Below are 144179 nucleotides of genomic sequence, written 5' to 3'. Positions count from 1 at the left end.
TGTGCACCACCTCCCGTACAATTTAGAAAAAATCAAGGCCCATGTGTGTTTTCCTATCAGAAACTAAGAATGGGGTTCCCAGACAAGACACTGGTATAAATAATATTTTTTAGTTCCTTGACTAATTTACCCTACTTGGGCCTGATTTGAGGTATAAATGTGAACACATTTGTGTACATGGATCATAACTATGGCTATGGTATCTAATTAGGAAAAGAAAAAGAATGGTTTTCTAAGTTGATTTTAATGAAACTAAATTAGTAGATCTATTTCTTTATTATACCTATCTGCATCTGTATGTGTATCTATATATCTATCTGTATCTATGTCTGTATCTGAACCTGGCAATACAAACTCTATATTTGATGGATACTTTTAATCAGATATTTTTGTTAATGAATTTTGTTCACTCTTGAAAGCATAGTAGATATAGGGAACAAGATTAAGCCCTCATTCAAGTTTCTGGGTAGCTCTATTTAAGTTCCCCCCCCCCCCCCCCCCATTCCCAATCATCACAGTAATATTAAACTGAGTCAGAGAAATTATTTCATACTTCTTCTGCATCAGCCATTAAGTATTTTTAGTTTAGCCTTATTTTCACCATTTTTATTTTCTATAATCAGTCATTATGAGGCCCTTAAGAGTTTTTGAATTTGTGGTTAGTTCTTGAGCTAAGTAACACAAATTTGCATACACGTATTTAGTCTTGCAGAAGTCATATGAAACTACTAAAACAAAACCAGTACACAAGAGGAAGACCCACCAGATGTGCTTTTAAAAATAACAGTTTCAAGAGCACAGGTTAAAAAGGAGCCCTGCAGGGACAGCAGCACAGCCCCTCCTCGGCAGGCTGACTAGAAAAGTCAGTTCTGTTCTGTGCTGTATGCTCTCCCCTTTATCACATCTTGTTCTCAAACAAGACACTTCTAACAATGAGCAGTTCTGTGAAAACACTCAGGACAGCCCCTGTGAAACCGTGCCCAGGCTATCAGCCCTGCAGCCAGGGACATTAACAATCCTTCTCTCAGGTAAACCTGCCCGGTGTGGAAATGAGAACATGACAATCAGCCTGGCAGGTGATTGACATCCTGAATGCCAGCACAGGGGCCGAGAGGGCGAGAAACACAATGGTAATGGGAGACTGCAATTACCCTGGTGTAGTCTGAACAGATGTCCTATCAGCAAGCTGAGACTAAACCCTCAGATACCAGAAGTGCTTGCTTTGAGGAAAAGTTAGGAAGTGTCAGCAGGAGAAGCAACACCTCACCTGGTCCTAAAGCAAGTATTTGTTCATGATGTTTGCTGTACAAAGTCCCTGGAGTATCACAGGGTACTGGCACTTGGTATTTTTTGCAGGATCTACAAAGGCAAAATGTCTTATGTTGTCTTAAATTTGCATGAAAAAGATTTTTAAAGACATGCTTGCAAAAAAAAAAAAAAGAATGCAAGTGACACAAACAATTGATAGTCACCATAATGGTGGCACAGAAAAAAAACCTTTTAGGAATCCCATAAGAAAGTTTACATACCTAAACAGGACAGGTAATGACATACCAAAATGCACAAAATATAAGGAATGAAGAGTTTAAAGGACAAAGAATAAAATTAGAATAAAATTAAAGAATAAAATTAGAATAAAAGAATAAAATTAGTTGGTGCAGGGATTGTGCTTCACCAAGACATTGAGGAAGTGTCAACCCAAGTTGGTAAAGACAAGCCACACCTCCCAAAAGACTGAGGGTCTCTCAAGGAATCAGTGTTCGTAGGGACAATAAAGTTCTGGCACCACAAGCACTTAAAGGAAGAAAATATGTCATAAAACAAGAAAGTGGTACTACACACATTAATGGGTAAGAAACTAAAGGTCAGAATATATGCTCAATTTTCATGGAGACTGAGCACTTGGAAGTCCTCCTTCATCCAGTGTGAACCTACTTCAATGCAGTATTGTGCAGAACAAAAATCTCCATTTTTCTTCAAAAAATGATTGGAAAAATTCCTAACACTTAGATGTACTTGCAGTTTGTTCTAAATATTAATTGTTTTTAGAAATGTAATTAAATAGATAAAACCAAACAGTTTCAAATTTCCCCCCTTTCCAGTCTTCACATGGATAGGACTTTTGAGTGTCTATATACATAAATTTGGGATGTATAGCTCAGGGAAGTGCAGTATATGGAGATCACTCTCCTACTGTTTACATAACATTTGGAGAATTTTGAATTCTCAGTTAGAAACCAAAAGAAGAACCAAAAAGGAAGCTTATAATTATCTTTTTCTTAATATGCTTATGAATTCTTTATGGGCTTCAATCAGTGCTTGTCTTTACCCAGCAGTCACACTCAAGATAAAATTAGGAAGAAGTCTTATCTTCCTTGAGCCATCAAAACTGCTGATTAAGGTTTTGCCTGTCTGTGAACTCAAAAGTAGCATTCTATGCAGAAGATCACAATTTTTCAATTTTTTCCTGAGAATTCACACACAGCTACTTTTTAAGAATGCTGAAATTCCATGCTCTTGAAATGAAGCAGTAGCAGAAAAGTAAGAACTTAAAAAAAAAATAAAAAAAATTAAAGGTTCAGATCCTCGGAAAGATGTAGCCAAGAAGACTCAGTTGTGGTCAGAATAATGCACTCTGGTTTCCTCAATTTACACACTTTACAGGAGTCAGAGCTCAGGCTTGATGAAAAAAGGTGTTCACTGTTGTAAACTGTGGAATGGATTCCGCTGACTACCCAGCCCACGGTGCTCTCAGACAAGATGATTTGGGCAGCACAATCTGCTTTGGTAGTTTAAAGTCTCTTCCTATACATGCACAGTCCTGTGGTCAAACTTCAGGCATCCCTGCAGCTGTCTCTCCAAGTAACAATGATGGGTGTGTGAGAAATGATGCTCACTTTTAAAAATGTCAAAGGTTTATTAAAAACCTTAACCAAATACAACCAAGACTAAATAAGGAAAAAGGACAGCTGGCAGTTGGCAACCCAGCAACCATGGGTGTGTTTACAAAATGGCTGGTCCACCTTTTATAGCCCTGGGGGTTGCATCAGCCAGCCCTGGCCCCTCCCAAAGTCTGTCAGTCAGCTCTTCTTTGCCATTTATTGGTGGAGGCTACTTTCTTGTAACGCGATTGGAGATCAGGTGTTGCCATGCCACGCCCACTAGCAACAAACTTTCCTATTCCCAAAATGCCCCATGCAAGGGACACAGGTACATACCCCTCCTTCCACATCTCCTGACTACCAAGGCTGTCCCTTGGCAACCAAATGGCGCGGGAGGAAAGGGGATGATGGGGAGAGCAGAGGGTGTCCAAACAACAGATCACAATAACATAGCTGTACATCAATAAAACTTCTCTTAGCATACGTGTAGTAGTCATCCCTTAATTGTGAGAGCCAATCATCCCACTACTCATCCGTAACATATGGAAATGCCATTCTGATGTAAACATGTTTTCAGCACCTACAGAATACGGCTGTTAACAGTCAGAATCCACAAATTTGGAGCTCTTATGACTCTATTATCTTGTGTAGAATGCTACTTCTGACCTCATGAAGCTTTGCATAGGCCGGCATTATTCAACCAAAGGAAAAATGTGTGGACTTTCCAGGGAAGAGCAAACTGTTTGAAATTAAAGGGATCAAAGAAGAGATTGTACTTTGGGATCAAAGTATTCCCCTCCTTATTGTTGTAATCCATCAAGATGAATGATGAACTGTATTCAACAATTAGAAGCATTGCTTAAAATACCTTTCTTACTGTTTTTCTAGTAAGAGAGAGAAACTTGAGTGCAGAAACAAGAGAATCATGGCATGTGATATACTGAGAACAATGAATTTAATTTTCTCTCACTTTATCTAGGTGCCTATATCACTTGCCTCAGTATTTGAAATGAAAGAAATATTCTGAGTCCTAAATAGGTTATTGCCTATATTTCAGTTCTGAGAAATAAGGATCTGAGGGGAAAATTTTAAACATGTTTAATGTGATGAATGTTGAAAAATGTCTGAAGCCCCTGAATTGTTTGCTCAGAGTCAATATTACTAAGACATAGCAGCACATAGAAGATTTATGGGACTGTAATAGAAAATTAAACCTAAATTGATTCAACAAATTACTGCATATAAGAACAAGCTGAATAATTTAAAAAATCAATGTGAATAATTTGAGTAACTTGAGAGTATAAAGGAAAATTGTTGCAGAGGTTAATGTTTATGGCACATCTATTTAGTGACTATCTTAAAGCAACAGTTCTTGAATTAAAATATGAATATTTCTAAGTGCATGACAGGAGAAAGTGTAAGAAAAAAAGGCATATAATTCTCAAATTTCTGAGAACTGCTATACTGTGCTAATATCTGAACCACATTTTTGAAGAGGATCATAAACAAATTAAGTTCCTTACTATCTTTCATGCTCCTTCTGTGCAGTTAGAGAAACATTGTAAATGCCATCTTAAAAATGTCCTGGGATGTAAGAACATTTGAGTTGAAAAATATTGGACTCTATGCAAGCATTAGCATAATTTTAGTAACAAAAGTGTAAAGAAAAATTCTGATAATCCTTGCATTTGTTAATTTACTTCTTATAAAGCAATTGAATTTTTAAAGTACTTTAGAAATCAACTCCAGAATGGAAAAAACAAAATGAGACTCATTTTGTAAACATAGGAGAACTATAAAAATAATAATTTTAAAATGTGTCTTTATTTCCTGAAAACATAGCTATAATGCTTAGGCAAAAAAATTGAGATAGTTTTGTATTTTAGAAAAAATATTTAAAACATGTTTGCCATCATAAAACTCTACATGGGTTCTGACTACAAGTTGCCAGGTGATTGCTTTTATTTTCTAGTCTTTATTCTTTAGGATTATCTAAGGCCCACTTAGGAAGGAGTGCTATATCTTATGCACACATTGATTGATTTAAATAATTTTATTATTTTTTGTACACTTGATCAGCTAATTCAGGGTATGTATCTCCTGAACTTAAAGGCTGATATTGTCTCTTTTGTGCACCCTCCAGAAGGAAAGGAACATCAAGCCAAATCATCTTTCTTACTTTTTTTTTTTCCCTGTGGAGCAGCCACATAGAATTTGCGTGCACTGTGCTTTTAATGTTTGGAAAAACTAAAGGAAAATAATTAGAAATCTTTATAACACTATAATTTATTGATGAAAATTCATTATGAATTCCTGAAGGGGGAAATAAAGGTGTCTCACTGTTATGCTTGAACTCTTTAATTTGCTGATTTAGTGGAAAAAAAGGTCTATCCGTATTTCACAAAGGCATTTGATTCCATTCTTCAGAGCAGCGTCATATTCAGGAAAAATCGTAATGCAAGGCAGAGAGGTAGAACAATTTGAATTAAAGGCATGGTGCACGGAAAGAGAGATCCACGGTGTCTCTGGAGAGAGGCCCCGAGGCTCCCTGCAGGCAGCAGAGCGGTGCTGGGCACCCCTCGTGTGCCTGGAGCATCTTTGGTGGGCAGGAAGTAGTCTGAGCTCGCTGAGGATGGGGGAGGATTCCCAGCCTGCAGGTGGGTGCAGAAGTGAAGGGAGCTGCTGGAGGCCAGTGGGCATGAGGCAGTGGTTTAGAAGTTCATTTTTACAGCATCAGAAACAAGTAAATTCAAAGAATTAAGAGGTGGACATTTGAATGCATGGGATTTTTTGTGGGTGTGGTTTGATTTTTTTCTGGTTTTTTTTTTGTTTTGTTTTGTTTGTGTTTTGTTTTGTCTTGTTTTGTTTTGTTTTTTTGACATTTGTTCTGAAAGAAACTCTGTAAAGGCTACTTTGAAGGGAAGACCTTTAGGGGTAATGTTTATTTTCGGTGAAAAATTTTTCAACAGGTAATCATTTATTTTTTTCTAAATAACTTAAAATGAGTAAGACATTTACAGCCCAAACAGACCAGTCATTTCAGGAATGAAACATTGCATCTGTTTCTCTGGATTCTGTCCACTGCATAGAAGCCTTATTTTTCCATAGAAACACGGTTCATGTTGGGATCCATTATTCAAGATGCTTTCTGAACATGTTGACACACTGTGGATTAGGCAAAAAATAGCTATCTTTAATAACATTTATCTCCCTGAAAGTCCTTTCATATTGATTGTTTTTCCCTGGAACTTGGCCAATTTCCACTCCTTTTCCTTTCATGTCTACCATGCAGGAACAAGAAAAGAAATGCGTTGAGGAGGTGGATAGAGTAGGTTTTTTTGAGATGGAAGCTTTTGTTGCCATTGCACAAGAGTTACATAATCAGGTTCTCCCAATGGCAAGCACTCAGGAAGAGATTCCACAGGCATTCTTGCTTGAAAACCAACCAGGGAAGAACATGAATATATTATTGAATTACTAAAGCTAGGCCAAAGGTCATGAAAGAATGCAATAAAAGGAAGGAAAATCACAAACAAGACTGAAATGTACCATATGCCTTTTTTAATGAATCACCACAAGGTGCCACCTGAGCAGCTCTATATAGTACTGTATAGTGCTTCTGTTTCACAGGAGGTACAAGGTACATTTCAACTGTGAGTTAATTTAATTGCTTTCATTCTGTCTCATTAATATTCTTTTATTGCAGGTTTCTTAGTGGACATAAATGACCTTGAAGGGAGTATGTAATTTCAAACGTACATAAATTTGCTGATAATGCTAAATTGGACTGGATTGGTAAATAGAAGAGGAGAGAACCATTTTAAAATTATTGGATTGGATAAGGCTTCAAGGCTGATAAAGTAGCTCATTCAGTTTAGCAGGAAGAAATGTAATATAATGAAATGGGCTCCTAGAAACATAGTTTCCTTGGGTTAAAATCATATAAGCTTCAGAATTTGGAACAAACAGACAATTTAGTTGTGATTGATGGTTATTAAGACAGTACTTTTGCAATTTTACATGCTTGCTTTCAGTCTCCTCAGTTCTTCTGAAAACAAATGAGGAACAGGAGTCAAAATAATTTCTCACAAATGAGACTGAAAATGATATATTAACAGAAATTATCAGGTCTAACATCTTAGTTACCTATTGTGTTTTACCTATTAAACCAATTTACAGATTCATTTGAAACTCTGTGATTTCCTCAAGCAGTACCAAGAGATTGGCTTGCTCCCATAAGACCATGAAGGTCTTGGTGCCGCAAAGATGATTAAATAACTTGATCTAACAATAGGTAGGAATATTTCTAGTTTCCTCATCAGATTTTCTGTGCCACTCCTGATTCTACAATCTGTATGTTTGGCAGCATAAACCACTGTGCCTGGCAATGGTTGCTATTTATATTGCAGCTCTTAGGAATCCTAGACGTGAACCAGGTCTCACTTTGCTGTTCACAACATATGCACCTCCACCAATTACAAATGACCTATTAAAGAATATTTTATTTATATGTGTGACTTTCAATGACACAGAGGGTCGGGGACAGCTCGTTAGTTTAACAAACATAAGGAAACGCAGCTGCCATTTAGCCAGCATGTCCATCTCTCACAGCAAAGCCAAGAGAGTTGAAAGAATCCCTCTGCTTCCTCTGTCTCCTCCTGCCCTTGCATTCCATGTCCATTTTCCCAGCCACAGGATTTCCCTCCCTTGTTCAGGCTCTGGCCTCAGAAATGTCCAGAATGCCTCAGCTCACCAGCCCAGCAGCAAAGTTTCCACCTGTTTTCCTGAGTTTAGGCAGTCGAGCTGGCGCCGCAGGAGCTGCAGAGTGCTGGAGCTGGCAGCAGGTGGGGCGTGCAGGGGAAAGCCTGCAGCCAGGAGCAAGGTGTGGGAGATGCTGCTGCCTATGAAAACCCATCCCACTGCCACAGGCCACAGAGGACAACTGTGCTCCCAGCCCCTCCTCCAGCTTTCCTGGGCAGGATTCTTTGTGCGCCAAAAAGATGGGTGTAGCACAGCACCAGAGAATACACCACAATGCTACACTTCCCAATTAAATAATGCACCCCATCTAGTACAGAGGAGTCAAGTGTTAGTACTACTGCTGGGCTGTTTGTATGTCAAATTTAAATTATCAAGTAAAACAAAACATTTGACCCATTTCATCTGTGAAAGAAATGCCTATCCTTCACTTCTCCTAGCTGCTCATATACCAAAAAAAAAAAAAAAATTAATATTGTCTAACTTGTATAATTTCAATAAAAGAAATGTTTTCTGTCAATCAGTGCTATTTAAATTATTTGGAAGAGTGGCAGGGGTTTAAACAAATAGAATATAAGCTTAGTTTCATTAAAATAATGCATTCAGGTTGTTCTCTTTTAGTTTATTACCAGGCCAACAGTTAAAAATATTAGCTGTAATTATTTCTTTTTAAATTCAGCCCTGCCATATTTTAATTAATTGAAGAAACTAAAATGAGACTTTTTATCTTCTTCTGGTGTTAATGGAAGAAATTCTAGGATATTTTGGTTTATTTAAATACAGTGAAATGTGTTAAAAATACCCAGGATAGGAAGTGAATTATTCTTTGGAGAAATATATGAAAAAAAATCATATTTAACAGAAGAAAAAAATCCTAAGAGTTTTTCTTTGTTATCTTTGTGTTTTCTATGTGTATCTTTGCAGTTATATGGTCCGATTGACTGCTGCACCCTTCATTCCATGGAGATTTCAATTTTTTTTGGCCAGCATCAAGATAGTTTACTTCCATCTGTTGCTATCTCCCTCCCTGGTGTAAAACATAATGAATAGTATTGACAACATAAGACATATTATATAAAGATCCAGAAAGTCCCAGATCCTGACTGATACTATGCCTGAAACACACTCAGAATGACAAAGGAGATTTAATTTGTGTATTTGTCTGCTTCAAAAGTTAGTGATAAGGGCAGGTAAGAAAACATCTGTCCCATTTTATCTGCCAGGTTTCTGGTGCTGGACTGCAAAGAGGAGGTGAGCAGCTTTTGGTGACTGCACAGTGCCAGAGCATTCTTTGACCTGAGCCTGAAAAACAATTGATCCAGCACATCATATCTAAGGGAATTGGCTGTAACTCCACAGGAAAGGAGCAAACAAGCTTTTAACTCTTCTACTCAGTGCAGAAAATTCGGGAAAATTGCTTCTCATCCTCAGAAAAGAGAGTAATATTTATAGCCCAACCAGAGTGCCTGAAACAGTGGAAGTCTCTGCAGCAGGGAGGTGCCTGATGCCCTGGGATGGGCCTGTCCTGGGGGAAACATCCTCCAACCCATAGGGGACAGCTCAGGATGACCCATGGGGCCAGTGGAGACAATGGATGAACTTACACAAGAGACAGACGTAAAGAAAAAGAAAAAATGAGGGAGAGGTGAAAGGTTTAGAAAAGCTTTTATTTTTCTTCTAGACACATTTTTTAGAATACATTTCAGCTTGATTAGCTTCACCATGCATACTGGTATTTATTAGACAGCCTTAGGATTCTAGAACGTAGATTTGCTGTGGCAAGGGTTCAGAGTCATGTAAATCCATGTAAAGTGTTCTTTCATAATTTAAGATTTTGCCTGAATTCACAATTTAACTAAGACCTCCAGACTTGCTCCATGGTGACCTATCAGAGATTTTGGATATCTGCTTGTGGGCCTGATGAATTGTCTGGAAAAATAAGATCAACAGGCAAACTTGTATACAATGGATCTGCAAGAGGCTCCAGTACAGAATGCATTGAGATATGACTGTTGAACCTTAATGCATTGACACCTTCATTTATATTCAAGGAGTTTGAGAGAAAGATGTTGAGAGAACATCTTTACGGATTCATCAGAAATATTAAAAGAAGGGAAGAAGGATACATTTTGAAATTCAAAGATCTTTTAAATTAACAACAAAAAAAAAATCATATTTTTTTTTGAGAGATACTGTGAGGTGTAGTTTAGAACTCAAAGAATCCAAATGGAATGTTTGGTGCCAATTTCTTACAAAATAATAATAAAACAACAGTAAATTAAAAAGATTCACAGATATCCTTCTTGAACTTGAAAAACAATAATATATTTTGCTGATGAAATAGAAAGTTTAATTCAAGGTTTTTTAATTGTAAGTTTAATACAATAATTGTATTTAATTTGAACATTTATTTTTGAAATATTGAAACAAATAATATTTGACTAAATATTTGACATGTTTATTTTGTTTTATTACATAAATAAATTGTCATGCAAAATATGTGCTAATATAAACCAGAAAATAAAAGAAAAGGGCATAAAAATTTGTATAAAAGTCAAATTAAAAATTATAAAACTTCATTACTGAACAGCCAGAAGCTGCTGAACATTAATCCTAGTCTTCTTACAATTGCAACACTTAATGGAAGAGACCCAGATGTATCACATCCTTCAGAAACCTGCAGCAGCACTGACCCTATAAGGTCATGGTAAGGATGGGATGATCCAGACTATCGGAGTAATTCTCAGCACAGGAACTATTCTGGGCCGTGTTTTTTGATTGATGTGTGCCTGATGTGGGCAGGCTGCTGCCAAGGCTGCATGGAGAGAGGCAATGAGGCAAAGGGTGCAGGGAAAGGGTGGCTGGAGCTGTGGGAGCCTCCCTGTGCTCGTTTGCTGGCCATGATTTGAGCCAAACATCTAAATGGTGCTGTTAGGGGATGGCTGAAAAGTGAGGCATGATTTTCAGAAAAAATAGAGATGTGCTGACTTGCATCATTGCTGATGATTTTGCACCATTCAGTCCACCTGATAAGGCTGTCTGGAAGATGAGGCAGATGTTGGGGGTGTGGGAAGCAGCTTTTGGGGTGAAGAGAGGGAGGCTGAGAAGAATGCTGGTTTTGTAAGTAGCATCCTTGAGCCTGAGCTAAAAAAACCATTGTGAATAGTTAAAAGGCATTACAGAGAGAAAAAACTGCTGCACTGGATGCATTTCTACACACCATATAAAACAGATAACACTTCTAATTTTTTTTTCACCTGTCAGCCCTGAGTCGCTTTCAGAGATGTATGCAAGAGCGGATCCTTGTGCTATGGATGGAATATCCAGCATCCCTCTCCAGGAGTCCTCTTGTGTCATCTGTTGAGAGGGGCTGGGGAAGAGGAGGATCACTGAGTGTGGGGCACACAGAGCCACATGTACAACTTGCCATCGTCATTCTCATTGGGTAGACAAGTTAATTGTGCCAGGTGAGGTGTGGTGTTAGGTGTGGTCTAGCTCAGCTTAGGAGCTATCTTGCAGCAGCTGGTGCTTTTGGCTGCTCCAGTTGCTGTGGGAGGAAGTGAGAAGAAAATCTCTCAGAATATCACTTCTGAAGACCCACTTTTCTTTGATCTGGGGGAGCCCATGGACTGGAATTCAGCTCTGAGTTTTATGGTATTGGCAACAACAGCAGCAACCTCCATCCATTGCTGTTGTGATCTCACTGTAAGATATTACCTTGGAGTTGGAGAAAAGACTCCTAAACTGCAATCCCTTGATTTGCAGGCCTTGCTTATGATTTGGGAGACTCTGCAAGATCCAGTTTAGCAGAGCTTAGTGAAGATACTTATGCTGATCTGTGGTGCATACACAGTTCTGATCCTAGACCTAGACATAAGCTATCTGGAGTTTCTTTTTTATTTTTTGTGTCTACACATGCTCTGAAACTTCACCACTTCCACTTAACTGGAAACTTCATGGTAAAAAAGGAGGACTTAGAGCTGAATAGCCTTGATCCTAGTCTAGTTTCTCAGGGATAAAAAGGACTACCTTCACATGTTGTTCTATGGTCTATACCTTTTGACATACCTGGAGAAAATGACTGCTTTGCAGTGGACTATAAGCGCTAGGGTGTTAAAACACAGTCTGCATGGTGTGAAATCACAGAAGGAATGTGAAGACAGTAAAAAATGCCAAAATGGTATGCTCTCAGATGGAATACTGAAAGGAAATGTTCCCTGAAATTTGCTCAGATATGCCAGTGAATTATTTAGAAAGTGAAATATGCCAATAGAAATATGCCAAATCTGTGCCAGAAAAAATAATAGAAGTTTATTACCACACACTACAGAACCCAGCTTTTGGGAAATGTTCCTAAAAATACTGGACATGTCCAGGGGAAAAAGGCAAGATGGATCCAATTTGATACTGAATGGTATCAAGGGATATAAAAGAATGCTGTGAATAAATTGAAGACTAGTATTGTAAGAGCCTTAGAACAGTATGTTATTTTGACACACTTTAGATTGCTAATACACTTAAGAAAATACAGAGTGGATTAACTAGGGCTATTTTAAAACACGGTTTTAGAATGAGAGCTCTACATAAAAGGGGAAAGAAATTGGGTGTGAATCTTGAATAAAACAAAGGCTAAATCTGAGCACAGGTTCTGGATGGAGAAGCACCTGACCTCCAGAGAAGAGATGAAAATCAGTTTCTGCCTCTCCAAGGAACCTTCCTTCCAGATGACTCTCTTTCCTTCAACCAAAGAGAAAGTCACATACTTGAGAGACTTGGATCATATGTCTAATAAATTTTTTATTGGTTGCTAGGATATACTATTGTTTTTGTATGGTTAGCATTTAAGAAAGATTTAATTGTATTTTGTGGTCTTCAACATATTAGATGGTATTGTAGCATTTATGACACCTATAGGTATAACAACTATTGCTTTTGCAATAGCCCACAGAAACTAGGATATGCTGTTGATAGGGAAAAGAAAGTGTTAAGCATCAAGATTTATGCAGTCCTAATTGGATTTATCCTAATTGTATGTACCTTATGTTGTTCAATAAGCACTGCTCCATCATTCTTCCACTCAGTTTAGACAAAGCTTCTCTTTTCTATTAGGAAAGAATAGGCCTAACCAGAACTGAAACTCTTATTATATGCATGATAGATGTCTGTCTTGGCCTACATAGCTCCTGTCTTGTTTAGTGCTAAACTAGGGCATGGCTAAAGAGAGAAGAGAATTAGGCAACAAATGGAATAAATGTCTGAAAAAAAGTTCCTCTGAAAAGTTTCCATTCACTTCTTTGGATTTTGAACCAGACTCTGGAAAAAAACCCTGTGGTCATGAAGGTATATTTGACAGAACTGACTTCTGGGGGGGGGCCGGGAAGAGAAAATATTATATTGTTCTTTTATATGGTAATTTCTGGAGGAGAGATGCATGAGTGGGCTGCTGATTACCTCCTCCTATGACTGATGAAAAGGACCCTGGAAATTGCCTGAGTGACTTATGCTGGCCAAACTACTACAGCCAGCACTCCCAATGATGGTGTATACAAGAAGCTTACTCTGGTAAAATTAAAGAAATATAAATCTTTAGTTTCAGTTTGATGTTATAATTTTTTTCAAAATCATCACTATTTAGATTAATAAGTTATGTCATAGATTTCAAAAAAATGAGAGAGCTTGTTCTACAAATGCATGATGATATGGCCACTCATAAAAAGAACAAAAAAAATCCTTCAAAATTTTAAATTAATAGTTAAAATTTAACTCTATCCATTTTTTGTTATCCATAATAAATTCAGTGTGAATAAAGTGTATTCATTATAAACAACAGTACAACAACTGTTAGCAAGAATCTAGTTTAAACTTCAGCTAAATCCCGCCTTGCTTCCCCTTTTATCTTCAGATAACAAGATTAGAACAGGAGGCAAGTACTGGATTTCTGTGTTAGTGGATCAGCTACTCAAATACTTGTTTATTTACTTCAGACTTATGAGATCTGATGGAGGGTTGTATCTCTCTGACATCTATCTGTGAAAGTCCAGCTTACTTAGTACTGAACAGGCCTTTCTTTATTATCTACTCTCTTGGTAAATGGTACTAGATGACTGAACAAAAAAGAAAAACAGATGATCAAGATAAAGTAAAATCATTAAGCACAAGCCAGAAAATGTTCAAAAGCAACACAGGTCAATGCAGTATGCTAAGATATTATTTATCATCTTATAAAGTTAGTATGTCTGGATCACATCCAAAGGTCTGAATTGCAAGACAGTGCCATTTCTGCTGACCTTTTGAAGCACAGCTTAGTTTTCATAATTCAAAAGTACAAGAGTTTAATATCAATACTGAATAATTCTGTTACAGTGAAGGCGCAGGTTTGGTAGATTGTTGTTTGTCTCTGAACATAAATGTGATACACTCATCTATTTCTACAGCCTCTTCAAACCTTAAAAAATAATGCATTCTTGCTTGCTTTATAAATTTCCTCAAATGACACTTTTGCTGATTCTAAGCACCGACCTTGCAGAAAGACAGTTATGCTAACACATAACCTCTCTATTGGCTTCCTTGAACATTGAAATATAATAAGAAGATAAATAAGTTTTCTTTTAACATAAGGATTTTTATCAAGGCAAACTCACCAACTGTTTAAGCTCATCAGAGGTGTGATTTGTCTGTCTTGCTCCCAGAATGAATATTGCAAGGTAAGTGAAAAAATTAAGGAAAATTATCCATAACCTATTAGTTTAATATTTTGCTTTCTGTCAGCTGACATTTAATGCTGATGAAAAATGGAAGGAATATAAAAGAATCATTTTCCGTTGCTGCTTGGATTATACACATTTACTTCCTTCTAAGAAATGCTTGTCTACTGTCTAGGAGATTTTATCAGCAGACACAGTGAAGCTAGTAAAGGTCTTCCAATAAAGTGTAATCAGAGCAGGTGGAAAAATACTATAGCAAAAGATATATGGCTTTGGGTAAAGGCATCCTTATACCTCATAGGAGAGCATGTGAAGCAATATCCTGTGGATTGTCTTCTCTCTGTATTTTAGACTTGGCATATTGTATAGCACAGCACCACAAAATCTGCCAGAGCTCTTGGGCAAAATTCCAAGAAATCTGTCTGGTTTTACTCTTTTTAGTGCCATTTTTCTTTCTTAACATGACTTGCTGCTAGTAACATGAATGCTATATTCATTATATTGGTGGAACTATCTAATATATATTGAGAGGGTGGGAGCTGCTTTTCTCTTGCACAATGACAGCATCAGGAGGACAATCAGCATTTTCAGAGGCTATCACCCGACTCAGTGCAGGTTGTGGTGTGCACCTTTGAGAGATAGAAGGCAAGCTAAAAATGCCTTACCCCTAGGACAGTCATTATTACGGAAAATATCCCTCATGATATTGTGGCAGGATTGCATTTCATAACATTTGTGAGACCCAGAGGACATTCTGGCTCCAAGGCTGATAGTGAGATTTCCATTTGCCTGCTGACTTTGAGCAACCTGAGATATGCCAATATGTTGCTAAGTGGCCACAGTAAGATTTAAAAGTGTGGTTTGACAGAACATGAAATCATGCAGTGTGAAAAGAAATAATTGCTTTGGAAAATTTCAATGTCTCTATTTATCTTAGTACAAAGAAAATCCTTTTCCTTTTTTTTTAAAGTAGATTTGTCTGGAAAGTATTACTTTAAAAGTGGGCTGTCACAGGAATTGCTCTGACTAGGCTAATGAAAACACTGGAAGTAAGGACTGTAATGATAAAAGACTAAAACCAAGACATCAAAACCCAATCAAAGGCATGCCTAGCACAGAGGTTAGCTGCCAGTAATCCTACCAGTTCACTACTTCAAGGCAGGTCCTGAGAGAGCTTGTGGGGAAGTCATGAGTAAGGCAGAAGGACGATGAGTGCAGCAGTCATGACTGGGCAGCAGGGCCCCAGGAGGACAGGGGCTGCTGCTTTTGTGCTACTGGTGCAAAGGCAGTGGAGTGACAAAGCAGCAGCAGAAACAGCTTGGACCCGCATCAGTTGTTTGGGCCTGAAGGCTAGCCTTTATTTCTTGCACAGTTTGGTCAGGTTATCAAGATGTAGGAGCCTGGCTTCTGCAAGAATGCTATCTGACATTCAATGGTCCATGCAGAGCATAATTGCTACTGACAGTAAGTTTATTCATAGAAGTTCTTATTATTTTCTGCCAGAGTGAGATTATAGGTATACCTCTAGGAAGACTGGAAACCTGACAAGGAGATTTGCATTACATGGACAGAAGTAATTTTTTTTTCTGTATTGTCAAATGGCTGCTGTGCTGCAAGCCTGCTGATACTTTGATCAATAGTGCACTCTTGACACATAAGTCTTTTGCGATGAAGGATGCAAAATCTCTTTGAGTGCTAAAGATCAGTCTTTCCTACTCAGCTTTACAGTATAAGATAACATGACTACTTAGCAAACATCTCTGCAAAATATGTCTCATTTTTTGACTGCTATCAAGCACCAGGTTATCATGAAAATAAATGTCCAGGTTTCAAGAAAAAAGTACAAGCAGCTATCATTTTGAGAAGAAGGTGGAGAAAGGATTTTGGAGAAAATAAGCTGTCTATATTCATGAAGAAGCCACTTCTGCATCACATCTACTCAAATTCTTTTTCTTACTGTATCCAGACACATTTCCAAGCATTTAGTTTTTGCTCCCAACATCATTTGCATGAACAGCTCTAACATTTTCTGCCACAGGCACCATTTTAAGGACCTCTCTCAATTCAGATCGATTGCTCCCCATTATTGCTGTCAGGAAGGTATCAGGTTTCCAGTTTAACATGTTAGTGATGAATACCTAAAAAAACATATCTGAATAGGAATATTCAGTCTTATGTTAATCCTGGTAAATATGGTGCATTTAATTTCTCCTTAGCTGGTATGGACCTTGTTCTCCTGTACCTTTGGGCTTCCCTACCTCCCATTCCAATAAAACATCCACAGTCTTGCTGATACAATATGTATATAAAATATCAGTGTTTTAAAGAACTAGGAGACTTTTCTGTCAGCATTTAAGAGCATAAATGTGAGTCAGAGTAGGCAACACTCTCAGAAAGATGCACTGGGATTTGACAGCCAGGCTCTCTACTGTGTTTTGCTCCATGAAGAATTAAAACATTGTAAAGTTTCTTCTGCTGGAAGAGGTGTATTGTTGGCTTGCTTTGGGAGAACTGTTTAAACTGGGATATCATTCTCTGTCTGCTTAGGCACTGCATAAATGCAAACATACTAACAGAGCTTTTTTTGTTTTGTTTTTTTTTTTTTTTTTGAGGAACACGTTTATATTCACTGGTAAATGAATGGGAATTACATAAACAACTTTATGCATACAAAAAAATTTTGATAAAAAAAGACAAGTGCCATTGATAAATCTTTTCATTAATGATCAGACCAATGGTAAACACTAGGAAATATCATTTGGATTCCATAATGTTTGATTCTGCTGAGGCTTTGGGCAAGTACACCAACCATGATGAGCAAATACTTGGTTTTGCTTTTTTTTCATCAGAGACAAGCTGCAAGATTACACTTTTAAAATAATTAACTGCAGAAATGTAATATAACTATGACATATAGTCCAACTGAGAAAAGACAGGTCCAGAAAAGCTCTGCATAGAGTAACAATAAATTAACTCTTTTAAAAATTATTGATAATCTACTCATCTGTTTAGACTGTGTTTTTCTACTTACTGATATCCTTTTCTGCTACATTTGCCATTATCAACATTAAGGAAAGTAAAGGCAAAGCTGTTCTAACCTGTTTTTGAATGTATAGCTTTCTAATTGTCAATAGTTGTCTGCTATTGAAGTATACTTTCTTTTCCTCTATTTTTGCTAACAACTCAAGTTGTTTTAAGACAGATTATCTAATTTCATTCAGTTTCACAAAGTTATAGACCTTTTGGATAGTTAGACAGATGATTTATAAACTGCATGAGTAAAACAATCCTGAGTGTTAAGAACAATTCTGTTGTTCATTACTCAGCTTCCTTCAATTTATTGTGGATGCTTTCCAATAGATTGTATTTCTTTCAAAGAAATAATACAGCTCCAGAAAAGATAATTCTATGATTATCCATTATGACAGTTTGCCTCCAAATTTCTCATTGCTTTCCTCTTTGGTCCTGGAGAAGTTGTCCTAAAAGCTCTGCAGAGGCAGGATGCATTCAAAGAATTATTGGTAGCTTTTCAGTTGTCACACAAATCCAGGAACTGGTAATGAATTTCAGTATTGCATGTTTGATTCTTACACACAATCCAGATATGTGTGAAATTCATATCACTGCATCCCTGGGTTAATACTGTAAGTAAATGTGCCTTTATTTGCCACTCGAACTGCTTTACAACAAAAGGCATTGTTTTAACATTTATCTTAAAGCAATACAAACCTATGTTCTCTTGCTTCTGCCAGCATGTTTCTGAATAAAAGGGACAGCTGGATTCAGGAACTCAGCTGGCTCAATGTGGACTATTTTTTATTTCCTTAGGTATCAGCTTCATTGGTTGCCTGATTGCACTGACCGTGAAACATCATGACCTCAAGTGCTGCAGCATGAGGCAGGTCATGTGAATTCAGGAGCCGTGCAAACACAAGACTGGCTCTGTTAGCATTAGTGACAAATAAGGTAAATTTAAACTGTACCATTAAAGGCCTGAATTCCCACTCTGTGTGAGCTGTGGTTCAGTAAACCCTAATTATCATTCTTTTGAGATTATGTGAAGGTGGAAGGGCTAACCCTTGAATATCAGTTAGCATATTGATAAGTATTAGCAGCCATAGAAACAAAACACACACAAAAAAAGCAGACTGTCTCCAAACACAGGGAAAGAGAATTATTCTGTTGAGAAACATATTATTTAGCCAGAAATTTGCTGCCTCATCTGAACACTGAAATCAGTTGTAGAATACAGCTATCCATTCTCATCTCAGAAACTATTTTGAGGCAGTACTGTCTAACAAACCTTTTGTGATAAAATTAAAAAGCAAGGTTCTTCCTTCTATGTCTGGTTTGAAGTCCAGAATCACTGCTCTCCATCATTCTAAACATCAAAAATGTTCAGCAATTGCCACGATTACCCTCTTTCTTCCACAGATGATTACTGCTATACTATTAAGTAAATGACAGTTACAGATCATGTATGGTTTTCTAAAGCTGGAAAACCTGTCATTTGATTTAGTAACTTCAGAGCAGTTTTCAAATGGTTACCTTCTAGATTACTGTTTGTGTGACTGAAGTAACAGTTTAAGTCTACTTTAAATCTTAATAAGAATTTTTATTTAAATACGAAGTTAATTCTAGAATTATCCTAATTCTGTTACTACAAAATATGTTAATAAGTGAATAGTCTGTTGTGTATTTTACATCATATAAAACCTGCTGAAAAGAGAAACAATACATTAATGATTTATATTATTATTATTTAGAAAATTACCATATATTTTCATCAAGTTATGTGTTCAGTTTCTTGACATCAAAGAATATCATCAATGGCAAAGAGATGGGAGTTTTTAGTTTATAGGACATCAATAAACTACACATGAAATAGAAGGCAATAGCCACAGTTCATAATATGCACAATTTTGCTGAAACTGGAAGCAGAAAAATATTCTATGGTACACCATAATTCAGTCTCAGTGTTTTTGCTCTACAGTTCAGATGCAGAAGTATGAATATTCTCTTAATATGCAATTCTATCACAAGCCTCCAATGCTTTACAAAGTATTCTCATTCAAGCTAGCAAGTATTGTAGAAGTTGTTTGAGGTACCTTCTCTCACTATTGGTACATAATTAGATTATTTCTTATCCACTTGATATGCATCTAAATAAAGCTTCACCTGAAAGGCAGCAAAAGGTTTAAATATTTCCTGAAAGTAGAGCAGACATGAACCACTAGTAACCCTATACCACCCAGAATTTTCTAGCACCTGTCTGATCTGAAGTCTCATTTGTCAGTACATGGAGCAGGGCCTTCAAGACCTTTACCATACAAGCCTTGCTCATGTAGGAGTCTTGTTTCACTAAAGCACTCAATATGCTCCTCATAAAAGTGTCTCATAATTTGCTTTTCTTCATTATAAATTTCTAAGCCCATATCTGATAATTTTAAAACTTTGTAATTTAGTTGTCCTACCTTTCTCTGAGGTCCTGGTCTACTAGACCTACATATTCATTCTCATCTGCTCCATTTCAGTTGCTCAACTACTTTAAGAACAAGATTTTTCATGTCCATTTTCTCTTTCTCTTAAGGCTTCAAAATTTCTGCTGGTAGTTTCTAGCAATCAAATAAAGAGAGCTATGAACACAAAATCAACAGAGAAACCTCAAAACTGTCTTCCTTTCTGAAAGGGAGACCTTGGTCCTAATAATTATTAAGTCAAAGATTTGTATCTTCAGCATGTTACTGCAATGAAGAGACTTGAATGGCTTCCTCCTGTGATGACAACAATGAGCAGGAAAATTATACCAATTTCTTAAAAATGCAAGAAAAAAACGATACAGTGTGAATTTCTGTATACGGGTCAGACACCCATATTACTTGTTGCCACCCCATGGAGAGCCAAAAGAATTTTCTTACCTTGCTAATGCTGGCCAGCAGATCATGGAGAAGACACAGTCATCTTGACAAGCATGTGTTGCTTGTGATGAAGTTTGCATGCTGTGAAGAAAAAAGCTGTAGAAGTCAATCCTCTTACCGTTGCCTACAGCAGAGAGGAGAATAGGAGATAATTTCCTCCCCTTTGTTGATGTCTTTTTCCTCAAAAAAGAAAGAGAGGAAAGGGTTAAGGAGCCAGTAGATCACTGTCTGCAGAAAGGCAACATCACCAAAAGCAAAGATATAATGTTCAGGATGTTACCATAACTACTTAGTGATTCTTGCTTGATGCCATTTCATAATAATCTGAGGACCACTTGAGTTGAGGATAGTTGTGATACATGATAGCACAAGTTTCTATGAGTATTTGTTTCAAATATTATCTGCTGTGGTGGTGAAGGACACTACACTTAATAAATCTTTACATCACAGAGGTCAATATTTTCTCAAAAATATCAGCACCATTCCTTATTTAATAAAGAAAAATTAAATTCAATAATAAGAATGCTCATATGTCCTGTCTCTTCCATAACTTTTAAAACAACTAGCAAATATCAATCACATGTTACAGAAAAACAATGATAAATAATCTGTGGTCTTGCAGAGTTAATAAAAATGGTTAACCAGGTAGAAGACAGACATCTAATTCATGCCCATCTTTTGGAGAAGTTTCCCAGTTAGCTTAATATTATTAGTCAACTTATTTAAAAATACCTTTTCTCAAGAGAAATATAGGTTAATAAATGCCTCCACAGTGAAAGTTGGTGCTTCTCCTTTATCAAATTTCTTGAAATCAAAGAAGAAGGATCAAAATGATAGGAAACTATGTCTTACTTGTTCTGCTGTCAACAGAACATCTGCTCTTTCTCCTTCTTTCCTTTTTGGCTTTCAAACTAAACTAAAATGCTGTAACTGTGGGACACCGTGTGACAAAATTCCTCCTTCATGCAACTCCCACAGGAATTGTGGGGCCATCTTCAGCAGAACTCTATAAATAATGCTGGAATCTTTATGATTTTCTTTCTAAATTGTAACATGAAATAATGGAGTAATGAAACCAAGTGTTGTGCCTCCCTAAAATGGAGATCATGCACTACATGGGTCATACGAGCTTGTTGCAACATGTTCCAGACTCTAAAGTTATTGGTTTGAGGGTTTTGTTCCCTTGCAAGGTAAATCATCAGCATCCTCCAGAGACCTTGCACAGGGGCGCTGCTGCCCAGTAGACTTTAGCAGGCCATCTATCTTCCTCCTGCCAGAGTTGGATATATGACAAATCAATTTACAGTCAAAAATCCCCTTCCTTCTGGGGGGAAGAAGTTGCAAGGTACTTGACACAGTAATGGGCATTCTTTCTGTTTTATACCTTATTACACTATCCTCATCTTGATAAAGTTTATTGTTTTTCTGTATTAGTGTTCAAGTATTCACTACTTTATAGTGCTCACACAAATGAACACATTTACTGCAAAAGTTTCCATTGAAATCTCAGCCAGCTAAGCAGCATTAAGCCTGCCAATGCCTCCTTCAACCCCAAAGAGCCCAGAGCAGCAGCCACAGGAGGTGAAAGCACTTCCCTTCTATAAGGGACGGCTTGGGGAAGGTGGGGATATGCTGTTTATCACTTTGCTTAGTGTAGTATTGTTAGTTGTTTAGTCAGAATTAATCTTTAGCATGTTTGTGAGATAAATATGATCATAAAAGCTAGACATTTTAAGAATTACTAGGGTAACTTAGGAAGACAAGAAGGATTAGATTGGTCAGAAGAAAAACAGCTAGTGGAATATGCCATCATGTTTGGGGGGTTTTGTCCATTTTTGTTTGTCTTTTCCTTTTAATAATATAATTTCTTTATAGTTGGGCTTCCTACAGAAATATTTTTTGGTTGTCTTGTACAGACCTCAAAGATTAATGACATTTTCATAAGCTTTTTTCCTATAGTCCACTGTATTAACAAAGAGAAAAAGGTATTTCTCAAAAGGTAAAGTTGATTTGTAATATTCTTTTCACAATATAACTTTCAGTTGATTTGGAAAGAGATCAAAGGAAAAAATAAGAACCAGAATATCATCTGAAAATACACCATACTTTTTTCTGCAATTTGAAGCCTTATTTCAATAGGCAGGAAGCAACAATAGACATATGCAAATTTAGTTCTTTATTGTCAACATTATTCCAAAAAAAGTATGTTTTTATATATGCTGTGATTCAATTAGTTTGTATACTAAATGTTAGAAATATCTACCATATTCTTAGGATTGTTTGCATTTGAAGTTACAGTGACTTATCTCTTCAAATAAAAATCTAGGACTACTGTAGAAATGAACAGGTATTAAGGTGGGTCATGAAATTGCACTTTCCCATATACTCATACATACTCCAAGGCATCACTTCCAAACATGGTAAAATATTCACTGTCAAATGTAGTTCTGGACCATCCTGGCTGCTTTGCTGCACAGTGTGAGAGAGAGTTGTGGATATGTCTGGCTTCTTCCTTCGAGCACATGGTTTCAAATTTGTGGATTGAAAACATGCAAAGGAACAGTAATGACATTCCATAACAATTAAATTTCCTTTTTTTTATCCCCAAGGTAAATCGTGAAAAAAATCAAAACATGTCTCTAATATATTTAATCTTTGAATTAATATGGGTGACTGATATTTGGTCAATTTTTTATGCTTTAGAGGCTAAGACAGATGTTCAAGCTGCATTTTAAACAAATATATCACAGCAAAACATAAGTTAAGTTTGCTTGACACTTATTTCTCTTACTAGATTTTCTGAAGTAGATACTACTAATTTTATACTTTCAACTGGCTTTTTTAAAAGTATAATGTTTGCTGTGCTGATGAGGATTTTTGTTACTTTTATCATTTTAATATTCATTAACATTAGTTAATTAGAAAACGAAACTGATATTTCTATCTAACTTTATATGACATATCTGAGGCATTGCTCTTTGCTTTGATGTTTTTAAACAGAGCTTTATCCCCACCCATTTTTTGTTGCTTTGTTCTCCTTAGACTATATCGGTACCTAAATATTTGCAGTTCCCAGAGTGGTTTCCCAGTTATGGATAATTTGGAGAATAATCAGGCTAATGCAATATTATCTATCTTTAATGAAATACTTCCCTTCTGTTATGCTTTCTAGAGGTGGAATTTAATACTTTTGGGATACTTAGCGGTGCAGGAAACTGACTGTACCTGTTTTGGGGGTGCAAATCTAGTATTACATAATAGCAGTGATGACTGTATTTCTTAAGAACTGGATGACTCTAAAAGAACTCCCACCCCCAAAATATTTAGAATTTCTTTCCTTGGCTCAGCCTATGCTTTACTTTTAGAGCCAGTGCTGCACTGCTTACAGGAGCTTCTCTGACCACACTTCATCTCTGCTTTGTGCTGAACCTGCTTTTATTTTGAGAAAAAAGTACATGTATAGCATTGTTCATTTTTTTCTTGTGTATTTATTCTCATTTTCTTAGGGAATGACCAAACAATTAAAGACATGACTGAATGTACAAATATAAACCACACATCCAGTAGTATTCAGCAAAGAAAGAAAGCATTTTAATTGTAAAAATACATTGATACATAGCATAACGACAAGATTCATCACGAATCAACAGCCTTGTCCAATAAAAAATTTTTTGCTGTTTGGTATTTAACATTTTGATTTGAGCATTCCTTGTTATAGAATGGCATATATTCACTCTGTAATAACCTCAGGAAGCTTTCATAACACACATTTAGCCAGACTTAACAACATGTGGCTTGTCATATCTTAGTTCTAAGCTCTTTTAAGGTAGCTTTTTGATTTTTGTCATGCCATGCTCAGTAAATTAACACACATTTGGAGCTCTCTGCCCCTTGGAATCCAGGTGTTTCAACTCATCCGAGATTTAGGCAGGAGTGCTCAATTCAAACTTCTCCAACAGAAAAGGGCTTTTCTACAGTTGGTGGGAAAGCTGGCCATCCATTAGGAAAAATTAATTCAGCACTCAAGGAAAACATCCTTTACACAGTTTAAGGCATATGGTTCATGAAAAAGGTGCCAGCCCTTGGTGAGGGGGATCATACAGTTTTGAACAAACTGGTAAGTATGGTTAGCACTGCTTTTAGAAAAACAAAAGGTCTTCCATGGGTTTGAAAGAGAGATTTGTGAATCTTCACAGACCTGCATTCTGTAATGTTTTATTCTATGCTTTTGCAGTTTAGTGCAACCTAAAATAGATTAGTATAATGTTTGAGTTACTTAGACTATCAGGATAACAGAAGTATTTTATTGTCAGCTTCTGTATTAACTTTCTGCAGACATATAATTTCAGCATTCTGATTTTAAAAGAGAAGCACCACATTACTTTTCCCTTTGTAAATGATGTATTGTTAAACAAAGACATAAACTAAACACCCATTTAAGACAATGCACTCTAAATGCACCTGGAGGCAAGTTCTGTATGCAAAAGAATATACATATATATATATATATATATATATATATGTACAAGAACCTCCTAAAAATCAAATTGCTGCAGCACTTCAGTTCTGAAAATGCAAGAGGCTTTGCTAATTGCCTGATACTCCACTCTATTATATAGTGTTTCAAGATCAATATACATCAGAATGTTTTGAAATCTACCCTAGGTCAATGCAGTCTAATTCTTAAGCCATGAGCATTTAACATTAAGTTATAAACAAAAACAAGCAAATAAATTCAATGTAGGTGAAAGCAATGTCTTATTTTCCTTCACTAGTTCCTAATACTTTAGGGAAGAATGACCTGACTGCTTGGAAAATGGATTGATTTTTGAAGTCTGGAGCCTTACACCTTCAATAAATGCAAAGACTGGCAAATATTGCAGCATGATACTAATAGTAGGCAATGAGGCACTGCTAAACCATTTCCTGGTTGATTTTTCATTTGTATTTAAATAAAAATGATTGATCTGACATTGAGGAAGCATCAAAATTAAGTGGTTTTAAAATTACATCTTTGTCAAATGTAGGTTATTGAATCCAGAACTTGAGAAGCTACTGAAGCAGAAAACAAAAAAGGAGTGTATGCTCCCACAAGCTAAATTCCTTAAGAAAATGAACCTAAGAATTTTTTCTCCCTATGTCCATTCGTATCAAATCAGATTTCTAAGAATACGTATACTTAGCATTGGTGAAAAAAGCAAACTAGGGCAGGAAGGATCCAGCATAAGGACAATGGAACTGATGTAGAGTCTGGAGCACAAGTCTGATAAGGAGCAGCTGAGGCATCTGGGGATGCCTCATTCAGCTTGGAGAAAAGGAGGCTCAGGGGGGACCTTGTCACCCTTTCCAACTTCCTGTAAGGAGGTTGTGAGCAGATGGTGGCCAGTGTCTTCTCCCTGGCAAGTGACAGGACAACAAAAAAGCAGCCTCAATTGTGCCAGAGTGTTTAGACTGTATATAAAGGATAATTTCTTCCCGGAAAGGGCAGTCAGGCATTGGAATAGATTGCCCAGGGAAGAGGTGGAATTGTCTTTCTGGGAGCATTCAAAAGGCCTGTGGATATGACATTTGTTCTCTTAGTCACCTGACAACTATGTGGTACATTCTGTCAGCCTAAAGATATGCCCCCTTGCCCTATCTTTACATGACCTTGTGAAAAGTCCCTCTCTAGCTCTCCTGTAGCCCCACTTTAGGTAGTGGAAGATGCTTTAAGGTCTCCCTGGAGCCTTCTCTTCTCCAGGCAGAACAGCCCCAGCTGTCTCAGCCTGATTTCATAGGAGAGATGCTCCAGCCCCCTGACTACCTTCGTGGCTGCCCCTTGACAGCTGCAGGAGGTCCATGTCCTTATGCTGGGGGTCCCAGCACTGAATGCTCCAGGTGAGGTCTCATGAGAGCTGAGCAAAGGGGAAGAATCACCTCCCTAGACCTGCTGGCTACTCTTCCAATGTAGCACAGGACATGTTTGGCTTTCTGGGCAGCAAGCTCACATTGTTGGGTTATGACAACCTTATCATCCACCAACACTCCAAGTCCTTCTTCCTGGAGCTGCTCTTAGTTGGAACATGAGACATGTTAGCTGTCAGTTATCTCCTTACTTTCTACGTGCCTTACCATAATTTTGAGAAGGGTCTGCTCTGTTGCTGGGTGCTGAGGTGACTCACTGTCCGGTTCGGCTGTCTGTCTCTGCCTGGACACAGGTAGGGTGGTTCTTGGGTGGCACGCGTTTCAAAGGACGAGTCTGGACTCTTCAGCTTTTCAATCTTCAGATTGTTTATTATTTCTTATCTACAGAATTTTCTGTCTGCCCAACAGAGGTCTGACCTGCAAGGCAGCCAAGGGCACTCTGACCACCCACGGGGCGGTCATGTCTTTTTATACTAAAAACTATGTACATGATATTTACCTTTATTTTCCAATACTTTTCACCCATGTTAGCAAGTGCACTTTCACCATGAACCAATATCCAAGTGCCAACATCACCACAGAAAATGGATGACAAGAAGAAGAAAGAAGAAGGACAAGACACACCCTGATCCCTCCATTTTGTCTCCATAACCCCCCTGTACCAAAAACCCCAAAATCTACATTTCACCCTATAAATGTGTCTTTCTTGCACCCTTCACTCCCAAGTGATTCTCACATCCTCAAACAGATGTCACTTCCTTAGAAGGATCAAAATCAAGGAACCAGACACTCCTGGCAACATTCCAGGATTTCCGAGCCCCCCCAAGGGATCTCTCGGTAACTCTGGACATCTGGAGTGATGTGCTGAGTTCCCACAACTCACTGGCCTGTAGTTCCCTGAGTCTTCCTTATTTCTCCTTTTAAAAATAAGATTGATGTTTCCCCTTTTCTAGTTATGGGCAGTCCACTTGACCATCACAGCTTCTCAAATATAGTGGCTTAGCCTCTTTCTCCACCAGTTCCCTCAGGACCTGTGGATGCAATTCATCAGAACCCATGGAATTGTGCACCTTCAGTTTCCTTATATGTTCTTGAATCCCATCTTCTCCTACAGTGGGTAGTTCTTCATTTTACATATCCCTGCCTTTCCCTTCTGTGACTTGGGCAGGGAGGCTGGAGTCATCTGCCAATAAAGACTGAGGCAAAAGTGTCATGAAGTACCTCAGCTTTCTCCATGTGCCAGGTAATCTCCTATCTTCTTCTGGAGAGGCCCACACATTTTTCCTAATGATGTACCTATAGAAGCTTTTATTTTTGCCCTTTTGTCCCTGGCTAAGTTTAACATTACCAGTGCTTTATCTTCCCTCGCTGACACCTGGGTACTCAGAGTAGTTCTCCTTATTTCTCCCAGAATACCTGTCTTTACTTCCACACTCTGTAAGCTTTCTTTTTAGTATTTGAGTTTCCAGAAACCCCTTCTTCATCCATGCAGGTCTTCTGTGGGTTTGCCTGATTTCCTTTTTCTTGGGATGCATTGCTTGGAAGAGGTAGTCCCTGACTGTTAACCAGCTTCCCTGTGCCCCTCTCCAGGGCTTTATCCCATAATAAAGCGAACCCCGGAAAGACCAAGTCAGCTGTCCTGAAGTCCATGGTGGTGAACTTGCTGTGCTCCCTCCTCATTGCCCAAAGCATCTTGGACTCCACCATTTCATGGTCACTGCAGCCCTTGAGCTTCACATTCCCCACCAGCCCTCTCCTTGCTGGTGAGAATAAGGTCCACCATAGCCATAGCACCTCTCCTCACTGGCTCCTCAATGACTTGGAGAAGGAAGTATTCACTAAGGCATTCCAGGAACCTCCTGGAATGTTGCTCCTCCAATAGATATTGGGCTGGTTCCCTGTGAGGACCAGGGCTTGTGAACATGAAGAGTCTCTCTTCTCTGTCTGTGGAGGGACTCATCTCCTTGGTCTTCCTGCTCAGGCAGCCTGTTGCAGAACCCCTTTGTAATGTCACCTGCCCCTGCCCTCCCTTTACTCCTGACCTATAAGCCTTTGATTAGCTCCTCATCCATCCCCAGGTGGAGCTGCATGCATTCCAATAGCACAAGACACTTGTGTACACAGAGGCATTGCCCTCTCTACTACCATAAGCCAACTGACAGGCCAGAATGGCTGGAGTTCCTCTGTGCTGTCCTTCAGGAGCTTTCTAACTGACCTGCTATCCCTCTCTAGGCCCTGAAAATCTCTTGTTGGCCCTGGCATCAAAATAGTAAGGGATGGATGGACTGAGGTTCCCCTTCCCTCAGCAACTACAGTAGCTCTTAATGTTCATACCCAGCCACTACAGCAGTCCTTACTGCTCTTCAAGGATGGAATCCAACACTTTGACTTTTTGTCTAGTGGGAGAAATTGAAAATCATGAAGAATCACACCTTGAAGTATGTTCTGTAAGATATTAGATAAAGCTCCAGACATGGGAAACCTTAGCAATGATACAAGCTTTGCTGTATCTCCAGCAAAGATACACTGAAATTTATTGGCCAAATTTTTGTGTACTATTACAGTTTTTGCTATTGGGAACAGGCAGGGTAGGAAAGGGGATGATATTCTTGGCAAAAGAAAACAGTGGTGCTAACACATACATCCTGACTTTAAGGCATAGGTGTATGTCTCAATGACAGTCGTTTATAAAGAAGCACACACAATGGTAGAACATGTTCCTAGGATGTGCCTAATTCTCAATGGCAGCCAAGGCATCTTAAGTAGTACCTTGAAATATTGGGTAGAAGCAGACACCAGGGATGCACGTTTTCAGACTGAGCAGATTAAATCTGTCAAAATTAGGAGCTAGAAGCTACCAAACAGAGGGCACAACCTGAATGGCCTTCCGTGAACCGGCCATTTCAGCTGTGACCCATTCCTGTAGGAACAAGAGCTACTTTGCATGAAAGCACCGTGGAACATTCTACTTCTTCATACCCAGAAAAGCTTGACCCAAGCTGGAGCTTGGCAGCAGCTCACAAACGTGCCTGACTGTGCCAGCAGGCAACTGGGATCCCGCAGAAGACCGGACGGGGCTCTGCCGAACAACGCGGATGCCGGAATCGTTCGGATCCGGAGGTCTCCCCACGCCCCACACTCCCTCACCTCCAGTCCCCTGCCACAGCGAGGCGTGGGCAGAACGGCGGAGTCTCCAGCCTGCCCTCCCTCCTTCCCTTCCTCTCGCTTCCTCTCGCTTCCTCTTGCAGCCTCCTCTCTTCCACGGCGGAGGCTGCCACACACCGACCGCCGACGGGGCGGCGGCGGCAGCAATGGGGACGTCGGTGCGTGGCGCCTCCGAGCGGCCGCGGGGCAGCTCCCGCCGAGCCGAGCCGAGCCGAGCCAGGGGCGGGCAGCAGGGCTGCCCCTTCTCGAGCAGAGCGGAGGGGCGGAGGGGCGGCGGGAGCTGGCTCGCCCCGGGTCTCGAACGCCGGGGCGGTGCGGCCGGCGGGGGCGGAGCCGCGCCCGTGACGCGGCGCTCCGGCGGCGGCGGCGGGGCCGGTGGCGGCGGACGGGCGGGGACTCTCTCGGCGCGGAGCTTGTGTGCTGCGGCCCCGGGAGCTCCGGCGGCAGCGGCAGCAGCCTCCGGCCGGGGAAGGAGGTGCCGGACTCCGGCGTCGCGTGCGGGTAACGAGGGGGAGCGGAGCGGCTGCTGAGGCGGCCGGAGGAGGAGGAGAAGGAGGAGGAGGAAGAGAGCGGGGAGCAGCGCCGCTCGGTCGGCCCGGCGGTGCTGCTGCCGCCACTTCCCCGCTGGGCGCTCTCCTGCCCGCGAACTCGATTCGCTCCCGGAAACTCTCGGCTCTCCTCTCAGTCGCGCCGGCGGAGTCTCGACACGGCTCTCGGTCCCTGCAAGGCGGGTGGGGGGCAACTTCTCACACTTCTCCGGAGAAAGATTTGGGCCGCTCCGCTCCGGGGGCGGCAGCGCCTGCAGTCCCCGCCGCGGCGGGAGAACTTTCGCCTCCGATCGCGGGGCGGCGAGAGGGGCCCGGGTACGCCGGCCGAAACGGGAGCAGCGCGGCGGCGCCCGCCCGGCAGCCGCGGAGATGAAGCTGAGCCGGCAGTTCACGGTGTTCGGTAGCGCGGTCTTCTGCGTGGTGATCTTCTCCCTGTACCTGATGCTGGACCGCGGCCACTTCGACCACCCGAAGAGCCCCCGGCGGGAGGGCACCTTCCCCAAGGTGAGCGGGGCGGCGGCCGGGGCGCGGCGGGCGGAGGTGGAGGGGAGGGCGGCCGTGCCGCCACCTCCGTGCCCTGGACGTGCCGCTGCCGGAGCGCCGAGGCGCGGCGGCGGCGGGGCGGGGGCCGAGCGGGGCCGCCTGCGGGCGGCGCTGGCGCTGGTGCCGGCCCGGCGCGGGGCTGCGGCGGGAGCGGGCACAGCCACAGCCACAGCCGGGCGCGGGGGCTGGCGGGGTTTCGCCCGGCGGGACGGGACGGGGCCGCGCCGCGGCTGCGGCGGCTCCGCGGGTGGCGGAACAGGGTGCGGGGCGTGCGCGGGCAGGACGGGGAGAGCTGACAGCTCGGGACCTCAGCCGTGTCAACAACAGGTAGACTTAGGGAAATGCTGACTTGGTGGCTGCTTTCCTTTCCGCTGAGCCGTGCTTTGGAGCTGTAGCTGGCTGACCCGACTGCTCCTCATGGTTAAGCGACGCAGTACTTCAGTTCCTCACTTTCCTGTGTTCGTTGCGTGGCAGAGAAGTTGAAAAGCTGTGTGTCGTGACTGTATTCTAATAAGGAATGTTTGCCCGTGAGAAGAAACATGAATTTCAGAGGGGACGTGATTTGCTGTGCAGAACGGCACAATACTGCTGGCTATACACAGCTGTGTGTTCTTATAGACAAAAAACCCAGCAAAACCCCACAACATAGAATACAAAGTTCTAACCTATTTATGCTTGCACGGTACTTATTTTTATTTTTATTGGAAACAAACCGAAGGAAAGTATATTTTAGTACTGGAGTGAGACTTCAAGTGAATAAAAGAACTCTAAAAACTTAGTTAAAAAGTAACAATTGTCTCTCTGTTAGAACTACTCTTGTTTCATTCAATGCAAAAGTAATAAATGATATAATTTTTTTAATAGTAAAGACAAAAACCTCGACTTAAATGTAAAGAAAGTGAGCAGATCTGTTTTGCCTTTGTTCCTTCAACTTACAGTTCAGGGGTCAGCCTTCAGTTTTTGCAGGAAGGAAGAGAACAAGAGGAAGAGAAGAGGAGCAGGACAAGGCTGCTACAGCAGCTGAGTCTGTTCAGTGTGTAACTCCAGCAGGAGGGTAATGTCACATGCCTCTCTTTTAACAGCTAAGTACAAGTGCTGCTTTGGGAATATGGGCAGTATCTTATGTGAGGAAATCACTTAATGTATCATTATTCAGCCAGTGAGTTTAATACAGGTGTGTGTTAAAGTCTAATGTTAGATGTTTGGTTGAAGTACTTGAGTGAGCAAGAAAGATTTATTAGATGTGTTTTGTCTTCCATTGTCAGTGTCCTACAGTGTAATCCTGGTCAGAGATGTAACATGGTTTTACCTCTTGTGACCATGGGCTTGGTACCTTGATCTGTTTTCAGGCCTATTCCTTCTAGGTGGTGTAGTCAGCTAGAGACAAACGTTTCTCCTTTCATCCTCCTCCCTCCCTTTGTTCTTCTAGAACAGTCTGTCAGTGTTTACTCTTTTTGTCTTTTCCATGCCTAGATTTCTTTGAAGCTTCTGATTTTCACTGGAAAAACTTCTGCCTTTCGAGGGTCCTTCCTCTGGGTAAAACAGTTACCTTTTCCTTTCTTACTGCTTTGTTTTTTGAGGAAGTTATAGATGAAATTCAAATGTTTCACTTTGTTACAACTGTGAAACCCCTGACACCTAGCAAATGCCTTCAGACTTTTATAACATCAGTTTGAAAAAATTGCAAAAGATAAAGAGTGAAATAGAAGCCTCTAAAATATGTGAAAGAAACACTTTAATACTACACCTCAGCTGACAAAAAGTTGTTTGTGTCACTGCAGTGTTGCCAGAGCTCAAAGTACTCTAAGTCAAACTAGCCACAGATGTAAAACCTTCAGGCTGTTTTTGGTTGAAAAAAACTATGGCAGCAGACTGTCGATTTAAGAATGCATTTTCTTTTCCGATGACAAAGGTCAGAATTTTTTAGCTTGAAAGAAGGAAGTAAGATTTTTTTTTTTTTTTTTCTTTCAGATGTTATTGGTTTGTTTCACCTCATGCCTCTCTGATTTGGCAATGTGCTTTGCTGTTTCTCTGTGCAGCTCTGGTAACAGCACACGTCACCTTTCATGTCCCGGAAGTTGCACATTGATTAGTTTGTTCTTTCTGACCTACGTGGCTTACAATTAGCTCAGAGAAGTGGGTACTTCTGGAAGCAGTCCCTTGTTTAGCTTATAAGCATTTGCTATCTAGGTATTCTGTTTGAATTCTACCAGAACAAGAGATGGGATTTTTCAGCTGGTAGCATCTGTTGAGCTATATTCACCTAAAGTGTCATGGTAACTAGTGCCAGTAGTAAAATAAGTTATTAGAACTGCTGCTCCATTTTCATTACCACATTTTTTCCAAAGCAGGGTGCCTTCTTTTTGTGTGGTCTCAAGGTAGCTTGCATCAGACTCAGTCCTCTTTTAGGCTTCTCAGTGTAGGCCAATGGGGTCAAGACAGTGTCCTCACAGAACTTGCTCACTTGTTTGAGAGTTCAGGACACAAACAAAAATGTCTTGCAGAAATAATTTGTGGGCAAGAGCTTCCAAGATGGATAAATATCCATAGTCAGATGGCTTTATGTTCTCTTTGACCAAGTATTTAAAGGCTTTTCACTGTGGTACAAAACAGAACCCATGGTCAGGCTTGTGACACAGCAGTAACTTTGTGTCTTTTTTGGTGTTTGTGTTGCAAAAACTGGCATCAGTAGTCAGTTTCACCGTGGATTCTTGTCACGCCTATCTATGCTAGGGTGTCATCAAGGCAACTGTAATAGAACTTTAGTTAAAGTGCTTTATATCCTTGTCATCATTGGTGGTGTATTTAAATTATAATAGCAGAAGATCTCTATGTTGCCATAGAATGGAAGCTACTGTTAATTTGCGGGAAAATAACACCTATAATACATGTAGATCAAGGCTTACTGACCTCTCCTCTGTAACTCCTGCAGGTACCTTTCTGGACCCTGCCTGTTTGTCAGGTGTATATTATTCTGGTGATGATCATATGACAATCTTTATCTGAGCCTGTTCATAGCCATGGGATGCTCCTGTCTCAGGACACATATCAGAATATGATGAGCCCTAGCGTCCTGTCTCAAGTCTAGGAACCATGTTACAACATTGGGCAGAGACTAGCTCAAGGTGCAGGGAGCGCCTTAGGTGCATTTTTAGGTTATTATTGTAGCAGTTGTCTGTACAGATTCTGGTGTAAAATTCTTCTAATTTAATATAATGGAGAAAGAGCTGAGTGTGTTGTTTTTGTTATAATACAATATTATACATATAATGCAATACAATTATATTATATTATATTATACAATACAATATATATTATAATTATATTATATAATACAATACAATAAAGCAATAATACGATATTCTCTTGGAAATCTTGTGTGACTGCAGGCTTGAGGAAGTCTCAAAGTGGTGTTCAGACCTATGACATTGCCTGTGTCATGTGTCACAAGTGTCATGTATGAGGGATGTGTGGGCTAAACTGATAACTGCTAAGTGAAAGCTACATATAAATCAAGTCTGAGAAGACATCCATAAGCAGCTTACCTTATAGAACTTGTGTTATTGTGTACAGATGAATAACAAATACTGATAAACCCATATTAAACTGTTCTGGATTTTGGACACATATAGAAGAATAAAAATAGTGTAATGGCTTGTGGACTGTTTATTTTGATTCTAGATCAAAATAAGGGTCTCACCTAAGCATGCATGGCACACACTAAAAGTCCAATTAAAAAAAAAAGTGGAAGTTTTGTTTGTAATAGTGTCTTGCATCAGATATATATGCTCTTTATGTAGTCTTATGACGAAAGTTAATTTTTAGTGAATTTTATAGCTAAGCAAGGGGAAAACAGCATCATGTTGAATTATCTGCTGTCACTACCTGACAGGTAATGCTTTGAACTTGAGCTTTCTCCTCTTGCCACTTTTTCACTTTACTTGGTTTAGCTTTTATGGGACAATATCTCTGCACTGTATTAAATGTTTTTTCTGGAAATACATTTTTGAAAGTCAAGACTGCAATGATTCTGGAAGGTAAATGGACCAGCACCAAAGAATGCTTCATTTTGTCTTTACTATTTTCTTTGAACTTATTAAAAGGCAAAGCAGAAACATTCAGGAACTACCAAGCTTACCATTTTCTTTTGACTAAACAACTGTTATTTGAATGAGATCTCCTTTCCACCTCTGTGTATTTTCCCCACCTCTCTCTTTGACCACCATTTTTTGTAGCATACTCTCATCTCATGTGTGTTAACTGCTTTTATGAACTCACCAATTGCCCTGCATCAAAGAGAGAGGTGATCAAGAGTGTATTTGTTCACAGAGTGTATTTGTTGTTTTGTTTTTGTTTTTTTTTTTGCTTGCACATTTTGTGTAAAGTTCTGGCTAAGCAGCAGTCAAGCAGAAGCTATTAGTCTCTTTCAATTAGTCTTTAAATCTGGTGTGAAATGTTGAGAAAAATGTATTTTACAGAATACATAGTCTACAAAGCAGTAACTCAACTATAATTGAGCACATCCTTCTGCTACCTAGAGTTATTGCCTAACTTAATGGTATAAACTAAACAGAGAGAGGTTTCCTAGTTTGTTCTTACTTTAGCTTTTCTTTGTCTAAAACATTAAGTTTTGACTTGTTTGAATGAAAATAACCATTATTAAAGTTCCTACTCTTAATGGCAAATAAGTTGTGCTTCACTTTTGTACTGCTAGACGTTTAAATAAAGATTCATAGTAGGGAGAAGAATCAACAGATTCTCATCAACAGATGAATGCAAAATATATCAGTGACAGTAGTACCGAATATTTTTCAGTTTAATTGACTTTAAACTGAATATGTCTGGATTTCTTTTTCCTTGCCTTCAGGTCTCTGATGATGGTGTCAAAACTAGTCCTTAACAGCATGCCTTATATTTGTCTCTGTAAATGCTATGAAACATAAGTCTAGTGTAATAGTACATTAAACATTCTTGTTATTGCTGCCTCTGGTGGTAAAGCAAAATGTGAAAGTCTATCAACTTCTTAAAATCTATATGTCAGGCTGTTGCATCTTTGAATCAGAACTTTATCATTCTCTGAAGGGAACAGACTTCTGTAGTTATTTAATTCAGAAGATTTCCAGTGCCTCTGTAAAGTGAGCTTTCTTAGAATAATACTTTAAGGGTAGGAAATTACTAACAAGGTCTCTTATGTTCTTTCATTGTCACAAATGCACATAAGCCCTCTGCACGGATCAGCAAAGCCTTCAAACCTTGATTTGTCCTTTAACTAATACATTGTATGCTTGCTTTTTGTTCTGTATCCTGCTTTGCAAAGAAAATACACGCAGAAACAGTGTACTCAAATATCAAGCTTTGATCATACATTGGGTTACATTTTTAACTTTTACCTGCTTGTTTTTTCTGTGCAGGAGGCGAATGTTTAATTGTATATTTAGTATTTTCTGTTCACTACAGTGCTCTGATAGCGAACAAAGAATGCCTCCTGGTGTTACCATCTTGATAAACTGGCATCTCATCAGAGTTTATATCAAGATTTTGGCAAAGATAGCTCATGATTTCTAGAGATGTACCTGGATAGAGTCACTGGCAAGACTGGTGAAGAAGACTGTTATGATGACTGCCATTCGGTGCAGTCAGAAAATGAGACTTTGCTTCCTCACTGCTTACTGTAGTGAATGTGTATAGGCAATGACCTCAAATTACATGTCCTTTGGAGAGCTCTGTCCATTGTGGTGCTCCACTTTCTTCACCACAGTTCTTTGGTACACCAGAGACTCTAATGCAGGACACTGGCAGCTCCTTTGTGGTCTCCTTTTTCTCCATGTGGGTGAGAAAGGGAATGGGTTCTGGCTTGTTTTGAACCCAGCACTCAGTGGTTGCTGGCTGAGTCTGGATGTAAATAACCAAATTCTGCTGACATAATATCAGAAGCCTCTAATCTGGATTTCTCCTTTGCCTGCCTGTTTCTATGAGATCTCACCTGTGGCCCTGTCATACTCCCTCTTCAGTTATTTGAGCAAGATGTCTTTTTCCTGATGAAGTGATCACTAGTGGTCTGTTGGTCTGCATTTAGAGAAGAAGTCTGCATTCACTCAGGAAATGAAAATTCCAACTACCACCTTTTCTGCAATGTGCAGTGTTTAGATAGGAGAAACTGAACACTCTCTACTTCCTCAGAATGAGACATGTTGGACTGTCATTGTGTTACTGGGCTTTCCTCCATGTGTGGGGTGTCACTGTGCTCCTTTCTGGAGAGTCCTTGCTGTGAATCAGACTGGTGTCAGGAGCAAACAGAGAAGGACAAGCAGAGGGCAGTAGGAAAGCAGACTGCCCTGGAATATTTGGGGCATGAAAACTGCTGAAAAGTTCAGAGTGACTGAAGCATAAGGAGCTGTTTATGTAGCTGATTCATGTGGTGATAGTGGCAGGTTTCTCAGGGCAGCTAACAGGTGTGGACACAGGTGTTCCAAATGGGAGGAGGGTGTGTGGATCTGTGGTGCTTTCACATGAGAAAATTCTGTTGGTTAAGGCAACCTTGTGTAATCACAGGGGGCGCGAACAGGTGTGCTGCTCATGTGATGCCATTCTCCTACCAAAGCAGCTGTACCTACTTTTGGTAGATTTATTGGCACTTTGCACTTCTTGTAGAAGTGCTTCCTATGCTGTGAAGTAACAGAAGGGTTGGCTTTATTGCTTTTTTAAAAAATCTTTATTTACACATTCAGCAATGTAGATTAACAGAGCATCCTTTAGAGTTCACTTGTACTGGGATATACGTCATGTATCTCCAATTTTTGGTGCATTTAGGCATTTCTCAAAGTCTTGGATCAAGGTTCCTTCTTTTCTGAGAAGACTTGATGCTGTGAAGTCAGGGATAGTTTTGCTGACATTTACGACTTGTGTACCTACTAAAGTTTTGCTATTCAATATCTACAAAGCCATACAGAACCCAACATTTCAGACAGAATTGGTGCATCTCTGCTCAGATTAAAAAAAACTTAACAAATCTTCCTGCTAACCCTCTAATGTGTGGAAAAATTGAAATTTTAATTTAAAAGAATACTGTTGGAGTATGATTTTAGTAATGGCGAGGATCTCTGTTTTGTCTTTTAATTAGTGTTCCCTGTAACATGCTTATAATCTGTTTTTCTGGTAAGACAAGGTCTGTTACTAGCAATTAATAAGATAAAACAGCTTTAGAGTAAGTTCAGTTTGGTACTGTTTGGCCTTGATATTTGAAGTCTGCTGCCTTCCTTTAAAAATGTTGAAACTGAATTTATTTTCATCTGTTTAACTCATTGTTTTGAAGAGTTTGCCGTGTTTTTCACATTCAGCTCATATTTTAAAATAATTTTACTATTGAACAGGCACTATCTATTTAAAATTAATAAGAAATAGTGAATGTGCAATGAAAATAGACCTAGCTTTTGCATAATTGGGATCCATGTGAAATTTTCACCTTGAGAATGAATTCCTGACATAAATTATTTTCATATTGAATGGAGGCTGGGATCCATTTCTAGTCTGAGATGCTATTGCTTCTTAAAGTTAATTCTCATGGATCTGACATTTCACAACAGAAAGCAAAACCATTTTGATGATTTCAAAAATTTGATTTCCTGCAGTTTGAACTTGGGTATTTCATGAAGTCTTGGTTACATGTTCTTAACTGTAGCTTTTTATTTCGTGTTTTGCATTCAAGCTGAGTTGGCACATGGCATGGTTAAAAGCTTTAGAAGAGAGGCATGGTGTATCTCACAGTCTCCAGAAAAGAAAGCAGACTTTTCTATATTAATGTCCTCTGTTAGGTTTCATAATGGGACATCTTTGTAAGGATTTCTTTCTCCAAATAACAGAAGATCTATCTCCACAGTTAGAGTAACATACTTTAACAGACTTCTGAAAATAAGTGTCGTAGGTAGGCTGAAACCTTGCAGCTTAAAAATTATTGCTGGGTGTTTGTAGCAACATATGAAGTTGTTGATGTTTGAAGGTCATCTGGTAACAAATTGCTATTTGTAGACAGAGAACTTGGTTTACAAAGCAAAATATTTTGTCACATAAAAACCAGTAAACTGGTAGAATTGTTATAGATTTTTCAAGGCTTAACGTATAAAAAGTTAAATGAAAGGTATGTCTTAAAGACATCAAATATGACATGACCTCCAAATTTGGAGGAAGTTTATATCTGTCTTCTGGAGACTGGCATTATATGCTGGTGGAAGGATCAATCAAACACTTATTTTATGAGGTTTTTATTTGTTTGTTTTCCACTGTGTCTGTTGTTTTCCTGGAGAGCATATAATTGGCTAGATGACATAGACCAGATGGGTGGTGTTTTATCTGACCAGGTAGTTCACAGGCTATTGCTAGGCAATGTGAGACTTTTTGTGGAAGAAGGTGTAAAATACTTCTACAGCATACATAGATGAGAATAAAAATTTTAAACAGTTGTCTGATTTTACAGTTGTAGAGACAGTGTTGATAGTGATGGGATAGGTGTGAGCAGTACTTTAGCTGCTTGCACACTTGATAACTCTGAACTGTAGATATATGCAGTGAAGCTGGGAATGATTTGTATGGGTGGCAGCTGTGCTGTAACTTCCTAGGAATCTAAAGATCAGAGCCTCTGTTGGGCAGCCTGTAAAGCCCCTATCAAGTATTGTTTTATATACGTTATTTTTAGATTGAGTGGCATAATAGGCTATTAGGCTTCATGTAGAGAAGCCCTTCTTACTTTCAAAATACTACAGATATTGCAAGGGAAAACACTAATTTTACATAGAAATGTGTACACAGTATCTTTAACAGCATTTGGAAGATTTTAGTCTGGTTGTTTCTTTTGTGCCACCAGGTGGCATGGGACTACAGTCTGTTTATTCTATTTTTTTTTCTTTTCAGTATTCCATCATCTGCATATTGATTTCTTTTTGTTTTCAGTTCATTGATTTTATAAGTTTCTAGAATTTATCTTTAAACTGTTGGGATTCTAGGATGTTGCTCCTACATCTCATTTAGCTTAATCTGGTTTTGTCGTCAAAATATATTTTTGTCTTTTTTGGAAACAGTAGCTGTCTGCCTGTGTTGCATTTTAAAACCTGTTACTGTTTTCAGGATGTATCAATCTCAGAAACAGAGACAAGCAGTGGACCGGCACTTTACACAGCCCATAAAATGCGGAGACAAGCTAATAGCATTAAAGAAATACTAAAACTTATTGTCTGAAAATTATTAAGAACTTCCATAAAGGTAGAATTGTAGTTATGACTGTAGTTATGATGTAGTTTAGAATCCAAAAGCATGGTTGGTAACTCTTGCTGAGTGTTTGGTTTTCTTTTTTTATTTTTTTAATTCCTGAGGACTTTGCAAAGCCAAGGGAATTTGAAAGAATGTATACATCAATTGAGAAAGGCGACATAATCCTTGCAAGCTACAGCTGCTGAAAAGAAAAAGGCAAATATTTCAATTATATTACTGTTGAAAGGGAAAAAAGTGTCATGTAAAGATGTTGTTTCTAATATTATATTACAATCCTAAGAAAATAAGGCAGTGGTGCTGGGAAAAAGTCCTTAAAACCATAAGTCACAGAGTAACTGTCTACTGAATCAGTAGTATTTGTCTTGAATGTAATGGTAAAATGTAGATACCTGAAACTGAAGCAGGTTTTGTTGTTGTGACAGCTGCTTGCAAAAATATCTAATAATGTGTTGTATATTTTCAGATCTGAATTCAACTTTAATAATAGAGAGTGACTGTTTTTTTTTTTGTTCTCTTGTCACTTCTTGTTACAATAAAGTCATTCTGAGGAAATAAAGAAATTACTGTTAATGATGATAGATATCCCTAAGGTCATATTAAATAATCTGGCCTTTTTGATGCTGTAAAAGCTAGCACATTCATGTGTGATAAAAAGCATCCCTCAAATAATTTGGAAGGAGTGGATAGTCCATGAGAGAGGGCAGTTTTAGGGTGTCTTGATTGGCTTTGTTTCCTCCTGCATGCCAGCAATAGTGATTAGACAGCATTAATTTGCTTTGTGGGATCTGTCTCTTCCAAGTTGCACTGGAAGATGCATTGACTTCTTTCAATTCACGCTGGTGTTGTTCTGCAGCCTTCCTCTTGTGGAGCTCTCTAGAATATCTATAAAATCCTGTTGTTTGGCGATTGGAGATGACCTTCTGGCTGAAAATGCCCTTAGCTTGATATCTCTTTTACAGGATTTTCTTGATGATTGTAATGGTCCAATTATACTGACTATTCCTGTGATCAGGCTGTTAAGGGATCTCTTACATCCATGAAGTTCTTTTGTTAATTTCTCTCCAACTTCTGCTGAAAATCAGAAAAATGGTATTTATATTTTACTTGTATGGGAAAAAACCTAAAATGTTTACAATATCTTCTTAATCCCATCACGATGTGACTGATTTGTAAAAAATTGCTTTCTGTTTGATGTTCTGATAAATAAAAAGATCAGGTTTTTCAAAATGAAAGATGTGAAATAAGTTGTATTGGATATAATTGCTGCTTGACAGCATGAGACTTTAAAGAGTATCTTTGTATCACTGATTAAACCTTGTGCAGGGAATTCAAGTTCACAGAGGAAAAATGTATCTTTTGCTATTTTCTCTTGGGTTGAAAAGAGAAAGTTCCCTTTGTTGCATCAATTCCTTGTAAGTTTGCCTTTATGTAAAATATAAAATAAAGATATATTTGAATTTTCTGTGTGATCACATACTATTGTGAATTGGTTGTTGTTGGGTTTTTTTTGGGTTTGTCAAGAATTTTTCTGAGAAATAATTAAACTTTACTTTCTATTTCTCTCCCCTAGGGCCAGCTTTCAATATTGCAAGAAAAAATAGATCATTTAGAACGCCTGTTGGCAGAAAATAATGAGATTATTTCAAACATACGCGATTCTGTGATCAATCTGAGTGAATCAGTAAAGGATGGACAAAAAAATCCAGAGGCTGTAAACGTCGGTCAAGGATCTGTTTCTGAGCTGTTCCCTTCTGCTTCAGCTTTGCTTGCAGTTGATTCTGAGGATTGTTTGTTTGCTTCAAAAAGTGGAACTCACAGTTCAGGTGTACAGGTAAGCAGTATGTCTTTCTGATTCTGCTGGAGTTTTAGTTGCCACTGTATGTTTAAATCTAAAAATGTCGAGTTGCTGCTAAAATCTTGGTACTAAGACATAATAGAATTGTTGAAGTGACTGCTGTATTTAACAGATGTTATGAAACTCTTCCTTTATATCTTTTTTAAAAGTTCTCTGGAAATTGAGTAATGATTATGAAGAGCCAACATTTGAGAAAACTTAAAAGTTTTTTGTAAAAAATAAAACACCTCACCATGATTATTGTCCCACCAATTATTTGGAAACAATTTATTTGAGTATTTATTTGAGTTTCCTCAAACTCTTCTAAAACTGATGAAAAATAAACTGGAAATAGTGGATAGGTGTGGTTTAAATAGATTTTACTTTTAGGGATGTATTTGTAGATGAAACTCGATGGGTAGGTAAAGAATGTGCAAGAATTAGTAATTTCAAAAAAATCAATATTTCATAAAGGGTCCTGTCTTCCCTTTTGAATGTCATTTCTATATTTCAGCATTCCTGTGTGTCTTCAGTTTGTATAGGCACTTTGATCAGAAAGGAGGAACATATACCATGTTGACTGCTTGGCATAAACTGTGGAGGTTGAAGTTTTTAAAGTCAAACACTTCAAGTTGAATTTATTTTACTTTCTGGTGATGCTTTTGAGTTCATGGACTCTTATATATTCAGTTTTAATGGAGTGATTCAGGAGCACTGAGAATACTCTGTGAAGTTTGTGATCTGTACTGTTTTTGTGAGTCTTGTGGGAGTACTATAAATATTCATAGTGCTCTAAAGCAAAGATTAAATTTTGAAGTCCAGCTTTCTCATTTTAGAATTTGAAGTATTTCTCTTACAGGAGAAAGACAGTGGACTTCAGACAAATAAATGCACATATTAGAACAAATTTAACCTCTGATGTATCATGCTTAATACTTTTAAACTCTTCAGGGATAGGCACTACCTTAATGTCTTTTATAGAGAAAGTAGGCTTTTTAAAGGCAGTATCTGAACACCTCTTTTTGTGTCTGATATGCATCAAGACTTCTGTGCAGGGAAGTGAAACATCTGGAGCTGTGGTTACAGGCTTTCAAGTTAGTGGTTTATTAACAGGTTATTCATTGTACAATCTATTACTATGTTAGGTGATGTACTTTGTTATGTGCATTAAAAATAAGTTCTAGTAAATGAATTTTGAGATAAAATGTGTTATCTTAAATTCTTGGGTATGTTAACCGGTTATGAATAGAAGGTAAAACATGTTTTCTAAAACTGCTTTTTGTTTTTTGCTTCACACATGGAGAATACAAGAATATACACCTGCTATCACCCAACTACCTACTACCTACCTAATGGAGATCTATTGTCGCTATACTGCTTTTGGATAATTTTCTTTGTTTTTATGTATATTCACATGTAGATAAGAAGAAAACACACTGTTCTCCTACTCACACTTTCCTTTCTTCCTTGTGCAGGGAGGAGGACTTTGATGTTCTCTGTGTCATTGCATTGCACCCTCTGCTCAGCAGGTTATTCACTGCCATCATTAAGTCACTGTAATTGTGCTTCTGTACACAGTTAGTTTCTCACCCTGTGAGTCTGAACTGCATTTCAGTTATGGAATCTAGACTTGTGTTTGACTTTAAAAGACCTTGACTTTAGCAGAATTCCTCTAGCACCATGTTAACAAGCTGATCTAAATCACTGATCTAAATAGTAAAACTAAAAACAGTTTTACTGTTTAATACTTTACCAACCCTGATGTATTCTGCATGCTCAGTTAATTTATTTGAGACATTTTCAATAATTATTTTGAGCGCTTTTTGAAAGAAATATGTTTGTAAACATTAACTTAAACCTACAGATTTTTACATTACTTCTCCCATATTTGTCTCTCAGGTGGGTATATGAGAGACTAGAAAGTAGTAAGAGCTAATATAGGTGAGATTAAGTGTTTGGATTTTAAAAAAAAACTTTACAGAATGAAGACAAAAGAATTTTCACTGAATAAATCATGGAAGTTGATTATAGTCTCCCATAATGGAGAAATCATTGTAAGAAGATATTCAAATATGGATTAAAAAAACTTGTGATGATACATTGAGAAATATTGCTAGATTTGTCGCTCAAAGATATGTGATTTCATAAAACAGAAAAACCAAGTTTCTAACAAAATGAGACCAAAGGATGAAGGATGTTTTTTTCATGGAGGAATTGTAAATCAAGAAATTGTTTACTTCTACTTGTGCTGTTTGTAAGTTGTTGGAAACCTGTAACAGAACTGGAAACTGAAAATAGAGGTGACTTGAGAATGCTATAATTTAAATCAGGTAAAAGACTAATGTGTACTTTTTTCCCCCAAAAGATAAATAATAGAGACAGATAATAAACTAACAAAAATGAAGATGACTAGATTCAATATGGATGTGACCTGATGCTTTTTCAGTTTAGTAGTTCAAGAAGTATCTGGCATTTGTGCTCAGAGAAGATGGAATTCTCAATAGCCATCATGCTGAGCTTGAAGGTCTTTTAAATAATACAGTGAGGTGTCTCCTCCTCTTGTCCATTTCAACTACTGAAGCATCTAACATCAGGCTTAATAATGTTACTCTTTTTGAAAATGAGACATGAATCACTCTTTGAAAAGGTGGTTTGAAGAGGCACGATATATGCTTTTATTTCTTCTGAGAAGTAGTTTAGTATTCACTGTTAAGATGTTATGATGTTTTCATGAGGTTTATATAATTTCAGCAGTTTGAGTCCTTCAGTATAGAGAAAGAATAAGCCCATGTAGAAAAAAGACAATGAATGACCTTCCCAATGGTTTAATAAAAAGCTTGTAGAAGCTTGGCTATCTTCTGAAGCAGCTACAATGAAGACAGGCAGCATCCTTTTTGAATTTCTATCTGTCTACTGTTTATAAAAAGTCCTTTATTGCTATATCAGTATTTTATACTTAGATGTGAATCTAAAATATCTCTGTGAAATACTTTCTTTAACCTCTTTTGCCTTTTGCTGACTGGCTTGGAATTTATTCTTCACTTGCAATCATGTAACTTGTTTGAGTGATGATGCAATTTATAATTAATCCTTTGCACAATTCCTACTGAGGATGGTGTTGTACGAAAGAGAAAAAAGATTTAACTTCTGTCTTTTAGATTTCTTTTCGTAATTGTAGGGATTCCAGCCTGATCTGGCTTTAGTTGATTTCAGTGGAAGTTTTTGATGGTTTTTCTTGTCTTTTTTTTAAACTGCTTTTAATTAACCTCTGAATCTGAATGGTTGAGGTTGCCAGGGAACTCTGGGTGTCATCTGGTCCAACCACCTGCTCAAGCAGGGCTACCAAGAGTCAGGTGTCATGGATCATGTCCAGGTGACTTTTCAGTATCTCCAAGGATGGTGAGTGCACAGCCTGACTGGGCAACCTTTGCCAGTGCTTGGTCACCCTCACAGGCAAAAAGCTTTTCCTGATATTCAGGAGGAACTTTCAGTGCGTGCCCATCACCTGTGATCCTGTCTCTGGGCACCACTGGAAAGAGACTGGCTCTACCTTCTCTGCACTCTCTGCCTTTGGTTTCCTGGGTGGTCCTTCTTGCCATTCTTGAAGACAGGAGAGACGTGTCTTTCCTCCAGCCTTTGGGCACTTCTCATCACCATGATCCTTCAAAGCCTTTTAAGTGTGGCCTTGCAGACAAAAGCCAGCACTCATGGGTGCATCCCACCAGGGACCATGGACTTACTGGTTTAGGTCTGACTGGTTTAGGTATTCCCTGAGCTGGCCCTGTTTCCAGAAGAAACAATCACTTCCCTGATTGTGCTGGCCACATTGTCTCTGATACAGGCCAGGATGCCTTCAGAGAGGCACTCCAGCATGCTGATTTGCCAGGAAGGATTTTGGGGATTTCTGTGTGATTGTGTCTTGTAGGTACTTCCTTGCTTGTCTACAGATGTTGGAGGTGATCTAGGTTTATTGATTTCTTATACTTTTTTGAAAATCCTTCCATGTGACATCATTCCTGACAGCTACTCCCTGACAGGGCTGCTGTTGATTCTCTCAGTCCCCTTTTATTCTTAGCCAGAAGCTCCTTAATAGTTCAGCTGTCTTCCTGGCAAAGGTACCTCTGCTGCCCTTAGCTGGATCTCTTCTCTCCCAAGCAGACACAGATCTGAAAACAGGGTCAGAGGACCCCAAACACCAACTCTGAGGCCAATTATTTATCTATACTGGCAGTGTCCTCCTCTCACAGTCTTATCCCCCTCACTGGCAGATAGAAGAGGACACCGCCTGTGACCTTGATTACCTGTAGAATTCTGCAGTCAGTTTTGATGCAGCCTGTGCTGCCTCTGGCAGTATCACTGATCGCCACATGGAAGTATAACAAGGGATAGTAGCCATTGAGTTGGACAAGCTTCAGCAGTTCCTCTACAATACCCAGGATTTACGGCTTTGCAAGGCAGCAAACATCTCTAGATGATAAGTCAGGGACTCCAAGTCTTATTTCCTGAATCACAGTTTCTGTCTCTTGAGCTCATAGTCATATCAGCTTGGTTTGAAATTGCTGTAAAGTGGTGGATGTAAGGGAAAAAACCGATGAATGTTAAGACTGTAAAAATTAGTATCTTGAAGAGAGCAGAAAGTTGCTTGTTGAATTCAGACTACATCCATAAGAAAAACTCGTCGGAATGTGTGGAATTCAATGAATTACTACTTTTTAAATCAAATCATATTTTCATGGTTGGAATGTCCAAAAAGTTTATCAGTATTAAGGCCATTCATTGTTAACTGGCAAATTTACAAAGTATGCACTTAAATTTTCTTCAGAACATTGTATTGCAGAGAAAAGATATAGTTTTTCAAACTCAGGTTTTAGAAAAGACTATATTTAGAAAATATGAAATAATAAAATATTATCTATATTATATAAAATATGTATTATTTATTATTTATCTAATATATAAATTAGCCTAATAGGTATTTACAATATATGCTATTAGGCTGGCCAACTTCAGCATAAACCTTATTTGGGCCCTTCATGCTGACTGTACAGAATGAACAGATGTTCAAGTATTGCACAAAACCTGTGTTTTCCACTAATCAATATTGTCCAAAGATTGAAGCAATCCTGGGGAACCAGTGATGTGATAAGATCATCTCACACAGGCCAGAGATGCCTGGTGTACATGGAATCCCTCACAGGTTTTAGGTATCTAGTGCACATTGCAGGCCCAGCTGAGGCTCTGCTAGATGTAGGATTACTGAGTTGCTTTCCCTTCTTACATTACTTAGTTTCCTTTATGCCTTAAGCTGAAGGCCTGTGGTTGGATTGACCTTTTCTGGCTGTCAGATTGCAACCCATCCAAGGTCAACCCACTGCTCTATCTTTAAGCAGAGAATCTTTGTCTTGAGGATTAAGAGATAGGGAGTGGTATGGCTAAAACTTGGACTAAACATTGCCAGAGTGAAATAACTGTGGGGATTCTTTTGTTGTTCTTATGAGGTGAAAAGGGCAAGGAGTGGAGATTTACCTTGTGTGTGGGTGTTGTAAAAAATTCCCTTTCTCAGGATTTTTATGTCACTTTGATTTTAGTATGGGAAATATTGGGGATTTTTTGTTAATGTTAATGAAGTTTATGTGATGAATATGTGATGAATATATATTTTATTGACTGTTCTTAAGTAAGTGTTTCACAGAGGTGAGGGTTGAATGCTCTGGGTGCAGATGTCCAGGTGTTGGCAGTGAGGGTCTCCAGTAAATGTGAGGAGAGGACAGACCTGCCCTGTGCCAGACACAGCTCCAGACCCACCACAGGGTACAGCCTCCATCACCAAGATGTGTCAGTACCTCTGGCAGAATGGGTTTTAAGAAAGGGTAAAATGCTGCCTGACAGTCTAAAGGCTAAAAACAGAGGAGGAACCGTCCTATGAACACCCTGGTCCTTGATGAAGGAAGCAGAGAAGGCATTCTAGTCACTGGAGCAGGTTGGGAAGACACAGTGGAGAAAAAGTTTCCCTGAAACTTGTGCGGGATCTCTCCATAGTAGGTGGATATTTTCAGGAGGAACTGGAGCCTGTGGGGGATCCATACTGAAAGAGTTCCTGATATGCCATGGCTTGTGGCTCTCATGCTGGAGCAGGCAAAACATGTGAGAAGGAGAGAATGACAGAGAGGAAACATCATTGACTTATCTCTCACTATCCAACTCTATTTTACTTGGCAACAGATTAATTTAATATTCTTAAAGTCAGGTCTGTTTTTCCTGTAATGAAAATTGGTAAGTGACCTCTCTGTTTTTATCTTCACCCATAATAATTTATATTTCTCCTCATGTTCTGTTGATGAGGAAAAATGAGAGATCAGCTGGTTGGAGGCCAAAGTCAACTTTTGCAAGGCCTTAATTTCTTTAGTTGGATATTTGTTTCAGATGTCGGTAGTTTTTTTAAGTTTTCCTAGCAGGACAGAAAGCACCTTACCACTGGGAAGGTTTAACTCTTGTGGAGTTGAAGTAGTGAATGACTGCTATAGAGTCCTTTTTTTTGTGTAGATGTATTGGTTTTCGTAGAAAGTTTGTCAGGTGTACAATTGTATTCTAACATAGGTTTGGAACTGATTAAAGTTTAATTATTAAACTAGAATGTCAGGAATTGATTGTCTGATGTCAATTCATGTTTGTACGTTGTTTTCTTTCTTAAAAGCAAACCAGAGCCTTACAAAAAAAATTTTCATGAATCTCATATTAGTAGACTCTCTTTGAAGCTATATGGTGTTCCCTAAGTTTCATAGGAACTTGTTACAATAATTGTAGAGTTGCTTTATTTGTCTGTAACCTTTTTATTTGCATTGACAAGTGAAATATGTCCTTCCTTGTACAATTAGTGTACTGGGGAACAGGAAATTTATAAGAAGCTTTGTTATAGCAGTTGGCTGTAGTTATCGACATTTTTGCTGATAGCTTCTTTCAGTTCCTTTTTGTGATTTTGATGTTTGCCTCTATCTCTCTCTTAGTCATGTCATTACTTCTTTCTCAGTTTATTTCCTTCATTTCCTGCATTCCCCTGTCTAGTGTTCTGTGTTATTCTGTATAATTCTCTTCATACCCTCCTGCCCAATACCATTGTGAGCTGCCATAATTTTTATGACTTAAGGCTCTTAATCCTACTGTTTACCTAATCAATGTCAGTTTTCTCAGAACAGAGCCTGCCAAAGGCTCCTCTTCCTGGCAGCTGTGTCTTGGGTGTCCTAGTGTGATTTGAAACTTGCTCTCATTTGTCAGTTTTCTATTCATTTGGCACATCATCCCTCCCTCTGCAATGAACAAGCTGATCCATTTTAGGTGAAAACAACTTTACTTTTTAATAGCAGAACTGTTTCTGTGAATTCATGTTTTATATTCCTTTAATTTTTCTTTTTTAGATGCTGGATGTCTATGACATTCTTCCTTTTGATAATCCAGATGGTGGCGTTTGGAAACAAGGATTTGATATCACATACAACGAAAATGAATGGGATAGTGAACCACTTCAAGTTTTTGTTGTGCCTCACTCACATAATGATCCAGGTAATACGTTAACTGAATTGATTTGAGGATCTAGAGACTTTTGAATTAGGAAATGCATTGCCATTTCTGGTAAGATTTGGATTTTTTTGAAACATACCAGTTAATATGTTAGATTTAAGTCTAGCGAGGCAGTGAAACATGTTTGATTTAAGTGTCATTGACTTCCAATGACAACTGTTATGATACAAGTTGTATGTCTACTGAATTTATTAACTGGAGCAGAACTTCAGTGTTGAAATTGAAAAGTGATGAAATTCTGGTCACACATTCAGTTTATACATTGCTGCATTAAATACCATCCATTCTTATTTTGATTTTTTGGACTGTCATAGATATTTAATCCTCAGCCTGTGCTAAAGAAATGTGCCCCTAGAAGATGTGACAATGGCAAATCAGAATGTTTTGACACTCTTCACATTTTTTGTGCACACCCCCAACTATAGTGGGATAATGAAAAGTCTAGATTTAAACAGAAATTTAAGTATACCTACATAATTTCATTTCCACCCAAGTGGGTTTACAGTGTAATAAACAAAATGGAGAAGTGTTCCTTTATTTTGGAATGACTTCTTGATAAAATTTACCAAGAAGTGAATTATATTGCTACACTGTGGTCCTGGTACATGTATACTGACCATGAGAATGTGCTCTCTCGTGAATATTACCTAGGAGGTGGACAAATCCTGTAGACTAGGGGAATTCAAAGGTGTACTGGGACATTCCTCATTTACGAGATTGGGTGTTGTGTACTGTAGATAAGTTTCTGGGTCTTTGGGTAACACTTGCAGCTTGGCTGTGGGTAGGAGCATTTGGGCTATATGGTACCTGAAACAAGAATGTGTCTGGTGAGTGTACTGGCCAAATATCATCTGTTTAGGAGATAATGTTTGGGTTTTTGATGGAGTGGCATGACATATGATGTGGATTATCCTACATTTCATGGACTGTCTGATGGGGCAGAGAGTGTGATGCATTACTATACATACCCTGAAAGCATGAAGAAAACATGCTGGGGGGGGGGAACGAAAGGCAAAGCTAGGCATTCCTGTAGTTGAATTTTGTAACGATGGCTTTTCAGGCCATAAATCTTGGAGAGAGGCCGAGTAGGAATTTATGATAGAATTTGTTTTATTTTTAGGGTTGTGTTTTGTTCTAGGGGGGTTGGCAGTTGCATCTAACCCTTCCCCTTACTAGGGGTGTTGGGGCTTACTAGGGGTGTAGCAGCGGTTGACTAGTAAGTTTAGGGGTCTCCTTTGTGTCTTTTGTGCTTGTTATGGTTTATTTAGGGGGGATGTTGGTAGTGTTTGTTTATTCAGTGTCACTGGTGGCGGATCCCTATCCGGAAGCTTGGGCTAATTGGGGTGTTGTTGGTTATGGTCTTGGGATAGGGTTGGTTGTGGTGGTGGGGCTTGTTATACGGGGTGTGTTGGGGTTATTAGCGGATGAGGGGATGGTGAATAGGGGGGCTCTGTTGTCGGTCCGATCAGATTTTAGTGGGGTGGCTATGTTGTATTCAGAGGGAGTGGGGTTGCTTTTGATTGGGGGGTGAGGATTGTTGTTGACTCTGTTTGTGGTGTTGGAGCTTGTGTGAGGGATGTCTCAGGGGGCGATTCGGGCTCTTTAGTGTCAGGAAGTATTTTAGTTAAAAATGCCAGCTTTGGGAGTTGGAGATGAGGGTTTGAATCCTTTCTTCCTGAGATAGGATGGTAGGGTAACTCTAAGAAGGGGTTTAGTCTTCAATCTTTGGCTTACAAGACCAATGGTTTTATAAACTATTAGAGTTAATTAGAATTTGAGTAGTTTATTCTCTAGGGTGGCTGCAAGGGGGAAGAAAACTAGGATGATTGTTAAGTGGATGAATGAGGCTAGTTGGCCAGTGATGATGAATGAATGTTCTACTGGTTGGCTGCCTACTCAGGTTAGAATGAGGACGTTAGCAACTAGGGTTCAGAAGAGGATTTGTGATAGAGGGCGGAAGTTATGAATCTCAGTTTTGATGTTTGTAGCAATGGAGTGAGGAATAGGACAAGGATTGAGGCAGCTAGAGCTAGTACACCTCCTAGTTTGTTTGGAATGGATCAGAGGATGGTGTAGGCAGATAGGAAGTATCATTCAGGTTTGGTGGGTGGGGGAGTGACTAGTGGGTTAGCTGGTAAAGTTTTCTGGATCACCTAAGAGGTTGGGGGAGAACAAATATTATCTCCTAATCAGCTGGGAGCACTGGTTGTTGTCATAAAAAGCCACAATTAAAGTAATATTAAATTTTACTACTGTATATCTCTCTAAAATTTAATTTGTTGTATGAAGTACTGTGGATTTGAGTGAAGGTATAAACATAAATGGCTTTTATTTGCACGTATATAGCATTTTCAAAGAAAATGAATGCTGGAATGTGTAATTACTATATTACTGTCTAGTTATGACAGGTAAATTAATGCAATATGGATATGGTAAAAATATTCAGAGCAAATAATCACAGTATAGACCTAGATTTGCCTATTTATTGAGATATCTTTGAACCCATGTCCGTCTATTTCTTCTGTGGTTGTAGTTCTCCTAAAGACTTCCCTTGAAAGAAGCAGCTCTGGCACAGAATGAATCAAAGCAATCCTAAAGCAATATACAGAACTTCTCATTCTCTTGGGTCTACTAGAATGGGGTGTGGAGTTTATCTGTCTCCCTTTTTTCTGCTGAAGCTGTTGGGATCACATCCTAACTGGTACAGGACTGTTGGCAGTCCGCTAGAGGCCAGCGGCCTGGTGTCACATCTGCCCTCCTGGAATGTCTTTACCTGAACTGAGCAAACACCCTGTGCACAGTGTAGGCTGAGGTAACTTCTCAGGCACATGAGGTTTAGGAGCTGCAGGGAAATATCCTGAGGTAAGCTGTGAAGAGATTTGCTGATAACTTCACCTGTTTCTGTTCAAGTCATGAGGTACTTTTTCTGCAGGTTCTAGTGATTTCAAGGTATGTGAAAGATATTTACCAAGAGATGGGGTCAGTAAAGGTATATTAGCTGCAGAAGCTTCAAATTCTCATTAGATTTTATGTTTTCTCATCTGAAGCTACTTCCTCTTTAACTTTTCACATAACCATTTATGCTAGCGAGAATGTGTAGCTCAAAGACAAAGAAAAGGCCTTGAAACAACTTTGTCTAGGGAGTGGCATCCCTGCCCATCATGTGGGGCTAGAAATTGCATAGTCCTTTGCAATCCAAGTCACAGATTCTGTGAATCTGTGAAACACAATCAGTAGGGAAGATGGTGGGTTTAAGTTCTACCTTCTTTTTTGGAGGATGACTGAATGTGCCAGTGCTCTGAAACACTTTGTGATGCTAAATCTGGGTTAAATGCTTCTGTGTGAATTTAACCATGACCTGCAAACTTGGGATCTTTGTGCTTCTCTCTGCAGTAGCTAAAGTGTTTCCCTTTTGGGAAATGGGTTGAGAGTGGGTCTCTTTCAGACTTTTGATCAGTAGTACCACAATTACTTTAGTTGCTGGCAGTTGATAAAGATTTGAGCACCTCAGTAGCATGTCTTAATCTTAAATCATGGAGAGAAGTTTCCTTGTTGTGTGAGATTACAGCTATCACAGATAGGTGGCAATTCTGTCATGTGCAGATTAAGGAGTGAGCACATAACTAACCTACTATGCTGGCAGAGCCCTTGTGTTGGCTCTCACCTGCTTCAGCTGTGGTGTTTTGTGGCTGCCTGAGGTGGAGGAGGCAGCTGAAATGCAAAGGGGAGAGCTCAGATCAGGGCTGGCAAGATTGTCAGCCAGCACAGATGGACTTGAAAGACGAGTTTTGGATATGACTGGAGGGAGGGAAAGTCACCTCTAGCATCTATTGATCTGAAATTATTTTGGTAATGGCTACTCATTAAATTATTTAAAAATTGAGACATGAGCTTTCTAAAATATGTGTGTACCAGTATCTCACTGCTGAATGTGGTGGTTACAGACCTAGTATAAGCAGCACTTAAGTGGAATTGAAAGTGATTGAAATAGATTTTTCTCCTGCTTCTCAACCCACATGCAAGTGTATGGGCACAAAGTTCAGAACTAAACACTGCTTTTTAACACTTCATCAATTATCTATGACATTGGTAATTTTGCCTTACAACCACTCATGTTAATAATCTTTTATTATTTAAGACAGTCTCCATTTCGCAGGAGGAAATTTATATAGACCTAAGTCAGTGTTAAGATATAAGAAAACTTAACCATAAAATTTGATGCTGTTAATACACTGTGGAGCTTCATATACGTTTTCTGTTGACTGGCTCTGGATATGTTTTTCTGGTGACTTCTTCACCAGAAGAGAGATTGCTTAAGCTCTTTTCTGACCCACCAAAATACAAGAAATGGGCAGCTCACAAGTTTTTCTTGACATGCTCAATGAGGGAAATTAGAGCTTTATTCCTGGCTTATTTTTCAGTATTTCTGTGTTTGCAGAAGAGGTGCAGTTCCTTTGGAAATCAAGAGAACTGTTACAGAAAGGACACTTTTGACTGCTCATCAGTAGAAATTTCTTTTCTAAGCTATGATGGCAGCAGATTTGATATGTACAAAAGCAAAACCAGATCTTGCATAGGACTTAAAATGTAAGAAGTCTATAATTATAATTCTGGTAGTACCTCACAGATCATGGCAGATTTTATTTTTTGTGAAATGTGCAATCATTTGAGTTTTCAGTTATGCTTATGATACTAAGCCTGATAAATCAAATAATTCTTGTTTTACCTTGAGCAGAGATCTTTTACAAGTTAAGGTATGCTGTTGGAAAAGTAAATACACTGTCTTACTTCTTTAATTTCAGTGTATTTTCATCTACCTTAATTATTTTATTTTGGTAGTTATTTTGCAGGAATAAGAAGCTCATCTGTCTAATTCCTTTTGAATCAGAATGAATGTGCTAACACAAGAATGTTTTTTCATTTTTCTGTTTCACATAGTCAAATCAGAGAAAGAAAGTCCCCTGAAACAATCTTATACAGGTTTCAGTTTTAATTTGAGATTGCCTTACCATCGGGTTTTTCAAGTTTTATTTCACAGTCTTGCTGTGAGTCATTCATCTTTGTTGAAAAGATACTTTTTGGTGAAATTAGCACTGAAGTGTTATGTCAGTTCTGTATTTTACATCATAGAATGATGCAGTACTTCTAAATTAAAAAAAAAAAAAAGATGTGTGTATTCCTTACTTTAAAATAAGGGACTTTAAAAAATGCTGAATCTACAAAGGAGCTAATACAAATTTATTTTTATGTGTAATCCTACTTACTAAAAGGTAAGTTGAAACTTAGCTTTTGGATTTATTTCTGGTATTTGCCTTATTGTTATTGCTTGAGTATGATCAATTAAACACACATGCACATCATGCTAAGCTCTTTAGAGCTCTTCTTTTAGAGGGAAGAAGTCATGGCTACATATCCTTTAGTTTGTTTGTGGTTTTTGTTCGTATTTTGTGGAGCTTGGATGTAATTAAGAACAAGAATATCCTCACAGTTTAAGACACTTTTTTTTACTTCCTCAGCTATCAAAACAGTCACTTAAGTCTTCTTACAGGAGCTAGTAAGTTGAGAATCAAGCATAAATGTAAAAAAGAGAAGGAAAAAAATTACAGATATTTTTTACTAACTTGGGTGTACATTTTGAAGACTAAGAACTCACATTCCACTAGTATATTTGCAAAGAGAATGCTTTTATTTTCTGGAAAACTGTATAGTGCTAGCTGAAATTTATTGGTTTTATTTAATACTGACATAAAATAAATTAATTATTCAAGTTTCTTGTGTTGCAGAAAGTGTCACTGATGGGTGAATTTTAGACTCAGTGAAATTAATTATGATCTCCTGAAAAGTGAATCAGAGATGCAAACTTCTATCAAAAATGCATTAATCTAGTATATACTGGCATAATATTTCAGAAATTCATGGGATGATCTGCCTCTTATTAAGACAGACTTCATCAGAAACAAGAAATTTTTTTTAAGGCACATTTCCTCTTAAAGAGTGGAGGGTGATTTGTGGAAGTAAGCAATTGAAAAGCCTATTTGGTCATATTTCAACAGTTATTTTAAACCAAAAGGCAAGAATGCAAACGTAAACAACCACCCCAGGAGTCCTGCAGTTGTACGTCAGCAGTACCTAAATACTTTTGTTAGAAATGGATTTGTGATCCTTGTCATGATCAAATTGTTAAGTGCTTTTGCTTAATAAATAATTTTGAATACTAATATATCAGCTTCTGTTCTGATTTTGTCCTGCAAGGTTCCCTTTATCTCTACATCTGTGTCACCCATGCTAAGACACAAGACTGCCTTTCTGTAGTGCAAGGAGCTGAGAGAGCTTCAAGAAAGAATTTGAACTTTAAAATGTAGACAGGAATAGTGACAAATCAGTTAATGAAATATTTCAGGATTTTTTGCAGAGCAATGAGTTGTGTTGATATTCAGACATGATTCTTGGAGTCTGCTGTCAAGCCAACTAAATTTACATTACAGTAGGGGAAAAAATCGATTAAACAAGCTGCTGCATAATGATGATAAATCTCATGGAGGTGGGGAGAGACAGCAAGTTTCCACACTTTTGAGGACAAGTGTGAGAGAGAGGATCAAAAGGCAAGCAGCTCAGCAGTGTGTACCCTCTGTTGTTATCACATAGGCTGGCAGAAAATGAAAGTATCTAGCAAAGTCCTCAACATGTATTAAGTCAAGCCTATCATAATAATATGAAAGACAGTAGTATTTTTTTCTCTTGTTTACAGGGTTGTTAAACATTGGAATGGTGGAGTCACCATCCCTGGAGATTTAAAAGGATAATTGTTTTCTACATGTGGCACTCAGTGTCATGATATGATTTATAAGGTGGTGGTTAGTCAGAGTTGGACTTGATAGTTTCAGATGTCTTTTACAGCCTCAGTGATTCTGTGATCTTGTGACTTCTATGTTGACAAAGGGCTTTATGTACATTTAAACCATCAAGTGTTATTTTGTTTTAATAGCATACTTAGTCTTGGTAATCGCAGCTTTAAACTATTGCAATTTTTCCATGTGTAAACTGTCTTTATATTGAAAGTTTCCTGTTTGAAATGCACTGGTAAATCTTTTCTTTCAGCCTAGGAACAAATTCTTAGTTTGTGGATAAGCACAAAATGAACTTGAGTTGAAGAGTCTTATGTTGTATTAGGGACTGAAGTGTGAAATAATACTTTAGCTAGCAACTGTACATTGTTTTATCCATTATTTTGTTTAGTTTATTTTTTAAATGTATTTTAATTTTATTGTATGTCTCCATGCAAACTTGAAGAGTCTCTGTAAGTCTTGGGGTTTAGAGCAGGACACTTGAGGAAGGTTGTGAAGGCACTGGGATGCACCCAGAGGAGGGCAGTGGGGCTGGTGGAAGGGCTGGAAGGGCTGTCCAGTGAGGAGCAGCTGTGGACTCCTCAGCTGTCACATGGGGTTTGTTCATTTTGGAGAAAAGGAGGCTGAGGAGTGACCTCACTGCTCTCTGCAGCTTCCTGGGGATGTTGTTTCAGAGGCAATTGGATAATTCTCTTAACTTTTTTTTTGGTCAACCCAGAAGTGGTCAGGCTGTTGGACTAGATGATCATTATAGACCTTTTTCAGTGCAGAATGTTCTGTTCAATTAATAAATAAGTAGATGTATGGTACTTACATTTCAGAGGGCTGTCTGTTGGCTTTCAGCTAAATCTATGAATACCTGTGAAAATTTCCTAGGACTCTCTGGAGTGTATTCAGTTCAGTGTGTTAACCATGTTACAGTCTTCCTTAGCTTAATAAACTGAGTGTGTTAAAACAAAACAATTTTATTATAACACTGTTCTTCCTACATCATACTGTACTCTTTTGTCAGCTACTTTGACACTTAAATCAGTGTTTCAGTTAGGCTGGTGTGTTAATGTATTGAATGTTTCCATAGAGTAATTTAATGTAAATTTGCTTTTACTGGTGCAATATAAAATATTTTTAAATAGTTTATTATGATGATATTTTTCTGTAAAGGAAAATCATAGAAATGGTTTTAATTTATCCTCCATTAGTTGTGTGCTAGGCTGATATTGTCTCTTGCAGAAGAAATTTCTAGCATAAAGCTATAAACTGGTAGTCTAATACACGTGGATATTTTTAATGTATTTATCAGTAAAATATTCCCTTGATTTGTTGAAAAGTAAATGAGAATTGAGAAAGAATAATTTGCTATGTGATCTCAATTCTTTGAGTGGAAGCATCTGTTAAAAAAAACCAACCCAGGCTGAAGTGGGAAGAGGTCAGAAAGAAATCTGATTACAAATTCAGATTATTCATCATGGTTTTTTTTTAGCCTTTAAACTATTGCATAGCAATAATTTACTGCTTTTTTTTTTGTATTAAGCTGTTTCCATTCCTCTATAGAAAGTATGTTTTGATTTTATGCTTTAAGCCCTCATATTATTTACCTTGACATAATGCATTTTACCCTTTTTAGACAGATTAGACCCCACTTGTCGATCTGTACAGAAACTTGTATCAAAGGTGATGAGTCTTCTAGATGCTAAACATCTGTAAAAGAAAAAAGAATGACCTAGAACTTTTCCTCTGGAGTGTTACAGTTTTATTTCTTCTTTTGCAAATTAAAAGCAGTATTTCTGCATCTACCTAAGAAGAATGTTTGAGTTTTTGTATCCCTAAAAGAAAGTACAATATATCCTTTCTGAGTCAATAGTCAGACTTTATTTAATTATGAAGTTTTTTTTAAACTAAATTTGAGAAGTATTTTTTAGTAGTTAAAGTTTCTGCACTTATGTAACTTCTTTGAAACAATATAATGTCATTGCATAACAGTCTAACCCTGTATCCTATAAGCAGACTAGCACTAGCAGAAAGGCAGTGGCTCTGCAGAACTGAATTGGTAAATCAGAGTGGAATTACAAATAAGTATAATTATTTGGAGTGCTGTCTTTACATAGTGTGGAAGCTTTCACAAAATCTTAAAATGGGCATACGTGACAAAAGCTGATAGGAGTAGGAATGTGACATTCTAGAGTAAGTAGTAAGTAACAGACTTAATTTTTTCAGCTATAGTTGAAAGATTTATAGAAGCTATATAGAAGAAAGATTTTATGTGATTTTTATTTGAATAAAAATTTGTGAGTTTCTTTTGTGTTTAAGTACAAAGGGTTTATATATATTCTCTAATGCAAGGTATTATGAAGAGGATAAAAAATTTTAATTTCAGACTGTAAAGTCTGAAAATGTGGTTAAAATTACTTTTTCCTTTGCATCTCGCTGAAGCACAATTATTTGAGAAGTATTGTATGTATTCTCTTGATGAAATTTTCTACCATGCAAAATATAGAAGAACTAGAAAGTGAAAAGACTAATAATTTCCATATGTTTATACATTTAGAAAATAAAACATGCAATCTTTTTTAAAAAGAAACTCCTTGGAAATTTACCACTTCAAGCTGTCCATGACACGTAAAGCTTTTTAAGAATAGTCTTAGCTTTTTCTGGGGAGTGAGAAGGAGCCAGTTCTCTCAGGGACTGCTCTCTAATGAGACTAAAAAGCTAGTTCTCTAAACAGGCTGCATTTATATTTTCTTTTTCCTAGGTTGGCTGAAGACTTTTGATGATTACTTCAGAGATCAGACACAGCATATTTTAAATAACATGGTTATAAAACTGCAAGAAGACAACCGAAGGAAATTTATATGGTCTGAGGTTTCCTACTTTTCAAAATGGTGGGATGGAATAGATAGCCAAAAAAGAGATGCTGTTAAAAGGTTTGAGTACTGAACTTTTCTTCTGTGTATCTTGTTTTGAGATTTTGTGTATTTGACTACACTGTAAACTTGAGATTTCACTTGAGATGTGGAATTACTGGAAAAACCAACTAACTGCTTCAGTTCTGACTTTTTGGGCTTGGTTTGGTTTTCTCCCATTTGCAAAATAGGAATCTGCTCAGGGAAGTGGAGACAAATTCTGAGTTGTCTAAAAATTTGACTAAAAGTTCCCATGTACAACTATGAACATGTCATTCCAATTGTAAGGGAGTAGCGAATATATTTGAAATCACACTAAGGAATTTTCAATAAAATAAATACATCTTTCATACTAGCTATTTATATAAGGTATTTTTTTCCTTTTATAACACACATGAAGATTTTATGTGATTTTTATTTGCCTAAAAAATTGTGAGTTTCTTTTGTGTTTTAGTACAAAGGGTTTCTATAAACATGCATCTGCTTTAATGGTAAAGTATGTACTCTACACCCTTGCTCTTCTTAGCCATTTTTGAAATCACAAGTCAAAATGGAATATAAAAGTAAAATGTTTGCCTAGGCATTGAGATAAGGAAGCAGGCTGCTTGGATAAACTTGCACTATGGATCTAGTTTGGAGTTTTCAAAAACTGGGTCTTTTTTTTCTTATTTTTGCTTGCCTTTTTTCCTTTTTTTACTTGGCAGTTCTTAGCTGATCCTTGTGATAGTCTCCTTGTGCCCCTTTTTGAGATGCATGTGTTGCAGTACGCATTAAATCTGTGAGACCTTCACAGACTCAAACTTTAGGTAAAGGTGGAAATTTTGGAATCTAGGCATAAAGCTACTTATTAAAAAAATTATCTGCAGTGGGTGAGTATTATAGCACAGCTGTGTGGTTTTTTGACATAAAAATATCTCTTGGAACACAGTAAAGAGTAAATGACAGTCACTAGGGGAACTATGTCCTCTCTTCACATAAGTCAGGTATTGGTTAAGCTGCACTTGAGACTGGAGAAGACTTGGAGAAGCTGCACTTGAGATTATTTTTGTTGCATGATTTTCATTACTCTTATGGGTACCATCTGTGATGGGACTGAATTTTGATGAGTTCACTGCGTTTTTTTTTCTTGAATTCATTAAACACTTCCATGCTGGTGAACAGTGTAAGAGCTGAAACTGTAGGGACAACCTGGTGCTGGGAGTGTGATCTTTATGTTCACTGACAATGGAGAGGCTGGGTTGTACTGTGACCTAGTTCAATAAGGTATTTTGATGAGTGAGGTGTTCTGAAGTGTTTGTAAATACAATAAACTTCCAAGATCTATCAGCTCTCTAAAATTCTAAAAAGAATATTAGATTAAAGGTGGGGAAATATTAGGGGAGATATTTCAAGCAGTGCTTGAAATGTGCAGTGTCTAAGCATCTTGCTCAGTTGGCCTCCAGTGCTGTGGTACATTTGTTTTATTTTTGTAATCTGTTCAGGAAACAGCTTTCTTCCTGATTTTTAAAAAAATCTAATATAGTGCATGCAGTAGAACTGGTTTTCTTTGCAGAAGGACATTAAATACTTCACTGTTCAGCAGTTCATTTTTTCCCTGTTTGATTAAAGAAATATAGCCCAGTGATGGAAGTAGCAAAAACAATATAGATTTTGGAATCATGTTGCTGGTGATTGCCTGTTGAGTATACAGAAATTGATTTTAAGAGTGTGTTTTCATATGGAAGATTCTGAATATCATTTATATATTTGTCAGGTTAATAAAAGATGGACAATTTGAAATAGTAACAGGAGGATGGGTCATGCCTGATGAAGCTTCTTCTCATTATTTTGCTTTAATTGACCAGCTGATAGAAGGGCACCAGTGGCTAGAAAAGAACCTTGGTATGTACATTAATCTAAAATTTAACTATGTTAATACAAGAAGTCAGTGAGAAAATACTTTTTTTTTGTTAAATTTCTGAGGTGCTTAGAAGGCTCTTTTTACTCAGCTTTCCTGAAACATTAAATTAGTTACAGGAAGATGTTGGATCAAGTCTGGTATTTGCTATTCATGTTTGCTGATAAAAGTTCCTGGACAAAGTTATTTGAACAATTTTATGCCACAGCATTTTGTCTTGATCGATGTAAGACATACATATAATATTGTCATAACCAAATACTAACACTAAGTTATGCTGAATTTTAGATCCTGTGTCTGGTCGCAACAGCCTTTGCCTTTTCTGTCTTTTGAATATCATGACAAAATTCTTAAAATTACTTAAAAATTGATACTTCTTTTATGTGTTTGGATCTGTTCTGCCTGCTCTGTGTTCATTATGTTCATTGGATTCTCTTCTATAAGGCTTTAAAAAATATATATATATGTAGCAGCAGTAGTACTTGTAGTTATAAAGCCTAAACCCATAGTAATGTTAGAATGGAGGAACTGCTGACTGCAGTTACATTGGCTGAACTGTTTTGCTGCCTTTGGAATGTTCTTTTGTTTAATTCCATAAGAGGAGAGAAACCTTTTTATACAGAAAATATTTGTACAGTGATTTTAATAATAAATTGACATTATTTCACCCAATTAACTGAAATGATTTTGGAAAGCTGTTTCACTGTTGTTCTTAGATTGCAATTTCCATAAACACAGCTTGACATAATTGGAGGGGAAAGGGAAGACCTAGTAAAAGGGTAATGCATTCCTTACTGTGTTTTTTTTTGGAAAGGCAAAAGTGCCAAAGGAACCATGTTGATGAATTAACAAGAGTGAGATGTAGCTTTTTATTTACTGAGCATAAAGTTCAGTGAAAAGAGAGTATTAATAAACAGGATTCTATTGATCAACAAACCAATAAATTAAAAAAAATAGTTCTGAAAAAAAAATTAACATTGTTTAAATAATGGTGAAATTTCAACAAGCTATTGCATTTATCTATGCACAGCTATTCATTTTCTTTCAAATTTCTTTTTAAAATTGTAATATGTGTACATATCTTATATATTTCAAGTGAAAGAGAATGTGTATCAATTAATGATTCCATATAGAGAGGTTTGATGCAAATTTGAAACAGTGTAGCAATGCGTACTTTTTTAAAGTCTTTAACTTTTTTAGAATGCCGTACTTATAAGATATTTTGTTTGTTTAACTGTTTAATTCTAGTTTTTTAATTCCAGGGTTCTGCAGAAAGTTTAACACTGAACTGGGTATATAATCTTGGAAATGTTGTCTTTAGTACTCTCATTTGAATTATTGGAATAATCTTCTTTGAGTGAAAATTAAAGCTTTTTCCTTTTGTCAACAGGAGTAAAACCAAAGTCGGGATGGGCAATTGATCCATTTGGGCATTCACCAACAATGGCTTACCTTTTGAAGCGCACAGGATTTTCCAAAATGCTTATACAGAGAGTTCATTATTCAATTAAAAAACATTTTGCAGCACAAAAAACACTAGAATTTTTTTGGAGACAGAACTGGGGTATGTGTTCTTCCTTTATGTCAATTTATTTTGTTAATTTACACAGGTAAAATATGAAGAGAACTTGTATAAGTACTGTGGAAATATTTACAGACAAGATTTATCAGAGTTTGTCTAGACCTGAAAATTTTGAACTTGCAATTCTGTTTAAAAAAAGCCTTTCATGTAGCTTAGATTTATGAGATTTTTTTTTTCTTTTTTCCTCCTCTTTGAATAACAGAAGGGGAAATGAGAATATTTGGGAGTTAGGAAAGACACTAAATGTAAAACTGATATAATTGCCATTGTTCCTCTGATCTTCCTTTCTTTTCACTTTTATTTTTGCTTTTACCTTCTCTTGTTTTTTCCATTCTCTCATATTCCTTGCAAAAGTAAAAGGGGTGAAAAATTCTTTTATTTTGTTTTACTTTTCTTCTCCCTTCTACTCCTTTATTTCCTACTATGTGGAAATAAAGTGTAGGAGGAGGAACATTTCAACTAATTCAAATATTGTGCTAATGAGGCAATGACAGGAGGGTGATTGACTTTTGGTTTGGTTTTTTCATTGTTTTGTTTTGATGTTTGGTTTTTTAGAGTTGTTGTTTTAATCCACTCAAAGTTTAAAAGATATTTATTATTATTGTGTTTTATTACATCTAAAATTCTGAAAATCACAAGTTTTATCTGGGTAAAACACACCTAACATTTGTTCCTGTCTTTCCCAATCAACTGGTGCTTCACTAGAACATTCCAGTCTTGGTTGTATCTGTTTTACCCTCTTTGTACACATAAGGTACATACAAAAATAGACTCAAGCTATGGATATTCAAAATAAGAAATTGTCTTGGTGTGGTAGCTTTCCAGTACAATCCTTGGAGAACATGGGAGTGATTTACTTTCGGCAAATCTGAAAGGGTTTATTTTAAAGTTTTACTCTATTTAATTCCAGATTCAGGATCCAGTACAGATATTCTTTGTCATATGATGCCTTTCTATAGCTATGATGTTCCTCATACTTGTGGTCCGGATCCAAAAATCTGCTGCCAGTTTGATTTTAAACGACTTCCGGGAGGAAGAATAAGTTGCCCTTGGAGAGTCCCACCAGAAGCCATTCATGCTGGAAATGTTCAACACAGGTACAGTTTTTACATGCTCCTCAAGGAAATAACCTTAAAAAAATGCAATTATGCTGGTCGAAGATGACATCTGGCATAGCTTGGTGAATTTAGTTCTGTTATGGTTCAACCCCAGTGAGCAGCTCAGCTCCAGTAAGCTCACTCACTTATTCAACACTAAAGTGTGTTTTCACCCTGGTGGAGGTGGGGAAGAGAATCAGAAGAGTAAAATAAGAAAACTCAGGGGTTGAGACAAAAAAACCCAACCCAGCCCAGCCCAAAAGGCTCTTACTCCTAGTAAAGCACCTCACCAAAGCAAATAGTTCATTTGTTGTCTTCTTTTTCTAGTAAATTGCTTAAATGAAACTTTTTAGCTTCTATCCAATTAGCTATCCTTAAGTTTGAGGTGAAGTCCCCAAGGTCCTATAAGGTGTCTTTTTGCCTAATTGAGGAGAGAAACTTCTAAGCTTTTTTCCTTTTTAAGGAGACAAAAGATAATTTTGTCACTGTCAACAGGAGACACATTCCTACAGTTGAGATGCAGGAGAGACCTTGGCTCTGTGCAAGCCCTGCTCAGAATTAACAAAATCATCTCTCTGTTGCCAACCCTGTCATCAGACAAGTCCAGATCATAGCACCATACTGGCCACTGTGACTCTACCCCAGCCAAAACCAGTACAAGCTTTTAAAACAAGCTTGTCATGGGTAAACAATGCCTATTACATAACCTAGTGTTTGCTTCTTAGTTGGGAACATAACTGTCAGTGAAATCAGAGGAAAAGTTATTCTTAAGGAAGTGGCATTTTAAAAATTTTTCTGTTCATGATATATGAGTCCATCTCTAAATGACAGTCAGAACACAGTCATCTGTTTGGACTCGTGTTACTGGTTTACTGTGTTTTTTGTGAATTTTATGAACAGTGATCTGTTCCCTGCAAGTGAAACACTTCAGGGGCAGTGCAATGTAGTGTGCTGTACAACCAGTGGGATATTTCCTGTGCTATATCCTTGAAACACTTGGCATCCTGTGGCCTAAGTTTCCTGAAGTGTAAACCTTAAGTTAATCTGATTCCTGTTTTTTTGTACCCAGGGTGAAAATTCCTGTTTCTTTGTGCCCAGGGTGGAAATTCCTATTAACCTCAGTTTTACTTTTCATACAGGAACACTGAGTTGTTTTGCCACAGTTAAGAATCAAATTTACACTTCTACAAAACTGCGTCTCAATTTTGGGTGATGTGGTGGATAGTGGAGGTAAAGGGAGAGTAAAGGAAGAAATAAAAGGAAAAAACAAAAGAAAGGGAAGTGAGTTAAATGGCCAAATGTGTTTCCATGAAATAGTTGTATTCTGTGGTCCTATTGCTATCTTCAGGCTTCACACTACATCAGGTTTCCAAAGGTAAAAGTTGAGGCAGCTGTTTATAATTAGTGCAAATTGCTGAGCGTAACAAATGTATTAAGGAGAGCAGGGTGACTTCTTGGTCCTTGGTGCTGAAGTTTTAAAGTGATGATGTGATTATGTTGCAGTGCTTGTCTACATGTCAAGTATGGATCACTTTTTTTCTGAGTATAAATTCTGACAAGCATAATGAAAACTTCACTTAAACAAAATTCAGTTACAAAATATTACTGAAGATAAAACCAAAATTAAACAGAATAGTTTACAACTGCTGTATTTAAAGGTAGAAGTTGGTATGATGATAGGAAAAAGGGGGTTTTAATATAGTAAAGAATAAAAAGATGATGGTGACAGGAGAAAGGTAGAAAAATTGTGACACACCCAGTGCCTATTGCATGGGAAGGAAAATTCATGTCATTACATCAAAGTTTAAAAAAATAAAAATCTATATCTCAATTAGCTGAGACAAATATTTCCTGAAGAGCAACAGCTTGTATAACAAATACCTGAAACATAGAGGCTATAAATATAATTTAGAGTGTCTGCTTGAAATAGTCTTTTAAAGGGTCTTGGTTTTTAATTATTCTTAATCCCTGCACTTCCTAGATACAACCTTTGCATAACAATCTGAATTAGATCTTGTAAAAGAAATGGGTTTTCACATGTCAAAGGATATTTAAGAATAAGACAAATGGGGCAGGGATGTAGTGAACATATGATCAAGTTGAAGTGATTATTGTCTCAATATGGTCTCTGAAACTTAATATTTTGCATCAGCTTCTTTTAGATAAAAGCAGTTTTGTTGTCTAACAAGGAGTTGAAACATCAGTATGCTGTATGATACCTATGGGAAAAGTAAAACTAACATGTGGTCTTTGAGTTGGAAGCCAGGGTTATTTACATTTGGAACACTCGAACCACACTTTTAGTGTCCAGTTTCAAATAAACTCACTAAAACACAGGAAGTAATGTTTTGATGGAGAATGCTAAAACATGCTATGTGTGTTTTTTGAAAAAGCTGGAATACTGTAGACAACCAAAAATGTTATTGATCTGACCTCTATAATATTTCACAGTTGTTATAATGAGGAGATGTATGAGTTCCAGAATTGAAAAGTCTATCTTTACACCATAAGTTTTCCAAGGTTATAGGTTTGCAGCATTCTAATTAATCTGCCTCTTATCTCTGATTGCTTTAAGACTAGAAAAATACAGGACATCCGTGGGTTGGAAAAAAGTTGATTAATTTAATAGACCAGGTTTAGATCACTGACCTTCTTTCATGCCAAAGCTAAAACAAAAGTAATAAAACCCAGATCTTGAACACTCAGCTGGGACTGTTGCTTTTGATTTCTTTTGGCCTTATATGTATATTAAAGAGATGCTGAGTTGAAAACTTTGGTCTTGTAGTTTCTAGGATTTCTCATTGCCTTGCCACTTAAGTTGTGACCTGGTAAGAAGGAATGAAGCAGCAACCTAATTGAAAACCTGTACTTGTTTAATTACATTTCATAACAGCTGAGGGTATAAAGACTACTATTGCGCTTTGCACTTGCCCTGATTTGCACCTGCATCCTTATCCATGTTTGAACACTGATGTGTGAAGTTTTTCACACTAGGAAGAAAAAGCAGCTGTTGGTTGTTGTTGTTGTTGGGTTTTTTTGTTTGTTTGTTTGTCTGAGGAGTTTTTTTGTATTTTTTTTCCTGGTTATTTGCTTTTTTTCCTTGAATGGAAATGAGTTGTTAGCAGAAGCACAGTTTGTTTCAGTGTGTGTCTCTCTCTCTCCCAAGCGTGGAATAGGAGAGAATCTTTGCTGCAAGTTATGTGCTTCAGAGAAGTAGAGAATGGACTTTCCTCTTCACCAGCTGCTGTTCAAAAGCCCAGTTTTTCCCTTCAGCTTTTATATCTTTATGTTTGTATTGTATGGTCATGTGGTGGTTAATGTCTGTGATTGCCTGCCTCAGGTGGCTATTGCTCCTCTTCCTTTGACATAAGAAGGGTCAAAACCAGCCATGTTTATTGTTTTGGTACTTAGTTAGTCAAATACTTTTTTTTTTGCATTAAAAGGAGTTGTGGTACAAAAAAATTTTCTTTATTTGTGAAAGGTCTCAAGCATTCAGTGATAGCCTGAAGTTTTGAAAACAAAAAGTTTATTATGGCTGATCTCCTGTGTGGTTTTCAGATTTTCATTCAGGTAGGCAGGATAAACATATCAATTCTATTTAATGGGGGAACAATAAAGGAGGAAAAAAAGGAGATTCAGTGGAAGCTTTTTTTTTTCTCCAGAGATACTTTTTGTCTTCACTGTGCTCTGTCTGGATCTTTCTGCAGGCGCTTTCACACTCCTGTATAAATTAATGATTTAGGAAGTTATTGGAGAGAAATGTAGAAGGATATCCTAAATTGATGTTCTTTGCTGTTCTTGCAATTAGAAGTTGTTCACAATTGAGGAAAATCTTGCTGTTGCCTTAAAAACACATAATAATCCCACAGTTATCAGTACTTTTGAAAAGAGAGAGCAGCAATACTGATAAGTTTTGCTGGATACTTGGAGAGAAACCCAAGGAGGACTTTGAAGAGAGATGTCCAAGTCAAATATCCTGTTACCTGTAACCTGTATTTTTAAAGAGATTCAACACTAAAGTGTGTTTTCAACCATAGCCTAAAAGTGGAAAATTTGAGTTAGACTGGTTCCTTAGAAGGAAGCATTGCCAAGTCTTGTGTTATGCCAGTTGTTCTGGTAGCTGTGTGGTGAGTAAACTTCTGTGTTTAAATCTTACAACCTGTTGAAAGTCATGGAAAGTATTGGTTGGCAATCTGAACTATAAATCCACTAATAGACAGGGGACAGGGGGAAGCCACTAGGTGGGTAAATTCTAGTCTCGTTAGAGCTCTATAGATCCTTAACTGAAGTTAATGTTGTGGCCCCTTTTGGCCCCTTTCTCCCTCCAGAACACAGTCAGACCTTGTGTCTATGCAGTACTTCTGCAATCAGATAAGCTCTGACATGCGTCACAAAGAAGGAGGGGTTTCAAATATATTGGACTATAAATTCTGCATAAATGTTTAAATAGCAATTCTTCAAGAGTCTCAGTTGAAAGGTGATTTTGCTAGATCTATTAAAAAGACTTGAAGAACCAAAAGAACCTCGTTAGAATCTGAATTTTATAGTATTTTGTCTTTAAAGTCTTGGAATTTGTATTTCTGTTTTCTCAAATATGTTACTATGGTTTTTATATCCTATGAGAATTATTTACAAAATTATGTCCTATGAGAATTATTTACAAAATTTTAATTAGAGGGTATCAGCATCTGAAGATGCTGATAATAATTGTGACTTGGAGGGGGAGGATTGAAAATGGACTTTTTCAGTAACCTAGATACCAGTCCTGTGATTCTTAATATTTTGCTGCTGTGGAACTGATAGTTTACCCATCCTAGAATTAGTAGGTGCCAAAGTATAATTCTGCAGTTTTTTCTGTGTGTGCATGTGTGAGTATTTTGTTTCTGGATTTGGTAGGTTCGGGTTTGTTTGGGTTTTCTTAAGGCCAAAACAGTGGGTTTAATTTTTCAGGACTCAAAGATTCAAGAAGGAAGGCTCTAAGACATGTAAGAATCTGGCTGAAGGGAGAACAGTGATTTTTACCAGCAAACTTCCTCCTGCATTGTTTTTTTTTTTTTAATTTGCAAGTCTGGAGTTCCTCAGAGATTAATCTGCGGGCAGTTTTTCTGCCAAGGACATGATAAGCAAAGTATCAAAGGAAGGTGCCAGAGGGGATGGAAAGAGCTTGCTTATTATTGTAAATAGGGGCTGGAGAGGATTAGGATTGTTATCTAAATATAAAGCAGGTAAACATAATTTGAACTGGAGGTTAGTTTTGGCACAGGCACAAATTGATCCAGACTGCCCTACTGCTTGAGATGAAGCTTGATAAGCTGATTGAAGGATTTAATTAGCGTGGTGTTTGCAACAATAGTAGGTTGAATATGGTGTCCCAAAGGGGGGAATTGCATCCAGCTTTTTGTTACGAAGTGAGACAACAGAGTTTTGTATGTCTTGTTTGGGGGTCATCCTAATGCACAACTCGATATCTAAGAATTGTCTTGCCAAATGCTGACTTTTTTCCCTCTGTCTTCTGAATTGCTCTTCTTTTTTTCTCTCCTCAAGGGCTTGGATGATATTAGATCAATACAGGAAGAAGTCAAAGCTTTTCCGTACAAAAGTTCTGTTAGCTCCACTTGGGGACGATTTCCGCTACACCGAGAGCTCTGAATGGGATCAGCAGTACCAGAATTATCAGAAGCTGTTTGATTATATGAATTCTCGTCCTGAGTGGCATGTTAAGGTAACTACAACACATTTTCTGGTTTGTTGAGAAAACTGTATTTCCCAATATTCTGTGATTCTTCATGGAAAAAGTAATTGTGGTTAGGTTTGGATTTTTTTTCAAATGTGAATCTTTATATATTATTTAACAGCAGATTGATGTGTCTTGGTAGCTTACATTTTTTTTACCTTTACTACCTTCTCTTCCCCCAAAACAAAAATGTTGGTATTAATAATATTGGCTTGAAAACTATAGATAGTTTCCAAACTAGATTAATTTGAAGAATAGCTAGTAGGTTTAATTGTTTTCTTAGACTGTTTTCACAGGCTTCAGGCATTGTTACTTAAGACTCACAGACTTTGTTAATTTTTAATTAACATTAATAATTAATAATTGATTAACAATAATAATTGTTAATTATTGTATTTTCTTATTAGAAGTTCAAGAAGATTTTGCTGCTTTATTTGTGTCCTCTTGGTTTTACATCCCAAAACAAACCAAAAATCTTAAGAGATGCCCTTGCTGGCACATGTTGTTGAATACAATAAAATCTGAGACTGCGCTGGCTACAAAAGCACTGAATATATTAACACAATTATGAAAGGAGGTACCACTTCAAATCGATGATTTTGTGTAAGAGTTAAAACACAAATTCATATGCTTGAGTGTGTACTTCCTGAAGTACGAGGATGCCCTAGGGACTTCTGGTACTATAAATGCTCTCTGTATTCCGACAGCTTCTCATCATCTTTCAGCATGACATTAACAAATGGGGGCCACAACCTTGGGTTTTTTGAGTGTTACCTGAGAGTGCACTTTTGCTTGCTTTTACATTTAGGCTTTTTTTTTTAAATCTGGTCTGGTATCTTTCTCATGGTTTGTGCATGCATCTGTTTTTCCTTATATTTTCTGAGACTTCCCCTGATTCTTCCAACTGTGCATTTGAGTAGTGTCTGTAGTATGTTATTACTTTCTGCTGACTTCTGGACTTGTATTCTACATAAAATGATTTCTTTGGATTATATTTTATTTGAAAACTCAATTTTATGTCTTTCCTATGGGATGTGGGTGACATGATGTATGGTGAAGGACCACATGTCTTAGTGGAGGGAGGCAGACCTGCAGAGTACTCTTCAATTTTTCTAAATCTAAAGCCCATCTTTTAAAACTTAAGCTTGCTGCTATCACTAGCTTTACTTCTGTCAAAAATGTGTGTTCTGTACAGGTAATTACTCTTTGGATACTAACAGCAACATATTTTCTGTAGTTCTTACTAACCTGGGCTGGATGATTTTGTCTCTGGGGCAAAAACTGAAGGCTCTGGCTCTGAAGTCATTCTTCAAGAACCAGTGCTGTCCTAAGACCTCTGAAAGTTCTTCTGAAAGGTTCTGCTCAGCCCATTGTCAAGGATTCTAGCAAGTCTGCTTCATTAGGCTGGTCACATTGTCCCTTGGTTCCCTCATGGAAGTATCTGACCCTTTTTCTGGTTTTTAATACCCAGACAAAAAGAAGCAAAATCCTCTGTGTCTGCTGCTTCATACCTAGGGTATTTTGATCAGCTGGAACACTGTTGGCATCACAGCATTTCTCCTTTCCATTTTGTTCAGATACTTAGGTTTTCCTCTCTCTTTTTTTGTTCTTTTTTTTTCTTTCTTAGTTGTTTGTTGCCTGTCTGTTGGGATTTTTTTGGTGTTTTTCTGGTTTCGCTTGATTTTTTGTTTTGTTTGAAACTGACGTCATTTATTCTTGAAAATATGAGCTTAAATGGAGACACATTTTCTTTCTTTCACACTCTTCTGCACTTTCCCTAGTGGAATGTAACTCCACAGCCAAGTAACAGGACATGCTCAACTATGTAAGAATCTAGATTATATAAAGGAAGAGTTCACATTTCTTCCTGAAGTGCTGAGATGCCTGGGATATTACTGCTTACACAAGGGAGTGCCTACTCTGCCTTTCTGATCTGAAGGGAGATTTACTCTTTCAGACAGCTTTTTGTGATGTTTATCTAGTGGATATATCTGTTAGCATTGAGATTCTCCTGCCAGCCACTATTCTCTTCTAAAAGTGTGTGGTACATCACTGTAAAACATACCTATTTTGCTCTTGAGGAATTCAATCTCCCATTCAGAGATTTCCTTTGCATCTATTATACATAAATTAAGTTGAGTCTGTTACTATGCCAATAGAAGACTCTACCAGATTATTCCACTGTTTCCATTCACCTGACTTTGATGCTTTCTCTGGTGAGGTTTTACTCCTCTGATTCAATGCAGAAGTGAGATCGTCTTTTGTGTCTTCTCTTGGTGTGTTGGTTTTGTTTTTTATTTTCTGCTTGTAGGTGCCTATCCTAGAAGACCTGATAAGACAAAGTTTACTATTGGTGGGATTTCAGGGGCAATATTTATCTTTGCTTTATTGCCATTTAAACTGGCAAGTTACTATATTGTCTCCACCTAACAAATGCTTGGATGATCTGAACAACCTTGAAGTGAAAGTGTTTGGGGTTTTTAAATGATTAAAAAGTGTGATTTTGTTGTTACAGTGAGAGTCTAATACTCCTTATATTCCAAGTCACTTTAAAAAAAGATTTTTACTAAAACTTGATTTTGGTGTTATAAATTGCAACATGCTACATTGCATACTTGTTAAACATAATAATAGTAATAGGAAATAAAGTTAATTGATATTATCATTATAGTTTACAGTGATGATATTTCTGGTAATTATATGTGGTCTTCTGTCCTGCTCCAGCTTCCGTTAGTTTTTTTTATACTTTCATTTGAAATCCATTTTGCCATCTGTGCTTCTTTAACAACATTTCTCAATAACAACATTGATGCCAATCATTTATTTACTCTATTTTTGGTTCCCCTGAATCTTAAGGATACCAGTTCTTGACCTACTCTGTAAAGATCTGCTATTACCATGCCAGAGCATTTTTAAAAATGACCAGAAGATAATTAATTTTTTCTGCTCCCACATGTTACATTTCATAATGCAATTTCTTTGTATAGAATTTAAGGAATCAGCTTCCGAAAGCAAATGCTGATTTCTTTTTTTTTTGATCAAAAGCCATCCTTTGGGTTAAGCAAGATCTGGAGCGTGAGAGCTAATTTTGAAAACACAGGATTAGGAGAACTATGTTTTTGTTGCATTACAAAAATTTCTTCCTTAGCCCAGACAGCTGCTTGGGTAATATTGAGGTGTTGCTTAGCTTGTGTATCACTGACTTACTCGTAATATATGAAACAATGCTTCACTTGTTTGTTGACATTTAGATAGTATTTTGTATATCTATTTAAATAATAATAGTAAAAAAATCATATCTTGAATTGTAGAATGGTTTTGGTTGGAGGAGACCTTTAAAACTGTCTCATTCAACTGCCCTGTAATGAGCAGAGACATCTTCAGAGATTGCCCCAGAGTCTCATCCAATCCAGCCTTGAGTGTTCCCAGAGATGGGGCATCCACAACCTCTGTGGGCACCTTGGGTGTATCGCCTCCCTCGTATTAAAAGTTGTCTTTATATCCTGTCTGAATCTATCCTCTTTTAGTTTAAAACCACTACCTCCTGTTTTAGCACAAGAGGTCCAACTGAAAGCCTGTCCCCATCTTTGTTGCAAGGGCCCTTTCTGTACTGAAAGGCTGTAGCAAGGTGTCCCCAGAGCCTTCTCTCCAGGCTGAACAACCTCACCTCTCTCAGCCTTTCCTCAGAGGGAAGGTGTTGCTTTGACCACTTTTGTGACTCTTCTCTGGACATGCTCCAACAGATCCATCTCTTTCTTGTACTGAATTGATATGCCTTTTTTGAAAATACTTCTTGTATTGAGTTTTGAAATGCTATCCTGCTTGTCTGAAAAGTGTGCAGAGGAACTTTAAAAATTTTTAGGATAGGTTTTCTGCTATAAATCTGCTGGAAGAGTTGTGTGTTTCTGAAATGTATATGGAACCAAGAATATTCATTGTCTCTGTATTTTCTGCATAATGAAAATGGAACTTTGTTACAGTAATTTTAATTTTCATTCAGGCCCAGTTTGGAACTTTATCTGATTACTTTGAAGCGCTGCTCAAAGAAAGCAATTTAGGTGAAAAGAGCAGCAATTCACTTTTTCCTGTTTTAAGTGGAGACTTCTTCACCTATGCAGACAGAGATCATCATTACTGGAGTGGGTACTTTACATCACGACCCTTTTATAAACGCCTGGACAGAGTCTTGGAATCCTACATAAGGTAAATCCTGCCATCCAGTACCTTCATAATAAGTTTCTTGGCACACAGGAGAGATTAATGTGTAAGTATTTGTCATGGTTTAACTCAGGCAGCCTCTTGCTCGCTCCCCCACCAACAGGATCTTGAGGAGAATCGGAAGGGTGAAGGCTACAAAACTCATTAATTGAAACAAAGGCAGTTTAATAGGGAAAGCAAAAGCCACATGTGCTAAAAAACAAAGTAAGGAATTATGGCTATGGTGTGAACTTTTTTAGAGACAAGTAAAAAGGTTCTCACAGGAAGCTGAGAAATAGCCAGGAATAGTGAGTACCAAGTGATCTAAGACTACTGTTCTTCTGAAAACTGTCTGCATCTTCTTCAAAGAAAAAAATTGTTGCTGAATTTTGGTAAAGGAGTATTTAAATGGTTCTCCCTTGTAGCAGACGTCAGATGATTTAACTGTGTTATAGAGCTCCAGAAGGAAATCTAGGGCAGATGGATATGATGTAAATCCTGAACATTCCATGTATAGCCTTCCTGAAGGATTACAATTTTTTTTGCTGTAATGGATGCTGCAGTATCCAACGGGCAAGAGAGGTGTTGGAAGTGGCATTTCCAAGCAAGCTTGGAAAGTAGTGTTTTGAAGGCAGATAAAAGTACCTTTCAGAAGAGGAACTGTATCTAGCAGAACTTGTTTTATTTCTTCTGAGGAATCCAGTTTTTACTGCGGTAATGTGGATGATTCATCATAGGAATCTTTAATTTTCAGTGAAAATAACGTTGTTTAATACTGCTGTAGGAGAAGACAAGATGCACAAGAGAACAGGAAAAGAAGGACAGATAATATTTTTATAAATTGAATTATCTAGCTAATTGTTTTTTCAGTTTAGAGTAATTTCCTTTCTGTTTCTTAAAATGCACCAAGGATATAATTTCATTCAGCTTCATCATAGTCTATTTTTTCAAGATTTTTAGGTTTGGTTACTTGTCATTCTCCTGTTTTTTATTACATAGATTACAGAAAATTTCATATGAGTTTGTTTGTAGTATTTAAAACTTTACATTAATAAAGAGATTCTTTAATTTAAATGTTTCAGTTGCCTTCAACTTCTGAAAAAGATATAGGTAAAGAATCTCTGGAGAAGCACTAATGTCAGTGTTCTTATGTATTAAAGTATAGTTTTAAAAAGTACCTGGGAAGTTTTTAGTTTTTCATTATCCTTTGTAAATAAGATCTAAGAAAAAATGTATAGATGTGTTCTCATTGTTTTAATATCAGGTTTTTTGTCAGCGTTGTTCTCCGAAACCATGAGAATCTTCATGAGGGTTACATTAGCTATGAGAACAGCAGGAGTAGGGTTTTTATCTTTTATTTTTTCTTTCTTTAAAGTCAAAGGAAATATAGTAGGATCATATTTAATCCTCAAATTGATGATAATTATTTCCATAGTATGTTTGAGCTAACATCCCTCTATCTGTCTGGTGTATGTCCATATTTGTGAGAGAAGGAGCCATGAACAGACGGTAAATACACGTGTGTGTGTGCTCTTTACCAAGGATGAAGGTTTCTAACTTCCAGCAATACTGGAATTAAGCTGCACTTCCCTGTTACATAATAGCCAGGAGATAATGTTCAGCCCAGGACCCAATATCAAAACTAACCATTTAAGCAAGAGAAGAGTTGGTTGTTTAAGAAATGAGTTTTTTTGGGGATGGTGTAGTAAGGAAGTGTAAGAAAGCTTAAGGATTTTATTATAGAGATTGACAGGGATTTGAGTCATTATTGACTTTTTAATCTTAAGTGAGAGGTGGATGGATGGAGGGATGGATGGATTGAAGTAGTTTAGAGAGTGATAAAATATGTGGCCAGAAGTTTATTCAATATAATGAAAAGATTCAAAGGACAGCAGCATAGTTTGAGACAAGTTAGGGACACATTTTTTTTGTTTTATTAGTTACTAATGTAAATAGGGAAAAATTGCATAAATCTGCAAAAAGAAAATTGAACTAATTTAGAAGGTGAATACTACAGTGATACTTCTAACTATACAGATGGAAAATTCTACATCTTGAGAGTTCAAAATCTCTTGGAAATATTATTTATTTAGGTTAAATATAAACTGGACCTAGGTAAGGTAAGTTAGTGTAGGCCTTGACAAATAAGCAAAGCAAACTTTGGTCTATTTGCAGTGTCCTATCAGGGACAGATGCTACAAATTAAAATGAAGTGGAAAATTTCTGAAAACTGTATTAGGTCATCTGCAGTATTTTGAAACAGATGTGAGAAAACCAAGGCTTTATACAGCTTATATGGAAAGGTATTAGATGCTTACCTGTAAGCTGAAGTGTTCGCTAATACAGTGTTGTATTTCTGAGTGTCTTTCATCATTGACGATTGAACTTTTGGTGTTTAGAAAAGTATTGAGATACGAAAGGAAAATTCTGCATCTGAGAGATGTCCTTATTAATAAAAAATAAAATTAAATTAAAATTATTTGTGGGGAAGAAAATCTCACCTTATTTTGAGGACTAAAATTTGTTATGTTCTCTTCTTTATAGCAAAGTTAGGTCAGTGTTTAGTGGCTAATTTGATTTTTTAAAAAAAGGTAAAATGCTTTAGGACAGGGCTTATTCATTCACTAGATGAGTGACCATCTGATGACTTTTTTTCAACTAAAATATTTTCATTTTTCTTTCAAATTAAACTGCAAGAGGACAAAGTAGGAGGGATTCATAGAAGTAGGAATTAGCATTAAGCAACATTTAAATTACAGTGATTAGGGTTAATCTAGCACTGGTAATTAAATATAGGACTTAAAACTTCTTAACACCTTGATTTTCTATGTAGTTTATGAGCAATTATCTAACCCTCAGGAGCAAAGTCTTCACCTGTTCGTGAAATATTGACAATATGAGAATAGTTTAGGCTGTTACATGTATACTGCATCTTTCAGTTTACTTGGGTACATGGTAGTTACAGTTTTATATAGCTGTTGTCTATGCATTGTATGAAGATGAAGAGAAAATTAAATCTAAAGGAATTTTTCATGTTAACAATTAATTCCATGCATAGTCTGAAAACCAAGTGTTTTTTGTTAATTTTTTTTGTTTTCTATAGTTTAAAATTCCACACATGCCCTCACTGACAACTTCTGTAAATAAAAAAGTTAACTTATTTTCCTTTACTTTTTAATTTATTACTTGTAGGCCTAGAAGTTAACATTACAAGAAAAATAGTTGTTGTGATTTCTTTGCTTTTTATGTCATTAACCTGCATCATCTTTGTTGCTTCAAGTACTCGAGAAATATTCATTAACCTCTAATAAATTTTGAAAAATAATCAGACACTTTTCAGACTTGGAAAAAGAGAACTATAACATTTTAGGAGAAGATAGGAAAAAAGTTAACAGATGTTTTCCCAGAATTTATGCAAGCATTTTTGTCATTTAAATATCCATAATAACTGGCAATTATGGGGATATTTTTTGTAAAATAAATTTAGATTCTCATAAAGCAAGTGAAAATCTAGTGGTAATATTTTAGTGCTAGGTTTTTGCAACAGAAATAGAAGAGAAAGGCTCTGCATTCTGTTCAGTGTAAGGTTTCGGAACCCAGTGTTCTCTCCAGGTGACTATGTAGTGAGCAGTTGCATGAGAGGGTTAAGCCTTTAGAAGAATTTAGTTTGCTTTAAGTGCAAATGGCAGAATAGATATTCAGTAGTATACAGATTAGGATATTTATTTAAAACAAATTTATTTGATTAATAAGTTGTTTTTTGAAATGGAAAATATATGCTTCTTGTAAGGCACTCTAACCATGCTGTGAGGTTTTAGGACCAATTCCATATACCTCTCACACATTTATGACTGTGTATTTTAGTTTGCACTGTCATACTTTTATTTTAAAGGTCCATTTTCCACCACAGAAGTCTGGCAGGAAGCTACAGTACAAAGATATTCTAAAATGTACAAGAACAAGGTTTATAGAGCTTATGGAACTATTTACCATTTATTCTTCAGATCAAGCATGTATTGCTTTTTACATTTTAACCCTGTAAAAATACTTGGTTATTCTCTGCAATTCCAGGGCAGCTGAAATTCTCTATTCCTTGGCTTTAGTACAGTCCAGTAAATCTGAGAAGATGAGTGTATTTCCTTCTGTGGATAACTATAAATTGCTGACAGAGGCTAGGAGGAACCTTGGACTCTTCCAGCATCATGATGCTATTACAGGAACAGCCAAAGATTGGGTAGTTGTGGATTATGGCACCAGGTAATTTATTATATATACATAAACTTAAATCTTAATCTCCTTTTGCATTTTTAAAATCGAAGTGTTTATTTCAGACATACAAATTTGATACAGCAATGTGCTCCACTGAAAGTGTAGAGGTGCTCTACATGAGAAGTAGATTTGATTACTCATGCTCTTCATTTAGGCAATATTTTTGAACCCTCTGAATAAGAATTTGATGTCCAAACAAAATTTTGATGTTTCAAAAGGTAGACACATTACTGACGTTTCCTTAATAACAGAATTTTTCTGCACTAAGTAGAAGTTTTTGTATTTCTCTGTCATAAGCAATAATCAAAGATATGCTAATTTAAGCATATATTCTTTGGAAAATCCCACACCCTCTGTAGTCTACCTATCTTAAAAGTGGGAAATCTTTTTTGTGTTGAAAGTCTTCTACTTGTCTGTCATTGTTTATTGTCTCATCTGGTGGGTATTTCTAAGTATTGAGAAATTCTGCTAGCATCTTCATAGAATTTTTTGAGAACTTTTCATGATATATGTATGTCTCTGTATACACATGCTTTAATTTATGGGTTTGTTCAGTAAATTGCTTCATATTGGAATGTTAAGAACTAGTAAATTTGATTAATTGAGGTGATGATGGTAGACTGATGATAGAGCATGTTCATTAAATAAGTAATTGTTTTAAATGCATCTAAAATACTCTTGTTTAGAACTATTTTATGAAAAGTATTTTTAAATTCCTTACTTTTAATCTACTATATCATAAATATTCACAATGCACTTAGTTATGAGAGAGTGAAATAAAGGCTTTTTTCACTTTACAAATAAAATTATCCAGCTCTCTCTCCTCAGAAATTTGTAGACATCCTGGTAGTTTATATAGTTTATAGCTTATATTTTTTGTGTTTCTGATTGTTCTCTTAATCCTGTGTAAACATAGTCTTGACATTCTGACAAATGTTTCAGGCTTGTCTCCACTATAGAAACTGAAAATCAAATATACAAATTGCAAACTTTCCTAAGATTAGCATTTTGAAAAAATACTTGGTATTCTGAGAATACACCTTTGGTAGCACAGCATACAGGAGGAGCTGTACCTCACTTTCAGTATGCAAGACAAGAATATAATTCAAAATATTTCTGCATTTTTCAGGCTGGTCACCCATTGCTACTTAACTGATCTTAATTTCATGCTATATTGATGCTAAAATTCTTATTTATTTTTCTGCAACTCATAATTTTTGAGTTCTTAAATGTTTTTAAATTTCGATGTTACAGCATTGAATAAAACCAATTGAAAACTAACTAAGATTTTTAATGTTTTAACAGGCTTTTCCATTCAATAATGAATTTGAAGAAAGTAATAATTGACTCTGTTCATATTCTTATCCTAAAAGACAAAAGTGCTTATAACTATGACACAGCAACTCCACTCCTGAAGATGGTGAGCTCTCTTCCTTGATTTTTTCCAAAAATGAAATGTGAACTATGTCTTTTGAATTCAGTTTGAGTAACCCTGGGAAATGTCAGAATTATATGTGCACCTAATGCCTTCTCAGAAATGTGCTACTTATCACTCTTGGCATTAACTGAAGATACTGGAAATTAAAAAGTGAACATGTCAGCAGTTGATGCTGAAAAAAGCCCACATGGCTAAAGGAAAGGGACTTATTTTGTTCCCCTTTTTGAGTTAGATGGTAAAAGCAGGTGTTCTAATTTTCTTGTGGGCATGACTTAAGGGATATACATAAGTGAATATATAACAGTATGCAGTCCTGTAATTTGACTTCGCTTCACAGAGGAACGTGGGAAGAAGAAAATTCCCATCCCTAACAGAAGTCTAATCTTAGTTTGCAAGGTTAGGTCAAGACAATACCTCAATGCAATGCTCTTTTTACTTTGCTGAAATTATTTGAAACAGGACTGTTCAATGAAATGGATGATAAAGTCAGCAATGGATCCTCATGTATCATTTTGAGACCTATTTTACAGTAAAGAACACCTTGAAGAAACACACTTGCTAATATTGCTTCCTTTCAGAATTCTTAGTTTCCTCACTTTCTGAACAAAAGTGCTCTTGTGTGACAGCTATGAATTTTTAGGAAGTCTACTTAGTGCATTTACCCTGAAGATAGACAAAATGAGATGCTTTAAGTTCTTTGTGCATAAGCACAGCAGGGTTAAGACAGTCTTTATGATATGATTATCTCACACTTCTGACCTAATAAACATGACATACATTCTACGGGTTTGGTTGTGCCAGGTGTGTCATATCTTGAACTATTCTTCCAGTCACATGTATATATAAAAATTTTTGTTAAAATAGTTCTTTATACTTTTTATTACTTTTATACAAATATATATGTATAAATATATGCTGCATGTGTATGCTACATGCTTGTGTGTCACAAATATATTAGTTTTTCTCCTCTTTGGAAAATGAATGTGCACTTTCATAAAGTGGGAATATTTTGAAGGCATTCATGGGATGAAGGTTTTACTGCTGCTCTGAATTATATTGGAAGATGTTGTGATGTTACATTTTAATAAACTTTTGTTGTCCCTGTTCTTCATCAGTCTGGATTAATACCACTGCATTGTAGAAGCACTAATTACTGTTTCAACTGTATATTGCCTAGGAGCATACTAATTCAATAAGCTATTATTACCACTGTGAAAGCAGAAATTAAAAAGGAAGTTGTTATTGCAATGAATTTATTGTGTCTATATAAAGCAAAAAAATAAGGTGATTACAAAAGCAGATTAAGATTTATCTGTTTGCCACACAATATCTGCAGTGTATCATTAATCTAGTATCTCCACTATGCATTGGAAATAGCAACAAAAGCTTTTTAATGTGGTATTTGTAGACTGCTAACAGGAGAACTTCAGGATAACTTACAGAACACCTCTGCAAACCTTGAGTAAGTTGGAAGTTCAAAGGCATTCATTTTGGAGTGGTACTTTGGTGGCTGATGGAAGCTGACATCAGGAATTGCTCAGAGATGGGCATTCAGAATGAATGTCAAGAGAGTTGAGAAAGACAAATGATGAAGACTGTAAGACTGAAAGTGGCTGTTGTTTTTGAGGGCTGAAGAAGTCAAAAGCACTTAGACGAACAGAGCACAAGACCATAGCAGCAGCATTCCAGCAGGTAGCAGGGACAACCAGGGAAAAGTTCCCTTTCTTGGAGGCAGAGAAAAGGAAGTTGGGAATAAGACACTATTGAAGAACTCTGGAATGACACCACTTGCACTTTTTCTACTCTTCTTAATTATTAGTTCCACACAAAAGCATCATGGTTTTCTCATGAATTCTTTGTACTTCTTATGTTAAGTTTTACAAACTCTACACTAGTAAGCAAACAATCAATCACTTGGAAGGCAATACACTGATAATGAGAAGACTCTTAAAGATCCCAGAATGACCCAGCTTTGGTTGGATCGTGGATGAGATTGAAAATCTAAAAATAAAACTAGAACCATTACACAATTCCTGTACATTAGTCTTAGTTCTTTGAGTGCAGAAAGAAAATGTAAATGTAAGTGACAATTGCTAGACTTGAAAAACATGATTTTAAGGATGTTTTGAGAACTGACAACTCTACACTTCAATTTCAAAGTCTGTAGTGGTCACCATTGTAAGAACTGACTGGAATGCACTGTGAATCAGCAGTTTGGCTGTTCTCTTAGGCTATGCAGCAGTGACAGCAACGTCTTGTCTCTGCCTTTCCTCAGTGGAAGTGAGCCCTGTGCCACACCACACCCTAAATTATGTTTTTTGAAACTTTTCTTGTACAATATAAGGTAACAATGAGAGCTCACAGGAGACTATACAGTGATTGCTTGTGGTAAGTGCACAGGAGCATATTGTTTCAGAGTAAATTTATAGTAGCAGAAATTTAATAAAAATATGTGATAAGTATTTGCAAAATTTGAAGGAAGTTGGTGATTGTGAAGGCTTGTATGCAAAAATGAAATTTTTCCATACAAATTATTACCGGTGTAATAATTTGATAATGGAATCTAATGAAGATCTAATGAAGATCTTAAATGAAAACTAATATTTCCCAGTAATTTGGTTGAAGTAAGTGTCTTACTTTTGTCAGTGTGAAGTACTTAGTTTATTAAATTTTGTTGTTTGTTGTCCTCAGTAATGGGCTAAAACAAGATTTGGTTTCTGGTGTTAACATGGTTTTGTACTCCACAAAATGCATATAATAGGCAAAGCTCATATATTACTTACTGAAGTGTATTCAAAAGCAAATTCAAAGATGTTCTCTTGTAGGATGATGTTCAGGCTTCTCAAGATTCTTTGCCACGCAAGACAGTTATAAAGCTGACATTGCAACCAAGGTAAATAATTTATATATTACTCAGTGTATGAGATTCTTTTAGCAATATATGGGTTTTCACTACCTAGTAAGTAGTTTTTCATGCCATTTCCTTTTTTTTTTTTTCCAAATTTTGCTCAAAATAGAGCAAAAATTAAAAAAAAAAATTAGTAAGTTACTCTGGGAGATTATGCTAATATTATTATATCTCATTGAAAGAGGACCCAGCATGTTAAAACTACAGGCATTTCTCACATACCACAGCTGAAGTAAGTGTTCTGTTTCTGTGTGCTTTTACAGCATTGTAATACTAAATAGATTGTGCTTGAGAGAAGCAATAGAAGATTCTAAATAGGCACAATTGCAGGTGCCTCAGCTAACTCTGTGAGCAAAATGTTAAGTTTTTATAAGGACTAAAAATCACTGTTTATAAATACTGAATTGACTTTAAAAATCAAGTAGAAGATAATCTAGGATTCTGTTCTCTCTTAACTCCAACTTTCTGTTCTATTAAGAGGAGTTACTTTTTATTTATATGTAATTGTAGGGTATTCAGCTGAAATTGGCATCCTGCTATGTCCATGAACACTCAGTATACACTCCCACCTGAAATAATGTACATATTCATTTAAAGTGGCTGATCCAAATAAAGTGAATAAGATGTCTGGGTATGAGAACTGCTGTCTGTGCAAATCAAATAATGCAAGGTTTTTGCTTACAGAACAGAAGATTTAAGATTCATTTAAAAAGCAGTGAATGCTGTTTTCCTGATGTTAGTATCTGATTTCTCTAGTTCTAGTGGCATGCTAATAAGACTTACTTGCTTAATTGATGCAGATGTCCCACTATTCAGCTGACTAACTGCTGAAGTGTGTATATATATATATATATATATATATATATGTATATAGTTAAAATCTTTGAAAAAGTGAGTAAGGTTTAGTTCTTGTAACCTTTCGAGAGAAGCTGTCTTCAGTCTTCCAGCACTAAATATAAATAATATGTCTAGTGTATGCTTTTCTCTAGAGAATGCTTTTTAAAAAAGGACTAAAGGACTTCTCTTATTGGAGTGCTACAGAGATGCTAATAGATTATCTTAAACTTGTCCAAAATGACCAAGAACTCAGGTGCTTATTAATTTAACAAAAATGTTTTAGCTTTTCAAAATTACCTCCTCAGGTTTCTTCACTGGAAGAGGATTGTATATGTAGTATATAAGCACTTGGTTGGAAGCAAGTTATGATGTAGATTTTCTTTGCCATTTGAGGATAGCTTTGTTGCCTTTGCTTTCCTTACCTAGGTTAGCTGTTGAAATTTTCCCTGTGCCCTTTTCATCCCCTAATACACCTTTTGTTTGCATATAGTGTTCCACTTTTGTCTCTGCATAATATGCTAAGTAAGTTTTCCCCTTTTTGATCTTAATTAATTTCAGATATTTGCCCTTTTTTTTCCCCTTCTGACTTGTAAATTAAATAGATATACATGACATTACCAATAATATTGTTCTGGGTAATGTTGGTAGTTTCTAAACTGGTCTTAGCTTACTAAGAAAATAGTACTAGTAGAAAATTGCTAACTTTGTTATCTGGTATTGTGAAGATACCATACAGTCATATAAGGTATGATATATGTTCCAAAGACTGCAGTCAGAAATATGAGAAAAAGATTGAAGAGGGGAAAAAGGAGACAGAAAGGGCAAAAAAATATTATAAGAGAATATTGATATTACTGACTAAATCCTGGGTTTTTTTACATCCTTTTTAGAAAACTTTGAAAGTGTTTCACATAAATGTTTTACTCAAGTGTACAGTACTTCATGTTTAATTTGTTGTTAAAGTTTTTATTTGAATATCTCTTTGTTAAGCTGTTTTTCCTTATAAAAATTAGCTTAGTCTCTTTAGACTTCTAACTTTATCTCTGGTTGTAGTCTGAATCTCCACTAAATTTATTACCATTGGGAAAAGTGGTATGTAAGCTGTCACTGTAACTACTGGTTAAATCTAATATATGATTATTATGATTGCGTCTGAATTTTCTTGTAGCATTTCATGAGAAATGTTATTTTCAGTAGAAGCTTAAAATCAACTCAATAAATCTATTATTAAGAATTACTGTGCTTGAACTTCAAACTTTAAAGCTTTTAAGAAGGAGACTGTTTTTTTTCCATTTAAAATTTTGGAGCATCAACAGACTTTAGAAACTGATTTTCACCAAAAATTTGTTATTTGCTTATCTTCTGTTCTTAATCTTCTTTATTATTCCTCTATGTGTAATTGAATCTCTGGATTTCTTTCTGCTAGTGTGTTCTAATATTCATTATATGGCATAGAAATTAAATCAGTGTAACTGGCAAGGTGTGAAAATAGCTTTTCATATTTTTGCATTTCTGTGTCAGAATTTAAAAAAACAATCTGTATTCTATCTTGTTATTCTTACATAAGTGTGGGTCATATCACCTGTGCTTTTAGAGGGTGATGGGAAACTCATAATGGCTTTTCAAATTTCAATTTTTTTATTTTTTTTTTCCTTATTTTACTGATTGCAAATATAATCAGCTTTCTACAGGACCATAGTTGGTAGTGTGCTTTTTGCCTGTTTCATCCATCCTTTCTTTTGTGTACTTTTTAGTTAAGTGTTCTCTTCACTTAACTAGTTGGTGAAGTTGTAGTTGGGAGTGAAAACTGATCTGACAGACTGAACAGGAGAGCTAGGACAACTCGATTACATGGAAGAAAAAGAAAGCAGAAAGAGATCTCTCATTCAGTTGTTAATGTTCCAGTGTGAAGTATCTCCGTATCGTTGTGTAGTTGAGAATTATATTTCAAACTGCTTCTAAGCAGGTGCCACCTGTAACCTCTTTGGTATTGTTTCTGCCCACACCTGTGCATCTTTTCTCTGTAGTGCTGTTGTGATATCTTAATGAATCCAGAAATGTATTTTTAAAGTAATGTGTTCATTTTGATGAAATAGGTGTACAGCATATTTTAGGTCTTTGACTCCATGACCACAGGATGACTAAGTGGCTAATGATCAGGCTTTTGAATACTGAAATTATGGAGTCTTTAATTACACTAAATCCCTTTTAACTGATCAATGAACTTACATGATTTTTTAAAAAATATTTTGTTTAGCTGAAAAATGGAGCTTTCACAAGAAAATATCCAACTAGATATGGAACTACTTCAGTCTTGCTCTGAAGTTTAAAATTACTGCATGTCCTGGAGACAAAGCCCATTGTGTGTGCTGCTAAATTGGTTGCCGGCTCATACTCTCTTACTGCCCCCCAGCTATTTAGTATAATAATAGGTTTTCAGGAACAGTCTACCAGAGCTCATACTTTGTTAATGGCAAAAGACTTGCCCTCACTGGACTTGGTGTGTGGGGGGTGTGTTTGGAACGCCTGTTGTTTAGGCTGTCAGCAGCAGATCAAGGGCATGCTGACTGTGAGGGGAAGGGTTTTCCAGCTATTCCTGTCTGTGCTGTTTTCTGGAGACAGCATTGCAGGGGAGCATGCTACACGACCAAATGACTAGATTGAGTGTCTGCACCAGCTTGCATCTTGTAGTGGTCATGTTTGGCTCAATATGGTGAATCATAGTGAAAAGGCCCAACAATAGCAATTAGGTTTTAGCTCTTCTTCCCCCTTCTCATTTCAACTCTTGAAATGTACTCTTCACGTACCTATCTGGGCAGTTTCAATACTGAGTTCTACTGCACTCAATCCTATCTTCCTATCTGAACTGAAGATAGTATGGTAATGAAAAATTTTTTAAAAATCATCTATTTAGGATTTTTTTTGTGCTAAACCAGCTATTCTTATAATTTACCCACAAATAATTTTTGTCAACTGATCTTAGAGGAACAATATGATATGATAACCTTCTTATCAGGCCAGTTTTATAGCTTAGCAGATTATAAAATAGCTTAGCTAGCTATTTCCATTAGCTGAAATATTTAGGTTGCCCAGAGGATTAATTATGGGAGGATATAAATTATTTCCTCAAAGATCTGTTAAAGCAGTTTAGTGATATCCACATTATAAAAGAATGTTTCCTTTTTTCAAATAGAGGCCACAAAATAATCTTGGCTACTATCCTGACTTTGTTATCCATGAGCAGGTTTTGGCATAAAGTTGTATTTAATAAAGTTTTGGCGTAAGTTGTGTTTATACCGTTAGGTCCAAAATGCGTGGTATTTTTTGAGAAAGAAAATCCCAATTTACTTCTATAATTTTTCAACTTGATAATATTTTGAAAAATTCACTTGGCAGGGTATTCACTGCTTTCTCAACACAGCATTTTAATGCAGAAATTAAAGCTATATTGCTAACTTTAGTATGCAATAGAGAATAATGTACCAAAGTAAAAAATTATTGACAGAACAGTGGGTATGGTACTGTGTTTGGTTGGATGACTACAGCAAGAATAATTTGAGAAGGAAACTTTGTTAGTCGCATGCCATAACTGTGTCTTTGTGGGCTTAGAATGTGACTGGATCAGGGTAATATTCTTCATTTGGCAACTTTTGCTTTGGTGGTGATTTTTTTGTTTCCTTCCCCCACCCTCCCCCCCCCCCCCCCCCCCCTCCCCTTTAGACCTATGTTGCCAGTTTTGGTATAATCTATCTAAACTTCAGTCCAATGTATTTACAAGGAGAGGACTCTCCAACAGCATTTGACATTTTAATAATAAGCATCTTAAATTCCTTTTATGCTTGCATGATTTCAGAGGCATATATTCCTAGTTATACTCCAAGACTGCTGGGAAAAAAAAGCACAGTGGAAGGAAAGGTATTTTCAAAGCTCAATGAAGAAAAAAAAAAACAAATTTAAAGAAAGCAGAAAAGAATACCATAACATTTAAGATGTGTTCATAAATATTTGTAGCAATTCATGCATTGTTAATGTGCACACCTGTTTCCCAGAGAAGAAAACAGATCTTGAAAAAACAAGCAAACACTAACCAAACCAATACTTTTAAGTTTTAATTGGATGAACTAGTGATCACAAAATGTACAACCTTGTGTGTTTGTTTAAGTGAAACCTCTGTATTTGTATCTTTCAGGGAGGTGGGCAGGATGAATACTCATTCAGTCAAGCCTTAATACTCACTGTTTCTATTAAGAAACAATGCTTAATTAAGCCCATCTATTAAGCACACAGTAGTGCAAGTAGGTGAAAAATTAGAAAACACTTTAGAGGTGATATATGAAGAGCCTGCATTTAGTTTCCAATACCCTGGCTGCTTAAGTTGGAATACAGCCTAATGGTTTTTTGAAAATTACTTTAAAAGTGTTAATCTCAGTGTTCAGCTGCCTGATCAATTTACTAGATTTCAGGTGACCTGTAACTGCCAGGAACATGTTCCGTTTGTAGTAAACTCAAGGTCATTTTGACTAAATTGATGGGATATTTAAAAAGCATTCTCCTTGGTTTTCATGATGGAAGAGCTGTTGCAGAGGCAATGAAATGCTTGGCTGACTCAGGATAACTCATCTGAATCTTGAAATGTTACTAAATGTGAACTTGAAATAACTGTTTCGGTAAAAATCACTCTGGTAAAAGTGGTGCACATTCAAATTGAACAAAAAAGCATGATACATTCATTCATTCTGTTTTTTAGGTGGAACTTAGTTGTGCAAATATCTTTATCACCAAACCAGCAAACTCTCCATTGACAATGTCTAATGGGACAGGAAGTGAGGGGTATGGAAGAGTTTCACAGCGCCTTGATCTCTTTATTCTCACTCTTTTTGTAAGGTCATAATAGTTTTTCAGAGGTTTCTGTATTTTCTGTGTGAGTTTTCTACTTTTTGTGTTAAAAAAACATTAAAAAATATAATTCATACAGGTTTATCTCAGAACTGACTCCAGGTGCTGGTAATTGACATCTCTTTAAAAGTTATCTATGAAGTCTAAAAACAAAACAACAAATAAGCTCAGAGATGAATGCCTGGTTTCGTTTAAGGGCTTTAAAATTGAATGGTGGTACATTTTTTGAGGTACGATAAGTTTTCATTGTGAAGAAGAAAAAAGCAACTTTGATTTGCAATTAATTGTACTTCAAAGCTTTTTGTGGAAATAATTTTTATTTTTTAAAACTCAGTTTTTGAATGCTATGCTTCTGAATTCAAGTTATTCTAAAAGTTGTTACATTTCAAACTTTTAAAGATTAATTTTTAGTGTATAAAAATTCTTATACGTCAAACTTTTTTTCAGTTTTTGGTCTTACTGTGGATGAAACAATGACAGTCTGTTCTAAATGTTTTTGTCTACTGACTGTCTTTGAAATTGCCACTGCAAAATTAAAGCAGTAAATAAGTTCTTAGTTTGTAGGATTCATAGGATCTTTGCTGTTTTTCTAAGTTGCACAAATTTAGTCCTTTCATTTCAATGCATGGAATATCAGCATCTTTTGTTGGGGTTTGCAGTACCAGTACAACCAGACAGTGAAGGTGTTTGATGCTTCAGTAGCTATAAAAAATTACAAGATTTAAATAAAATATGACAATTAGGTCTTACAATAAATTTCTGGTTTCCTCTGAGAACACTGCAGTGGAAATATCATGAAATGCAGAAGAAACAGGTGAACTAAACATACTCTATGGGAAGGAAAAGCCTGAGCTTGTTTTCAAAGCACAGAAAAGGATCATTATGAAGGAGCATGGTAGTGAATGGTTGAATACAGTTGAAAGATCTGCATTGTATGCATGTACTTGTTGAAGAAGTTTTGGAAATAGGATATACATATTTTCAGTATATTAGCACATTTGTGTATGATTTCTTTTTTTTCCAGGCACTGGCCCCTTCAGCCTTTTTACTGGAGTTACCTTGAGGCAGTATTGTAGTTAGTCCAAGGCTCTCAAGGCACAGACTGAAGTGATATGGAATACTTAAAAGTCTTTCTGCTCTTCTGAACCAGATTTTTTTTCCCTTCTAAATGCAGATTTATAAAGCCTGCACTACAAGAGGAACAAGGAAAGGATTTTAGTGAAGGTACTTCCTGATCCTGAAAAAGTCAGGGGGCTTCAAGCCCATCTTGGACCTCAGAACATCTCACAACTTTGTGGTAAAAGAAAAATTTAAAATAGTGCCTTTGGACTTAATCCTTTTATCCTTAATTGGAGAGTAGTTATGTGCTCCAGATTAGGATATATGTGCCACTACAATCCATCTAAATCATAGGAAGTATGTGTATCTGGCATATGTAGTAGGTACATAACATTTAAAAGTCTTGTCTTAGGTTGATGTTGATTCTTTTCGTGTTCTCAAAATATATAGTTCTTGCTGTGCTGTTGTCTGTGTTTTTTGTGAATGCTGTTTTCTTGAGGTTGTTCCATGGTTTGTTCTTGAGAAAGCCACACAAAGGTCCTGTTTCCTGTGAGAGTGGAAGGATGGATTGTGTGCCTGTTGTCTGCCTAATTCTGCGCCTTTTACATGAGCAATGGATATTATAAAGATTTCTCTGTAGAGTTATAAAGGAGAGAATTCATAGAAATGCATGTTGTTTTATTAATGAGTCTGAAGTTCAGATTTGGGGTTGTCATTAGGAAGGGTAATCCTACAGTGATTCTGAAATGTCAAGCTAAGATTATTTTTTTTTAAGCACAGAATCACTGTTTTTTTTATTTGTATGTTAACCAGAACTGTCAGACATTACTCCTTTTGGAAATAATATGTAATTTTAGCGTAGCTCTGTTTCTAAACTACATTTTCTTTTCAAATGCTGTTATAATTATGGCATTATATTGTGTTAGTTGCAAGTCTACTGAAGTAGATTCATGTGAATTTACTTATTTATTGGAAGTATCTCCTCATTTCTTGATGCCATCAGTTTAATAGTATAATGAAAAGCTGATCCCTGGATAATAGGTTCTGTTTCCACCTTTTTACACCTTATGAAAGTAACACAAATTTATGTTGTTTGCTGGTAATTTGAGGTTAAGATTACCATCCTATTAACTCTTATGAAGGTTATTATTCATAAGCTTCAAAAGATGTCTTATTTAAGAAAAAGGACATTTATTTATTCATATATTATAACATTTTATTATATATATTCAAGGTTAATATTCTACTCTACAATGAACAGATTAAATGGATTATAATTTGCTGCTTTGATGTAAAGTGATTTTCTTTTCTTGTTACATTTGTGATAGTATTGATGAACTTACGAGATGCTTATCTGAATGTGATATAGAGGAACATATTAGCATTTATTTAATTTTGTTAGGTAAACTGATAAATCTCCTTTGACTTTATCCAGTCAATTAAAAGACCCTTGGGGGAAGGTATTGGAATCTTCTTTTGGGGAAGAACCTGCTTTTCTCTGGCTTATTAGAAAGCTGTTTGTTTAACTTGATTTTTAATAAATCACCCATATTCCTACTGCTCCAGATTTTGTGTTTACATCTGACACTATGTCTGAGAGCATAGGTCCTAATCATAAACAAAAGACTTTTCAATTTAATTAAATGTCTAGGATTGTATAGTTATGCATGCAAATGGTTTCAATATCTACTGTATCTCAGAGGAGGTATGTTTAATCTCCAGAAACTATTGAAATTATTTTAATATTATTAGGCATTGATTAAGCACAATTCACTGTAGTTTCATATGTTGCTTTGACCTTAACTTTGTGCTACCTTCACTCAGTTAATAGACAGATTTATTGATTGCCCAGCTGTTTTCTAAATGTTCATTGATAAATGTTCATTGGTAAATGTTGGATATCATGTATTATTGAAATTAAATCCAATCTGAAAAATCTAAATCCAATCTAAATCCAAATTGAATCAGTCTGAGTAGGGTGGAATTTTTGTTGTGCAAAGCAAGGCCAAAAAACAAGTAAGGATTTCTTTAGGCAAGATATTAAAGTCACAAGTAATTTTCTGTCATGCTAACAGAGTAGAATGTAAATAGATTATAAAAGTGGATGTCATACTGGCAACAACCACTCTATATAGGATTAGTATTTAAAACTGTCTTGGTAAACTGGAGACATTATTTCATAATCAAAGAAGCAGGCAAGTGGAACTATTGCACATCACATTGAAAAGTAAGGTGTCGACTGACCAAATGTACATTAGTGAAGCAGAAGAAGACTGGGATGACAGAAGATGGCATTGATAGAGTTACTTGTATGGTATCAAAGCCAAGTTTGCTCTTGGATGATTTAAATGGAAATGTTTGTAAAATGCAGCGGAAATAGTGTGCTGTACTCAAGAGTTATGAAGGCTTCATCAAAAATATGGGGTGAGAAGTTGGAAAGAGTTAATAGGAAAGCAGGAGCACTAAGTCAAAGAAAGCACCCAAGAGGATCAAGAGCATCATCTATTTAGCTTGAAAAGACTGATAGTATGGAAGATAAGTCTATAAATGCATGCAGGTTTGTTACAAACAGTCATTGTACATACAATGGAAAATAGGAAGACATAATTGGAGAAAATGTTGTTTAAAATAACTAAAAATTTATTATTGTATTAGAAAAAACTGGTGCTTGAGCTGCAAAACAATATAGTCAGATTTGGACTTTTTCAAGAATAGCAACTACAGCATTTTTCAAAGTTTGCTCTTCTGATTTCTCATTTTGTCTAAGAGGTCAAGCTACAGCAACCTCCTAGTCCACAGGAGGTTTTGTTAGTATCTAGATTTTCCTTTGTCTCCTCAGTTTACTCTTGGGAGTCACAGTGGAAAAGGGGTACTTTGTAGTACCTAACATGATCTAAGGTTATAGAGCAGTGTTTTGTGCATAGACCTCTGTTTGACCAGGTGGAATAAGGAGAAAAAGGGACTGGTTTAAGACATGTAAGACCTTCCAGTGATCTTAAAGACTGCATGATGTTTGTATAAGAGCTGGTAGCTCTAATGAGAGAATATTTCTGCTTAAGAGTTGTGCACAAGCACAACAATTTATTGTTTATTGTACAGAAAAAAATGGAATTTTCTGGTCAAGACAAAAAGGTCTTTTCCTCTGACAAAAGTTATTTTGTCACTTGGCAAATCTGTTGTAAAAGCTGGGGTGTTCTTGTATCACTTTTGGTGAAAGACTGTCTGAGTGCTGGTATTTTAAGTGTTTTATGCATTAAATGTTTGCAGAATGATGTTTGTGGGGGTTGTTGAGGTCTTTTTTTGGTGATTTTTTAAAATTACTACTACCATAGATAGGTGAATTTCACATGTGGTGAGGAGTATTGAGCAGTGCAGTAACTACTAGTACTAACTGTGTAGATTGGTAGCAACAGATCAGTTCTCTGTAGGAACACAAAGGATCAAGAAATTTCCTCATACTGGAAAATCCTGCATTTTACCTTTACCTCTCTACACCCCTCCCTCTCCTCATTCCCCAGAAATTCTGTTTCTAAATCCCTAAATCCCTAACATCAGATTTCTGTAAATTAGTTGGTGTGATTTAACATAGGAAGTGTACTTCCCCTTCTGGAAAAGAACCCAGAAAAACCTCTGATGTATCAAATGGGTATTGCTGATTTTGTTTCCTTTTGAAATATGAACTAGGAAGAAAATTATTTTCATATTATTGGACAAGTCTCCATGCATATTTGTTCCAAAATATATTGAGTAATTCCTCAGGGGCTTATGAGTTTTTATCTCAAAATTAATTGACAAATTGATTTTGATACTTTTTGTTTCCTTTTTTTTTTAAGTAGTTTCCTACTGTTGAAAGAAGGTTGTGAATCAGATGTCACTGCTAATAACTCAAGGTGCACAGAGACATAAAGTTCAGTATTTGCAATAACATGCAGTAGAAGAAGTATAATTTGGGTGAAATCATGAGAATATTTTACATTTGAGAAATAAATATTAATTTCACAGAGGGGAAAATAAGGATAGTTTACCTGCTGAGTCAAATTTTCTTTGAAATTAGTACGAGTCAGACTCAAATACTTTCAGAAAGTGGAGCACATTGGTCACAAGATTTTCATGCATGAGGGTTTGAGTAACTTTGTACAAAACTTTCTCTGTTGCCTAAGTTTCTTAAAAAATGAATTTTTAATAGAACTGAAAAGTGTCTTGAAATGCTGTGAAACACACAGCTTCTGAAGCCCAATTTAGTAACTGATAGAAAAGCTGTAGGAAAAAAACCATTAATCTGCTGCCAAGGAGAGTGTCACAATCATGAGGCTGCACAGTTGGCTTTTGATGAGTTTTGTTCCTAAAGGAATATTAAGAACAGAACATGGATTGAGATATTGGAAAATGTCTAATTTCTGTATAACCAGAGGAGCACTATGAACAGATAATGTCCCGAAGATTATATATATGGCATTTATTTCCAGAACAATTATTTTATAGGCTCTATAATTATATTTTATGGGTCATCTTTAGTAATTCCTAGCAGAAAAGCATAAAAAATGGATGAGGAGACCTGTACTTAAAATGTCATGTTATTCATACTCTTGACTGAGGAGGCCTTGACCCTTACATGAGGGACCATTAGAGTTTTGAAAAGAGCTAGGTAAATACTTGAATACTTGACTTTTTTTTTTTTTTTTTTTTTTTTAACCTACCAGTTGGAGTAAGTATTCAGTAGAGTTTTCCTTCTTAAGAAAAGGGAATGGTTAATGTTAGGTTTTATTCTATGTTTTTCCCAGTGGTCCCTCTACAGCAAGGAGAGAGCTTTATAAATAACAGGGGAGTAATTTTTATGCTCAAGTTACTTATGGTTTTATTCTGTACTTTTTAAAAAAAGAGGAAAAAAGTATCTTGATGTTTTCTTGGGCTTCAATGCAAGAATAACAGTAGTCTTTTCTTCAGGGGAGGTTGTACATATTTGCACAATGAACAGATAAATGTCTGGTTCAAATAGATGGTCTGGATTCTTTTCCTGCCGTGTACCTCCATCCCCAAAGACATGCATCTGTGTAATGGCAATTCATTAGAGTTTCTTAGGATTCTCATTTTCTTGGACTTTTGGGAGCTTTTTTTTTGAAATTCTGCCGTACATCAGAAGTCTTGTGGTTTTGATTTTTTTAATGGTATTTTTGGAAGCTAGCATGGGAAGCAGTGCTTTATGTAGTTTAAATATTAAATCTGAGTTTGTTTCTACCTTATATACATCAGTGTTCAGTAATTAAATGTTACTGCCTACTGACTTCTCCCAGTTTCAAAGCAATTTTTTCTTGCAATTTTGAGATGTGAGACAGTTTTGATTCTATTACCCAGTGAGATTATTTTTTTTTTAGAGAATTTCAGTGTTGTTTACAATTTTAAAGTTCTATCAAAGTCCATCAAGAGTCAAGAACTCAGGATACATTTCTAGCTGAATTATGGTTTCTAACCCAACAGCCTCTCTGGTGACTATTGACATATGTAGTTACTTAAATTCCTTTTCTCTATAGCATAAAGCCTTCAAATCTGTTTTCATTACTCCTCTCTTGTTCCTTTCAGAACTCACATGCATCTGTTTGTTCTCTTCTGTTCTTCACTGGACGACCACAGATATAGTATATAATTTAGCTTCATGGCTCGTATCTTTTCTCAGATTTGGGTGTACTTGTTGCATTTTTTTCACCACTTAGGTGGTTTTTACCTTGGCCTTTATAGGAGAAGAGTGAAAGAAACTAATCAGCTTTGAAGGTTTTGTTTGTGTAACTTTGCATTAAAATTGTGCTTATGGGTCCAAAGAACTGACTCTGATGAAGCCATTTATAATGGGAAATGCTCCTATCCATCTCAGAAAGTTTGCTGTAGAAATTTTAGTAAAATTGGTCAGTCTGAGCTAGAGGTCCTCAAGGAATTGGTTCTCCAGATGTATTTGAATAAAGTTACTCTGCTGGACAGTGAACACTGTTGTCTTGAACTGTAAATCCCATGTGCCTTGAAAGGTGGTTTTTGAATAAGCCCTTATCACTTACGATGCTCTGATATTTACTAGTAGTGAGTTGTGGTTTCTCACCGTCGTTGAATGCATCCCTTATGAAGGAAGGATGAATGAACTTCAAAAGGAAGTCCTAACTATGGGGTGTTGCAGGTGTTATCAGTAAATGTATGTATCAACATATATGCCTATATGTTTTTGCATATTGGAGAAACAGAAAACAGTGATTTTTGAAATACTGAAGCTCTTCTGTTTGAACTGTATGAAGAAATATTATTTTACAAGGCAGAGATTAGAGTTGTTAGAGATCTAAATAAATAATCTTTATTCATATTTTTGTCTGTAAATATAGCTACAGCAGTTGGCATATTTTCTTAATTTAAAAATGAAAGTATTTAAAGTAAGAAGCAGTGGGGTGGGAGGCGAGGGGTGTGTTCCAGCGCTTGCTGAAAATGTTCCACAATGAGTTAAATCTTGTACTACAGTAAAATCTGGTCAAAATGTTCTTGTATGAAAACATTTAATAGAGTTTATTAATGTTGTTAATATTAGATTATCTAGGGAAAGTGGTCATGCTTCTATGACTAAAAGACACCTGTTTGGAATTTCAGAGACCCAAAAAAGTATGGGAGTAAAAGAATTCAAGGTATATATTTCTAAAACTGTCTGAAAAGTTGTCAGGATTTGCTTTTCTTAAATTTCAAATATTTGTGACGCATCCAATTTAGGATTAAGATCTACAATAACTTCTCCTTTTCGAATGGGCTGGGAGCAGTTAACTCCTGCTCGCAGTGCAGAGGTGAAATGCATGGTCTCCGTGTGAGTGGTTTAGTCATGGTTTTTGTACCAATGCAGTTTATTTTAGCATAGTTTTAGCATTATTAGATTTCCTGAATAAACAAAATAAATTATTGCTGACTCTTGGTGCTTCTAAAGTAAAATATTTCAGATAAAATTTTTCATATTAATTTTTACTGATAACCCTTAAAACCCTTCACTCTTTAACTGAATGAAAGATGTAAACTTAATTTTTTTATTGGTGTTGTTGCCGAAGACCAGTTACCTGAATAATGAAAAGAAAATATTTGCTTGCTTTTTTTGAAAGACAGTAATATTCATGTTTTTGCCTTAAGATAAGGAATAGAAAACTTTAAATATTATCAAGTTGCTTCTCTCTGTAATGCAACCACAGTGCATTAATACATACAACTTTTTTGTGAGACAGTCTTTGCAATTATACAGTTTAATTGAGGTGTAGATCTTTTTTTTCAAATAAAATCTAAAATTTTTATAGTGGGATATTGTTTAAGGGTGGGAGCTGAATAGTACTGCTGAGGTAATCTAATTTAATTACATTAGTCAGTGCTTTTGTATATGCACAAGAATTATGTCTTGCTTTCTATAACTACTATACAAAAGTCCTCTTGAAATAGTATGTTAAAACAAAATATTAGTATTTAGTCAAAACTCCTTTATTTTAAGTGCTGAAAATCTACTCTGTCATTGCTAGCCTCCTCTATCTTATTACTCTACACACACATAATGAACTTAAAATTCACTGATTCAAGAAGTTAAAAAATGTATATATTTTGATACAACAATAGATTTGTTTAATACAAATACAATTTTTTAAAAAAATAGCCTGAAGAAATATAATAATAATACAGCAGTTCATAAAACGGAAGGTTATGTTTACATTTTGCTATAGGTAAATATGTCATGCAACTAATTAAAGTTGTGAAATATGTTTGTAGCTATGGGAAGGTGAACAAAGTTTCTGGAAATATATTTTGCAGTAATATGTTCTTTGCTTGGCAGATAATTTAAATTTAATGACGATGTGTAGCATTACTGAAAAAATTATATGCATAAGGTCTCCTTTTACCTGGAAGCATAGGAATTGAGGAATTAAATTTTATAAAAAGAATAAAGAAAAAAATATGTGGTCTATTGATGGATGAGAATGAGGATTTATTTTGAGCTTTGGTGTTCAATCATCTCTCAACCTGTATTGTTTCTGACAGAGTTCTTAACACTCTTTTTTCACAGTACATGAGGAGTTCTTAAAAATTTTGATATAATTTCTATTCTCTTCCTAATTTGTATTGGGTTGAGACTGAGAGCAGGGTTGGTTTAGCTAGGTTTTTTGATTCCACTAATGTCATTAAAAAAAACCCAAAACAAACCAACAAAAACACCTATTGAGATTAACCGTGAGAAAGGAGACAGCTCCACATAAGCAGAAGTGTAAATTGCCCTACCCAAGTCTAGGGGAGGTTTTTAGAGAGTCTTGCACAAGTTCTTAAAGACTCTGAAAGCTAACCCAGAATAAGGTTAACTATTATATTGTCTGGTAATCTAGGAGTCTTCAGCATGAAACAGGGCAAAAGAAAGCATCCAAAGGCATTTTTGGTTGTGATCACAAATGCACGTTGAATATCATTGGTATACTTAGAAATCATGATTGAAGCAATACTTCAGGACAGGACTTTAAGGAGTTAAAAGGAAAATATTTTTTTATGGAAAGCTCATTTGATATATGGCAAGTCATCCAAAAGTTCTTGATATAAAAAGCTAATAAAGCCTCTGATTTTGTTTATTCAACTAATGAGAAGTTGGAGTTGACCTTTCATTTCATACTGATTGTGAGGTAATAAGGTAGTAGTGAAGCACTGAGAAATTTACAAGCAAGTTTGATGCAGGCAAACAAAGGAAGCCAGTAGGAAGATAAGGGGGAAATGGTGGCCTGGTCAGGATTCTGAATGAGATTTGTAGATTGGATGGATGGAGACAATTCTAGGTGAAATGGTTTGGTCTGTGAAGGGGTAATTGAATTTGAGGTTTAAGATGTGAAAGCAAAAGAAATAAAACCATGGACAAAACCCTGAAGAATCTGCATAGAAAACACAGAGCAGAGAAGGAGAATCTACTTAGAAGAAATATGGAAGGAGTGATTTGATAAGTAAACAATGGATCTCATGGGAACTGATGTAAAATCAGATCTCATGAAGAAGTAAACTGCTTTACAGTGAGGAGTGTTAAGGAGGTTGGAGATTGAGTATTGGTTCTGCTGTGTATAGTTAAGAAGACACCAGAAGTTTTGGCAAGAGCAGTTTTTGTTTTAAAAGACTTCTTCTAAAGGATGACACAAACAGAGGGAAACTTCAGGGAACAGCTGTAAATACTGCATTCTTTGAGCTTGTCAGTGAAAAGACAAGAAGTACGATGATAGTCCTACAGATGCATGAAACAAAAATGTTCTAGTATAGTTCTGTTTTTCTATACCTTACAACACATGAACCTGTAATAATAATAAAAAATATATGGGCTAATAAAGTCAGTCTTCAGCTCAGGGCTGATTCTTTTGGTTAATAGCATAATCTGTGTTCAAATGGAACACTATGGAAAAAATAGTCATTCCATATGTACCTATTAAGAAGATATGCAAAGAGTTGCCATAGCGAACGATGCTAAATTATAATTTTAATAATTTTGTACTTTACCTTTTAGGAGAGAGAAACTAGCTCCTTTAGTGAATATATGTGTAGAACCAGTTTTCTTCCCTCATTTTTTCTAAGCTGTGTTAAAAAGATGCTATTGTGGATGAGAGCTTGATAGTTCAGCCTGAAAAATACATTTAAAATGCCCTTAAGTATCTTGATTGTGCTTGCAACTGTTAATAGCAATTCTTTAGCAATTATAATGGGAAATAGATGTATTTTTTGTAAGGAATTTTCAAAATTTCTTCGACAAATAATAGCATTAAGAAAAGATCTGCACATAATTGATGTTAAATATCCATTGTTTCTTGGTTATGTTTTGTATATTTATTTGTTGTGGTACGTACCTGTTGTTCTAACATTGTTTTAATCCTCTGTATGTAAAATTTGTGTGCGGTAACATTAAACCTGAAGGAAGAAGCTTGGTTGCAAAAAAAAAATTTAGTAAATATGTTTTTTTCAGATACCTTTTGATACATAATCCTACGGAACAAGAGCGATTTTCAGTGGTTTCTGTCAATGTGAATTCACCCAGAGTTAAATTATTGTCTCCTTTGGGAAAACCTGTTAATGTCCAGATTAGTGCTGTTTGGGATGGAGCAACTACAGTATCACATGAAGCTTATCAGGTACCCCTACTTTAAGTAAAAAACATTAAAATATGGTTTTTTATATATATTGTAGCTTCATAGTTGAAGGAAATGGAAAGTGTACTTATATATTGGGAATTCTATTCTCTGTAGACAGTACTATTAATTCAGTAATTTTAAATTAAAAAAACCCCAACAAATAAAACCCAAAACAACAACAAAAACCCCCTAAAACTCAACATACATGTGTTTAGCATTAATGTTTCTTAAACTGATAAGCTGTTAAAAATTTGAGATATAATTTGCTGCATTTAAAGGATCAGTTTCAGCTGCATGACTGGAAAATACTGGATGTGTGTCTTTTCCCCTCACTTTCTCAATTGAGCTGCTTCTTCCTTCAAGTGCCAATCTGTACACACAGTCACACACGTCTGTATGTTCTCAAGCATTCCAGCTGGAACATGAAATGGCTTTTCTTGTACATGAAATGGCTTAAGCATTTACATTTAGATGTCCTCTTCCCTTCCAAATACTTAAGCTGGGCAAATATCTTCAAGCCCACCTCCTGTTTTTTGTTTGAAACAAAACTTCTAAGAATTTTTGAGTTGTACATCATTATAGAAGATTGTCCTAGATGATCACATCACATATTAGAAATTTATTTCATTAAATTTTAATGAAATTGTAATGGTGTCTGACTGCAGTAGTAACACAGTATTGCTTTCAGGCTTATGTTTTGATTCCTTTTGACATAGGAACTTGGTTCAGGATAATATTTCTGTGAAGCTAATTCAATAACTGTCTCTCAGCCGTGTTCCAAAGGGATAATTATTATGGGTAAACCTTGCTAAGCAGCTCAACCCCACACACTTCCTCGCTCACTGACCCAGTGGGGTGGAGGAAAAGGTTGGATGGGCAATGGTGAGAAAGCTTGTGGTTAAAGCTGAAGCTGTGCACACAAGCAAAGAAAAACAAGGAATTCATTCCCTGTGTCCCAAGGCTGGGGAGGTGGTCAGCCATCCCCAGCAGAGCAGGGCTCCATCACAGTGACTTGGGAAGACAAACACCATCACTCCAAACATTCCCCTTTCCTTTTTCTTCTCACAGTTTTTATTGCTGAGCATCATGTCACATGATGGGTCTGGAATATCCCTCTGGTCAGTTGGGGTCAGTTGTCCTGGCTGTGTCCCCTCCCAACTCCTTGTGCTCCCTCAGCCTCCTCCTTGGTGGAGAGCAGAAAGGGCCCTGATGCTGCATAAGCCCTGCTCAGCTGTAGCTGAGATATTTATCTCTGTGTTATCAAAGTGGTTAATACTGAAACCAAGCACCAAAAGTGCTGCTATGAAGAAATTTAAGTTTATCCTAGCCAAAACCAGCACAATAATTAGTACTTTTATTGCTTGAAGAAGAGGAAGTGAAATTACTTGTCTGGACTTCAAATTCTAAACAAATTGCTTTGGAGATGTACCTTGTATACTACTCTTCTATGCAGATTATAGCTTCTAAATAAAGAGACTGAAAATGAGACACTTGCTTTATACTTAGTTATTTAAATTCATGCATTTTTAAATTTAAATTTCAAAATCAAGGGATAAGTAGAGTCTGTGTGCACTTGATCCAGTACACATGCATGTACAATGAAAAGCAAATATACTCAGTACTGCATATCACAACAAACATTCTTAAGAAGATTCAAAATTGTTACTGCATTAATATAATGGTAATCTTGATGCTAAGCAAATTAGTCATGCAGATATTTTTGTTTGTTAATTCTTCATATTTATTTATGGACTATGGGAAAACTCAGCCATCCTAAAATTATTCAAGCAAAAGTAGTTGCTCTGCACATAAATTTAGTATAAAAAGTTGATATTCTGCTATTTTTAGTAATGACTACTTATTTGCTCCTAACAGATGTCTTTTGTGGCACATCTGCCACCTCTTGGGATTGGAGTTTACCAGCTTCTGGAGGATGAGAGTTCAGAAGCAGTTTTAGCTGACTATAACATATATGTAAGGAATAGCAGACAGGAGAAGTCAGACGGAGTTTTCAAGATAAAAGAGATGCAGCATTCTGTGGATAATATAATCTTAGAAAATGCGTACATGAAACTATGGTTTTCTGGAATGTCTGGATTACTGGAGGTATGTTATATTTTATTTCAAAACACTATATTTTACTTTTTTGTGCTGCTTATGGAAACCTAACATGAACCTCTGTCCTTTTAGAAAATAAACACCAAGGAAGATGGTAAAAGTCATCAAATGAAGGTGGAGTTTGCTTGGTATGGAACTACCAGTAACCGAGATAAAAGTGGAGCTTATCTCTTCTTACCAGATGGAGATGCCAAGGTAAACTTTCTGTTTACAAAGAAATTCTTATCTTGAAGTACCTTGAAGTGTTTGGCAGATACAGATTGGAAGAGCTAGTTGTCCCTAAAACTGGAATAAAAGCTGTGTGGCTAGGCATAATGACATGGGCTATTGAAATGATTGGCAGAAGTTCATACTTCCTAACCCTACATAAGAGTAAAAACACAATAGAAATTTGAAAATGTGAAAATCTAGAGAATATTTATGATTCCCCCTGCAAAAAATTAAGATGTGATCCTTTCCAGAAATCCAGTGAGATGTGACCATTCATTATCGATGAAATAAGTTAATTTTTACTTTCTATGATGAAAATGTGGATTGATTCATTTCTACATCTTCACTTTTCTGATTTTTTTTTTAAATTGTGAATGTGTTGCTTTTGGTTCAGAGCTACTTTTTAAGCTGATATTGGCATACTTAATTAAGATACTGACTCCCAGTTGATGACAGAATAGTAAGGAACTGTTCTGATTTAGTTCTCTAGGGTTATCTGTATTTTTAGCTGTGTAATTATTGGAGAGAAACAGCATACTCCTATTAGTTTTCAAATTGGAATTTGGGAAATGGCAGTGTCTTACAGTGATTTCATTACCATATGGAGTCTACTACTTCCCTTTTGGAACAGGAAGGGTGATATTTTAGAAAGCAAAAGTTAAAATAATAAACATTTATGAAGCTAGCTAGTTGCCAGTATGTTTCTTCTGAGTTTCTCTTGTGTAAACTCAAGTTGCAGACATAAGGCAAATGAAGAGCTCTATGCTTACCATTTTAGGAAATATACAAGAGTAATCATTCTACTTTTTTTGGTGGGAGGGAAAGATGTTTGGCTTTCTTTGTGTTTTCTTTTTTTCTTTTCCTATTTCCCCCTTTTATATGTGTAAATCAATCTGAGAGGAAGCAGAACAGTTTCCTTTACTTTTGGCAATCTTTCCTAGAAGCACACCTTTTGAGGTCTGTGATTTGACAGGTTTAGTATATTTAGTCCCTTAGTAATTTACTTCAGATATGTTCATCAGGGTTTCCTTATCCTTCATTTCATATGCCATTTCATATTTCTTTTTTTTATTGTGTTTTTATCTGTGAATACTTGAACAATATCACTTAGGGTTTTTAATTTTTACCTTTCACTAGCTGCATGGTCACACTTTAATTTCATTTTATATTCTAATTCATCTTTGACTTATTATTATTTAAAAATAATCACTAAATGTAGCAGTTATGTAATTTTAACTATACATTTAAGTAATTTGCTTTATGAAAATAATCTGGACAAATTGAGGTAGCAAAATGTTATGGTTTAAACAGAAAAAGTCTGTCACATGTCTGCAAGCACAATTAGAAAAGAAAAATGAAATTAAACTGCATTTTAAGTTAACATTAAAAGGATGCTGTTCAACTTTTGTAACATTTTATACAATTAAAATTGAGTGGTTATACTTCGGAAAATTCTGCTTCAGTAATATTTTGCTTCACCATAAGGCTCATTTGGCTTGCATTTTAATAACACTAATTAAATTGTCCCACTGGGAATAACAGAGTAATTCTATAGTGGTTTCTAAACCAGTTTGAGCTAATGCTTTCTGTCTTAAAAGAAATGCCATCTGTTCAAGGTTCTTAGTGTAATGTGGATTGACTAACTTTCGAAGTCCATGTGTGAATTGGCAATAGGATAGATGGCAGGCAGTTTTCTTGATTTTTGGCTAGGTGTTTTATTGTTTTGATTTTTTTCTTACACCGTTTACCCTATGTTTTTTAGCAAAAATTGCAAAGAATAATTGCTTTTTATGTTGGACTATTTTCCTTTGGTATACTCAGAAATTATTTTGCTTTGTCTGTTTTAATAATTTATCTAGCCATATTGCTGAACTACAACGGTGCAAAGTCCAGAACAGAGGCACAGAGTGGGGGCTCCATCCTGCAGGTCTAGAGAGATAGGACAGTCCCCCACCATGCCTTTGTTTTTGCTGCAAAATCAAAACAGAAAGCAAAGCACCAGTGAAAAAGGCAGCATCTTAATTTTTTTAAATGGCAGTGAAGTGTTTGACTGATTGACAGTGTTAATGAAGTTTGGAAGCAAGGGATTTCCTTGGGCCTCACAATAAATATAATGTCCTGTTCATGAGGAGAAAACATGTTTTTTAGTTCCTGTGCCTTTGTGAAGAATGCCCAACTTGGTTTTTTGTAGATCAGTGGGAAAAAACCTCACAGTATTCAATAAACTTTGAAACAGTTATATGTCTGTATTTTCTTCTGTATATTCAAGACAAGTCAATATGTGATGATTTCTTACTAGCCCTGCTTCTTATCAATAGGGAATAGAGCAAAGCAGTTTTTTCCAAAGCATCAGATACTAAATGTTTGTGGGATCAATGTGAGTAGTTGAATTTTTTGTTTTACAAATAATTTTTTTCAGTATCAAAGTGATGGTTTTTGGTATACCTGGACTAGGAAATTTTGATTCTCCCTCAGGCAGCTGGTTCTGTGATTCTGTGTATGTACTAGTTCCCACAGGTACTTAAACACTAACAGAATATGTAAGAAAACAGATTTTTCTTTTTTCCCCTTGCAGGATCTCTCGTGCTAGAGCTGAAATACATGATATTATCTCAGTGTAACCTCAAACCCTGCCAAATAAGGGGCAACTTGCTATTGAGAAACACTTTTTCCTGCAAGCTTTGTCCTGTGATTTTTCTTTTTTAAAATTTTAGATCAATCCAGAACATTTCATGTGTGGTTGAAAACTTTCCTCTTAGTTTTTTTGGCACCCAGACCAACAGTGTGCAGCACTACCAGAAGTTTCCTGGCCACTAAAATGGTTGGGAGTGCTTTACTTGTCTATAAGGGGAAAAGTTAATTGCCCATGCTTTGTGCCTCCAGGCTGCAATATACCATGCCATTTTCTATACAAACCAGTAAATATTTTGGTGAAGGTGTATCTCCAGTTATTTCCACCCTTTGGCACCTGTTTTGATGTTAAGTATTTTAATATACCTTAGGGATCTATGAGGTATTATTTTGTTCCAAGTATTCTCCCTTAAAATTCCTAGCTAGCTTCTCCCCAGGCCTTCTGCCCACTATAATTCCAAAAAAAGTTTGTCTTATTTCTCTTCGAGTACAGAAAAATGATTTCTGAACCCTTTGATCCACAGTTCTATTGTCCTGTTTCTGAAAAATGCTGATTTCCAGGCTCAACAGAAGCTGCTTCACTAGGCTGCTGGATCTTGTACAATGGAATTCATTCCACTGGAGCTGAGGGGAACAGATATTACAGCAGCTATTTAGTTTAACTCTCTAGAAAGTGGAGTCTTCAGGCTAGCCATTGGATATGAAAGCAACATATTTTTATTCCAATTCAAGGTGTGAGTCATCACAGTGTACTTGATTCTGGAAGGTCCTTTAGTCCATGATTGTTTACAAAGCAGACTTAACAATGGATTGAGACAAAGACTTTGTCAAATTAGTTTTGCAAATATCTATCATCGTTTGTTCTTTCCACATTGCCTTAGACTTTCATATCAAAAGTACCTTTGTATTTCAGATCCAGGACCAGGATCCTTTCACAGACCGGTGCATCTCACCAAGGATCTTTACAATGATACTAGTATAATTGCATATTCAATGCATAAAGATATTTTCCTGTTTAAAAGCAAAAGCCTGGTTAATTGAAGTGTTTTTCGTGAGGCAAACCTGGGCAATTATCTCTTTATAGGTTCTGAACTCTTGGTATTTTTCTTGGTAACTATCAACTAATCAAGTTCTAGGATTAGTGCTTTTCTAAGCACTAAATATGAATTTGAAGGCTTCCCTGTTCTATCACCACCATATTTTTACTTCATTTTTCCTGCTTGCCCATTAATCAGGGAACATCAGTTGTCCTTGAGAACTTGAGTATACATCATATTGCCACTGTTTCTATCAAAAAGAACTTGTCTGATCCCCAAAACTACGTGATACCATCTGCCTTTGTAAGCTACCTTCCTCTTTTGGGCCTTTTCTAGCATTGTGACTGAATTGGAGGCTTGCAAACTCAGTACATGTCCTAGCAAAATTAAGAACTATTATTTTTTAAAAATTTATTAGTTTAGGCAATATTTGCAAAATAACTGTTCCTTTTCCATCAGCCCATCTTTCTGTTTAGTTTGGAACAGTCTATAATAAGTTGCATTTATCTTTAGAAGAGGCGCTAATTTGGCTACATGTGCAGCCTGGAGCTTCAGGTGTGTGAACTTAATGTTTGTGGAAATATCCCAGAATCTGAGAGCTGATATATCCATCTCATTTCAGGTTTCTGTGTGTTTTGATAGCTGTTGTCAATATCATGCTCATGTTTTGTACTAAAAACTCAATGGAAAAGAGTTCCTCCAAATATTTGGGTTTAGGGTTTTTTTAAATTTTTAACTTTGGAAATTACTTCAGGTAATTTTTTCTAGCAAGTGCACAGTGTTTTATATTCCTGTCACTCACCCAGCATCTCTCCATTTTGCTGGCTAGCTCCAGCGAGAACGGAGCAAGAAAAACCCTTAAAAACTACACAAGACCATAAGATCTGTGTTACTTTGATAACAGAACATATCTGGCAGTCTGTTGTCCGTGCAAGTGACATTCTCCTAGGTCACAGGTCATTGGCTTGTCCTGATGACCTCTGGTTTCTCAGTTCCTTTCTGAGAGTTCCTTTAGGTGGTGTTTCAGTCTGTCTTTACTAGCTTGAGTATCTTCATGTTGCTCTGCCCTGCAGGGAGGATTTTGAAGGGTTTGATTACTCCACCATTTGTTTGGTCATCCAGTTCCTCCTCTGTGGGATTTTTAACTTCTAGAAGCCAGGTAGTCACCAATTAAATTAGTTTGTCTTCTTTGCTTATATGTGATAGAAAAGCAAATATCAGTCTCTTCTGCCAGAAGGGGAGAATTCAGGCTACAGTTATGGATATTGTCAGTTTTTAATGGAAATAAGAGGTTCTAACCTAAGATCTGGTCTTCAAATTTCTTTTATCTCAGTGTATTAGCTCATCTTTCTAATATGCCCCCTGAATGCCATAATCCTTCTGTGTTTCTCACCTAGCAAATGGATTTTGCATAACATAACATTTGTCTGTCTTATTGACAAGATGAGATCCTATGGAAGTATTCCATAATTTTTTCATGTGGACTATCAAGAAGTCTAAAACACTATTTTGAGGTTTTTTTATTGATTGACTGGATAAGATTTTCAGTAGGAAAAAGCCTTTTCTCCCTAAGACAAACAATCTTCTTAAAGCATAAGTAACTGTGATTTCTCTTCCAAACTCCTGTACAAAATATTCCTGCAGTTGATAACTGCAGAGTTGCCTCTTGTACCTCTGGCAAAGCTTTTATTAAAGAGTATTCTGCAGCTCTAAGAGTAAGTACATGAATACAGAAGGCGAGCTTTTCGCCCCGAAAGTCCCTTTCAGTTTTTTCTTTTATAAAATACTTCTTGAAATCTTCCCTCTTATACATACAGTTATATGCTCAAAGAATATTGGATATTTACCTGTACTTGCTCTTCTCTAGTGTGTTTTGTCTGTATGTATGTGAACTTGAGCCATCCATTTATTTCAGTCTGGGGATGAAACACACAGTTGGGATCAATGTTGTTTTTTTTAAAAAAGTCACTGTTTGCCTAGCCAAGACTCTAAATACTGTGACTACATGGAAAAATAATTTTCTTCATCTCTTTGGTTTGTTGTAAATATGCAAAATTTGTCCTAGTCTGTGGGAGCCATGAGTAGTAAGTCGCTGTCCTTATTGACATTTCATAATGATTCCCAGCCCTACCCTGCATTCCAGAGAGTTCCTCTGACAACTCTGTCTGTTTCTGATAAAGAAAAATCTTACTCTTCTATTTTCAAGGTATATACAAACTGATCTACACAGCAGAGTAGGGGAGGCTTTCCTTGTCCAGTGTGTACCACTGATGGAGGTAGTCAAACTACCTGCCCCAAATTTTGAAAGTACACTATTTAATTGATGGTTAGCAGTTATAATTTTTCTAGCAAAAGAGCTCAATCCAGATGCAGTATCAATATATTCATGTGCTTGTCTGTAGACTTGTATCGCTAAATCCTCATAAAATACTTGTGAGATGTGTAATGAGACTTAAACTAATTTTAGCTGAAGAGAATAAAGGACTCTGAAGAGAAGTTGCTGAGTTTCAGATTAGGAATAAATTTTAATCTCCAGTGTTTTAGATCTAGAATGGTTTAAAAAACCCACTATTTTAATATTTATTAAATACTTTAATTTATTGACAGTGCATTTATGAAAAACTTCCAAAATACTCACTCTGACTTTCTGTTTTCTTTTTGTAGCCTTATATTTTTACAGACCCACCTACCATAAGAGTTGCTCATGGAACAATTTTCTCAGAAGTTGTTTGTTTTTTTCACCACGTGACACATACCATGCGGCTGTATAAAGTGCAGGGTAAGAGTTGTGAAATTCTCTCTCTCTTGGCAGTTATTTTACATCACAATGATCTTGGATCCTACCTGCCTTTTTTATGTTTAAATTCACCTCTGCACTAGTGCAGAATTCATGAGACTGAGGTTATATTGACTCCAATACACTTTGCTCTGTGCACTGTGATTTCTCTCTGAGTATCATGCTAGACATTAAGCTGTTATACTTAAACTCAACTGATTTGTTAGAAATACCTCTTCAGACTTTACTGACTCATCTGAATGCTGTAACTAGCTACACATTTTGAAAATCAGAAAAAAAAATTTGAAATACCTTGGAGAGAATGTAAGAATATAGTTTCTTTCCTAGTTTCACATTTGCTGACAGAAATACAATATATATCAGTGACCTTAATAGAGAAGTCTGGTTTACTTCATAACTTTAGGCTTTACTTATTTATTACCTCCCTTTGTATGTCCTTTTTCTGCTTGGGAAAACTCATGACAGAATTTTCTATGTCTGTTGATAGACATCAGCACCAAACATCAACTTTTTGGCTCTTAGGACATAACATCATACCATTTTTCCTTTGTTTCCTTTAGATTTCTTTTTAAGTTGCTTGTTTCTCTACTGTTCAGCTACTGATTTCCAAGGAAATTTTAAGTAAACAATAATTTTGTAAACTCTGTACCCGTCCAAACTTGATGGAATTGGCCACTGAAAAATGTAAAAGACGGAGGAAATCATGGTGCAATTGTATACAATTACTTTCATATGAAAACTCAAGTTAACATTCTTAAGTGTATCTTCCTATAATTAAGAAACATACATTCATTATTTATATTTACTGGAATTATTCTGAAATAAAGAGGCACTGATTAATGTTTTCAGTTGAAGGAACTTACATGATTTGTATTACCAACTTTACTGTAGGAGTCAAAATTGTCTTCATGTTTTTAAAAATCCTATTTATCATATTTAATTATTTTTCCTAAACAACTTCTAAAAAAAAGTTATCAGTACTTTGAAAGTCTTGCTTGCTCTTCTCCTTCTTTCTTTTAGGTTTCAAAAATAGTAATGACATCATCTGTTTGATTTTTTTTTGTTTGTCTTTTGTTTTGTTTTAGTTCTAGTGTATTTGTTTTAGTTCTAGTGTAGTTCTAGTGTTTTTGATCTAGAAATAAAATTGATTCAGATGCTTCATTTTTGTGACATGTGTACATTGAAGTGTGAAGTTGCTGGAATTTATACATATGCCAAAAGCTTATCAGAATTGAGTTCCCAACTGATACAGTAATTCTGGATCAAACATTAACTCCTTAGGTACACAAGCCAAGAGTTTGCATTCATTGCTGAACATCCTGAAGAAACACAACTTATATTCAAGACTATATATATATATATCCTGTAGATTTGTTTTAGTGACAAATAGTTAAAATCATCTTATGATGAAAAAAGATACTTTGAGGTCAAGAGGTACCAGGTTGCCAAGATTGTGGAAAAAAAATTACATTCCTCTGTGAGTTTTAGTAAATTAAAATTGTCAGCAAGGGAAAAAGCCTGAAAAGCCTTTTTTTGGTTTTTTTTTTTTTTTTTTTTTTTTTTTTTTTTGTTAGGGAGAGGTTGTTATTTTAAAGTGGATTATTCTGTAATACTCCTTTTTCTTTAATTTGCTACTAAATACCTGCTAGAAGTATTTCAGTTCACAGAAAATGAGTTGTCAGTGAAAATCAATTGCTTGCCAATTCCTAACAGTTAAAGTTATCTTTCCTTGTGAGTGTACTGTCTACTTTTTTCCTTTGGTTTTTCTGACAATTCATCACAATGTTTCAACACTTACAACATTACAAATGTAATGTACATGGATAAGTCCTGTACCATGCTTCTACTTTGACAAGAAAAAATTATGCAAAATATATTTTATATATTGTGTGTTTGCTCTTTGGTGTGTTTTTATCTAAATTTCTTTAAGTGTTCTTTTTCAAAGTTTAAAATTTGATAGCTTTGCATCATTGTTTTGCTGAGCTCTATTTCCTTGGCTTTGTAATTTATAGTTATTAGCTATATTTTGTTTATATATTAGTTATTTATATAGCATTACTTCAATTAAAATAAGATATTTTGAAGTCTTACTAGACATGTACACTAACAAAGCATGTGGGAAAAAATCACTGTGTGTATAAATATATTTTGATTTCAAATCAGGATCTCATCTCCTGTTTTAACCTACCTCCCCTCCTTGCCAAGCGGTAGCAAGACTGATTGTGTGGCTAATACAGCTGTTGGATAGTACTCCCAACTCCTACATCTTCAGCAATTTTGGGGAAAATAGCTTTTACCACTTTTGGCTTTAAAATTCTGTTGATTTTGGGCAGAAAATACCCTGGGTTGACAACTCTGTTCAGTAATTGATCACCGAGTGATTTTTAAATTCTGCCATTGGCATCTGTTTTTCATATTAGCATGATTTGGTTAATCTTTTTATCAGAAGCTTGTCATACTTTATTCTCTTTATAGTGGTATTTTTATATACTCAAATTATGCAGTACAAAAATGATGACAGTCTAAAGTAAATGACTTTATTCTTCTTCAATGTACTCATGCTTTTAAATATTTGGGAAAAATACATGAAATATTTAGAAAATCTGTTACTGAGAGTATCAAAAGTGGAGCATAAAAATTCACATTTTCCAGAGTAGGTTTGGGAAAATAGAAGTAATTAGCTGAACCAAGTGTTTTTCATTTAGCACTAAAGTTTAATAGCCATTGGTAAATGTTAACATTTTAACAGTTGCTGTACTTCTGCAGGTGGCATTTAGATTTTAAAATAGATGTGGAAACAAATACATATGTGTTCTGCTTGGTGCAATTCTTTTTGCAATCATTAGTCCCATTAGATTACAGAAAAGGTAAAGTGGTGGTGCTGAATGATGGTATAATTCCACTCCAGACTGTGACTTGAACTGTTTGAAAAGGTCAGGTTATTATTAAAGGTATTTAATTTTCAGTACAAGGCACTTTAGGAAAAAAAAAAATCTCACCGAAAAACTTGTCTGACTTTTCAGACACCTAATCCATCTTTTAATAAATATGAAACTTTTCCCTGTCAACAAAATTTTTTGTCCTGCTTGTGGTTGTGTCAGTTCAAATATCTTAATACACTGTCCTTAAGGGAGACTCTCATTTGATTAAAGGAGCTGCTCAAAGTTTCCTGCTCAGTTGAACGGTTCTATCAAGAGTCTAGTGACTTCATTCTTGTCCGGGAATGGGGACAGCTGCTAAAGAGTGAAGGGGAGAAGTGACTGACCAGGTCTTGCGCTAGCATATTTATTTAAAGACAGTTCTCAACAGCTGCCTGTTGTTCCCTACTGGTTTGCTGGCACCCACAGTGGTTCTTACCATGTATTGCTCCTATTCCCCTTCAGTGCTCTCTTTCAGACTGTCTGTTCAATTTGTACCAAATTAGAAATATTGCTCTATCATCTGTTGCATAACTGTCTTCCAGTATCTGGTTAGGTATAAGAGAAAACAAAATCTAGATCACAATCTAGATCTGTGTCCTGGGAGCACAGTCATTCTTATACATGTGCAATCACTTTTAGAGATTTTAAATGTATCTTTTTCATGTAGGTTTGGAAGGTCAGTCTCTTGAAGTTTCCAATATTGTGGACATAAGAGGAGAATATAATCGCGAACTTGCAATGAGAATTTCATCTGACATAAACAGTCAAAACAGATTCTATACTGATCTTAATGGATATCAGGTAATTACCATCTTTTAATTGTAAAAGCTTAGGGTGTCAGGTTTTGACTGTCTAAATGTAAAGAGCTTATATTAAACAAACTCTCATGTTAAAGTACACTAATCATTTAAAAGGAGAAATGCTTTTTAAAAATGTACCTGTTATAAAATTTGATGTAGACCAGACTAAGAAGTAACTGTGTGCTAAGGAGTGCACTCCTTAACTGTGTTTAAGTAGTTTGTTGACTATTCCTTTAAGTTCTTTTTAAGAGAAGAGTTATACACAAGAAGTTATGACAAGTCACCATGTAGTTAGTTGCTTGTATATATGCATGACTTCTTTTCCTCTGCTTTGTTTATTTAGTTAAAGCCCACACCTAGTGAACAGCTGCTTACTGCTGTGTTGGAAATAAATGATGTATTTATTGATGTATAATGCCTTTTCTATTGGTAATACATCTGAGGAAAGGGCTATTGTCTTGAACTGTGCAGCACACACAAAAGAGAAAAATTGGTTTTCCTTACCTTTCTTGCTAAAAATAGTTTTGCAAATACAGGGAGACTATGACTCCTGAATAAAAGACTACTGGATTTCCAGTTACTGTACTACTGCATTTTGCTGGAGACAGTGAATACTTAAACATGAAAATAATTTTAATACTACTACTCATTTGTCATGTACCATTCAAGAATTTCAACGGCATTTCAATAAGTGCTCATTATAAACCAACAGTTCCTTTTCTGCTGCCTTAAATCTATTCACTGCTTGCTCTCTAGAGGAGAAAATTTTTTCTCTCATTTTATAACTGTGATTATTCCTTTTTATAGGTTGCCTTTTTGTAGGTTCCCTTGATGAATCTTTCATATTTTTTCTTAATATTGTTTGATCTAAAAGTACATTCTAGCTACCATTTCCAAGGTGGTAATTTTAGCCACAAATCTCAAAAAAGCTAAATAATACAGTTGAGTGAATGCTTTCGTGATGGCTGGTCTTCCAAAGCACATGGGATAAATGTCTGAAAATATCTTTGAAATTTAATTGCATAAAAAGAATGTATGTTTTTGAAGTTTGTGTTCATATTGCAGATCCAGCCTAGACAGACGATGAGCAAGTTGCCTCTTCAAGCAAATATCTATCCTATGACTACCATGGCTTACATCCAAGATGTTGGTGTTCGTTTGACACTTCATTCAGCTCAGTCTCTAGGTGTTGCAAGCTTGAAAAATGGTAAATATAAGATGAAAGATATGGCAAAGGTCTCTCCTTCATGATATTCTAAAATAGTTAATTCACGGATTACTATACTTACCTACAAGCATTTGAAGAGAGGAAATAAGTTTCTCTGATTCTGACAAGTTTCAGAGTATATCCATTACAGAGGAGGAAGAGGTTGGTCCCACATGAGATCCTGTCACCTTCAATGAAAGATCTCTCTCAAACTAGAGGAAGGGGAAAAAGATTGCAAAAAAGACTGCAAAGAAGGAGCAATAAATTGTCAGAACCAGCTATTGTTCACCCAAGAACTCTGGTGGAATGAAATAACAGAACTAAAGAGTTTATTCTTTTTCATACTGCTCTGGTAGGAGAGGACTTAAAAAGGATGCTGATCATGTTTCTTGTTCTGTTTGTTTGCTTTAGTGTAGGCAGCACTAGTCTTAAGGTATATACAGCACAGCCTAACTTCCCTGTCAAGGAAAAACAACAGCAGCTTTTTTGAAGATTAGTGTTAGTGAAATAAAGGATAAATATGACCCTGGGTAAGATTGAACATACTTCTGAAGCAAAATGATACCTCACAAATTTAATGGAGTACTTTGACAGAGGTGATGAATATGTTGACAAGAAAAATCAATTCATATTAAGAATTCCAAAAGAGACACAGTCTTGCTCCTTGGAGCAGAACAGGGTATGATGAATGGCCTGGAGGACTGAAAACAGAGGACAGTTAGTTATTCATTCTATCAGAATGGGAGAGGTATTAAAATAAAGCTAGTGGTAGTGGGCAAAATAAGGTATATAATTTATAACTTAATATGTATAATTTCTTGCTGTAATATATGTTGTCAATTTAAATTTATATGGTTTTGGACAGTAATGGAATGAATACTCAGAAAAGAAAGAGTCCATCAGAAACTGCACCAAAACCTACTTCACAGTTTCTTTTAAGAAAAATGTCATAAATGCTCTGTTCTTCCAAAAGGTGAATACCATGCTGGATTGGTGGCAGCATTAGCAAACCTAATTCACTTGAGGGCAGGAAATTAACACTGACCTGTACAGTGATGCTGTAATAAAACCACGGTGGAAAATATCAGCCTTCTGTTCCAAGTCTACCAGATACAAGACCCAAATCATTTTTTCATGCCTCCCCTTGCTGGAAACCCACTCCTATTGGCCTGATCCTGTGAATGACCCTGACACCATTGATGTTGTTAAGCACTCATTAAATGGGTATTGGAGACTTAATTAGTCTACAGAGGCTCTATTACCTGATAATAGTATCTGCATTTGTTTAAGAATCTTAGTCTCTGCATCACAAGATAATGCACCATCTAAATCCACAGACACTCCCACTTTCTGCCATTAAATTGGGGAAGTTAAGGCTAGCACTGTTCGACATTTTGCAGTTAAGCATCAGGGAGAAACTGACCTTCTGTGAGCACTTGTTTCAAATCTGTCAGAGGACATTATAAGCTTTTCACCTACTCCAGTTAAATAAAGGAGCAACAGATGTTTTCCATACCTGACATGATGCTGATTTCTTGACTGTTTCACTCTTTGACAAATTGTATTATGTAATTTAAGATACACCAACGTGAAATATTTACTCTGTGCCCACTAAGAAAAGCAGAGAATGAATTAATCTGATTTGTTATCATTAAGTAATATTTCATTAAGTTACTAATTGGCTACCTTGTCTTGAAGGCATGTTGGATTCCTCAAAAAAGAACAGAAATGAAGCTGAAGTTTCAGAGGTTGCAGAGTATCATATGCTTCATGACATTTTTTCTGAAGGTCTTTCAGGAACTCAGAGGGATCATGGAAGAAAATTCAAAAATCTTACAGTTTAGGCAAGCAAACCTAAGTAACCTAACCTCAGTAGCTGTGTGCCTTTGTGTCAGACAGGTGTCTCAAGGCATAACCCAACATCTGAAAGTTACATGCACAGTACTTTAGTTCAAAATAGCAGGCTTTTTCTTACTCATTGTCAGCTGATTTCTGTCCTGGATAGACAAATCTGTTTGTACTCAAGGGAAGGGAGGAACAAGTATTTGAGAAAATCAGGTAAGTGTTTGTAGAACACTAAAGTATAAAAAAGACTGCCTTAGTAAGCAGCCTTTTCTAGAAGCTTAAATTGTGAACTTCTTATTCAGGATGCAAGCACTTCAATCTTCCAGTTTTATTTAGAAAATATGTACACTTGTTTGAAGATTCAGTGTGCAAAAAACATAAAAGTCTTAATTACGTGCCCCAGTCTGGTTATATATTCTGGATATAAACTTGAAAAATAGTGAACTTCACCGTCCAGGTTATATATATAATTTAACGTCCTGCTTAAAGAGCCATTTTGAGTGGCCATACTGCAGTTCAGTATAAACTCAGAATTTCATGCTCAGTGTTTATCCAGTGCAAAGTTTTTTCCTATTCCCACAAGTGAATTTTTCTATACAAGAAGTGATTGTGAGTATTTATATACTCCTGTTGATACCTTTTTTCCTTCTGGTTCAAGTGTGAAACAAAAGAATGGAGTACAAGGTGAAGATAGTGCCTCTCCAGAAGGTCTCTCCTGCTTGGAAGTGATTCTTATGTTGGATGTTTGATTGCCAAGTATCCTTGTTGCAAATAGTAGTTAATAGTAATGATTTTTCATATTAAACTTTTACATAAACTCTGAAAGTAAAAACTGCTGGACATTCTGCAGTGACAATTTTTTGAAGTTTATAAACAGCCACAGTCTAGTGGTATTAACTGTTTTTATAATCAGCTGTAATGATACTGATCACCCCTAGCTCTTCCAAGCTCAAGAGAAATATTATGATTTTTTTTAAATAAGTTAAATCTTATGGCAGGTTATTTATGTTTAATAGAACCCTTACCTGTTCTTGATACTAGTGTAATGCTCACGTTGCTGTTTCAGGTCAGCTGGAAGTGATCATGGATCGTCGGCTTATGCAGGATGACAACCGTGGCCTTGGACAAGGTGTTCAAGATAACAAGATTACAGCTAATGTCTTCCGACTGCTGTTGGAAAAAAGACATGGAACAGATGTGGTAGGATTCACTGTCTGGAATTTTTATGCCAAATAAGATTAATATTAATTTCTGTTGCAAATATTAATTTCTGTTGCAGCAGTGAAGAACTCAGTAAAGAAATTATTCCATGAGCTGTAGAACTCAGGAAATGTAGCTTCCAAGGGAGTTTTGTCACCTTGCTTTCATATTCTGTTAGTAAAGACTTCATCTCTCACTATTCCTGCAGTACTTAATTCCACACTCACGCTTCAACAGATGAGTGGGGGGTACCATCGTGGAAGTCTCTTTTTTTCTTTTTAAATTAATTTTTTACTGAACAACCTTTAAAAAGCTAATCAGTGTGGGTTCTGCTTCTTAACAATGTTAACTGAGTCTAAACAAAGGTTGAGAAATAATGTCAGTTGAAGGGGTAGAAAGAGAAAACCTCTTATAAATATAATTTTCTTAGAGAATAAGATTCAAGTGGAAATATTTAGATGGCAGACATAAAAACCTTTTGATTTCATTATGATTCTTGGGAAGTTGAGACCATTTTGTTGTGCTTTTTTTATTTGCATGTATCTTACTTTGCCTTTTTGTATCCTAGTCTTTTGAATAACCTAAATTTTCTTTCCACTCTTTGTATTTTCTCTTTTTTATAAAAAATCAACTTTGAGAAGGACAAAATCAGAAGTACATCTTCGTACTGAGGAAGAATCATGATGACAGCACTGAGTGTATTTTAAAACCATTGCATAGCTAAAGATGAGAGGTTGTATACCAAGCTCCTAATGAATATGCAGATAAATTGGAATTAATTCTGGTTTATAATGGCTATCATTAACCACTGTGAGAGTATGATAATATCAAGCTTAAAGCTAATTTTCACCATTTAATGATTGACAGTGGAGTTCTTTTCAGGTTGTACATGTCATTATGATTTTCTAGTTCCTCATCATGTATAATGCAGGCTGCATATTAACTGCATTTATCAGTATGATGTGCAGCTACCCAAGCTAACCTGAGGTCAGCAGCAGTCTGACTGTGACAGCAAGAAGCATTGCACAGGTTATTCCATCCTTGCAAGAGGAAACCTGCAGAGGGATCTATTTTGCCACCCAAAAATTCCTTAGTACCCAGGGTAATTTGTGTTGTGTTAAATTAGAATGTGGACCTGGTAAGTAAGAATTATTGGACATGAAAATCTATGTTTACATTAGAAAATAATTTGAAACAACAGTAGCAGATCAAATCAGTTAGTGCCATAATGCTTGTAGTGACATTGTGCGCAGTCTTGGTGCAGAACCATAAAACAACTCAGTAAAAGGCACCTCTGGAACACTTCCAGCCCAGTCCCTGCTCAATGCAGTCTATTTTTCTGTCACAGCAGACATAAAAGGTTAGTCATCCATTCTGACCATGATTCTTATGTTAGATGTGATGGGCTAGGGCATGTTTGGTGCCATACCTCCAGGGGAGCTCCTTGTTTACTTCCTTCTAAAAGGAAACTAGTCAATGCACACTGAGATTTCTCTGCTAAGTAACGCAGTTCCCCCTTGAGTGGGGCTGGCCACAAGTTCAATTTCAGAGCAGCTCCTGCTAGAAGCCAAAAGACTCCATTGGAAAACATTTTGAAGTCACCTCAGACAGAGTAAAGGCAGCCTAAACAATGCTGGGATTTTCTAGTTAAGGCAGTATTTACATGTGTCTTTGCATATATTTGCCAACTTTTTTGTGATACAAGTCAGGTATCATCTCAGCAGAATAACAGTGTAATTCCCTTTCTTTGTTAAAATCATCTGTCCTGGAGATTTGAAAGTTTCTGTACAAGTTACTGAGAATCTTTCAAAGGAGAAGGGGCAGTTACCTACTACAATCAAAAATTTCTGAGCTCTTTTGGAAACCTGTGTTCCAGCATCTTTCTTTCCCTATAACTCTTCATGCTGAGCTTATAATGGTTTTAAATGGCTGCAGAGGACTTGAAGAGCAATTTGTTCTTTTACACTCTTGAAGGGACTTCACAGAAAGTGGAATTAGAGCTGTGAGGGAGTAGGCACAGTCCAAGAGGCGGCTGATCCAATGTACAAGCCCCAGGAGCCAAGAAAGATGTTTTAAGAAAACATTTTTTTTCTGTTGCTGCACCTGGAATTCCTCTTTTGTATATTTAGAATGTTCTAGAAAATTGTTTTTCAAACAGTATCTGAACATTTGTAACATTTTCTGATTCATGTTACTATTTCAGTGTTAAAGTAAGAGTAATTCTCTTTCTGTTTCTTAGATGTGCAATCATACTTTTTTTAGCCCAGTTATTCAGAAGATAGTTGTCATAATAGCTTAAAAATAACCATGTCAGAAAAAATTATGGTGAAATTATATGTTGTTTATATATGTAATCAGCTACAGTATGACTCATACACTGACCCTGATTTTGTTGTCAAGTCCTATTTTATTATTAACTTCAGGAGCCACTGGAAGAGAAAGTTTTGACCATTTGACATCTTTGGCATTGCAAGCTTTTCCTAATGTATGTTCCAAAACATTTCATTCTATCTTTTCTCAAAAACAATTCTGAAGAACAGGATGCTTGCTGCTCTTTGTGAAACTTCCCTATAAAAGGAGAGTATGTGAAGTGTCACATGTGCAGTTTAGAAAGAATTAAAATAATTGTGCATCACTGGTGAAATTACTGTGGAGAGTTTTTGTTATCCAGTATCTACCAACATTTTCTTTTCATTTATATGTCTAAAATACTTCTTCCCTTCCCCAACCCCACCCTGATGATAATAGCTTAAAAATAATTTTAATAATTAAATTTTAATGGCAGGGTCAAATGTAAAGAATGTCCTGAGGTGTAAGACTCATTGTGCAGTGAGTGGATAGAGTGAAATTCTTAATAATTCTTAATAAACAATGGTATACTCAGTCTGCATTCTAATAGGTTCTTAATCCTAACAATACCTGAGTTTTGGCTTTTGAATTCTAGCTCATCTAATCAGTCATAAATACTCATTCAGATTTTGTCTCTGAAAAAGACTTCAGGTTGATGTGTTTTGCTGAAGCTTTTTGGTATTTGTGGAGAAGGAAGAGACTTGGGGGGGGGCGATTTGCGTTTATATTTTCTGTTTAGTTGTTGGTGGATTTTTTTTCCCCTAAGATGGATACTAAAGGTTTATTCACAATGACAGTATTGTTTTTTAACTGAGCTGTGTTTGTAGTAAGAGCTGGGCAAATTTCATTTCACTTTATGTTATACTCATTTATTGATAGCTATGTTCCTCAGGCTTCAGAATTTTTTTACTGTATTTTTGATATAATTTCTACATACATCTTTTTATTCTACTAGATGTGACTAATGCTTCTTATATGCTCATTTTCTCCTTGCAAACATTTTTCAGCTTGAATATCTCTTTGAATAGTCTTCTAAGACTGTCTTCTCTTTCTTCAGATTTTTAACGAAGAACTGAATTCATGTCATTTTTAAATTGAAGGGATTAATATTTAGCTGAGAATGAAACTGAATATAGTTTATTAATACTTGTCAAAACAGTAAATGTTTCTGTCTTTTTGAAAATACAGACTACTTTATATTTATTGTAAGTTTTGGAAAAATAATCATTAATGCCCTTTTATTTTCTGAATCCCAGCATGTTATATCAGTATAGAAGTGAAAGAAATAGTAATATATTATTTCATCAAAGATGTAGCTGGAGAAAAGATGCCATGCCAGGCAAACACTTCCTTCTACAGACTCCTATTTCATACCTTGTCTTGACTAACTTAATTTGTCTAACTGGGTTTATGGACTAGGCTTGAGCAGAGAGCAGAGGATTCAGTGGCTCAAATGGCTCTTACTTTTGTGTGGTTGTTTAGAGGAATGATAATACAGTTAATAAAATCACAAATATGTTGGAGATAATCAAACTCCCTTTCTTCCAGCACATAGAACTACTCTTTTTTTACTACATCTCTATAAATGCCCACTTTTTCTGAAAATTTATGGTTGGTAATACAGCCATTTTTGTCTGATTATTGTGTTGATTTTGCTCCTTCTTGATGTGCTTATTTATAATGCATGTGCATGTTTCTTGCTGTAGCAAATAACATATATTATACTGTGCATTGCTATGCTAGATGTAACCATACCTTAAAAACTTATAATTAACTCATAATTAACTTGATGTTTTAAAAAGCAGAAATTTGACATTGGCTTAATTATTACAATTTAGATGCTTTTTCAAGCCCATGTGTGACAAATTCAGATACTCTAATATAATTTTTAATTGTAAGTGCCACAATGAACTCATCAAATATGTATAAAATTGTTAGGGTTTTGGGGGTTTATGGTGGCCGCAGAAGGTACAAAAAAGACATTTTCCTCTTGTTTTCACACAAAATACTATGGATCTTCTTTAGAGACTTACCACATATATTTACTAAGGGGTAAACACTAATTTTGTATTTCATTTGAAGAGATATTTAGGTACATGTTACTTTCCAATTTTGCTTAAAACACTACTTTTAATTCATTATTGCTCCTACCACTATACAGTTCATAGTGTGTTTCTTATGGAGGAACTTTGTGTTCGCAAATCAAGAGTAATGTTTCCATCTCTTTATCTACAAATACCATCTGTTTTCAGACAAGCACTGTCATTGTTTTTATGTCAGGGCACCTTACAGCTTAATTTCCTTCTAATTTTTTTTCATGATACAGTGACAAAGATATGTTGCAGAAAGCTATTAAATAAAGACTGCTTTGTCTGCAAGCTCCATCCCTATGTTCCTGGTATGAAACATTCTCATCCTGTAATAGGGCAGCAGCCACCTGACTCTTGGGTTGAGCAAATAGTACAGAGGACTGCCTTCCTCTGGGTTCTGGACATACAGCTATGTCTCTTTTGTGTTCTTTTTCATGTAATGATGTACATCTCAACAGTGAATTATTTTCATTGGTTTGATTTTACCTGTCCTCATTTGCGCGTACCTGTCTGCTGGCTCTGGTTAGCAAGAAATTTACCTCAGTATTATGCATAGTATAAAACCTTGGTCTCTCCACTTGCAGCTCATACAATTCATCAAAGGATGAGGGTAGGCCTCTTTATTGTCTTTTGTGAGCTTATTTGAGCTAGCGCAGTTTGAGGTCTGAAATTTAAACCTTCCTGTATCACCACTTCTAGGAAGGGTTAATTCCTGCTGCAAGATCTGACTGCAGGGCAGAATCCTTCTGAAAGTAGGGAGAAAGTGTACAGGTGGTCTTCTTGTATTCTGAAATGAAATTACTCTCTGGGAATAACCTCCTTGTACATGCAAGTTTCCTCTAGTAGCAAATTTCCTCCACTTTGCATGAGGAGCAGAGTTCCAGTGCCTGGAAATTAGTGAATATCACTGTGGACTTTCTGTCCTTACCATCAGTTGTTTAACTACTTCCTTAATCAAAACTGAACTCCAGAAAATTTCTGATTGCTATTTTCTACCATCATTGGGATGGGATAAGATCTTGCCAATCTTCTGGGAAAAGGTCCCTTCCACAAGCCTTGGATGGGGGATTTATTTAGGCATTAAGCTGCTCCTCCTGTGTCATTATTAAATGATAAACTCTAAGAAGAATTAGAATAGAAGAAATAAAACCGGCAGGAAAGGTTTTATTAACTGAAGTATAAAATACTTTTATTGCTAAAGAAGCATCGCATACTGTCTATCTGCTTTTCTGATCACTTTCATCCAGCTATGTTGATGGCTGTGTATTTATCAGCCTTAGTAATTGTGGTGATGTGCTTATGATCATGGTGACTGGATACTTTCTTTACTATCTGCACTCTTCCATAGACCAGCAAGCAGATGTTCTCCAAATGATCTCTTTATAGAACATGATTTCTGTTATAGCACCTGATTGAACATTAACTATACTAAATGGAGTCACCTAAGAACAGTGATAGGTGGAACAGTGGAGCACTAGCTGCTCCTGAGACCATGAAAGGGAGAAAATTAGATTGTTCCTGGTGTGAAACCCAACAAGATGGATCAACAAAAATTGCCTTGGACGAAGAAAATTCTGGATTTTTAAATTTTTTTTTTCTTTTTTGTAAAACAAGAGGCTAGTTATGGAATGTTAAGTAGACCTGACACAGGAGGGGAAGGATTGAGGAGTAACAAGTGAGAAAAGTGAGGGTAAAAGGTGCATAAAGTGCTCTGATGAAGTCCAGCACTTGACCACCACAGCTCATTCTAGATTATTACATCTGATTTATGTGCAGCTCAACTTTTCTGAATCTGTGTGAGCCATTAGCCATCTTCAGGTAAGACTAGGAAACAGAGGAAGTGGTGTGTGTGATGTGTGTGACAGCTATTGGAGAGAGATACACTATTGGACTGAGGGACCAGTACAACTGGCAAGACCTGTATTTTCTGTGTGTGCCTCTAAACAGCAAACTGCAAGCTAACAGGTCACAGGCCAGCTCCTGGAAGAAGATGAAGTCTGACCTGGTGAATCTTTAGGAAGCTTAAGGTCCAGACCTGTGTATCAGAAGGGCTTAAAGTCCACACCGAGGTATCAGTGGTTGTTGAGTGTTCTTGTGAATCAAGAACGTCAAGGTCTTGAACTTCAGACCTGGTCAGTTGGAGGGGACGGGCAGGTTTGGATTGTTGTTCTACTTCTGTTTCCCAAGTGCTCTGCTCATGTAGGTTCTGGAAAAAGTGCTGTCTCTACCCACATGTAGGCACGGCCATGTGTTTCCATATATGCCTAACAGGAATAATGCTCTTCCTTACTCCTGCATGGTCTTGGAGGAGCAGAACCATGACAGGCTCCTATCTATCAGCCTGGAATGAGAGGAATCACCTCTTGTTGGACATCATCAAGTTTGGTTCTAGCAGACTGGGAAAAATTCCTCCTATGGATGCAGATTTCACTGGATTTGGTTAGCTTCAACAATCCCAGGTTTCTCATCTGCAGTTTTAGTGTCAGCTAAGGATTGGTACAGAAAATATGTGGTGATTTTAGAGTCACTGAGCCAACACCCAGTCTTGTGGATATTCTTGCCTCAGAATTTTCATTTCTTCTATAATCAGCCTCCAGGAGCCCCTTTCAGCTAGTGCAGCAGACATGCATTTCCAATGCATTCTCATTAGCAATGACCAGGTGAATTGATAGAAAATTTTCCATTCCCTGGGGTAAAGAGATTAAATTAGATTTACTCTGCTCTCATGAGTTGTCTTTTGCTGGTCACTTTAATAGCTATCAAAAGACCCTAAGCACTCCAGACCTTAGTTCTCAGTTAAAGGACTTGAAATCTCTTGCCAAAAGAAAAATATGCTTTGATGTGCAAAAATGTAACATAATTGTTGGTTTTTTTAAGTGTAGACAAAAATATGTATGCAAACAATCTAAATCCTTATATCTGTATTTTTGCCCCCAGCATTTCAGGAAAGCCAAATTCTCTGGTATAGCAGAAAATAGTCTGGCATCAGTATCCTTCTTTATAGTCTTTTTAAGATTCCTGGAATTTGCCTGTTCAGTACTCACATTTATGACTGTTATTTCTAGTTGCAACTTACCCATGCTTTCCTAAAAGTCTAACGGGTCTAAGCCTAGATTTTTAGCTTCATAGATAACATGAAGATTGTTCTGCTGAAGATTTTTGTGCAGCTTTGAGGTCTTAGATGTTCTGAATCCCATAGTACAGAGAAGATCTTCTTATCACCTTCTTTGATTTCCATACAAAATTTCCTCTGCAATCACCAGCCATTTTCAAAGCTGCTTGAAGTCTCGGTCACTGTTTTCTTTGACAGATTTTTACCTTAACTTGCGCTCTTGGACACTGAAAAGGAATAATTTAGCTCAGAAGATTTAACCCAACTTATGTCGATCATTAATTACTGTTTGTTGTGTTAGAAGTGTAAGACCCATTATCTTTCTTCTTTCCTTCTGAAAATCACTAGTAGTTGTTACAATGGCATGCAAAAATCTAGCTTCACGTATCAACCTCAGAGGAAAGGGAATGAATCATCCATATCTGGAAGACTTTCAGAACTTGTCAGACTTTGATTGTTCTTTCTGTATTGCAGTGTGCAACTTTGAATTTAAAGCAAGAACATCTGATTTTCACTTGGTGAGATAACAGCCAGGCAGTCTTGCATGGAAAGCCTGTAACTTAAGTTGAAGCCATTTACTATTTGATGTCAACTTAATGCACTAGATTAGTGTCAGTTTGAAACAAAACCTGAATTTCTCTTCTAAGTTGTGAGCCTTAGGGCAATGTGTGTATAGAGCACTGTGCGTATTTCTCACTCCTTCCTGCTTAAACTCCACCTTCCAAATAAGGTGAAGTTAAAACTCCTTCCTTCACAAATAAGGAGCCACTGTAGTTAAGGATTCAAGCTGTTTGCATTTGGTGAAAAATGTAAGTAATTTTAAAGCTTAGGCATCTGCCCTTACCTGTCACTTATTTTTGTCATGTGTTGTAAACCTGTTATTCGCATAATCAGTGATATTGTCTGGTGTTTGTTTCTCACCTATGAGCAGCCTAGCACCGTATTGCAGAATCAATTTCTCATATAGAAGCAGCATCACATCAAACATACTGATGGATTGTCAGTCTTTTAATTGTACAGAAAGAAACAATTGTTTTTCCCTGTATTTGTCTTTGGAATTCTTTGATTTACATTATTGATTGCATCATTTGTTAGTTTATGATTAAGATAATTTAAAATATTTTCTCCATATTCTTTGGTAATAAAGATGCTCTGAAAAGCATTTTTGCTCCACAGATTAGATTTTTCAGTCTAGAAACATTCTCCTTTGAAGAGTGCTGCCCATTGGTTTTCTGAACCTGTCAAGAGAGAAAGCTGATAAAAATTGTTTCTTGACACAACATGAAAGAGAATGAGAAACTTTTTATTTCCAGCAATAATCCAAGTGGTTTGGTATCAGGCTATTTTAGTCTCCATCCCTTGATTTAGCAGACCCAGAATTATTCCTGTTTCCAGATTGTATTTGATTGTTCTTACACACTGAGTCAGCATCCACATTTCAGCTTGTTAGATTAAGTTGCGTGTATGCCAGTGGGGGTTGGGTTTACTGTTATGATTAAGGTTTTTTTGGGGATGTTGTCACTGCAGAGAAGACTCTGGAGGAGGAGAAAATAGTCAAGAGAATGTGATTTGATAAACTGTCTGCCTCAGTTTCCTTTTCTTAGTTTTATATGGGAAATTTTAGATTACTTGTCTGTGTTGAAAAGTTCATTCATTCTCCATTAGCTAAATTAGTGTCCAATTATCAACTCCTTCAGCTTTACTTTCTTCTCTACAGAATTTTCCATTGATTTCTTCTGTTCAATTACAAAACGATTTCTGAAGAGTCTAATTAGCATTTTCGCCCTCTAATTAAGGACCTTAGTTGGTTAATTTAAACTCTTAGCAGAAAACCCTCTGAGTCTCAGAGGCAGAGCGGCAGCGCAGGACGTGGAGCAGCGGTGTCAGGGAACAGTGGACACAGCTCCAAGCTGGTTTGTGGGAATGGTGAGGCAGGGCAGAGGTGGTTTGTGGGAATGGTGAGGCAGGGCAGAGCAGGTGCAAGCAGGGAAGCCATCGACAGGGAGGAGAAGGCAAGGAAGGGGAGGTGGTCAAGCTGACCCTCTGAGTGAACCCCTGATCCCTCCAAGTCCAGTGCCCCTTGTGTCTCATTACCTGCTTGTATGTGCTGAAGTCCCTCCCACAGCCCGATTTCCCTGGCATTTTTTCCCAGGCTTATGGCCATCTACCCCACTGGCAAGTGGTGGGGGATTGCTCACAGCCCAGTTGTGGAAGCTTCTCTCCCAAGCAAAGCTTCCCTGGGGACAGGGCTGCCAGCATGTGTACAACCCCTCTAGGAATCCTTCGGCTCATGTATAACACATAAATAAAAATCAGATTCGTCCCCATCACGCATCCCTGGAAGTCTTCAAGGCCATGTTGGATGGGACCCTGAGTAACCTGATGTGGTAGGTGGATCTCTGCCTGTGGCAGAAGTGTTGGAACAAGTTGACCTTTAAGTTCCTTTCCAACCCAAGCCTTTCAATTATTTCTGTGAGTATCAATAAAATAGCTCATTTCTGATGTAAAGGCATTTTTATAGATGAAGGTATTCTTGAAACTTGTTGCAAATTGTGATCCAATACTATATTGGATTATAGTCTGTGTCTCCTCAAAACTGAAAATTTAGAATTATTCACCTTACTTTTGATGACAAGGGGAGATCCTAAATGAGGCTTCATTTAAGTTTACTGTACAGTCATTCAAGAGGTTGTATGTCAACACAGTTTCCAATTGGATAACTGTATGTGGATGTACTGTAAGATGGTTAAAAAGGCGGTATATGCTTTCATTTGAGCTCATTAAGCCAGCACATCATCATCTGGCATTCGTCAGATTCTTGCCAGTACTTAATGTTTGTAAGGCAGCCAGAGGAGCTCCACTCACACTTTGAGTGATAAATGCTGCCCTGGAAATTGAGGAAGTGATGTCACTTTTGAGAGAGCAATACTTTAATTAGATGGAGATTGTGGGACTACATCTTTTGATGCACATCAGCAGGGCACTACTGAAAGCCATCCACATGGTGAAGTTGTGCATAGAGTAAGTATTTTTCCTATTACATTGTTTGTGTGCAAACCCTTCTCATCTCTCTTTCCAGACAGTCCGGTTTAAATTCTGGATCACTAGACTTGAGGGAAAAGATATACTCCAGCCTTTGAATGATTGTGATGTACCTAGGGGAGAGTGTGATTTGAAGAGTCCCTTCCCAGTCTTCTGTGAAAGCATTGTCTTCACCATGCTTGCAAAAACACTTTTTCCCTTGGTCTCCTGGCAGCTTTTGACACCTTCTCTATGCTCCATTCCCACTGCAGTTACACAGATTCAGGGAATGACTGCACTTTTTCTGCTGGTGCAACCATCCAGAACTGACTGTCGTTCCAGATGTGGGAATACAAGATTCAATATAAAATCTCCCCCTAAGATTTAGTTCCAATGTGGATAATGCATAAGAACAATGTTCCTGCTGGTGATATGACATTTAGACAACAGTGAGACCAAAAATGAGCCAAGGTGAATCAGTTCTGGATCTAGCATTTGCCAGTCCTTCAAGGCTGTGCTAATCTACAATATTTTGTTTTAAATAGTGTAAAAGGATGAATAGATTATTTTTCTGATTCATGTGTGATTTGTAAGATGTTTTAGAAGACCTCATTTTAAGTTCTCAGATGCAAGCAATCAACTTACTTTACATGGGGAAAAAAAAGGTGAAAGATGAGAGAATAAATGGCAATTAAATGTTTTGACTGACTTTAGCACTTCTATGGCAACAGAGTGAACAGTGTTCCTTTTGGGGTGAGAAAATGAACTCTTCTTTGAAATAACATGCATCTGCACATTTTCCGTGTGTATAGAGCATGTATTCAGGCACTTGAATGGAAGACTTTTCTATTAAGCTGTGTGTAGAGCAAGATTGCTCATACTGTAATTAGAATAGAAGAAAATCATTGCAATGAAGTCTACGAATGATACTGAACTTTTCAAGGTAGTGGAAAAAAAAAATCAAGGGCTAAATTGAGGAATTAGAAGACTCAGTACTGATTAAAGATGCCATGAGATGATGGAATTCAATAGAAATAAATGCAATGACACACATGGAGGAGCAATCCTTTACAACAGTCCACTTTTATCCTTTGGGATTCATAATAGATTCTTAAAAATACTAAGCCTCAATGCTTAGTAGATACCAAAGAGCCAGAGTGTTATTTATTACTAAGGAAAGCACCAAGAATAAAATGGAAATTACCATCTTTCATTGATTCAGGCCAGGAATATTTTCAGTTTCTTCACTGTCAGCTGTATTTCGTGTTACTGCAGAAATGTAAATAAATATGCATACATGCAAACACACGTCAAGACAGAAATTACTGTTAATGGTTTTCTGTTATAGGCTGAAAAATAATCTTCCCCTTTGCTTTAAATGTCTCCTATTTGTTTTTTATTTCCATATTTCCAGCCTATCATAAAATGCAAATGTAATATATCAGTGCTTAAGATACTATATTTTCAATAAACTTTCTACAAAGTTTTCGCTGAATATCACCAACAAGCAGGGATTTATCTGATTAAGTATGCAAGGGAAAAATAAGAGCAAAAGTTTTCACTTCCATTTCTAGTCTTATCTTCACTGACATTCTAAAATAGAAATTGCCTGTTTAAAGTTCTTTTATTTCCTTTCCTTGGCTTCTCTGGAGTTTTAACTGGTTGTTGTGAATATGTAAGATTTGGTCATCTCAGGTTTGTAAGGCAATCTCTGCAGCCAGGTAAAAATAATGCAAATATGAAACTTTGGAATGTACAAAATTTGTAAGATATTGAGATAAAATACCTTTGGTTCCTACTGGCATGACATTGAAATAAAATTTCTGGAAGAAATCTTTTGCAATGCAGTCCAAGACAAAGGTGCTAGCTGTTCTTTCTTCCAGCAATAGTTTGAGAGAAATAGATTTAAAATAGAAAGAGGGATTTGGGATACAAGTTGGAGAAAGCAAGAAATACAGGTCATAAAATAATGTGGAAAAGGAGGCCTGCAAAAGGCTGTCTGCCTCTCCATATGGAAAAAGATACTGAATAAATAGGAGCAACTTGCTAAAGTAGTAACTAATTTCTTTTTTCCAAACTGTATTGTTCAAACATCAAGGGCTAACACAGAATTTTTGTAAAATTAGGTGTCATCATAATTTTGAAAGATTATTGTTTATAAAAACAGCAAGTATATCTATCAATAGAAGAAAATTAATGGATGACCAAAATTTTCCAAAAGTAATTGAAAGGGCAGTCTAGAGATTGAAATTTTCTGTGTAATTACTGGAAGTATAAAGTAAGTGAGTTTCAAAATTTAGACGTGATAGTATGTTAACTTGAATCATTCTTTTGTATTTTGCAGAATGAAGAGAAGGCACCAGTCAGTTTTCCATCACTTCTTAGCCATATGACTTCTCTCTTCTTAAATCATCCTGTAATTCCAATGACAACAAATGCAGATTCAGGTGTCCCAGAGCTGATAAGTACTTTTGCTCCACTGATGTCGTCCCTGCCTTGTGACATGCATATAGTCAACCTGAGGACAATCCAAGCAAAGGTAAGGTCAAACCTTTGATTTTTGCAAACATATGATGTAGCTTATTGATATAAGTACTTATATAAGCTTATTGTAAAGTATTTTGTGAACGGGTTTACATGATATGACAAACTGCAGCGTGATGATGAGCTTTTCTTAATTCTGCAAGAACTGGAGACTTGTGTCTGTTTGAATAACAAGAAATGAAGGGATTGTGTTTTTTCACAACATATTAGTATGCATAATGCAAGATTCTATCTCTGGAGGGGGTACCTTTCAATAAATTCCCAAAGTTTGAGAACCATTCATATACCTCAGCCTTTTCTGTACTAGAAGAATTAAATTTAAGGTCATTAGAGTTTGTTCTGAGTATGTTTTTGATAAAGAATATAGTTTTAAACCCAAATTTTATTGCTAAAATGTTTTTAAGCTTAGTTACAAGATCTAATTTAGCTATTCTAATACCATCTTATTATTGGTTCCTGTGAAAATATTCTCTGGTAAGGAAACCAAAACCAAAGCAAACAAACAAAGCCCAAACATCTAGCCAACACCAAAAAACAAACTAACAAACAAAATACCAGCAAAAAATTCAAACAAAAAAAGGATCTTCTGTTCTCAGTGTTTTTCTCTTTCAAAGGAAAGAAAGGTATGTAACCACCAGAATTTAATTTTCCCTTTGATTAACTGAGGGACTGGAACTCATTTTGCATTATTTTCCTGCCAACTGTTCTATAAATTATTTTCAGTTGTCCAGCTACTTTAAAAATGTGATTGTGTTAACTTTAGGTTGTACTGCAGGGCTATTCACCAGTGCTGCTAGCACAGTGCAATCCCTTTTTACTTCTGGCATAGTTAGATACAAACTATTTGTCCCTTTTCCTCTAGAGTCTCCATGATGGCTGGGCTTGTCTGTATTAACATGAGATTATATGATTATATTCTGTTTAATCTGATCTTCATTCTGTTTTAGTCTGTATTTTAAAACTTAAGCAATGTTTGCTTTCTCATGCTTTCTGTGTAAGTAGTTCAATCTTGTGTAAGGCCCTTCAGCTGTGACTGATTCTTATTCTGAATTTCAAAGTGGAAGATTTCTTGATTTTATGGGTCTTGTGCCTTTGAAAAGTTAGGAATACCCTGATACTAAATTAAATCTTCACATGAAGTGAATATTTCATACTTCGCTTTGTATATTTTCATTTACTTCAACCAGCTCAGCATTACAGGTTGAATTTTGAATTTTGAATTTTAGCATTACAAGTTCAGGGGCAGACCTTTGTGAACATTTTCCTTCTCTTTTTGCGGTGTAAATCCATCCGCTGGTTTTTATGATCTGTGTATGAAAGCTGTGAAAAGACAGGCTTGCTCAGTGCCTGCTTTCAGAATTCAGTGTTACTACTTCTAAATGGATTCTCTGGTTTTATCTGGGCTGTTTAGGCCTCACTGTCCCAGCTGAAATAGGACTGTTTGAGACTGTGATCTCTCCTCTGTCCTCAGCTGTATGTTTCATTGATTACTGATCGATGGCTCTTGAGCTGGCAGCATTAATGTGTCCACTTCAAAATGAGAGCTTGCAGCAGTCATAGGATGGGAACACTGTCATTAGAGATACAGAATGTTCTTCCCCACAGCAAAAATGGTGCTATGCCATGCAAATAATTTTGTAAATCTCTCCTCATTTTCTGCTTCCATTCTCTTGCTTCCAAGACTTTGAATGACAGGTGACGTCATTCTGGCTAATTGAAACAATGAATTTTTTTTATGGAAATTTATGCCTCTCCATTGCTTAAACTGTTGATTTTTTTAATCCATTACAATTACAGAGGACAGGGTACCAAATTAAAATAATTGTTAAGATTTAAGGTAGAAATCAGAAAGAATATTGTTTTTGTTGTAAGACATCTCATCTTGTCATGGAAGAGTCCAGTCCATTGGGATTACACCATTTAAAGATTTTTTTCTTAACAGAACTCCAGCTTTTCAGAGTACAGATATTTTACCTTATGTAAATAAACTGGGATTCAAGATCTAGAACACAGTAGATTTGTCCCTTTATACTAAGCATAAATACATAAATTTGCCATATTGCCTAAACTTTTCAGTGTGTGTCTATTAGCTTACAGTAATTGAACTTAAAAAGAGTTTAAATGTTTTTTCTTTCATCAAAAGTTTAGAAGCATTGCCCTGGGATACTGGTTATGAGAAAGCCTAACAACTTTTTTTTTTTTTTTTAATTTTCTTATAAGGTCGCATTTTAATTCTCAGAGATCAAAATCAAATCAAACTTTGTCAGCTCTTCTAAGAAAGCTTGTTAGAGATTTAATAGCACAGTCTTTAGGGCTTTTTTGTTGAATAACAGTGCTGTGAAGTTTTACAAGTTTAAGAATGTTGTAACTTGTTGAAAATTGAGGAGATTGTTACAGGTTTTCATGCAGTTAGCATGGTCATGTTTAGAAGGTGTAGTTGGTATAAATTAAGTTCATCTTGCTAAGATATTCATAAACCTTAAATATATTTAATCTAATTTACATAGAGATGATATAAGAACAGGTAAGTTAAAGTAGATGTGGAGGCTGTGACAACTTAATCTTTCACCTGCTTTGATAATGGGTTAGAACAGCTTTATTTTTTTGCAACGGTAAAAAAAATATGTGCGTAGTACAAGGTGGAGTACTAAATCATAAATATTTATACTGACCAAAACACTTTTACTCAGGGTATCATTAATTGTGTGTTACCTTTTTGTTCTAAATCTTTTGAATCTTAATAAGGATAATATTTAATTCTAAAAAATTGGGAGATGAAATATTCATGCCATCATTTGAAATGCATACATGCATCTTTTATGCAGATTACTAGAAGATAATTTAAGTGAATTAGAGGAAGTGTTGATACCCATTACTGGCTTGTCATTTCTAACATTAATTTACCCCATAGGAAGTTAGGCTTTTTCAGTATCAATTTTAATATTTCCCTAATCTGATGTTTAAGCAGACAGTATTATTTTGTGTGCATAAAAATATCTACTTTTATGTGCAACACTCTCACATCAGTGACAATGAAAATCAAGTCAGGTGTTTCATAGTGGCGGGGGGAGGAAAATATCACAGCTATTACCTCACTTCATTTAGAAAGGGGTACTGCTGTTTCAGTAAGCAGGATAAGAACTTCTTTAGCCATCACTGTTAATAAATACTGGAAACTTTTTTTCATATGCTGAATGTAGGCAGTATTCATAAATTATAAAGTTGATTTTAGGTGATTATAAGCTATTGTTCACAAAATCTTTTGAAGCAGAGTTTTATTTGTGATTTGTAAACTATGCAAAGTTTCTAACTGTTAGTGTTTTACTAAAAAATACCTAATTTCAACTCCAAATACTATTGAATAAATTTTTTACTATTTTAAGTGAGGAACCTAAACCCATAAAGTTTATAATTTTTTTTATTATATGAATGAGTACTTTATACTATGAATTTATTGTACTTTGATTCTTTGTCATGCTGCGTTTCAAAGAAGCTGGTACAAGCTGATCCATGATCACCTTTATGAAAAGAAATTTGGATCTGATAGATTAAGACCTTTTGTTTGGTATACCTTCAGGAGCTAATGCATCACAGAGGGCCTAATTCTTGTTGACATTGATTTCTCCAAGCACAGATGCATTCTGAAGTACCAGAAATGAACTTAATTCATGGCCAATGCTTTTGTGAAAAAGCACCAGTATAAGAGAAGTAAACCAGAAATAAATCACAGAAAAATAGCCTGAAGAACTGTCATGGCTTTTGATAGAACTGTCTTTTTTATGGTCTTATTATATATATAATAAGATTAAGAGCGGAAGATTGTAAAACAGCAATAATTAAAGAAATAAAGTAATGTATCATATTAAATAAGTGACTACAGTGAGTGTAGGGGTACAGCCACAATAAAGATATTGAGGGGCTGGAACATGTCCAGGGGAGGGTAATGGAGCTAGAGATGGGTGCAGAGCAGCTTACTCTATAATGTCTCTTGAGGCTCAAAAGCACTGAATATCTTAGAGATAAACATTACATTTTTTTATATGTGTACCTCAGTGTACATTTTTCTGGACACCTTAAGCTGAGTTAGAGAGCATTTTTGCTATATGAAAGTTTGTTCAACATAATGCCATTGAATATTTAAAACTGAGTATTGCAGTTAACATAAGATTTCTAATTTGTTTTCTGTTTTGCCATATAATTTTTGTGGGGAACCATTTAATACAGGTATGATAGCTACACTTCAGTCTTGAGTTGTGAGTACATGTGCATCTGATGACCTTTAAATTCAATGACTTATATTTATATTCATTACATTAATATTTATATTCAGTACATTATATGTTTCAACTCTTTGCCATTTACTTCTTTCTGTGTTTAGCTGTATAAAATTTTTTAAAAAGACACGACAGTTCAATCTAGGCTGAACATTTTTTAAGGTGTAAATGTCTCTATCCTCTGTATGATAAGGATAATTTCTTTTATGTCCTAAAATGTCTTCCTGACTGATACTTTGTGAGTAATATTCTGTAGTGTTTGTTTGTAGGTAGATACCAAACCATCTGATGAAGCTGCTCTGATTCTTCACAGAAAGGGATTTGATTGTAAATTTTCAAACAGAGACACGGGTCTGCTCTGTTCTACCACTCAGGGAAAGGTATGATTATTAATCTGTAGGAATTTTTAAATGAAATTTTAAAATAAGTTTGGGATTTTCTTTTGGGTGGAAGAGTAAATATTGTTTTATTTTCAAACAAGAAGGGTTCAAATCCAAATATTTCTAGTAATTTTTAATATACTAATTAAATTACATTGAAACGTAGTGAGTGACTACTGTCTAAAAAGATCTAAATTATTGCACAGTATTTGATCTATGACATTTAAAAATATTCAAAATCTTTGGCATTAGAATTTCTGGTTCCTGCAAGGAACTGTACAATTTTATGATATTTACTGCTTCTTCTAAATGTAGTTTTTTCTGTTTTTTTTTTTTTTTTCCTCCAGATACAGGTGCATAAACTCTTTACCAAATTCAGAGTGGAAAGTCTTACACCCACATCTTTATCTTTGATGCATTCACCTCCAGATGCCAGAAATATAAGTGAAATAAATATGAGTTCTATGGAGATAAATACATTCCGGATTCGGCTGAGATTAAATCCTGCTTTCATACTCAGATAAAGAAGAATCTGCAATTGTATCTCCTCTGAGTTTCATGTGCAATAAGAGGCACATTAATGTTATTTCCAGCTTCTGGATACTGTGAGAAAAAGATGCATTCTATAGTTTGCTTTTTTTTTTTTGACCAACACAATGAAAAGCCATTTGCAAGCAACTTTTTTTTGGTTCCGATTTTTTCCCCCCATAAAATAGCAACATCATTATCAGTTAATACAACAAATGAAGAAATTTCTATGGATGTTAACCTCTCAACAGATTAAATCTCAGGTTAAATGCTAATTAATGATGTTTCTGGTGTTTTAATTTTCATAAACAGGGGATTAGATTTTAAACAGCCTTCTTTTCCTGATTGTTGATGAATTTATGTGTGAATAACTCAGTGTAAAATGTCCTGATGCAGCTTGGGAAAAAAATGGAATAAAATGTTCCTGTGTAGTAGCTAATGTCCAAATATTTGCAATCACTTATATAAATGACAATAATCTCAATTTATTCCGCAATTAATTTCAGTTTATTCAACACAAAGGGGATTATTAATTGTGGTAAAATGAAAGCCTGCAGTACTTGTGATAAGTGATGGTAGATTTTAATACTTCTACCATTCACCTGAGTTATGTAAATAGAAAAACCTGAACCTACAAAGTAATTTTGCAATGGAATTGTTTAATAAAACTCCCATTTTGTTACTTGACACACTGGGATATGTGCAATTATTCCATTACCATGATGAGAAATGTTCATAATTATCATGAATACAAGATTTTTTATAAAACTCATTTAGATACCAGTGTCCTCTGAAATGAGTTTTCTATTTCAATATTACCATATCAAAATAAATGTGCCTTATTTTTGATATGTCTTGTTACAATTTTGGTGTCTATGTTAATGTTTTCGGGGAAAAGGTAGTTTATATAATACTTAAGCTGTGTATCTCCTATTTGACAATGCTGGCCACACTGATCTATGTACTCCTGCACCAAGTTTGTGCTACCTTATTCTGAACATTTTGACTATTTGAATGTATTAATATGATGTTATAACATGAAACACCAACAAAAAAAGAATTACTGTAGAAGCTAAATTCAGCTGCTTTCAAGAAAATTGCAACTTGATGCAAAGAGTTGATAGTAAGCAAGATAGAGTTTGCAAACCCATCAAAACATGTGCTTGCATGTCACAGACTGTGGTGACCTGTTAATTCCAAATCATGTGCCTATATTTTAAACAACATTTTACAAACTTACAACCTCACTTACATTGCCAGTGTTCATGTTACTGAAGAATGGAGACTTTGCTTTTTCCCATATTAATTCATATTTAGTGCTTAAGCCATCCAAATGTGGAAAGCATTTCCCTAAGTAGAGCTGCTGTTTACAGTTATATATATATAAACATTCACTTGAGTATGATCCCATTTTATAGTTGTCATTTATTTTTATAGCTCGTTCTTCTATCTCTCGCTTGTGCTCTACTTTTCCATACCCTGTTGCTTATCCTCAATACTAATGCATGAAAAGTCATCATAACTGGTAAAAAGATGTGCTAGCTCTAATATTGCTTCCTGTATTTAGTTTCATCATTGTTGTTCAACAATTGTATCAAATATCAAAATCTATCAAATTATTTCATGTAGCTACAGGCTATCTAAAAATAAAATGAAAGTCATACTTAGATTTTATGCATTGTCACAGGTTGGATCTCTGTTGAGATTGTGTAGATTTTCTTAATTCAATCTACTGTGTGTTTTGTAATAATGGGAATACTTTAGTAGGATCTGGTGCAAGTTACATCAAGAATACAGGAATCTCTAACCACAAATGGAAGAATCAGATAAATCCAATAAATGGATGTTTTCATGCAATAAACATGTACTGTAACTTCTTAGAAAAAGTATTTGAAAATGCTGGAATTTGTTGGAACTGAAAGCTTAGTAGACTTGCCAGCAGAAATTTCTCATAACACTTATTTTGTTGCTTCTTCAGAATTAAAATGTTTAAGATACTTTCTTTTATGTGTTCTGTGCAGGAAAACATTCAAAATACTGTTTCAGTCTTGCCAGACAGAAAAGGAAAATTTTGATGCAATAAAATTTTAAAGTGTTTTGCCTCTTGGAATTGCTTTGAAAGGTTTTTCATATAGCATTGCTTCTTTACTTTTATCATCAGCTGTATAATCATGGTGCCTGAATCTTCCTTAACCAGCAGATTTTTTTTTTTTTTTTTTTTTTTTTTTTTTTGTGTGTGTGTGTAATGACAGCTTCAATTTAAGATCTTTTCCTGAAATCCCTTACTAAATCAAAACTCCAGTCAAAGTCTCAAAAAGAATTTTGCTTGAATTGGTTCGGAATGTTGCTGTCAATGAGGTTGTGTTTTCCTTGGGTTGCGTTTTTTGTTGGATTTTTGTTTTGCACAAGTCTTAATGAATTCTTATGTTGTTTCTTTGTGAATTGGCCATATAATTCAATTTTATTATTTTGGGGTATTTTTCTGTTTTTATAGCTGCTGGGTTTGGAGCTATTCGTTGAGAGAAGCAAGCATCTTTACCTTGCCAGTATGATTTTAAGTACAGTGCTGTGTAAGAAATGGTTTAAAACCTTGTAATTACTTTCCATACAAGAATTGTACCTGTTCTGATTTTATGGTTTGGGGTTTTTTTACGTTCATTTATCTTAATTTTCTTTGGTTTACTTGCTCATGTTATCTGAAACAAACTGATTTCAGCTGAAGGTTTTTGATATTTTCTCTTGGAAGGTTTTATATCTTATGGGGATATGTAAAATAAGATCTCTAATAAAAGGTAATGTTATTGTGAGATGTGGTCAGCGTCATCAATGCCTTGGTTTTAACAAACTGTAGTTTGTTTTTTTTTAAATGAGAGAAACAACAAACATAACTTCTTTGAAAAGGTTGATATGTCAGTATCTGTTGGGAATGATAGTTATCTGTAGTGAGATCAAAGGTGCAATCTATTTCACAGCTGCTGAAGAGAAGAGGATAGATGCTCACTTCAGAGATGTAAACATGTGAGATTGCACAGTGTGGGAAGGAAATGGGCAGCTCTTTTGCAAAGGAAGTCATGCACTGACTTAATAGAAAGTATTAGAAGGTTTAAAATTCTAGAATTTCTTTTACTTGAGTCAATGTTTATCTTTGAAGCATTGGGGAGCAATGAAATGGAAGCTGTTCTTGTAAATTAAAAACCACACTATTAGAAAATAGCAAGTCAAAATAACAGTTCAACTGTAATTAGACTGAACACTTTTTAAAAAAATATTTAATGCTAATATAATGTTCTGTAATTGTGCAGGGCAAATTGAACAGGAGTAGATGTTTTATGGGTTTGCTTCCCAAAGTGGTGGTGGAGCTTGAACATAATGACTTGCAAAGACAATAAAGTATAAATTTCAGTCAGTGCCTGAGGCTATTTAATGTTTGTCTGGATAGTGTTAACTGTAAATATAAAAGCATATACACACACAAAGTAAATCCACATAATTTTAAAGCTGATGTTTCAAGATAAAACCTGGAAGGTAGCAATGGGTATGGGTCTAATTTAAAGCAGCCCTTCACCATTTTAAGGTCATCCTATTTTGGAATCCATATATATCAGCATGTCCATGTGGATAGAACATATTCTATTAATTCCAGTAATCAATAATTTATTCTTTTACTATATGAAATTATACTAACTATATTTGATGTATGCCTGTGCATTGTGTTTTAAAAAACATGCAGGATCTCTCTCTATATCTTTACTGATAGTGACACTATTGCTCAGATTAAATGGGTTATTTGTCTCGTGATGGATTATATATCTCTATGGTAAAATATAAAACATAGAGTCCGTCATTGACTGTTGTTATTTTTGGATAACTATTCTGTTATAATATAACAAATTTCAAAAATCAGCCAAAGGCATTAATTTTGTCTTCTAAAAAGGGAACTTATAAACATAATATATTGTCTAGAATAAGCTCAAGTGAATGGAGAATTATTAGGATTTTTCAGACAGTTCTGTTACTGACAAAAATTTGTCTGTCCCCAGTTTCTCTGTAAATTAAAATATTAAATTTTGGACCTGTAAGTCTTTCAATATGCATGTTTTAGGAAGGAATAAATATTTAAAGTCTATATTGCATCACCTAATCTTTGTACACCAGAATTTCTGTGGAGCATCAGTAGTGCATGATTTCCATTACTCCCCTTCCTTTAGGTAAATAATTTAATAGCAGTAAGAGTAGTAAGAAATTAATTAATTTTTTTAAAAATATCCATAATTTATATAAAATTATGCTATTTGGGCTACAAAAGCAAAGACATTTTTAATTACACATGTCAGAGCTTCTGGTTTTCAGTATAGCACATTCTTCCTCTTATGCAGTGCCTGTTAATGTGATGCCCAGTCTACAAAAATCATTCATATTTTAGGTATCAGTAGACTGGAGACTCTGGTCACAGTTTTACCTCCACCACAGTTTTACCTCCACCATTGCCACTTCTTTTGCATCAGAGACATCCATCATACAGGAAAGCGAGGGAACAATGGCTTTGTTTCTTTCAAATCATGACATGCAAAGTCTCATGGTCTCCCCAGATAGCTGGTCTATTTTCATTTCTGTCTTAACTTACTTCTTTTGTCTTATCTCCGTTCTTGGCATGCCAGCTAAAAGTGTGGTCATTTGTAGGCTCTGGCACCCACACAGCCTTCCAGCTCTGCCCATTGCACATGATGGAACTCTCTGGAGCTGGGTATCTGCAGTGTCAGCCAGAGCATGGGGTGTGATAGATTCTTCAAGAATTACATGTTTTAAGTCTACATCAATGATCATGCAAATGCTGTGCATTTCCAACTTGCCAGAACTGCCTCGCATCACTGGCCTGCTCCTCAGAAATACACATCTTTGTATCTCAAATCCACTTGAACATGGTTCAGTGCCATTCTCCCTTTTTCGCTTCCTCAATTTCATGATATAAACCACTTTGTTTCAGGACCTTTTGGTCATCCTGTAACCTACATTCCAGAAGTCCTGCATATGTTCAGAATGAATAATTACCTGTCTTGCAGTTAAAAATGTCTAATGAAGATAAAATAGATCCTAAGTAAGCTGTGTTGTCTGAATCACTTGCAGTAGTATAGAGACACACAGCTTTGCGAACACAAGATGACCTTTTTTTCACAAAATGCTTTAATACCTGTTACAGTGAAAAGATGTATTATCTGTGTTCTCTTTTATTTGAAATTATTTAAAACTATTTATTTTATAGGCTAAAACAAACAGTATGAGTTTAATGGAAGCAATTCAGATTGATAGCAATGGTGTCAAAAAATTGAATACAGCTGTCAAACATTCTTAATGGAGCATGCTAGTGAAAGTCCTTCAACCAGATAAAGAGTTAAGGTTTGCATGGCAAAAGGAATTTGTTTGTTTTGACAAACAAATCAGTCCATTTGACTGACCAAATCAGTCTCATTGCTTTTTCTTGTCTATTAGTAAGTGTATATTAGTAAGACTCGGCTAGTATAATGTGGGAAAGAATCTGCAAAAGCTCAAATGGAGCTGTAAGGCAAACTTACTCAAATGGGTTACACAAGGATTCACAAACTATTAGCCTAATTGGTATTCAAATACACAAAATGAGTTGGGAATTTTTATTCATCAAATATTGGGCCTTTGGAAGATAAGTCAAGCGATAATAATTACATTGTGTTGGGTTTTAAAATAGGTAATCAATATGTAATTGCTGATAGGAAAGGTACCTTACAATTTGAATTTTTTTACATTTTTAAAGATACACTCTGTGCAAAAACTCATGATTTGCAGCTCTTGATAGCTTTCCAGAGAGGAGACATGAGATGTAGCTGAAATGGGAAATCTGTAGTTTGGAAAGTTTTAGTTGTTAAAGCTCCTGCAGATGCAGATGAGAAATGGAACTCAGTTCATTTTCTGAATATTTTTGATAACTCTTACCCAGATGGTAGGATATTGTGATTTTAATATATGAAACAGTGAATCAAATATGTCCTAGGCAGGAAGGAAAAGTGTTCTGTCCTTGATGCTGAAGAGCATTCCTTGATGATGATATACATTTAATTGGGGAGAAAAAAACAGCTCTTCCAAGATGGGATTCAGAGCATTCTTCTAAATCCAAGAAAAAAAAGTCTGTGTTTAACTGACCTAGCAAGAGTTTAGTAGAGGTGTGAGTGTGACAGAAGCACCATATAAATAAGGATCAATAGCTAAAGAAAAGACGAGATATTCCACAGGGCTTTGTCAAAATCTATGTGGAATCTTAGAGCAGCCCTCATAATTTTCCCATGTTTTAATTAAAAAATTAAAAACACCAAACAAGCCCCCATCTCACCACCCCCAACAGACATCCAGACTCTGAGAATGCCGTGTCATCTCTGTCATGACTTTTAAAATTTGGCAGCATAATGTCTGTAGAATTCCAGTTCAATTTTCTGTTGCAAATTGTGATCAAAATATAAGTTTTTTTGGGCTTTCTAGTCACAGTATTTTCACAGTGGCACTGCCTAAAGCATTATGTGCCCAAAGCCTGGTGACTGTGGTGACAGGCTGTATTTTGGATATGCAGGTCACCAAAGAACAGGGTTGAAAAGATGCTGGCTGTGTTGTGATGGGAGGTGTAGAACTGTGGGTGGTCAGGGTGTGAGTTTACAGTTCCTCTAAAAGTGAGAGCAATCAGTAATTTAATGTTGCCTTACATATGGATCAAGTTGAAAACTGAGATTAAAAGAATTTTTAACAATTGGCATTGTTGCATAGTAACTTGGCACCAATGTTTTGTTTAATTTTGTGTTCTACACTTGGCTTTAAAAGTAGGTACTGGTAAATCAAAATTAATCCAAAGGGCAAAGGGAAAACAATTTTGTGATAATGACAGAGCTTCAATAGAACAAAGGGATTTGTCTGAAATTATGCTTCAAACTATGTTTGAAGGCTCTTGCTTGTTTGCTGAAGGGTGCTGTCTTGGTACATGTTGCAGTCTGAATAAGAATCAATAAAGTTTCATTGATCTGTGAAAACACAAAGTTGTCAATATGATCAAATGGGAAGAAATGTGAATAATATTTTAAAAATTAAAATCCACAAAGAGAAATTTCCATGGACAGAAATGGAAGTGAGAAAGCAGACAGCCCTAGAACACAATTTCCTAAACAGACATAAATGAAAGGAGTTTTGTTGGACTTTGCTTCACACATCACCTGCTTATAGATTTGCCAGTTTTTCAGAAGAAACACCAATGTATATTCTAGTGGTCAAGGCTGGAAAAATTACAGTGGCTGTTCATATACTTATCTACCCACTTTTTCTTTCACACTGGACATAGGTTTAGGGACACAGAGCTTATTTTAAGAATTTATTGAAAGAATCAAGTATATAGTAATTTTCCCTACTGTGCGTATTGCTGTTACTATAGAAGAAAGTCTGTAGTTACTACAGAGTTTTTTGGTTCAATCTAATGAACAAGTAAACACTTGCTAATCAGCAAATCTGAAATTCTACTGTGTTCATTTTGAATTCAGTATTTGTTGAATTACTTCGGAAAACAGCAACACATTTCGGGTGAAAAAGAATTTCTTTGCTCTGGGAGAGTTATGTTATGGTCCAATGATTAAAAGAAATATAAATATTTAAATTCCTACTGATGGTAAAAGGCTTTAAAACTCCTTGCACTCAAAGGTAGCTAATTTTTTTTAAGGAAAAGAGACAACTAAGTGGATTTATGGAATTGGAAAATCAACAGGAAAGTATGTATTCTAGAAATATTCTTCACTTTCAAATTAATGATAAATTGTTCCGATCACACAGAGAATGATTGAATGTCAAAAATAAAGTTTTTGACAGGGGAGAGAAAAAATGGATGATGATCAGAGCATGGCTCCACTGCTCATCACAGGCAGAAGGATCTTTTAAGATTATTTCATTATTTTAAATTGTTGGATATTCTACAGTTCTAGAAACTTCAGTCAAGGTAAAAGAGAATGAAACTGGGGAAAAGGGAAATTTGGCATTTGGAAATGTGCAAATACTGGGACTGAGAGAGCATCTAGCCAAGATGAGGTCACTGGGAGAACAGCAAAGTACATTGGTGTCAACAAATCTGTGACTTGGATGAGGACTGAAACTTAACAAGAATAAAGAAAAGTTCATAGCGAATACACATTTTCATGTCTATTAGAGACCAAGGGAGAAATGTGAACGTGCAGTTCCTTGGTAAGGTGAAATATTTGGAATCTAAAAATTCATACTATTTTAAGAAAGATTTGTCTTCGACCAATAGGGAGGGGACAGAAGGGATTGGCATGGTGGCTTTTGTGAGATATTTGTATAAAGATGAGATCAGTTTACAGCATCTGCTTGCCTAAAACCAGTCAGTATTGCCCTGGTTGACAAACAGCCACATTTCTTATAGCCAGACAGCAGCAGATAACCTTAAACACCTCTTGCTTGGAGATCTTGGAAAGCACAGGTGGATTTCTGTCATTGGAAAAGTGTGCAGGTCTGCCAACACAAGCCGATAATGGTTCCAGTATGAGAAGATAAATATGACTCTGACTTCAGGCAAGCCAAATGGAGAAGCCCTTGACAAAAAAAAGGTTATTTGATTTGCTTCACTCTGAGAATAGCAGCTGATACAAGCTCCTATCTGAAAATGGGAAATAAAAAATCTTAATGTTCTCACCCAGGTAACAAAACAGTGTCTAAACTAAATGTAGATCTCAACAGTTTATCTAAATGTCTTCAATTTAAGTCTGATTAAATATGTTTTAACATAAGGGCCATGCTACTGAAAGCCAAAAATTTGTAACTGTGAATTTAAACAGAAAAGACAGAAAAAAGAGATTTAAAAAAGTCGAACAAAATAATCTTTCTCAGTTTTACTTTCAATGATGGCTTAGGTTGGTAGCTAAAACCAAACAGTGCTTTGTTCAGTCTCCATCAGGTGTTTGAATGTTTCATCTTGATTGAAATTATAAAAGTTTCTTAATACCATCACATTCCCATGTAGTAATTTATTTAGATATATATTTTGAAGTCACTGGGATTTTGAAAATTAGAACTCAGGCTTTGATCATGTCTCTCTGAGACACAAGGGGCCAGTTCATAAAACAGAAGATGTGTTTGGATGTGTTTGTAGCAGATTTTGTCAGAAAAGCAGAAATACTAAAAGCATTAAATAATTTCATGTAGGAGCACACTCAATGGCAGCAACCATGCAGACCAGTGTGGAAAGGGAAACAGTGGCCACAGGAGGCTTTTTCTTTTGTTTTTCTGTGTTCAAGGAGAGGAAATACCTCTTTAGAGTGACTCAGAGAATTGTGTTCTTAGGTGCACAGAAACACTCCCTTCACAGCCCTTTCCAAGGTGCTTATATGGATCATTTGGGGCTCAGCTTTATCATTGGAATGTGATGTCACATCAAGAGATCAAACAGATTTTACACAGCAGTCCTGGAGCCAAGAGGATGTCTAAAAATAAGAATTTAAATGAAAAGAAATGTAACAGAATATAAAGACAAATTCAAAAATATATATTTTGGGAAGTTGTGATCTAAAAAATTTAGTGTCAATAACAGCTGTAAGATCAATGCTAGAAGATAGTCTGTGTGTAAGAATTCCAAATAATTTGTTTACACAGGATGCTTTCCCAGTTAATGCACAGGTGTACAAGTAAGGACGACATTCATGTGCTCCGCAGATATTGATTACAGTACAAGACCACTGGATCTGTGCTCTTCTCAAAGCCTGTTCAAATTTATGTAATCCTCCTATAGAGCAACAAAGGGACAAAACACAGTTAAAAATCATGTACCTTTTCAATTTAGTGAATGCAGTGATCTTATTTCAATTTATGAGTTTGCATGCTATAGGGTGCAAGGGAACATATTGTTGGCTTATATTTTGAATTTCAGGAAATAATTTTATTTAGGACAGACTCTCTTGAAAATAGAATATTTTATCAACATAAACTATTGTGAGACAACTGTTCATAAATTTAAAAGATTGATTTTTATGTAACACTTCTGCACTGTTTCACATTCTTGAAAATTATAAGATCTTTAAATTAATTAGTGCACCAATCAGTTTAAATGTTTTTTCCTTGAAATTTATATGACTTAATCTATAATTTAAAAGCGGAATCAAGGAATATTACACTTTCAGTCTAAACTTATACTATCTTTATCTATGTACTAAAATACAGGCAA

General features: G+C 36.2%; 1 protein-coding gene across 1 annotated transcript; it reads left to right on the top strand.

Moving 5' to 3' along the window:
• Positions 1–29699: 29699 nt before the first annotated feature.
• Positions 29700–136758, top strand: MAN2A1 (mannosidase alpha class 2A member 1). Its single transcript, XM_071448570.1, has 22 exons — positions 29700–30383; positions 41254–41514; positions 48930–49074; positions 58687–58858; positions 60591–60718; positions 62125–62298; positions 63227–63413; positions 68958–69135; positions 73148–73350; positions 77416–77601; positions 78919–79033; positions 81877–81944; positions 98722–98887; positions 100763–100993; positions 101078–101200; positions 107548–107662; positions 111269–111402; positions 112467–112608; positions 115520–115653; positions 128570–128764; positions 133313–133423; positions 133771–136758. Exons 1-22 carry the CDS (start codon positions 30249–30251, stop codon positions 133945–133947), a joined length of 3480 nt encoding a protein of 1159 aa, XP_071304671.1. The 5' UTR covers positions 29700–30248; the 3' UTR covers positions 133948–136758.
• The last annotated feature ends 7421 nt before the right edge of the window (positions 136759–144179 follow it).

This window comes from Agelaius tricolor, unplaced genomic scaffold, assembly GCF_023055355.1.
Source record: "Agelaius tricolor isolate 1412-34295 unplaced genomic scaffold, bAgeTri1.0.p SCAF_27, whole genome shotgun sequence".
In the NCBI taxonomy this organism is placed as follows: domain Eukaryota; kingdom Metazoa; phylum Chordata; class Aves; order Passeriformes; family Icteridae; genus Agelaius; species Agelaius tricolor.
Note: the sequence above shows the minus strand (reverse complement) of the source record. Positions and strands in the feature narration are given on the sequence as shown.

Coding starts and splice junctions, on each gene's coding strand:
- MAN2A1 (XM_071448570.1), top strand. CDS start 30,249: ATGAAGCTGAGCCGGCAGTTCACGGTGTTCGGTAGCGCGGTCTTCTGC. Junction 79,034..81,876: donor CAACTCCACTCCTGAAGATG/GTGAGCTCTCTT, acceptor GTTCTCTTGTAG/GATGATGTTCAGGCTTCTCA. Junction 100,994..101,077: donor GAATGTCTGGATTACTGGAG/GTATGTTATATT, acceptor CTGTCCTTTTAG/AAAATAAACACCAAGGAAGA.